We start from the raw sequence: 144,179 nt of genomic DNA, 5'->3' as shown, positions 1-144,179 counted from the left end.
TGGAGAACATTTCTGACCCTTGTTCACTTCCACCCCTGGAGATCTCCAGTGCGGGTCTGAACAGCCGAGCGAGACGCCTCGACCCGAACACTCAGCAGGTTAACACCACCGTTCAGCTCTGATGCAGGGCCGGCCTTAAATACACGTCTTCTGTGGATTACTGTGACCTATAGATCAAATAACGCCAAGCACTTCTGATCCCACGCCAACGCAACTCGGTTAAAGGCGGATCGGCGGCGTGCAAAGGCCACGGCTGTCAGAATCACCGGTGAGCTCACGGGCGGACGGGTCGTGATTAGAGACCGGAGCTCAGACTGGCAGAGCGGTACGGTACACGGTACACATTACTGTTACTCTCAACTAAAGGTCACCGCTCGTAATGATGGAGCAAACGCTTCTTCTTCTGGTTAAATATCTGAGCAGAAACACGACGCTCTCGAGCACGGATTTAAGATCTAAGATAAAAATTAATAATACACATTCACACACAGAGTTTTACATGCTCATGTACATTTACAGCGGACGCTTTTATCCAAATCGACTTACAGTACTGTGACAGTGTGCAATCTGAGCAATCGAGGGATAAGGGCCTTGCTCAAGGGCCCAACAGTGGCAACCTGGCAGTGGTGGGGTTTGCTTATTAGTCCAGTACCTTAACCACTAGGCTACAACTGCCTACATACTTGTACTAAAGCTCATTCATTGTCATCATGTAAACGTCTACACATGTGCAGTCCAATGAAATTCCTTTTCTGGGGTCAGAGCTCAGGGTCAGTCGTTGTACGGGGCCCCTGGAGCAGACAGGAATAAGGGTCTTGCTCAAGGGCCCGACAGTGGCTGCATAACAAAGCCAGGATTCAAACTGATAATCTTATCAATTGATAGTCTAAAGTTCTACTCACTAGGATACCACTGTATCGCTGGGTTGTGGCAGCTCAGCAGTTAAGGTACTGGACTAGTAATCAGAAGGTTGCTGGTTCAAGCCCCAGCACTGCCACTGTTGTACCACCATTGGCGCTAAACAAGGTCCTTAAATTCACAGGGCAAAGGGCAGGAAACACCTCGGACAGGTCGCCAGTCCATCACAGGACACACACACACACACTGGTTAATTTCCAGTGTCTCCAGTTAACCTGACTGCACGTCTTTGGACTGTGGGAGGAAACCCACACAGACACGAGGAGAACATGCAAACTCCACACAGAAGGGAGCCTTGGAATCGAACCCATGCCCTTCTCGCTGTGAGGTGACAGTGCTCCCCACTGCACAATGCCGCTGTGTTCATACACATACTAATATACTTACGTTTATATACATAATAATGTAGTATTTATGATGTAGTATTGTTATAGAGTGAGTTTTAACATAATATAAGTATATAAAGTATATAAATATAAAAGGTAGCCACTGACAAACAGCATAACAGTAAAATAAAAGCAGTGGCCAAAATAACAGAAACAAGGTAACAAATGAAAGACAAAAACATCAACCCACGAGGGAGAATGTGGACAGAACAGGGGTGGCGCAGAAGTAAAATCTGGTCATCATGATATGCCAGGCTGCTCAGAGCGCCAGCGACAACCAAATTCTCAAATAAAGAGGCGAAATCAAGGAAACACAGAACAAGCCAGGGGTAGGAATGCACCAGCACCATCCTGCCCCACTGATTGGTCCAAACGTGGGGCCCGCTTCGGAAACAGACGTCATTTTGTATTTATAAAACATCGGCGTGATTTAGAAATGTCTGTCTCTGACGTCTACACATTCTTCATCCCTGTGATGTGGGTCCTGTAACCTGATTAGAACATATTGATCTGTATGTTAGAGGTCCTGATGCATTCAGTCATTTATCACTAGAGCTCCGTGTTCTAGTGGGGGTTCTGTAAAGGACTGGTGGTCAGTGTGAGGATTTCACTTACTCAAACCTATAGGGCTGCTCGGAATAGCCAGTTGACCATGCGGGAATTAGAAAGCAACCCACAAGACACTGGGAGAATGTGCAAAACTCCACAGACAGTGATCACAAGTGAGATATCAAACCAGGACTTTGGGAACCCTGTTGCTTTGCAGTAGACTCTTCACTACAACACTCGTATTGCTCGTCATTTATTATGTTTTTAAACTAGCAAGCAACTGCAAACTGCAACAAATACCGTTAAGAATTAAAGCGCCTCAGTAGGAGCCTAGAATTTAGACACGCCCTCTTCTCTCGTGTGGAGAGAGAGCACTCTGGGTTTTTTTATGTGTGAAATAACACCAGGATCAGGACTTTTAAACATTACTGTGGTTATTAATGTCATTGCTCTGTGTCGTATATAGTGCAGCGTAACACACAGACAGAAGCTGGAGCTGATGAAGCTGGATGAAGCTCCACCGCCGCATCGATCGCAGCCTGATGAATTTTTAATACGGCCTATTAAACAGAGCCGCCGATCCCCGGTGAAGCCAAGGTCTTCCGGGGCGGTCAAGATAGGTGCTGCAGCTAATCAATCGCCGTGTAATCTGGTCCTCTTACCACCCACCGCTGCAGGGGGGGTGAATGTTCTGCACTGGAGGTGTGAAAACAAACGAATACAGGGGGGTGTAGATGGATCTGGCAACCATATTTTAACGCACTGAGCTTAAAAAGAGAGAAAATGACTTCTTATAAGCTACAGCGGCGTAATCAGTCCAAACTGTTGTTGGGGGTCAGATGGAGTGAAAATCCACAACCACGGGGCCACAACCACGGGGCCACAGAGTCTTTAATAATAAAATAAATAAAGTAAGTGTGATGCAGAGATGTTCACGTCACGAAATACGAGTCCGAGTCAAGTCACGAGTCAATATAATCTACACAAAACATATATTATAAATGTAGCGTAGAAATAAAGAAATAATCTGTAAATTCAGATAAAAACAACAACAGATTAGCGAGTGTATTTAGCCGTTTTACTTCGTGTCTTTACTTTCCTCCTCATTGTGTAAATGAATGTAATTTCTGTAACAAGAAGGTTCCAGTTAAAAGCTTCAACTGATACGTTTTGTTTTCATTACAGAACAAAAGCGCTCGATAAATCACGGCACAGCGGCCAAAATCCCAAACACAGCAAAAACCATCATAACCGCTGCTTACCTTAGCTTCTGTTCTTCCAGATGCTATTACATTTATAAGCGTGCGTCCCATTAGGAACAGAATCCGTTATTTTATAAATGTGCTTATAATTAAAAACCTCCAAACTTTTCCCGGTGGTGAAGTAAAACAGGAAGTGGTTAGAAAGCTGATCGAGCGTTTCATTACCACGTCATCTGTGTGACGCAAACTGAATAAATGTAAATAACAGCATTTCTTACTAACAATTACAATCAGAAGCTCTGATTGGTTCAGAAAGCGTCTTTTAACCATCAGCACCGATTCTGTAGGAGTGTTCCATTCACCCCGGTCGTTCCTGTGAAGTGCACTACGTAGGGTATTCCACCATTTTAAGTGAGATTCTGATCCAAAGGTAACGAGAATGTTCAAATGAAGTGAACTTCAGACTGTGTAGGGAGTAGGGAGCGACGCTTCATCACTACACCGGAAGCTGCTGGAACATTTACACATTGTGTGTGTTGTGGGTTAAGACGGCCGGAGCGTTATTTTTATTAGAGAGTAGAATATTTATAATAATAATAATTATATATATATATATATATATATATATATATATATATATATATAATTATCACACGTAACTAATGTGAACACGTGCTGACGCTAGAGACTCTTGTTGTTTATTTGAGTAATTTTTTTGTGAGTCGCTGTGTGTGCGACTTAAGTGCGACTTGGATTTGAGTCTCCATCTCTGCTGTGACGTTAATGTTTTGAGTCGGGGAAAAGAAGACTGGGAGAGATTTAGATCTGGTTTATGTCAGAGCGCCACCCGGAGTTCAAGCAGTTCTGATTAATAGCGGCGTCTTGTTAAGAAACTAAAGAGGTGAAATCTTTTTTAAACGGAAGGTGCTCAGGGTTTTGCACAGATTTGATGCTCTATTATCCAATCTTAAATCTCAGGGGTGCTAGCAGCCTGGTCGGGTGCTTGACAGACACAAATATTTGAGAAAACTGGCTAAACTGGGAAAAACCCATCATGATGATTAATGATGATTATTGATGCATTTGTCAAATATTTAAACCCCAAACCCAGTCCAATTAGCTTTCTGCTGCCTATGGATAAAATCGTAGGCTAAATTAGACATACCCACTTCCCTGTTGTACGTATTAACCCCGAGTCCTGACACGCTGCTATCAGAACATTAGAAATGAGTAGAATATATCTCTAACTCTCTCTCTATCACAGATTTATCTTATAAAGAGAAAGAGCCGCTCGCTCCATCAGTCTGACCTTTGCGCTCTGTCTCAGAACCAGATTGGTGTTATGAGACTCTCATTTTCACCCTCACAAGGAGCGCTGATTCAAATCAATCCCGAAATCATCCACCACCAACGCCACTGATGCCACTTCAACTCGCTTTCATTCAAAGCTGCAGATGAAAGAACGGATGAAGCTGGAAGTCACGCCGTCGTTAAAGCTTCCATCACAAGCGCTATTATTTACCACAAGGATTTAAATGTCGCACCTTTTCCATCACAGCGCGGGCGAGGCTAACCGGGTTAGCGATGTTCCTGACTGAAGAAACGGCCCCGGCCCCGAGCGTCCTTCCCTCCATGATGAAGGCGTCCAGCTCCACCTCTCCATCCTCATTCAGCACGGCGCCGTGACCTACAACGGGACAGCAACACCATCACTCCAGGGGTCTGTGTCAAAACCTATCGACCCGCCCTGCTTCCCTACTGACCACCTGATCAGATCCTCAGTAGAGGATTCTAATAAAACCTGGAACTGGGATTGATCTTCAGCACTGAGAAGGCGTCGGATGCTCCCTCGTTATTCAGTCAGATCATCACTCAGAATTAAGGCGCCTCAGTAGGAGCATTTTAAGTGGAGATAAGAATTTAGACACGCCCTCTTCTCAGGAGTGTAGGATGGGAGATGTAGGTTTTCACACAGACCCTAAATAAACTGACTGCACACATTTTCTCAGCAGGAAACAGTAACGGGGAGGAAACCACGTCCGACCTTTAGATCAGTTCCATAACGGACTCAGAATTGACCGACACCCGATTCTCACAACCAGGACACGTTCAGTCCATCAGAGCATGCTGGGAAAAAACAGGATTTCTACTTTAATCTGAGCGGGATCCAACAGGGTGCGTCTTCGGTGCCGACGGACTCTGTTTCCTAAATGTTTGAGCCAAATAAGTTCAGACATCAAACTCCAGCCAATCGTCACTTCTCATGTGTATTTTTGTGACTAGTAATTATGATTATCATTATTATTATTATTATTACCATTAATATTATTATTAGTATTTTTTTTATTATTATTATTATCATTATCATTATTATTATTATAACTGCTATTATTATTATCATTATTATTAGTTATTATTATTATACTTACTATAACTATTATTATTATTAATGCTATTATAATAATAATAATAATTATTATTATTATTATTATTATTACTATTATTATTATTACTAATATTATTATTATTTTATCATATTCTTTATTATTATTACTGAAATTATTATTATTTCATTATTATTATTATTATTACTGATATATTATTATTTTATTATTATTATTATCACTATTATTATTATTATTATTACTTTTATTAATAATAATATCATTATTATTATTACTTTTATTAATATTATTATCATCATTTATTTATTTCTGCACTCACTACGGTCACTACGGTTTAGACTCTCACTCTCACACCTCCTGACAGTCAGAACTGCAGCACTCTCAGGGTGTTTGGGGGAGTGAGCGAGTGCAGGAAACAAAAGTAGCTGGGATTAATCTGGTACTGGTGATGATACTCAGCGCTCTCAGGGTGTTTGGGGTAGTGAGTGAGTGGTACTGGTGATGATCCTCTCACGTTCAGCTGGTTTATTAAGAGACTGAAGAGCATCGTATTTCCCCAACACTCTCTCATTCACACCTCACCTCACCGTCTCCTCTCCCAGCAGCACTACATCAGTCCTGTATCGATCAGCCTGAGCCCAGGGACGCTCGCTGGAGAAAATCATCCCCCTGATGAAGTGCTGATTCTGCTCGTCTCCACCGTACACCGTTTCACCCGCCGCGTCACGTCACCGTCACTAATGAGATGAAGCCTGACAGAGCGGCGGTGTTAATGAAGTGTTCTGTTCCCTCTCTGCTGTAATGTGATGAACACTCCAGCTCCTCTCACCTCACTCTCGGGGTGATCATTAACAACCAAGTAACGACAGCACCGAGACGAATACAGGTCATGAACTTCAGGAGCAAGTCAGCTCACAGCAGGGCTGAGATTTCACTAAATTACTTAAAGACTGTTGCGAGTTCAAATAAAATAATAGTAATAATAATAATAATAATAGTAATATTAATAATAATATTAATAATAATAGAAATAATAATAATAATAATTATGAAAATAATAGTAATAATAATAATAATAATAGTGATAATAATAATAATAGTAATAATAATAGTACTACTACTAATAATAATAATTATAATAATAATAATAGTGATAATAATCATTATAATGATAATATTAACAATACTAATAATAGTAATAATAATAATAATAGTAATATTATTAATAATAATAGTTATAATAGTAATATTAATAATATTGATAATGATAATAATAATAATATTAATAATAATAATAATAGTAATAATATAATATAATATAATAATAATAATAGTAGTAATATTAAAAATAATAATAGTTATATTAATAATAATAATAATAGTAATAATATAATATAATATAATATAATAATAAATCTGGCATCAAACCTTATTATTATTATTATCATTATTAATATTAAATCAATGATATATAAAGAAAATGTCCCAATACTTTTGGCATATAGTGCATATTCATAGGCAGCTCAGCGACACAGCCAGTAGAGTGACTTCTACTTTTCTCCCACCTCCCAAATTTCATGCAGAAGGTGGATTCGCTGCTTGAAATCACCCCTCGTTTTGAGTGAGTAAATGTGTGTGTGTTTGATGTGATGATTGTGGTATATTGGCAGCCTGTGCAGGATTTATTAACGTCTGGCACCCTGTGTTTTAAGATGGTACTGGGCCATGAGGATCTGGTAATTGGATATGACTAAATTGGGATAAAATTGGGGAGAAAATGTATAAATAGAAAAAAATACCTGCATCGAAAGCCGGATCGTCCTCCATCATCCTAACGGCGGCTTCGACGGCGTCCAGCGCGCTCCCCCCTCCTCTCAGAATGGCACTTCCTGTCCTGACAGCAGCCTTCACCCCCGCCACCGAGGGCTCGGCCAGATCGTCGGGTATGGCCCACGCGCCGCCGTGCACCACCATCACCACCTTCATCATCACAAACCACCAGCTCCGGCTGTCAGGAGAGAGGAGACGGTACTGACAGGTTACGGACTGCGGCGTGTCGGGTACCGCGGCCTGTTATTCAGACCAGGACTGACAGGATTCGCGTCGCTCTTCTCGGTGGAACAGGTTGTTTACAGGAACTTGGCTGTCAGCCTCGCTGTCATGTTTATGCCTGATCTACTATGATGAGGACCGGTTTCATCTTTATCCACACGTTTACTGTTGCAGAATTACGGTTCAACCTCAACAACCACATAAATAAACAGTCCACAGTGCGCTCTCATCATACCGAGGCACGGACCTGATACTAGGACGTGTCCTAATTACTTATAAGCAATTCTAGTCAGTAAAGGGACGTGTACTACATGTGGACACCGGACCATGAGCATTCATATGCAGTTGTCCCCCGTCTTTTTTATGGCTATAACATTACTTTCACGTTCAGATCATTTGAAGATGCTTTCCAGAGTAGCTTATAATTAAAGTCCTACTAAATTCACAGTTAAATGTGCCTAATTTCATGGAGCTCGTTTCTCAAAAATCACAGATTTCAGGGATTTATAAAGAAAAGAGCCACATTTCATGATAGAATAAATAAAGCTACGATACACAGCACAGTCTTAATAGTTGAATGTAAACCTTGAACACCCAGCGACGGTGCGAGGCTTCATGTTCCGTTTCAAATACCAAAATTCTCCTCCGTGTTTTGACCCCCAACCTGCATCCACAGAATTTACCCGAGTCGTGTTTTTAGCTGTTTTACTTCCACATCTTGGACATTTTGACTAAGCGATTGCTAACTGAATTGCCGTAGAATCACTAGGACGCCTCACGGTGTTCACCCACCCGTGCCAACAATGCTGCTCCTGCCGGATGTGACGGAAACCTGGCGTGTTTGCACCAAGAATGTCAAGAACTCAATACAGACTTTATCACAGACCGGACTGAATAATAACTCACATTATTTTTGCTAGTTATAACTTTTAGTTCCTTTTAATTTGTGTGTTTGTATGATTTGTGTAAATCCTATTTATTTAAATGATCCTCCAGGCCACCCGAGGAGGACGGGGGTCCCTGCTGAGTCTGTTTCCTCTCAAGGTTCCTTCCTGTAATTTTAAGGGGGGTTTTCCTGCCACTGTCGCCCTCGGCTGCTCAACAGGAGGTTTTTAGTCTGTTGGTCCTGGATTCTGTAAAGCTGCTTTGAGACAATGTCTATTGTAAAAAGCGCTATATAAATAAATCTGACTTGACTTGGTGCAGATTAACCAGTAAACGTGAGGCTCTTGAACGCTACACGAATAAAACACAAACCTTAAAGATTGAATTTCACAGTAAATAACATATTACACAGGAAACGGCTATTTCCACGGCCGTGAATTAGGTAGGAACTAAATTACAATTGTGATTAAATACAAGCAAGTTGACGGAGGTGGCGTTTGACCCTAATGATCATTAGTCCTGTACCTTAACCACTGCGCTGAGATTTTACATATATATTTTCGGCATTTAGCAGACGCTCTTATCCAGAGCGACTTACAGAACAGCTTCCATAGTAAACATTTCATTTCTCAAGTTTAAGTAAACGCCAGTGCAAGGATACGAATCTGCTAAAACCCTGTTAGAATGGCACCTTATTTTTAATAAATAAATAAATAAGATGCTATAGTAGATCAGTAAGTATGTGTTACTTCTCAGCTTAAGTGCTCAGTAAAGAGGTGATCAAGGTCTTTAATCATCTTTTAAAGACAGCGAGAGACTCCGATGTTCCACCACTTGGGTGTTGTTACAGAGAAGAACCGTGATGCCCAGAGTCTTCCTCCAGTTCTGGATGAAGGATCAAGCCGAGCGAGACTAGTGGTTTGGAGGTTGTGGGGTACAAAGCGGGGTTTTATGAGTTCAGGGTAAATTTCATGTCATTTCGATCAAAAGGGTGGAGGCGTATAATTGATGTAATACACCTGGGTGTGGCTGAAACACCTGATCTTAATGATTAAAAGACGTGTCCACACATTTTGACCATAAACATGTCCATTGTATTCCTGCCCTCCGTGGAACCGGACCTGCAGCGGCCCTGACCTGGGTTGAAAAACTGTAAATTGACATTTTACTCTGACTTTTATTGGATCTGGCAACCCTGCCAATGTACAGTTAGACTTTGGCCCCTATTATACGCGTACATACTATGACAAACTGCTATTTACATACTATTTACACGTGGTTTACATACATTCACTACATTCATTCATTCATTAACTGTCTGTTTTACCAGCGCTTTATCCTGTTCAGGGTCGCGGTGGGTCCGATTCATTAAGCGAAAGTCAGAAAACCCCCCTGACAGGACGGACAGATCTACCGTAACTACTCTAAAATAAACAAATATAACAACAAAGCAAATATAAAATAAATAAGCTGTAAATAAAAGCGTGATTTTAGATCATTAATAACTCCTGGGTTTGAGTTTATAAACTAAATGTGATCAATAGATCAGCTAAAAAATCGCTATTACCTGATAGTAAACAAGACTCCAAGTCCCGCCCCCTTCCGCCCTCTGGGCCAATCACAAAGCAGTAAAAGGAGGCCGGTACTTCGTTCTTATCATACACCGATCAGCCATAACATTAAAACCACCTCCTTGTTTCTACACTCACTGTCCATGTTATCAGCTCCACTTACCATATAGAAGCACTTTGTAGTTCTACAATTACTGACTGTAGTCCATTTGTTTCTCTACATGCTTTGTTACCCCCTTTCATGCTGTTCTTCAATGGTCTGTTCTCCACAGGACCCCCACAGAGCAGGTATTATTTAGGTGGTGGATGATTCTCAGCACTGCAGTGACACTGACATGGTGCTGGTGTGTTAGTGTGTGTTGTGCTGGTATGAGTGGATCAGACACAGCAGCGCTGCTGGAGTTTTTAAACACCGTGTCCACTCACTGTCCACTCTATTAGACACTCCTACCTAGTCGGTCCACCTTGTAGATGTAAAGTCAGAGACGATCGCTCATCTATTGCTGCTGTTTGAGTCGCTCATCTTCTAGACCAGGGGTATTCAACTAAAATTTGAAGAGGTCCAGTTAGAGAAAATTTCTTGAAGCAAAGGTCCGGAATGTTTAACTATATATACAGTATATACTGTATATATATATACCATTTAGCGGACACTTTTATCCAAAGTGACTTACACAATGAGCAACTGAGGGTTAAGGGCCTTACTCAGGGACCCAACAGTGGCAACTTGGTGGTGGTGGGGCTTGAACCGGCAACCTTCTGTTTATTAGTCCAGTACCTTAACCACTGAGCTATCACTGCATAACATATAATATATATATATTGATATATATTATATATAAGTAGCCTAGTAGTTGTATCAACATCTGCATGTAATCAATAACTGACTGTCAAATCAAATGTCTGTTTGTTTATTAGGATTATAACGTCATGTTTTACACTTTGGTTACATCATGACAGGAACGGTAGTTATTCATTACACAGGACTCATCAGTTCACAAGTTTATATCCAACACAGTCATGGACAATTCAGTGTCTCCAGTTCACCTCACTTGCACGTCTTTGTACTGTGGGAGGAAACCGGAGCACCGAAGTAAACCCATGCAGACACGGGGAGAACATGCAAACTCCACACAGAGAGGACCCGGACCACCCCACCTTATCAAACCTTTCTCTTATCAAATTAGGAGAAAATAAAAATAAATTGTGCTCCAGTGGGAAGTCAGAACAGAGATGAGTCTCTCCATCACGGATTAAATGCTGTAATTTCGCTGTACACGTTTCTTTTTTGGAGAGCGCTATTTGTCTCCTGTCTCACTCGTCTTTTCTCAACTTTCTCCGGCACAGTTGTCTGTATCTCTCCCTTCGTTTGTTCTACGTTCGCTATCTTTCTTTTTCTTTCCACCGTCTTTTCACATGTAACTCGCCTCTAACTCTCTCATCTGTAGAGTTGCAGTGTTTACCGACTGGAATGCACAGACTTGATTGGCTGAGTGGTGTCACGTGATCTCTGGTGTCTGTGCGTTTTCTCATCCACTAAACCGCTACCGTAAATGGTACAGAAGCTGCGCCGGTTAAAATAGAAGCGCTCCGTCAGGTTTCAAATCATAACTTTCTGTTTTGGCTGTAGGTCCGGGTCCGTATGGGACAGCTTCTGGGTCCGGACCCGGACCGCGGTCCGCCTGTTAGTGACCTCTGTTCTAGACCTTCATCAGTGGTCACAGGATGCTGCCCACGGGGCGCTGTTGGCTGGATATTTTTGGTCGGTGGACTATTCTCAGTCCAGCAGTGACAGTGAGGTGTTTAAAAACTCCAGCAGCGCTGCTGTGTCTGATCCACTCATACCAGCACAACACACACTAACACACCAGCACCATGTCAGTGTCACTGCAGTGCTGAGAATCATCCACCACCTAAATAATACCTGCTCTGTGGGGGTCCTGACCATTGAAGAACAGGGTGAAAGGGGGGTAACAAAGCATGCAGAGAAACAGATGGACTACAGTCAGTAATTGTAGAACTACAAAGTGCTTCTATATGATAAGTGGAGCTGATAAAATGGACAGTGAGTGTAGAAACAAGGAGGTGGTTTTAATGTTATGGCAAAATCAAGTTCTCAAACCAGAACGGACCCTGTTCCAGGTCAGTCGATGAGGGTTAAATTTTACCCCTGAAAACTGCAGCTTATATAAAAACACTGACTTCTAATGTATAGATGATTGATCATTTCATCTCAGCTCGTCTCACAGAAGTGAGTTGGTGCTCAGCAGGCTTTGATGAACTACGTTCTTCCTAAAAAAGACACCCAGCGTTTGGAGTGAAAGGAAATCGCGGGTGAGGCACTTTTAGGAGTCGAGTGTCCGAGAGCTCTCCCGAACTTCACCTCGGTGTGATGATGATGAATGATCGTGTCGTGTTTCTCTTTGAGGGAGTCGTACATCGATTGGGAACTAAAATTCCTCCTGCATTATAAAACAGGGCGACGGTGCGCTTCTGTGAAGCTCCTGATGTTCCTGATGAAGACACTAAACTCATTTCTGTTCCAGCAGATCCTGCCATGACTGTATTTCCTCTCCAGATGAATGTATGGAGCGCTGTACACCGTGATGTACGATGCGAGACGTACACCGCGTGATTTATTGCCCTGCCCTCGCTGACTTATTCGTACCCCAGGCCCATTTATCCAACAGGATCAATGTCACACGTTTCACCAAATTGTAAGTTGTGCACTCGTGGCGATTACGTTTATCGGATCTCGTCTTGTCGCGCGGCGCATAAAGACGAACGAGCGGCTGTAGACGTGATCACATGATGGCGCGGATTTAAGTCCTATCGCATTGCTATCGATCATTTTCAGTTTTCAGTTAGACGTATAGATCATGTTCCAGCCCTCCCGCCTCCGCATTAATCTCGCATTCTGAGCGGTTTAGAATGAACTGCGATATGAAGTCACACAGAAACTAAACAAACGCTTCGGAAACGCTATTGATCCAGAAATCGTGCACTCATTCAAATCTGCTTACAGTTAATGTAAACAAATATTACATTCACCTGTAAGAGACGGTAAAGAGTTCTGAGGCGCCGCCCGGGGCAGGCAGGTCTTACCCCAGGATACCCCAGGATACCCCAGGATACGGGGATGTCACGGCACCACTGGGGTGTTCTGATCTCCCAGTGCGCTCCTCACACGAGGGCCTAACCCTACAAAAATGAGAAACTATTTAGTGATACGTTTATAGAAAGTGGGTTCAACAGAAGTGTGGAGCGAGTGTCATGTACAAGTATGTTATACAAAATATACATTATACAAATTATGTTATATGATGTGTGTTTTATACAAAATAAACGTCATACAAAAATTGTTATACAAAATGTATGCTATACAAAATATGTTTTAAAAAATGTTATACAAAATATGTTTTAAAAAATATAAGTTTATAAGTAAAATTTACGTTATACAAAATTTTACGTTATACAAAATTTATGTTATACAAAATATATGTTATACAAAATTGTACATTATACAAAATATACGTTATACAAAATTTATGTTATAAAAAATATATGTCCATATCCTCATATGTGCAACATACCTGGCGAAATAAAGTGACTCTAATTCTGATCTGATTCTGATATATGTTTTAAAAAATATGTTTTATACAAAATATGTTATACAAAATTCATGTTATATAAAATATATTATACAAAATTCATGTCATACAAAATATGTTATACAAAATATATTATATAAAATTTATGTTATGCAAAATATACGTTTTAAAAAATGTGTTATACAAAATTTACGTTATACAAAATAAACGTCATACAAAATTATATATTATACAAAATATATATATTCCTTATTTGTGCATCATACATCACTTTTTGTTACTTCAGTTGTAAATTTGTTAGAGTGAACCCTGAGTAAACCATTTTCTTGTAGAGGAACCAAACTACAGAAACTAGGAGGACTTTGGAAAGATGAAAATATTTGCCGCTATCAGGCTGCACGGTGGCTTTTATTTCTTCTCTCTCACCAGAGGACGTGAACAAACCTCCTGCTGGTGATCTCAGCGTGGAGATAATGGTGGGTGACGGGGGGGATCGACCTGTCGGAACACTACACGCCCGTGTTCAGGCTGAGCCCATCGCGTCGACACTGTTGGCCAGGAGCGAGCAGGACTTTAGCACCTCAGCCTTAATTTAGACGTCCAGTCCAAACACTGTCGGGATAAATTCTGCTCCTTCAGGTCACCTGTGCAGGAACGTTCAGCACACACAGATTTAATAACACCCCACTGACCAAAATATCTCTGGATCTTTAACTGGTTCCATTCAGGCTTGTTAGAACCTTGGTGCTTTTTACAGAACTGGCCCACATTTGCACCGATTTTTACTGGAACCAAGGATGCATCATTTCCATTTTCAGCATTTAGCGGACGCCTTTATCCAAAGTGACTTACAGTACTGTGACAGTGTACAGTCTAAGCAATTAAGAGTTAAGGGCCTTGCTTTAGGGCCCAACAGTGGCAACCTGGCAGTGGTGGGGCTTGAACCAGCGACCTTTCCATTACTAGTTCTTTATCCTAAGCACTAGGCTACACCTGGCTGTCAACAGAGGGCGCCGCACAATGCACAACAAAAGGGGTGCTTAGTTTACCCGCCAGCATTGTTCCTCTACATGCTTTGTTACCCCCTTTCATGCTGTTTTTCAATGGTCAGGACCCCCACAGGACCCCCACAGAGCAGGTATTATTTAGGTGTTGGATGATTCTCAGCACTGCAGTGACACTGACATGAGTGGATCAGACACAGCAGCGCTGCTGGAGTTTTTAAACACCTCACTGTCCCTGCTGGACTGAGAATCGTCCACCAACCAAAAATATCCAGCCGACAGCGCCCCGTGGGCAGCGTCCTGTGACCACTGACCACTCAAACAGCAGCAATAGATGAGCGATCGTCTCTGACTTTACATCTACAAGGTGGACCGACTAGATAGGAGTGTCTAATAGAGTGGACAGTGAGTGGACACGGTGTTTAAAAACTCCAGCAGCGCTGCTGTGTCTGATCCACTCGTATCGAGTCGTAGGCAGATCGACATTACTGTTTTTTATTTTCAGTGCTGCTGTGGGTTTTGTCGGCCACAGTCGTATCAGATCAGCCCGTCAGAGGCGACAGAGCCATAAATCACCGAGTATAAAAATGTTATAGATGTGATTATATTATATTATGTCCCGATAGCTCCGGGCACCTGTTAGTAACAGAATGAAGAGCCATTTTCATTTCTGCAGAGTAAAACAGAAGGGTAACGAGACCTCGGGGCGTCGCTCTTAGGGCCGTTAGTTCCCAAACTGAGCGGACCTTAATGCCCTCCTCCTCCACGTGCCCACACTGCGTAATAGTTCACACAGTGGGCGACTGGCATCCACACACCGGGCATCGCTTACAATAACAAACCCATCACGTCCACATTCACGCCGCAGTGTGTCAGATCAAAACATTCATTCATTCATCTATTCATTCAGTCAATGTCTGTTTTAGCATCGCTGTATCCTGGTCAGGGTCACTGAGTGCCCGATTCGATGCGTAACACCCCGGCGGGTCGCCCATCCATCACAGGGCAACCACACACACACACACACACACACACACATTTACGGTAGTTTCCAGTAGCTCCAGTTGGTCTGACTGCACGTTTTTGGGCTGTGGCGCCCAGAGGAAACCTACACTGACTTGGGGAGAACATGCAAAACTCCAGACAGAAAGAAAAACGCTCGTGGTCATATACACATATACAGGTGTTCAGTACAGTGAACTTATTGTTCCAGGTATCCCAGCTCATTTGGAAGCTGGAACCATTGTACGGCACCCCTGGAGAAAATGGGTTAATGGCCTCGCTCAAGGGCCCGACAGTTGCAGCATGGCAGAGCCAGGATTCGAACTCTCAACCTTTTGATTGACAGCCCAAAGCTCCACCCACTAGGCTCCCACTGTCCCACACAAGAAGGTTAAGATGGTCTAACAATGATTTGACTTGTCGCCTTACAAGAAGGATTCAAGAAGGTCCTGGGTTCGATTCCCAGGCATGGCGGTCCGGGTCCTTTCTGTGTGGAGTTTGCATGTTCTCCCCATGTCTGTGTGGCTTTCCTCCAGGCGCTCCGGTTTCCTCCGACAGTTCAAAGACGTGCAGTGTGTGTGTGTGCGACCTGTCTGGGGTGTTTCCTGCCTTTTGCCCAATTAATAGGACCCACAGCGACCCTGACCAGGATAAAATGTTAGTAAAACAGACATCCATTCACTAGAAGACCAAAAGTATTTGGATGACCGTCATAATGATAATAACATATAAGATATAGTCCATACGGATCTGATTTAACGTGGAGGAACCCTGACCTCAACCCTACTGAACACATTCGGCATGAATTAGAACTTCTCGTCTCGTCTGACATCAGCACCCGACCTCACAAGCTGGCACAAATTCCCACAGATGTGCTTACTAGACTGTTCTAGTGTTAAACTCTGTATTAAAGCTCATGATGTTGGAACTGAAGCGTCCGAATACTTTCGGTGAGTACAGCGTCCTCGGTTTGGCTCTTTGACGTACGTTTCCGGCACCATTAGCGCTCGGGATCATGAATTCTGTTAGCGAGCGGCTCTGAGGCACAAAGTCGATTTGCTCTGACCAGCACCGGCAGTAGATCTCCTGACCGTTAGACGACTGAAGGAGCCAAACCGAGGAGCGAATATTTCAGTACAGTCCTGTAGATACAGTCCAAAACCTGGGTGATATTTTCGACTTGTCACTTTCTTCTGAGGCGTTAAGTCGTTCACTTAAAAAAATCCTAATCCTGGGTGGCAAAAACACACACTGGAACCAGAGCTGGGGTCTCGAGTACATCGTATCGAATCTCGGCTCTGTCTGCCGGCTAAGGCTGAGCGGCCACATGAACAACGATTGGTGTGTTGTTCAGATATGGGTGGGACTAAGCCGGATGGGGTCTCTCTCATAACTAATGCAACTACGACCTGATTGAGGCGCCTGCACAGAGACGGTAAAAGAGTGCTCTCAGGGTATGTCTCTCTATACACAGTGCTGATCTGCACTGCACTCGTCAAAGTGTAGGTGATAAGATGCATACGGCTGCTGCCCACATGTCGGAGGGGGCGTGGGTTAGCTTCGTTCTCCTCGATCAGAGCAGGGATCGGTATTGGTGGAGAGGAAGCGTGACGCAATCGGGCAATTGGACGCTCTAAAAATCTTCTTCACGGTCCTGCAAACATCACTCCCGTCCTCCACCAGCTTCTCTGGCTTCCAATAAACGTCTGTATTAAATATAAAATAATTCTGCTTACTTTTAAAGCCCTTTTTGGCCTCACCTGTTCCTACCTTAGTGCATTATGTCACACTTACTGAAGAGGGCGTGTTTAAATTCTTAGCTCCCTTAAAATGCTCCTACTGAGGCGCCTTAATTCTGAGCGATGATCTGACTGAATAACGAGGGAGCGTCCGACGCCTCCTCAGCGTTTGGAGTTGGACGCTGATTGATCAGTTGGTATTCTGATCTGGAGCGGGAAAGAGCCTTCCCTAAACTGCTGCTGCAAAGTTGAAAGCATATAATTGCACCTCGTAGCAATTGTTGTGTGTCCACACAGTGATAGTGCACGTTTGTTTACACTTCATAGTTTGCAGTTTCGTTGATGACCGCTAGAGGGAGATAAAATGCAAACAGCCAATAAAACGTTTCATCTGTATTAATTATTTCTATCTAATTCTAATTTAAATCTATACATTAAGTGCACACACATTAAGATTTTAACACAACAGGGCATCACCCACACTGCCATGATCCAAAAACACTGACCCCTGGCATGGGTTGCCAGTTTGTGGAGCTGACAGGATCCGTGTCCTCCTGCAGGCTGCAGTTCATAACTCAGTGACAGTGAAGCTGTTTATTATTTATGTCTTTAAAATTTGCACCTTAGAAACTCAGCTTTTCTGCCAGCATCAGTATTTATGAAGCCGTAAATCTCTCTGTAGTCTCGCTTCCGTTCTCACTTTCAGGTAAACAGGACTGGGTGTCGCTCAGAAGGGGATGGGTTCTCGTTTTGAGCCTCAAGGTGCCTTCAGTATGCATTCAGAGCAAGGTCGTAATCGTAATATATGCTGTGGTGATACGTCCCCCAATATTCAGATATGCTCAGATACTGTACGTCCCTCCCCAATAGGATCTGTCAGTTGTTGTTATAGCAGGAATGTGTTAGAATGGTCGGTACATTTGGTCTCCACCAGCCTGGATTCAGGATGTTTTTGTCACTGTCGCATTTGCTTGGCTCATCTGTTGTCTTGCTCAGGTCCTGACCTGGATCTCTTTATAAATCGTGTCTTCTTAGAAACACTATAGAAATAAAATTTAACTGAATTCGATAAAAAAGCTAAATCGGGTCATTTGGTTTACTCGACAAAAGTTCCATCTGGAGTAAGTTTTAAAGTAGTTAACATACATCATATAAAATGCTGAGCAGGTCCATATGTTTAAAAATTTGCATCAACGTAGATTCAAAAATATGTTGGAAAAATATTTGCAGTAACTGTGCGCCTGTCATAAACCAACAGCTGGAATGCTTGATTACTATGATAAGGGGGTCTAATTGTTCCGTTCTGCTAAAAGTGGTTCCAATTATTACTTTAAAAGCAAGTTTTTCTGAATTAGTATTTCTTAGAATCACTGTGATGGAAAATAATGGGAGTGGTTTCTTTTAGAGTGGAAATACCCCCAGCTCACGGGGTGAACGTGGACAGGTACAATCCAAGCAACGAAGGGTCAAGTCAAGTCAAATGTATTTATATAGCGCTTTTTACAATGGACATCGTCTCAAAGCAACTTCACAGAATCCAGGACAGACAGACTAAAAACGACAGTGGCAGAAAAAACTGCTCTAGAGTGAGTAGTTTAATCCACAGTCCTGTGGTCTATAAGGAGAAAGTTTGGAATCCTGGACCTTGCTGAACACCCTCCTCAGATCAAAAGGGCTGAGCTCTCTATAGATTCCCTGAATCTGTCCACAATATCATGTACAGTAGATGGTAAAAGACTTGAAATTATTTGCAGTCTTGTGTTAAGAAATGTTCTGTTGGAACTAATTGATGATTGTTTCCGATGAAGTTTGGAACACAGTGGTGAGCTGTGGTGATCTTTTGGTGGATCCTTTTATACCTGATCATGATTCCCTCACCTGGTACCGCTTTACATGACCTGAGATGTATGATGTATGATAGTTTAAATCCACTTCACGGCCCCTGATGGCGCTACGTGGAATGAAACAAACGACCCTAAGGTATGTAGAGCTAAATCAATAGTGTATGAATAACAGTGGAATAAAGACCATAAATAAAATAAGGGTCTTAAAAAACGTCGATGCATCTACAGGACTTTACACTCCTCGTCCCCGGGGAGTTATAATTTATCTTCATGGTGCAGGGGTTAGTCTTTAAAACCATTTATAAATAAAGGAATACGATGCAGATAAACCGCAGGGCGAGCACTTGGGTGGTGCGGCGTCTGTTACACCAGCCCACCGGATTCTGACCTGGATCTTAGCAGTGCGATGTCAGGGATGTCCAGGTATTTTAGAAAAAAAAAAGTCGTGCCGCTATTAATCAGGTTTTAAAAAACAAGGGTGTTATAGTGAGTGTTATAGTGAGTGTTGCGGGGGTGTTACGGTGAGTGTTACGGTGGTGTTACGGTGAGTGTTATAGTGAGTGTTGCGGTGATGTTACGGTGAGTGTTACGGTGAGTGTTATAGTGAGTGTTGCGGTGATGTTACGGTGAGTGTTACGGTGAGTGTTATAGTGAGTGTTGCGGTGGTGTTACGGTGAGTGTTGCGGTGGTGTTACGGTGAGTGTTACGGTGGTGTTATGGTGAGTGTTACAGTGGTGTTATGGTGAGTGTTGCGGTGGTGTTACGGTGGTGTTATGGTGAGTGTTATGGTGGTGTTATGGTGAGTGTTACGGTGGTGTTATGGTGAGTGTTACGGTGGTGTTATGGTGGTGTTATGGTGAGTGTTACGGTGGTGTTACGGTGAGTGTTATGCGAGTGTTACGGTGAGTGTTATGGTGAGTGTTACGGTGGTGTTATGGTGAGTGTTACGGTGGTGTTATGGTGGTGTTATGGTGAGTGTTACGGTGGTGTTACGGTGAGTGTTATGCGAGTGTTACGGTGAGTGTTATGGTGGTGTTATGGTAAGTGTTGGATTGCAGCCTCAGTGACTGAATGTGACAGCGCTTGTACAGATGTTTGCCAACAGAGTCGTAATTTATTTAGTCGTTAATTAGCCGGTTGCTTTTTTTATCTTCCTTCTGTCTTACCTCTGTGTAAGTGTGTGTGTGAGTGTGTGTAAGTGTGTGTGTGAGTGTGTGTGTGAGTGTGTGTGTCTGTAAGTGTGTGTGTGTGTGTGTGTGTGTGTGTGTGAGTGTGTTTTCTCTAAAGACATCCTGTCACGAGTGCCTAATCAATCATGGCAAACTGAGGCACCCCAGTAAGCCTCTGATTAGTATTCACAAAGACAACAAATGGAGCTGACCTTGTAGACCAGCTCACTATAAATATGGAACACTTGTCTCCTGTTTAAGACAGATTACTGCTCCGGCTGGAGCTCGGCTTTGTTCTGATTCAGCACCGCCGTATTTAACTACATTTATACTGTATAAATTATTATCTTACTTTATTTCTGTTTGTTTCCTTTTTTTACTCATTTGGTTTCAGTTCCTGGAGGTGATTTTACAGAGCGGTAAATGCTTTACTGTCCCAACTTTTGATGTTTATTAATAAATGAAATGAAGCTGAGCAGATAAAAGATGAATTATCTCAGCTTCATCCTGTCTGACATCTAATAAAAGTCAAAGAAAATGGAAGAAACTCTGTAATTTATTAAATTTGTGTATTTCATACTGTCCCAACATTTTCTGATTTAAGGTTCCTTCCTTTCATCCTTCTTTTCTTTGTTTTATTTTCCTTTCTTTTCTGTCCCTACATTCGTCCTTCCTTCTTCTTTTAATGTCCTGTCTTTTCCTTCTTTCCTTCTCTTCTTTCTTTGTCTTTTTTCTTTCTTTCCTTTTTATTTTTCTTACCTTTCTCAATCGCAAGTCCAAATGCTACCAAGATTCGCTGAAGTTGTCACGTTATAGTGGGTATATATATATATACAGTGTATCACAAAAGTGAGTACACCCCTCACATTTCTGCAAATATTTCATTATATCTTTTCATGGGACAACACTATAGAAATAAAACTTGGATATAACTTAGAGTAGTCAGTGTACAGCTTGTATAGCAGTGTAGATTTACTGTCTTCTGAAAATAACTCAACACACAGCCATTAATGTCTAAATGGCTGGCAACATAAGTGAGTACACCCCACAGTGAACATGTCCAAATTGTGCCCAAAGTGTCAATATTTTGTGTGACCACCATTATTATCCAGCACTGCCTTAACCCTCCTGGGCATGGAATTCACCAGAGCTGCACAGGTTGCTACTGGAATCCTCTTCCACTCCTCCATGATGACATCACGGAGCTGGTGGATGTTAGACACCTTGAACTCCTCCACCTTCCACTTGAGGATGCGCCACAGGTGCTCAATTGGGTTTAGTCCATCACCTTTACCTTCAGCTTCCTCAGCAAGGCAGTTGTCATCTTGGAGGTTGTGTTTGGGGTCGTTATCCTGTTGGAAAACTGCCATGAGGCCCAGTTTTCGAAGGGAGGGGATCATGCTCTGTTTCAGAATGTCACAGTACATGTTGGAATTCATGTTTCCCTCAATGAACCGCAGCTCCCCAGTGCCAGCAACACTCGTGCAGCCCAAGACCATGATGCTACCACCACCATGCTTGACTGTAGGCAAGATACAGTTGTCTTGGTACTTCTCACCAGGGCGCCGCCACACATGCTGGACATCATCTGAGCCAAACAAGTTTATCTTGGTCTCGTCAGACCACAGGGCATTCCAGTAATCCATGTTCTTGGACTGCTTGTTTTCAGCAAACTGTTTGCGGGCTTTCTTGTGCGTCAGCTTCCTTCTGGGATGACGACCATGCAGACCGAATTGATGCAGTGTGCGGCGTATGGTCTGAGCTCTGACAGGCTGACCTCCCACGTCTTCAACCTCTGCAGCAATGCTGGCAGCACTCATGTGTCTATTTTTTAAAGCCAACCTCTGGATATGACGCCGAACACGTGGACTCAACTTCTTTGGTCGACCCTGGCGAGGCCTGTTCCGAGTGGAACCTGTCCTGGAAAACCGCTGTATGACCTTGGCCACCATGCTGTAGCTCAGTTTCAGGGTGTTAGCAATCTTCTTATAGCCCAGGCCATCTTTGTGGAGAGCAACAATTCTATTTCTCACATCCTCAGAGAGTTCTTTGCCATGAGGTGCCATGTTGAATATCCAGTGGCCAGTATGAGAGAATTGTACCCAAAACACCAAATTTAACAGCCCTGCTCCCCATTTACACCTGGGACCTTGACACATGACACCAGGGAGGGACAACGACACATTTGGGCACAATTTGGACATGTTCACTGTGGGGTGTACTCACTTATGTTGCCAGCTATTTAGACGTTAATGGCTGTGTGTTGAGTTATTTTCAGAAGACAGTAAATCTACACTGCTATACAAGCTGTACACTGACTACTCTAAGTTATATCCAAGTTTCATGTCTATAGTGTTGTCCCATGAAAAGATATAATGAAATATTTGCAGAAATGTGAGGGGTGTACTCACTTTTGTGATACACTGTATAGTGGGTTATAGCCCTGTCCAGGGTGTTTCTGTGCACCTTGCGCCCGTTGAGAGCAGGGACAGGCTCCAGCACCCTCCGCAACCCTGATCAGGACAAGCAGCTTAGAAAGTGTGTGAGTGAATCGGACACACAGCGACCCTGACCAGGCTAAAGTATTAGTGTGTGTGTCTGGAGCCCTGTCCAGGGTGTTTCTGTGTGCCTTGCGCCCGTTGAGAACTGGGATAGGCTCCAGCACCCACCGCGACCCTGATCAGTATAAACAGCTTAGAAAGTGAGTGAGCGAATCGGACACACTGCGACCCTGACCAGGCTGAAGTGTTAGTAAAGCAGACAATGAAGAGACAAAAATGCACCCGAGTGCAATAGTAAACGCGGCGGCTGCCGTCTCAAATACCCTCACATGGAATAAAATGTGCACTCGCTAGTGTGAACACGTGACTATCGCGAAGTAAACGTAGGGCGCCTATGTAGGGCTTGTGGTGGTATTTGATATTAAGCCCGTTGTTTCTTCAGCGACCAGTAATATTGCGATAATTTGCGTATGCGAGCCGAGGCAGCCAATTAGACTAGAGTGGGCGGGGCTAAAGCGCAGGCGCTCTGCCGGAGGAGGGAAGAGGTGCAGCGGTGTGGAGGGTTTAAACCGAGCGGGAGGACCTGGTATATTCCTCACACACACACACACACACACACACACCGAGGCACGCACCGCCGCGACCTCAGCCACCGACCTGCCACACGGTCACTCCAGCAGCACCGGCGGTTTGCGAACGGACTCTCCAGTGCACTCGCACCGTCTCACCTGCGCTAAGTTCAGGACCCGGACGGTGATGGACCAGGACCAGTACCTGCCGGAGCTGCTGGCGGAGAAGCACGGCTTGGACCCGTCTTTCGTGCACGCCATGCGCCTGCTGACTGAAGGTGAGGCGCTTCCCCAAATCTTGCTCTCATTGGGTGGGACTCTGCTGCATCTGTTACCAGGCACCTGCTCAGAATCGGATCGGTTACGATATTTTGGGAGGTACCGATTAATCGGAGGCTCGTTGCTTTATTGTTATAATTATATAAGTGTGTGTGTGTGTGTGTGTGTGTGTGTGTGTGCTGAAATGTCTTGATCCAAATGCGCCCGGGGGCAGCGCGGTGGCGCAGCTGGTACAGTAGATGCCGCACAGCACTGTGCGCCCTGAAGACCTGGGTTCCATCCTTGTCTGTCCTCATTCATTGAAGTTTCTTGATTTCCTGCGGACACTCTGTTTAACACTCAAAAACACACATAATGTCCGTTAGCTGTCAATTTGTGAATGTGTGTGTGTGTGTTGACATCTGTCTTATCCAGGGTGCATTCCTGCCCTACGACCAGTGTTTCTCTTTGGCACTGTGCACATGGCGACCCTGACCAGAATAAAGAGTTAGATAAATACCGAAAGGTGACAAAATCACTTTGTTCAGTTTTTGTTTAGTTTGATCAGGGCGCGTCTGGGTTCTCTGGTTTCAAAGGGTGCCAAAGGTGGTACCCAAAATCCGTTCCTGTGGTGCCACCCTGACTAAAATAAACACGTAATTAAAAATACACTTTCACTGACCAATTTGCACTGGTTTGGTTACACTGGGCACAGGACTTGGGTGCCAATCCATCACAGGGCTTTGGTAACCCTCTCAGACACAGCCAGTCTGATCTCAGCCGTGGTGGGCTAGTGTAATAAATCGCTGTGCCACCCGGGCACCTTTAAAAATTTATAAATGGATAAATGAATCTGTTTTTTATTATTTTTTATTTTGTTATTTCTCTCTCTTAGTTTTTGTAAATGTTAAAGAAATGTGAATTTGCACGTCATGATACGTTGGCTCTATCGTTGGCAGAACTTTGCCCATCTTTAGGGGTCAGAAATAATCGTAGCATGTGCTGACCGGTTCAGATGTGTGTTGACCTTTATGTTTGTGTACGACTATAAAACATTAAATTATTAAACAGAGAACATAGCAGTGATGTGTGCCAACACCTGCCTCAGCACGTAATCCATCACATGCCCATCAGATGCCCATTTCATCCATCAGCATGTGAGATATAATCACTGAATAAACAACCAGGGTAAAAGAATCTGACGTGGCTTTTTTTACAGCACGGCTGACATCATGGATCGATGCACGTGTGATAAAATTATATAATAAAATATATATGATATATAATCAATATATAAGATGATTTTCAGTTGGCATAATGCCAGGGTACACTCTAAATGGGGTGCCAGTCCATGTAAAAACCCTCACAGTGTTTAGTCCAAATGCTTGAACCCAAAAATCTGGAGGGGTGTCCATATACATTTGGCCACTATAGGACAGGGTGCCAATTAACAATTAAGTGTTCACTTACACCTAGAGGCAATTAAAAGCAGTGAATCCACCTACTGGCATGTTATAATGAAAGGGAAACCTCTTCGCAGACTCTGATTGGATCAAACCTGTTTGATTCTCTTGTGCCGGATGCCCTTCCTGATGCAACTCTTGGGCTTGGGACCTGCACTGAGAGCGCACCGACACTGAGAGTGCGCCCTCCAATGGCTGGGCTGTTTCAGCCAGTTATGCCCATGCAGACACCTTTTTGGCTGATAGCACCGCTGAGATTCGAACCCTGTAAACTCATTCATTTATTTATTGCCTGCTTTACCACCGCTTTATCCTGGTCAGGGTAACCTAACTGCACGTCCTTGGACTGTGGGAGGAAACTGGAGCACCCAGGAAAAACTCACACAGACACGGGGAGAACATGCAAACTTCACACAGAAAGGACCCGGACCGTCCCGCCTGTGAATCAAACCCAGGACCTTCTTACTGTGAGGCGACAGTGCTAATTATAATAGCAATAATAATAATAATAAAAATAATTATAATTGTAATAATAATAATAATAATAATAAAAATAATAATGGAAATAATAATAATTGTAATAATAATAAAAATAATAATAATAATAAAAATAATAATAATTGTAATAATAATAATTGTAATAATAATGATAGTAATAATGAAAATAATAATAATTGTAATAATAATATAATAATAATGAAAATAATAATAATTGTAATAATAATAATAATAATTGTAATAATAATGATAGTAATAATGAAAATAATAATAATTGTAATAATAATAACAATAATAATTGTAATAATAATAATAATGAAAATAATAATAATGAAAATAACAATAATTGCAATAATAATAATAATAAAAATAATAATTGTAATATAATAACAAGAACAATAATAATAAGAATAATAATAAATAATAATAATAATAATAATAAAAAACAATAATAATAATAATAATAATAACAATAATAATAATAATAAATAAAAATAATAACTGTAATAATAATAATAAGAACAATAATAACAATAATAATAACAATAATAATAGTAATAAATAAAAATAATAGTAACAATACAAAAAAATAAATAATAATAACAATAATAATAATAATAGTGCTACCCACCGAGCCACCGTGCCGCCCTAGTTGGCCGCTCTAGCCACTGGTTTTCCAAAATCTAAGGAAATAATTATAAAGAATATAAATAATCACACTCCTCAATGTTTCAGTGTTTGTGTGTTTGCGTCCTCAGGGTTTTAGGTTTGAAGCTGATTTTATTCCTCTGCCCCGTGTTTTCATGTGTTTGCTTTATTTAATATATAAACGAGTTGATTGAAGCAGATTTATTAATTGAGGTTCTGTCCCATCTTTAATGAACATCACACGTTGGTTCTCTGGATTTGCTCGGTGGTTCTGTATAACAGCTTTGACCTTCGTGTTTAATCCATGCGATGGTGAGCGCTTGACCTGCTTCACGTGTGTAAGTGTGAGGCACCCCGTCTCTCGTGTAGTGTTGCACAGCCTCGGTGTGGTGATACACCTGACAGCCGGAGCTCCGGTTCCTCTCCGCCGGCCACGGGTGATAGATGTCCTCACCAGCGTGATGCAGCTGGAGCTGAGAGACGTGAATGCGCTGAGCAGCGTGCTGCGCTGGCCTGCTTTTACACCGACGCTCGTTTCATCTCCATCACGTCCCGCGTGAAGGATTTCTCCGGGTTATTTATGCTGGAATTTCCCACAATCCTCTTGGGTTTGCAGAATTAATATTGAAATAGTTTTGCTTTTCTGACCTGATTTCAACTAACATACACGCCCTCCCTCCGACACGCCCGCGCTCCACTGACCCTTCTTACCCCTTTGTCCTGTCTTTTTTTAGTCCCACCCAGCAGACTAGCGGCCGATTTTGTTTGCTGCATCGTCTGCACTTCTGAGTGTGCTTGCTAGGGGGCGCCCAGCTGACTGGTAGCAGAGCTGAGAATTGGACTCTGTGAGTTCAGAACCCCAGTACTGGTGTGCTAGCAGGCTGTTGGGCCCTTTAGCGAGGCTCTTAACCCTCTCGGCTCCGTGGCTGACCCTGCGCTCTGCCCCCAGTTTTCAACTAATAATAATAATAATAATAATAATAATAATAATAATAATAATAACAATAATAATAATAATAATAATAATAATAATAATAATAATTAATATAATAATATAATAATAGAAGTAATAACAAATAATAATAACAATAATAGTAATAATAATAACAATAATAGTAATAATAATAATAATAATAGTAATAATAATTACAATAATAGTAATAATAATAACAATAATAACAATAATAATAATAATAACAATAATAACAATAATAGTAATAATAATAACAATAATAGTAATAATAATAATAATAACAATAATAATAATAATAATAACAATAATAGTAATAATAATAATAACAATAATAATAATAACAATAATAGTAATAATAATAATAACAATAATAGTAATAATAATAATAATAACAATAATAGTAATAATAATAACAATAATAACAATAATAATAATAATAATAATAGTAATAATAATAACAATAATAGTAATAATAATAATAATATTAATAATAACAATAATAATAACAGTAATAATAATAATAATAATAATAACAATAACAATAATAATAATAATAATAATAATAATTATGGTAATACTACTACTACTACTACTGCTACTACTACTAACAATAATAATAACAGTAATAATAATAATAACAATAATAATAATAATAGTGATAATAATAATAATAATAGTTTCCACACACTGAAGACAGAGGAGGAAAACGGAGGCACTGAGAGAAAATAAAGGCTTTTACTTTAGATTTAATAGAATAAAATAAAAAGCAGAGGCTCAGACTTTGTGGTATTGAGTTCCAGAACTTGGGATGCATAACAGTGAGCGATCTGTTACTGACGGTCAATAATCAGAGTTTTAGAACGACAAAAGAGCACAGAAGAGCAGAAGAGCTGAGAGACGGTGCAGGACAGCAGGGGTGTCGAGGGTCTGATAAATAGAATTGGGGTGATATGAGCTGATATTTAAAAATATGAAAGAACTCGAGCTGCACGTACTGAAGGGACTGTGAGGTTTTGTTAGGAAGGCCAATGAACAGGTCATTGAATACGTCTAAACGGGACGAGATGAACACAGGAAGGAAATATTGCAGACGTGTAAAAGAAAGCAGTTTTAACCAAGGTCCTGATATGAGAGATTTACAGGATATGGAAGAGTGGACGTACGTGTGAAAATAAAGGTGTTCTGTTCTGTTCTGTTCCACCTGAAAATAAAGGCATGACAGAGGAATAAAAAGCTTTCTACATGAATAATGGACACCAGAATAAACCAGGACAGGTCTGTGAATATAAAATGTACATTTTCACCCAGGACAGACAAAAATAAAAAAACTCCCAAAGCAAAGCTTGAGGATGTCGATCAAAATCCTGCAGAAATAAACCCACAACATCAACCACAATCAGAAAATACCCAAATATTCACCTTCATCATGATTTATCAGATTTAACCTGAGCAAGAACACAAAACCTTTAATCATCCTCACTGGAATCATAAGAATGAGATCAGAACCCCAATCAGGGGTCCCAGAAAGGCAGGAAACACCCCGGACAGGTCACCAGTCCATCACACACACTTGGTTTGAAATACAGGGAGGATTAGGGGGTTCTGATCCTCCGAACATCCAGCCAAACGTACAGACAAAACTAGCTGATTTAATGAAGGAGTTCAGAATCTCGGCGCTGGTGTGTTAGTGAAAAAACCTGCTGTATCCCATTATTATTATTATTAATATTATTATTGTTATTACTATTATTATTATTATTATTATTATTTATTGTTTTTATTATTTATTGTTTTTATTATAAATATCATTTATTGTTTTTATTATTATTATTATTTATTGTTTTTTATTATTATAATTATTATTATTTATTGTTTTATTATTTATTGTTTTTATTATTATTATTAATGGTTTTTATTATTATTATTATTATTATTTATTGTTTTATTATTTATCGTTTTTATTATTATTATTTATTGTTTTTATTATTTATTGTTTTTATTTTTGTTATTTATTGTTTTTATTTTTGTTATTTATTGTTTTTATTATAATTATCATTTATTGTTTTTATTATTATTATTATTATTATTTATTGTTTTTATTATTATTATTATTATTATTATTATTTTGAATCAAAAACCTCTTAGAAACTGTACGATGCACCATAACGATAAATCTGCAGCCAGATCGGGACATTATTAAAACGTCGTGTTCAGAATAGACGAGCTGGTTTGTTTTATAACTGGGTGGAATTTTTCATGCTGCTTCAGTTCCTATGAGATCTGATTTTGTAAGGTATGTGAGGATTTTGGAAAATTCCCAAAGCTGAAGCTCCGCTGGTTTATTTTCGGAACGTGAATAAAAAACGAGTCCGTGTGAAGAAAAGCTCAGGATACCAAGTGCTAAATATTCAGTGATTATTGGCTGTTTTTACTATTTTATTTCTGCATTTTCTCCAGTTATTTGGTGTAGCACATGCTGCACTGTCGATTGTGCCCACTAGGGGGCGCCCTTCTGACTGCTAGCAGAGCTGAGATTCGATATCCCACTAATTAAAAGTCTGGTACCTTAACCAGTACCAGAACTGGTCTGATCATCCTCAATGAGGTGGAACTGTAGACAGATTCATGCTGATTAATACAGAACCCAGCTGGACGTGGTTCAGGATGGAACACAGGTCCTGGACGTTAAACAACGGCGGTCCCGGTTGTTGCTAACGCTCAGACGCGGTTGTATTGTTGAAACCTGATCCGTCTACTTTTATTTACCTGAGCATGTTCTCCAGTCAGGTGGTTGTGTACCGTTACCGACACCTCGACCCACTCCATCACATTTATACAGCGTCGTACCACAAATCTCACTGCAGGATCAGGAGTTTAATCCCTTCGTTTCTGAAGATAAACTCGGGGTTTTATATTTGATATATAAAGTTTAATAATAGAAATGTGTCTGTGTGTTATATTGTGGTATAAACAGATGGTTAGGGTCGTGCTGTAAACCATCATCATGTCCTGTTGCCTTTTACATTTTTCATATAAACTAAAAATTCCAGCTAGAACTTAAAGGCAGTTAAAGGTGAGCGTTTGGTCGGACAGGAGTCTCATTGTATGCAGTGGTGTATAGTAATGTAGTAATAATACTTCGTTACAGTACTTAAGTAGTTTGTACAAGTATTTGTACTTGTAAAATTTTCGGCAACTTTCACTTTTACTCCACTACATTTTCTAAAGAAATGGTGTACTTTTACTCTGTTACATTCGCTGTATGTAAATTGGTTACTCGTTACTACAGAATGAAGGTAAATGATGTGAGATGTGTGACGGACTGCACGCTGGTTTGGTGAATCTGCGCTCGTTTTACCGATTACATTCGAACCACAAATAAAACGTTTCACTAAATTTGTTTGGAATTCATTGACTGCAAAACTCATGAAGACACGTCCATTATTTTTAAAAACTCACCTAGGAACAAATATTTCCTCAGATAACTTCTGTATTAGACCAGAGGAGAGATTCATGGTGCTGAGGAACATGCAGCACATCTTTAACCCTTTAATCATCTCAGCAAGAACTCAACTTATACAACTTATTATTCATGATTTTTCAGCTGTTGGCTTCAAGTTAGAAATGGTGTTTTCTTAAAGTAAGAATACCAATATTTTTTAGATTAACACATGCCATTCAGTGAGTAGATATGTCCTCGAAGAATATTATTTAAATACAGCTTATTTTACCCAAATATTTTGATTTAAATTTATGGTTAAACAGATCATTAAAGAGATAAAAGTGCCGCACGTTTTGTTAAACTCTCCTGAGTTTTGCTTTAAATTAATTATGCCCAAATTATTTTTTTGTTATTGAAATATACTACCCAAATAAAAAAATGGGACATTATAGAAAATGCTAATAAAATAGATGCAGTGTTTCTTACATTTACATCGACTCACATTCTAAAAACGTTGGAACAGGAACATTTAGGGCTAGTAATAAGTTAAAAAAACAACTAAATAATGATGTGATTTCAAACAGGTGATGTGAACAGTTGATTATAATCATGAACTGGCACAAATCATGTTCAGATGAAAGGAAGAAAACAGGTTAATTGTTAAGGTGGTTTACAGGCTTAAAAGAACAATCTTTATATTTAAAATGATCGCTTCCATTTATACTAACAGCATTTACTTTTACTTCTACTTTTAATACTTAAGTACATTTAATATCAAATAACTTTTGATACTTAAGTACATTAAACATCAGATACTTTTAGACTTTTACTTAAGTAATATTCTAAAAGGTGACTTTTACTTTTATCAAAGTAAGATACTTGTACTTTTACTCAAGTATGGCCTTCAGGTACTTTATACATCACTGATTGTATGTCATTTTATTTTTATCAACCACTTCATCTTGGTCAAGGTCACAGTGGGTTCAGTTTCACCTGGAGGGCAGGAACACCCTGGACTTGGTGTCAATGCAATGTTCTTCTTCTTGTTATTATTATTATTATTATTATTATTGTTATTACATTTATTATTATTATCATCATGTGTATTATTATAATTACATTTATTAAAATTATTATGATTATATGTATTATTATTATTATTATTATTACATTTATTATTATTATTATTATTATTATTATTAATACATCTATTCATATATTTATTATTATTATTACATGTATTATTATTAGTATTTTATTATTATTAATATTACATGTATTAATATATTTATTATTATTATTATTACATTTATTATTATTATCATTTTATTATTATTATTATTATTACATTTATTATTATTTTATTATTATTATTATTATTATTACATTTATTATTATTATTATTTTGTTATTATTATTATTATTATTATTACATTTATTAATATATGTATTATTATTATTACATTTATTATTATTATTACTATTATTATATTTATTATTGTTATTATTATTATTAGTATTATATTTATTATTGTTATTATTACATTTATTATTATTATAATTATTATTACATTTATCATTATTATTATTACATTTATTATTATTATTATTATTATATTTATTATTATATTTATTATTATTATTATATTTATTATTAATATAATTGAGGTCTGTACATGGACGTGTTATCTTGTTAGACTGAATTGATTTAGGTTTTGAAGTTCTACTCTTTGCTCCTGTGGTTGTTTTGAATCCCAGGATGAGGACGTGGGTGGCTGTAGATTAACTGCTCTGCATTGATTCTTTAAAGAGTCCCAGGATTGATCTGGTCTGTAGGTCGGAGGGTGGATTTGTTATGGCTTAAGTGTGTCTGTGGAAAATCCAGCTATGTTAGCGTCGCTCATTAACAGCTCTTTAATCTTGCGTCCATAATTTAAAGAACAGTAAACGTTTATCTGAGATGGCGATGGTGTTACTCTAAGGTACAGGCTGCTGGAGTTCCTCCAATGTAGTCATATCCAATTCCCTGATCTACTGCTGCAGACCTCCACTTCTGACTAACACACGCCCCCTCCGACACGTGTGCAGCACCAACCACTTCTTTTCACCTGCACCAGGGTTCATACGGAGATCCGTATCACACACAGAGAGTCACACACTAATCTGCATTTTCCCCCGTCTCTGTGCAGCACCATCGATCAGCCAGCAGAGGGCGTAACTGCAGCACTTATGAGGAATCTTTACTGTATTTCCACTCTCAGATCAGCCAGCACTGTCAGGATAGGCGCCTGGTTTGCTGGTAGCACCACCCTGCAGTATTTTTCTGGATTCCAGTTCCAGTTTTGCGAGCTTAAATGAGATATTTTGTTTCAGGGACTAAACATCTTGTGTAAATTCATCACTAATACACGCTGTCATGTCATGAGAATAGATTCTTAAATACAAACGTCTATGTTTTTAGATGTGATATATGGATGAGGAGGACTGGAGGACTGTAAAAGAGGCGGAGGATTAAAATAGCACAAATGAACAGCGAGGGAAAAGTCGTCCTGCTTTATACGTCCTACAGCGACTGCATTATTACTGAGAGCGAAGCGGCTTACACCGCCGCCGGCGTTTCATCAGCCGTGTAGCTTTATAAGCTGGGTGACTAATAGAGAAGCAGCTCTCATCACTCTGTAATCCAGGAACATGATTTATTTCCACTTTCTAAAGAACAAAGCGGCTGAAAACAAAAAGCTGTCGGATTATTGTTCCTCATCCTCGACTCTGCTCCACACGCCGTCGTTTTTATGTTTATATTACAGAGCTGATCTACAGCCACTCACAGCACTCAGAGTAATAATAATACTGAGTGTGTTTAGAAATTGTGGACACTTGTGAGATAAGTGCTGCAGTTACGCCCTCTGCTGGCTGATTGTGGCGCTGCACAGAGACGGGGGATAATGGAGATCAGTGCTTAACTATAAACCAGGTGAAAAGAAGCGGTCTGTACAGCACCAAACCTTCATATTTATCCAGGTTTTGGGACTGTGTATTTGCTGTGAAACCCTAGCTCTCTGTCTACACAGATGCATTTCCCATCATCCTACACTCCCGAGAAGAGGGCGTGTCTAAATTCTTTAAAGATAGCTCCCTTAAAATGCTCCTACTGAGGTTCTTAATTCTGAGTGATGATCTGACTGAATAACGAGGGAGCGTCCGACGCCTCCTCAGTGCTGAAGATCAATCCCAGCATTCAGTGCGGCACAAAATACTACAAACATGGCGACGAATCAATGCGGAGCAACCAACGAAGTTCTTTTACATGGTAATAAATCCTCATTGATGTTTAATCTGTATAAAGGTGTAATTATACAAGTGTGGGTTTATTTGTAAATTGGGGCGTCAGGGACAGTTTAAGCGTTTTCGGTACACGGAGGGAGACGTTAGCTAACGTGCTAACGCTAACTGTGTTAGCTTAGTAAGCTAAAACTGTGGTGATGTAATAGTAGAGCGTCTAAATAATCTGATTATGACTCCAGGTCTGATTAGAATCCTCTCTACTGAGGAGCTGATCAGCATCCATCCATCTGTAGCTGCTGTGATGCATTGTGGTGTGAAATGCAAAAACTCCCTCTGCAGCAGTAACATCATCTCCTGTTTTCAACCAATGAGATTTTATTTACATTAGTAAGGAACTCTGTTGGTTGCTCCGCATCATATTCGCCCACATGTTTGTAGTTTTTTGTGAGTAAAGTCGTGCCGCACTGAATGCTGGGATTGGCTTCAGTGCTGAGGAGGCGTCGGCGCTCCCTCGTTATTCAGTCAGATCATCACTCAGAATTAAGAACCTCAGTAGGAGCATTTTAAGGAATCTAAGAATTTAGACACGCCTTATTTACCCAGACGTTCAGCGGTCCAGCTGAAGGGATTTCGATCTTCTGGCGTCCGTCCGGATTAAATCTGAGCTGTTGTCGGCACCCGTCTGATTCTGTCTGATAAAGAAAATAAAGGTTCTCTGATACGGAGATGAGCGTCGGCCCGAGGCTCTCTCCTGTAACAGCGTATTGATTTTGATGTATTTTTAAAGTGAAGCGTGTTCCGGAACATTCTGGTAGCCACTCGTCAGGAGAACTCGATCTGATCCGTGAGTACGCTTACAGACGAGGATAAATGTGCCGGCGGACGCTCGGGGTCGACCGCGCTCGTAACAACCAAGTAGATTGTGATAAATAAACATGATTTATTATCGCACGTAAGTGTCCGTTATGCTGAGTTAGATCTCATGTACTTCTCCAGCAACACCAACATCAGGACTGCAGGTTATACCCCCACAAATCCCTCATTTATATTGGGACGGTATATTTTTTTGACTTTGATGTGATTGCAGACAGGATGAGCCTGAGATATCTCAAGTTCTGTCTGGTCGACTTCATGATGTAAAAAGATGGACGGAGGACCTCCAGTTGGTCACCAAACGTGTGAGAAGATGATTAGAAGGGATTTGTGTATTTCTCCGTCTACCGTGCATAATATCATTAAAGGAATTTGGGTTAAATTCAGTGTGTACAGGCCTAGGGTGCGAGTCTACGCTGAATCTTTTTTGGCAGCTTCTGCAAAGTTACTCTTCCATCGTTACCTGAGTTCCCCTGTTTGGCAGGATTCATTTCATGCCCCCCTCAGCTTCAGAGCCCTCCTGGTGAGCTAATGTTCAGACACCTGAGCTCTTGCGGTGTTCCCACTGTTCCACGGAGGAGACATCCGTCCCAGGTTCCTGATTCTCACTGACTGATCAAATAGAAACACGTTTAGAATCTGATCCCTGTATAAAAACACTCCAAAAAAGTTTTGGGAAGAGATGGGGGTGTGTTCCCCCCTGTGTTCCCCCCTGTGTTCCCCCCTGTGTTCCCTCCTGTGTTCCATCAGCCTTCCTATTAATTCCACTTTTTAATGCGTGAGGAACTGAGGACACTGATGGTTGTAGGTTTGCGAGTGGAATTTCTCTCTGATCTTGCTCTTCATGATGGAGACAGATGTGGACTGCAGGCAGGCCGCTCAAGCACACGCACTCTGTGTGTACGATTACATACAGAATCAGGCGTGGCAAGACGTCATCTTAATGGCAGCATGTGTCTCTTTGGGCACTGATGCCCCCCGTACCAGGACAGATGTTGGGTTTTGCAGCTTTTACTGATAACAGTCTGGATGGTCCGGGAACCGTGGACTCATCTGACCACAGCACACGTGTCCACTGTCCATCGGTCCATCTGAGATGAGCTCAGGCCCAGAGAACTTTGCTGTGTTTCTCTGTGTGTAATAAAGGTTCAGGTTGGAGGACTGTGTTCCACAACAACAGTTTTCTGAAGCACTCTTGAGCCCATGTGACTTTATTTATATTTATCAAAATAGCATGATGGTTTCTCATGCGGCACCAGAGCCTGAGCTCCTCCCGGATTTCCTGAATCTTTCAACAATACAGTAGACGGTGAAAGACTAAATTATTTGCAGTCTCACACTGAGAGATGTTCTTTTTAACCTGATTGATTCTCTCCTGAACTTTGGAACCCGGTGGTGAGCCACGCCCCATCATTGCTTGTACAGACGGAATCATGATCGGGTATAAAAGGTTCCACCTGGATCAGGATCAATCAGCTGCTCACTGTGGAACCTTTCAAACACTGGAACTTCAACATTCCATCAACTTTTCACTCCTATTCTGCCCCCGTCCCAACTCTTTTGGAGTCTGTTACAGCATTCTAAACCTGCTTCTATTTACAAACTACAATAAAGCTGATCAGTGAAATGTTGGAAGTCAAATAAAGATTGAGGAGAGTGAAACACATCACACATTCTGAATTCAGAATCTGAATCATAAATCAACCCCAAAACATCATGGAGCCTCCTTCATGTTTCACAGCAGCTGTTTTCTTCGCTTTGGACGTAAATATTCACGTGAATTCAAGCATTTTAGCCAGAAGTTGCTAACAGGTGTAATAAAGTGAGGCTTCTGACTTTGCAGCAACAGTTTAGGGAAGGCCCTTTCCTGTTCTAGCATGATGAAAAGTTCAGTTTAGAGAAACTCAGAGCCCTGACTTTAGCCCTCAGAATGAACCGGAACGTTAACTGAAGTTTTCATGACTGACTTTAGTGCTCTTCTGTACCCCTGAACGGGCACAAATTCCCATACCCAGACACACTTTAAATCTTGTGGATTTGAATTAATGGATGCACCGAGTTATTTTTCCTCGTTACAGTAAGACACGAGTGCTGAATGTGCATCTCCTGACTTAATTAGCATCGCTGTGAGCCGTGATTGGTTACGGCCGACTGAAATTCCCCCGAATCCCCCGAGCTGCTGGCGTCCGTCCACCAGCCGTCCTCAAAGCTCCGCTGCGTCTCCGCCCGTTTTCGGAACAAACTCCGGGAGTTGTGCTCCTGTGAGATCCGAGATTTCTTCTAATTGGAGAGAGAGAGACAGTGCGACGAGATTAGAGAGAACTGAGGAGTGTGTGGGGGGGGCGTCCTTTATTTCCTGGAGGTCGAACAGCGACTCTGAGTGAATTCGTCCCCCCTCCCGACCCCCCCAGGAGTAAATCAGTGCCGCTCCTCCCGGACTCATTAGTGCCGGTGAAACCCAGGAGCAGCCGGACTCACACTGATGTCTGAACAGCTCTTCTCTTAATGTACCCGCCCTTCAAGAAGTCTTTATTTTCTGCTAGAACTCTAATGTTCTGTCTGGGGCCCCTGAGACCCCGGGGCCTCTACAACAGCAAACAAAACATCCTGAGCCTGAAACAACCAGCTCGATACGTCAGGACTGTTCTTACTTTTATGGGAACTGCAAATAAACTATTTTTATATATCAGAACTATTGTTTTGTTCTTTGTATTTCTTTTTCTTCTTTTTGTCTTCTTCCTTATATGTTTCTTCTTGTTCTTGTTCTTTTTGTTTTCTCTTTTTCTTTTTCTTGTTCTTCATATTTCTTGTTCTTTTCATCTGATTCCTCTTTTTCTTCTTGTTCTTTTTTTGTTCTTTTGTTTCTACTTATTCTTATTCTTTTTCTTCTTTTTTCTTTTACTTCTTTCTCTTCTTTTCCTTCTTGTTCTTTTGTTTGTTTTTCTTTATTTTTTTACTTCTAAATTTTGTACTTCTTGTTCTTGTTCTTTTTCTTTTTTCCTTTCCTTCTTTTTCTTCTTTTTTTGTTCTTCATATTTCTTCTTTTCATTCGATTCTTCTTAGTCTTTTCCTTTGTGTTCTTTTTTGTTCTTGTGTTTCTACTTATTCTTTTTCTTCTTTCTCTTGTTCTCCCTTTTCTTGTTTTTATTTGTTCTTTTTCTTAATTTTTCTCTCTTTTCTTCTTCTTTTCCTTCTTGTTCTTGTTTTTCTTGTTCTTTTTCTTTTTTCTTCTTCTCCTTTTTTTGTTCTTCATATTTCTTCTTTTCATTCGATTCTTCTTTGTTTTTTCCTTTATGTTCTTTTTTGTTCGTGTTTCTACTTGTTCTTTTTCTTCTCTCTCTTGTTCTTCATCTTTTTCTTGTTCTTTTACTTCTTGTTGTTATTCTTCTTTCTCCACTACTACTTTTCTTGTTCTTGTTTTTTCTTCTTCTTCCTTTCCTTCTTGTTCTTTATGTTTTTCCCTTTTCTTTTTCTTTTTCTTCTTTCTTATTTTTCTTTTTTCTTCTTTTTCTTGTTCTTTTGTTTTAGTTTTTCTTCTTTTTTTCTCTTCTTTTTCTTTTTCTTCTTGTTCTTTTTCTTCTTCTATTTCTACTTTTTTGTTCTTGTGTTTCTACTTCTTATTTTTCTTCTTTCTTGTTTTTCTTCTTTTTTTTTGCTCTTTCTCTTTTTCTTCTTGTTGTGTTTCTACTTCTTCTTTTCTTCTTTCTTTTTTCTTCTTCCTTTTCTTCTTGTTCTTTAGCTTCTTGTTCTTTTTCTTCTTCTACTTCTTCCTTTTCTTCTTGTTCTTTTTCTTTTGCTTCTTGTTTTTCTTTTAGAAGAGGATAAGAACACATTACCAGGGTACTGTGTTAGAATATCTGTGTTACAGACTGAATTAACATTATTTAGAAGTAAAACGTATCATTTTTGGACTCGCTGGCGTCTCTGGTTAATGTTAGCAGAACACCAGGGTTTTACCCACCGGGTTTAAAACCTCTTCTGTTCTGATTTTGGAGTCTAAGCGTGTTTCATGACCCTCGAGGTCCTGGAGGTTTGATTCATGAATTCACCTCGAGCCCAAAAACCATGAGAAAGAAAAACTGGAACCAGAGTGACGGGAGGAAAAGTGCCAAGGAATGCAGTGATTGTTTACATTCCGCATCTCAGTTGCCAGAAATATTATTATCACCACTGAGGACTGAGGTACTGGACAAGAGAACGGGAGGTCACAGGTTCAAGACCCAGTGCTGCCAGGTTGCCCCCTGTTGGACTCCTGAGCAGGACCCTTGTGTATAAAATGTCTAAGCTTAAGCATAATTACTGTGCGACACTGGTGACAGTCAAGCAAGCTTTATGTAGCTTCACACCTAGTCGGGGCGGAGTCTTACAGAGAGCGCAGTATTGTGCAGACACCTCGACCGGACAACAGAGGGCGCACTTACACCAGCGATGAGGATCCCGGTTTTTGTAAATGTCCCTCCTCCGATTTGTGAGTCTGTGAAGGCGCCCTGCTGGCTGATAGCAGAGCTAATAATAATAATAATAATAACAATAATAATAACAATAATAATAATAGTAATAATAATAACAATAATAATAATATTATTATTATTAATAATAATAATAATAATAATAATAATAACAATAATAGTAATAATAATAATAATTTTAATAATAATGCTAAAACAATAATAATAATAATAACAATAATAATAATAATGATAGCAATAATAATAATAACAATAATAATAGTAATGATAATAATATTAATAATAATAATAACAATAATAATAATAATTAATAATAATAATATTAATAATGATAATAATAATAATAATGATAATAACAATAATAATAATAATATTCATAATAATAATAATAATTAATAATATTAATGATAATAATAACAATAATAATAATTAATAATAATGATGATAATAATATTCATAATAATAATAATAATATTCATAATAATAATAATAACTAATAATATTAATGATAGTAATAATAATAACTAATAATATTAATTATAATAATAACAATAATAATAATAGTAATAATAATAATAATATTAGTTATGATTATGTTAATATTAAACAGGTCTGTGTTTCTCTCATTTTCAGCTCTAATCGTTAGTAAATATTAAATCTTGATATTAATTATGCTTCACTTTGTGTGCTGTGCTGCTGAGATTGGCTGTAGTGACTCTGATCCTGTGGCGTTTAATCTCTCGTAAATCGAGCAGGCGTCTCGTCTCATTGTTAGATCGGATCCCACAGAGCGTCTCAGATTTTCAGCTCAGTTTCACTGCCTTTGTGTTTTTTATCAGGGGGGGCGGAGGGGGGGGGGGGGGGGGGGGGGCGGTGTACGTCTCAATCCGCCGCTCGTACTCACCGTGTGTGACAGAATAAAAGAGAAGTTGTCACATCCAGCAGCTCATCCAGTCACACTCGGTCCAAACTGTCAGCGTGAGTACTAATAACAGCTCTTCACCAGGCCGCCGGGGTTTCATACTGCTGCTGCTGGGATTCACGCTCGGTACAGGCGCGGGGTGATGCAGCCGGACAGGCGGGGGCGTTACTCAGTAGTTCTCACAGGTTTGGGGTTTGAGGTGAATCCCACAACTGTGACTGAATGTTTGTACCATGTAGTTCAGGGGTCAGGACCTATAGATAAGGCACAAGGGGCGTGGTTGCCAGGTAAAGATGTTTCACACCCAGGGCTGCACCTTATTGGCTGGATCCTTCCTTCCAGCAAGCAGGTAAGTTAGGGCGGAGTCAGTTGCATGTCTAAATCCTTATCTCCATTAAAATGCTCCTACTGAGGCGCCTTAATTCTGAGTGATGATCTCACTGAATAACGAGGGAGCGTCCGACGCCTCCTCAGCGCTGAAGATCAATCCCAGCATTCAGTGCGGCACAAAAAAATTCTCACAAAATACTACAAACATGGCAAACGAATATAATTCGGAGCAACCAACAGAGTTCCTTTCACGTGTAAATAAATTCTCGATGTGTAATCTGTATAAAGGTGTAATTATACGAGTGTGGATTTATTTGTAAATTGGGGCATCAGGGACAGTTTAAGCGTTTTTGGTACACGGAGGGAGACGTTAGCCGGCGTGCTAGCGCTAACTGTGTTAGCTTAGTAAGCTAAAACCGCGGTGACATCTAAGTAGAGCATCTAAATAATCTGATTATGACTCCAGGTCTGATTAGAATCCTCTCTACTGAGGAGCTGATCAGGTAGGTAGTGGGTGAGCAGGGCGGGTCACTAGGTTTACACACAGACCCCTTGATGGCCAAAAGTATTTGGACGTCTGACCATGAGCAACCTCTGTGTGATCTTTTCAGCTAGAACAACAGCCACTCTCCTGAGAAGCTTCTCACAAGACTTTAATGTGTAAGGTGTGTCTGTGTGTGGGAATTTGTGCCCCATTCAGTAGTACCAAAGACAGCATTTGTATGTCTGGGCTCTGATTGATCAGTCTGTGTTCCGGTTCTCTATCCTGGCTTGTGACCTGCACTAAGAGCGCACTGATACTAAAAGCCCCCCCGGCGGCGGCTCAGGTGGTGCAGCGGTTAAAACACACGCTAGAACACCAGAGCTGGATCTCGAATGCATCGTATCGAGTCTCGGCTCAGGGCTGAGTGGCCACATGCACAACGATTGGCCTGTTGTTCAGAGATGGGCGCGACTAAGCCGGATGGGGTCTCTCTCTCATAACTAATGCAATTACGACCTCTGCTGGCTGATTGATGGTGCCTGCACAGAGATGAGAAAACAGTGCGGTCAGGGTGTGTCTCTCCGTACACAACGCTGAGCTGCACCGCACTCGTCAAAGTGTAGGTGATAAGATGCATACGGCTGCTGCCCACGTGTCAGAGGGGGCGGGGGTTAGCTTCGTTCTCCTCAATCAGAGCGGGGATCGGCATTGGTGGAGAGGAAGCGTGATGCAATCGGGCAATTGGACGCTCTAAAAGCAGGGCCGGCTCGTCCATTAGGGCGATCGGGCGACGCACCACCAAAGGGCGAAAGGGAAGAAATTTTTCTATCACATTCAACCAGTGTTAAACTAGCTGTGACTGTTCTGGAGTCTGTCTTGCTTCAGCATATCGTAGTCCAATCAGCGTCGAGCTGTGTTCCGTACAGTACCGCCCCTTTTGGGGCAACTGCAGTCTAACTGAAAATCGCCCCAGATCACTCTCATAGACTCTCATGTTAAAGCTCTTTTTTTCGTACTGCAGGCGCTGTAATGCATTTTGAATGACTTCCGGAGCCTGCGTCACACGTAATCGTTCCTTATTTGGAAACTAAAGGTGATGTTTCGTATTTTTATCAGTGGGAAAGAAATGCTGCAGATTAGACTGAGACAGGGTGTTATGTATGAAACAGAAGGAAACTGCTGCTACCGTGGGCATTACAAAGCGTTTGGTTATTATTTTAAGTAGTGTTCACTTTTAGTCTTAGTAACGCCGTGTGTAGGGTGAAAGTAAAGTAACACAAGCATGTCCAGCACTTCTCTCACTGCCCCCTAAACAACGCAGTCCAGAACCGGGGCTGCATGTCAGTGTGAAGATGGATTATGTAAAAATGTTGTTTGCACTATTGAGAAAAAATGTTACATGATGTTGTTTATGTTGTTTTGTCTAAAATATGTTTCTGATCTAAATAAAACATTTTGATAATGGTAAAATGGTTAATGGTAAAGCTGGTCTCTCTCCATGTTCAAAGTTATTTGTGAGGGCAAACTGACAGATGACTTAAGATGTTAATTATTTAAGCTTTAATTTATCCATTGAATGGGTCACCTTGGCCATCATCGCAACAATTGCCCCCCCCTGAGAGATTTGGCAGGAGCCGCCACTGTCTAAAAGGGAGAAAATGCATAAACAAAAATATTTATTGATTTTTAATAACAGTTTTTCGTGATCGTTTGCGCCGAGGTACCACTTTACTTCTAAGTCATAAAAACTCTAATAAAGAAATCACGTCGTGTGGACTGAGAGCCGCCTCAGAGCCGTGGGGAGTCTGGATATTAACGTTTTTGGAGTCAGAACCTGCAGCAGATCTTTTCAGCACGTGACCCCGCCTTCACATGGAAGTTATGGAATACTGTAGATGGATGGGATTTGGCACAGATGTGCAGAGGTGAGAAATAACGATCCTGTCCTGTCGAGCCTCCGTCGCCGACTCTCGCTCCGTCCCCTCTCCCCAGGCCGACGTCTTGATCCGTAATTTCACCGAGCGTTAATTTAGCGGTGACTGATCCGGGGACCCCTGGTGGAGGCTCGGCGCCGTAAACCTTCAGTACCGGGGTGTGGACAAGCTGCCGAACGCTGACCACTTACAGACGCTGATGCAGCTGGACAGGCGGGGACGTTACTCAGTTCAGTTCTAGCAGGTTTGGGTCTTCAGGTGAATCCCAAAACTGTTTATTGTCAGTGGTCGTGACCTATATATAACACAGAAGGGGCGTGGTTGCCAGGTAAAGGTGTTTTACACCCAGGGCTACACCTTATTGGGCGGATCCTTCCTTCCAGCGAGCAGGTCATTTAGGGCGGAGTCAGTTGGTCTTGTTATTACTACAAACTCTTTGATCTTATTATTAGTACAAACTATTTGATCTTGTTATTACTACAAACTCTTTGATCTTGTTATTAGTACAAACTATTTGATCTTGTTATTACTACAAACTCTTTGATCTTGTTATTACTACAAACTCTTTGATCTTGTTATTACTACAAACTCTTTGATCTTATTATTACAAACACTTTAATCTTATTATTACTACAAACGTTGATCTTGTTATTACTACAAACTCTTTGATCTTGTTATTACTACAAACTCTTTAATCTTATTATTACTACAAACTCTTTGATCTTATTATTAGTACAAACTATTTGATCTTGTTATTACTACAAACTCTTTGATCTTGTTATTACTACAAACTCTTTGACAAACTCTTTGATCTTGTTAGTATTAGAAACTCTTTGATCTTATTATTACTACAAACTCTTTAATCTTATTATTACTACAAACTCTTTGATCTTATTATTAGTACAAACTATTTGATCTTGTTATTACTACAAACTCTTTGATCTTGTTATTATTACAAACACTTTGATCTTATTATTACTACAAACGTTGATCTTGTTATTACTACAAACTATTTGATCTTGTTATTGCTACAAACTCTTTAATCTTATTATTACTACAAACGTTGATCTTGTTATTACTACAAACTCTTTGATCTTGTTATTATTAGAAACTCTTTGATCTTATTATTATTACAAACACTTTAATCTTATTATTAGTACAAACTCTTTGATCTTGTTATTACTATAAACTCTTTGATCTTGTTATTATTAGAAACTCTTTGATCTTATTATTACTACAAACTCTTTGATCTTGTTATTATTACAAACACTTTAATCTTATTATTACTACAAACTCTTTGATCTTGTTATTATTACAAACACTTTAATCTTATCATTACTACAAACTCTTTGATCTTGTTATTATTACAAACTCTTTAATCTTATTATTAGTACAAACTCTTTGATCTTGTTATTACTATAAACTCTTTGATCTTGTTATTATTAGAAACTCTTTGATCTTGTTATTATTACAAACACTTTAATCTTATTATTACTACAAACTCTTTGATCTTGTTATTACTACAAACTCTTTGATCTTGTTATTACTACAAACTATTTGATCTTGTTATTACTACAAACTCTTTAATCTTATTATTACAAACACTTTAATCTTATTATTACTACAAACGTTGATCTTGTTATTACTACAAACTCTTTGATCTTGTTATTACTACAAACTATTTGATCTTGTTATTACTACAAACTCTTTAATCTTATTATTACAAACACTTTAATCTTATTATTACTACAAACGTTGATCTTGTTATTACTACAAACTATTTGATCTTGTTATTGCTACAAACTCTTTAATCTTATTATTACTACAAACGTTGATCTTGTTATTACTACAAACTCTTTGATCTTGTTATTATTACAAACACTTTAATCTTATTATTACTACAAACTCTTTGATCTTGTTATTATTACAAACACTTTAATCTTATCATTACTACAAACTCTTTGATCTTGTTATTATTACAAACTCTTTAATCTTATTATTAGTACAAACTCTTTGATCTTGTTATTACTATAAACTCTTTGATCTTGTTATTATTAGAAACTCTTTGATCTTGTTATTATTACAAACACTTTAATCTTATTATTACTACAAACTCTTTGATCTTGTTATTACTACAAACTCTTTGATCTTGTTATTACTACAAACTATTTGATCTTGTTATTACTACAAACTCTTTAATCTTATTATTACAAACACTTTAATCTTATTATTACTACAAACGTTGATCTTGTTATTACTACAAACTCTTTGATCTTGTTATTACTACAAACTATTTGATCTTGTTATTACTACAAACTCTTTAATCTTATTATTACAAACACTTTAATCTTATTATTACTACAAACGTTGATCTTGTTATTACTACAAACTATTTGATCTTGTTATTACTACAGACTCTTTGATCTTATTATTACAAACACTTTAATCTTATTATTACTACAAACGTTGATCTTGTTATTACTACAAACTCTTTGATCTTGTTAGTATTAGAAACTCTTTGATCTTATTATTACTACAAACTCTTTAATCTTATTATTACTACAAACTCTTTGATCTTATTATTAGTACAAACTATTTGATCTTGTTATTACTACAAACTCTTTGATCTTGTTATTACTACAAACTCTTTGACAAACTCTTTGATCTTGTTAGTATTAGAAACTCTTTGATCTTATTATTACTACAAACTCTTTAATCTTATTATTACTACAAACTCTTTGATCTTATTATTAGTACAAACTATTTGATCTTGTTATTACTACAAACTCTTTGATCTTGTTATTACTACAAACTCTTTGATCTTGTTATTACTACAAACTATTTGATCTTGTTATTACTACAAACTCTTTAATCTTATTATTACAAACACTTTGATCTTATTATTACTACAAACGTTGATCTTGTTATTACTACAAACTATTTGATCTTGTTATTGCTACAAACTCTTTAATCTTATTATTACTACAAACGTTGATCTTGTTATTACTACAAACTCTTTGATCTTGTTATTATTAGAAACTCTTTGATCTTATTATTATTACAAACACTTTAATCTTATTATTAGTACAAACTCTTTGATCTTGTTATTACTATAAACTCTTTGATCTTGTTATTATTAGAAACTCTTTGATCTTATTATTACTACAAACTCTTTGATCTTGTTATTATTACAAACACTTTAATCTTATTATTACTACAAACTCTTTGATCTTGTTATTATTACAAACACTTTAATCTTATCATTACTACAAACTCTTTGATCTTGTTATTATTACAAACTCTTTAATCTTATTATTAGTACAAACTCTTTGATCTTGTTATTACTATAAACTCCTTGATCTTGTTATTATTAGAAACTCTTTGATCTTGTTATTATTACAAACACTTTAATCTTATTATTACTACAAACTCTTTGATCTTGTTATTACTACAAACTCTTTGATCTTGTTATTATTACAAACTCTTTGATCTTGTTATTACTACAAACTCTTTGATCTTGTTATTACTACAAACTCTTTGATCTTGTTATTACTACAAACTCTTTGATCTTGTTATTACTACAAACTATTTGATCTTGTTATTACTACAAACTCTTTGATCTTATTATTACAAACACTTTAATCTTATTATTACTACAAACGTTGATCTTGTTATTACTACAAACTATTTGATCTTGTTATTGCTACAAACTCTTTAATCTTATTATTACTACAAACGTTGATCTTGTTATTACTACAAACTCTTTGATCTTGTTATTATTAGAAACTCTTTGATCTTATTATTACTACAAACTCTTTGATCTTGTTATTATTACAAACACTTTAATCTTATTATTACTACAAACTCTTTGATCTTGTTATTATTACAAACACTTTAATCTTATTATTACTACAAACTCTTTGATCTTGTTATTATTACAAACACTTTAATCCTATTATTAGTACAAACTCTTTGATCTTGTTATTACTATAAACTCTTTGATCTTGTTATTATTAGAAATTCTTTGATCTTATTATTACTACAAACGTTGATCTTGTTATTACTACAAACTCTTTGATCTTGTTATTATTAGAAACCCTTTGATCTTATTATTACTACAAACTCTTTGATCTTGTTATTATTACAAACACTTTAATCTTATTATTAGTACAAACTCTTTGATCTTGTTATTACTATAAACTCTTTGATCTTGTTATTATTAGAAACTCTTTGATCTTATTATTACTACAAACTCTTTGATCTTGTTATTATTACAAACACTTTAATCTTATTATTACTACAAACTCTTTGATCTTGTTATTATTACAAACACTTTAATCTTATTATTACTACAAACTCTTTGATCTTGTTATTATTACAAACTCTTTAATCTTATTATTAGTACAAACTCTTTGATCTTGTTATTACTATAAACTCTTTGATCTTGTTATTATTAGAAACTCTTTGATCTTGTTATTATTACAAACACTTTAATCTTATTATTACTACAAACTCTTTGATCTTGTTATTACTACAAACTCTTTGATCTTGTTATTATTACAAACTCTTTGATCTTGTTATTACTACAAACTCTTTGATCTTGTTATTACTACAAACTCTTTGATCTTGTTATTATTACAAACTCTTTGATCTTGTTATTATTACAAACTCTTTGATCTTGTTATTACTACAAACTCTTTGATCTTGTTATTACTACAAACACTTTGATATTATCATTAGAAACTCTTTGATCGTGTTATTAGTTTTTGTGCTATTAAATGTTTAGCGGAGGTAAGAGTAGGGTGGGGAACACGCCGCACCCCTGGGTCCAGGTTCGGTTTTGTCCTCACGGTGTAAGTAATAGAAAACGGACTTCAGAGTTTCGGATTATTTCTTCTTCTTCCTGCACTGTGTTGTGGAGCACGTCTCACGTCTCGTTTAGCTCGAAGGCGAGTACAGAGGAAAGAACAGGCCTCTTTGACCCGGACCGGGGGCGCGTCTCCAGGCTGATTGTTTATTCTGTTGCAGAAATAGAGAAGTACGACGGCGACGAGCCGAGGAGAGACGGAGAGGTGAAGAAATATCTGGATGTGATCAGCAACAAAAACATCAAGCTGTCGGAGCGGATCCTGATCCCAGTGCAGCAGTACCCCAAGGTAACCTTCGCCTTAGATATAGCCGCTTTATTTTGGGATCTTCGTCACACATGCATGGAAAATAGTATTTCATATTTTTATAGCTTCATCCTGGTCTGCACTGAGATGTGTAATAACAAAAAATAACAAAAAATTAATAAAATATAAAGTCTGTAACCTACTATGGAGAAACAGGGGGCTCTGCGCTCCCTCTGCCTTTTATTATTATTATTATTATTATTACTATTATTATTAATGTTATTATTATTATTACTATTATTATTTTATTGTTATTATTATTATTATTATGATTATCATTACTATTATTATTATTATTATCATTATCATTATTAATAAACCTTTAATCTTCTTCTTTTTATTCTTCTTCTTATTATTATTATTAAGTTTTTAATCCTCATATTATTATTAAATCTTTAATCCTTTTATTATTATTATTATCATCATTATTATTATTATTAAATATTTAATGCTCTTATTATTATTGTTAATATTAATATTATTATTATTTTTATTAAACATTTAATCCTTTTATTATTATTATTAAATCTTTAATTCTCTAATTATTATTATTTTTTATTTTTAATATTTTTATTATTATTATTAAATCTTTAATTCTTTTATTATTTTTTTTTTTTATTATTAATTTTAAATCTTTTTATTGCAAAATCTTTAAACCTGTTATTGCTACAAAGTTTGTGATCCAGTTATTACTTCAAAATCCTCCTTTATTTATTTATTTATAATTCTTTTTGCCGCCTGGTTGTTTTTACACTCACTAGGAAATAACCGAGCTCTCTCTCTCTCACCCACGCTGCCAATTACTTGTGGCCGCGAGCTAAACAGGCAGGAAATCATTTTATCCGCTAACACTATCAATTCTGTGTCCTGTTACTGTTTGTGCATGACTGAAGAAGCTGTCGGACGGCGTCCCCCTTCACCCCTCGCCCCTGCACCCCCTCCTCGCCCCTGCACCCCCCCCGCCCGCGTGGCTCGGCGTCTCTGTGGTTTTATGTGTGGAGCTCGGTTATTTACACTCCGCCGCCGAGCTTTCCAGATCTATTATCGGCCCTAACGATCCAGGGGCCGAATAATTCACTTTTATAAACGTGTAAATAGAGACAGGAGACAGGGGGCGCCGCAGGAGGCCATTCATCTGCGCGGAGGACAACCATCACAAAGACATGATGGAGTTGTGATGTGAAATAGATAAAGCGTTTGATTTATTTGCATTTGGACTGTGTTACATATTTCATAATCACTCAAAAGAAATCACAACCCGAACCTTATAGCCACAAAGGAAACTACATGACCAAAAATATGTAAACACCCGTTTTTTTACAAAACTAAAACAGTTTATAAACATAGAACATAAAGGAGATGCACCTAACTTTGAGTGAAGTCCTTTCTTAATACAGTATGAAGACAAATTCCAACAGGCACCCTGCAAATCCAAAGGCTTTTAAAGGCACAAAGACAGAACCCAGGTTTTCGATCGGGATGTCCGGCAGCTCAGGTGTCCACATACTTTTGACTGTATGACAAACACATCGACCATTTCTTTTCACCTGCAGAGATCCGTATTGTGCACAGGGAGTCATGCACTGATCTCCATTATCCCCCGTCTCTGTGCAGCACCATCGATCAGCCAGCAGAGGGCGTAACTGCAGCACTTATGAGGAATCCCATCTGGCTTTTTATCCATCAGACTAAATAGCATGTCCCACAGCTTCAATGACCCAGGTTTGATTCTTGTGTCGATTGTATGTGGTCACCTGACCAGACTACAGAGGAAGAGTTGTATTAGCTCCACGGCTCGCTGACACGTGAGTGAATGTAATTACACCAGCGGCAGGTTTGGTGATAATGAACAGGCGTCGTGGTGGACGTGTACATTTCGGTTTGTGTTTGGTCCCTACGTTTAGGCGGTTATGACTGTGCCAATGAAATACGGCCTGTGCTGGTGTGTGGAAATCGGTAAGGGTGGCGCGCTGCTGCCTGCTGGTGCGGATGCCGACTGTGACAACATCTGAGATATCAAACAAAGGCCGAGCAAAGGGGCACCAACTGCTTCACTATATAGTAAAATGAACATATAGTCACCATGGCAACGACAGTACCAGGCTTTTACACGATGGATGGGTGCGTTTTTATTTATTTATTTATTTTAGTCCCCTGTGGTTCTTTCCCCCATAACGAAGGATGTCAGACCCCCCAAAAGGGAAAACATCAGACCCCATAAAGAGGACATCAGACACCATAAAGGAGGACATCAGACCCCCCCAAAAAGGAGGAACTTCAGACACTAAAAAGAAGGAACATCAGACCCCCCAACAAAGGACGTCAGACCTCCCCACAAAAGGATGACATCAGATCCCCCAAAAAAAGGATGACATCAGATCCCCCCAAAAAGTAGGACTTCAGACCCTAAAAAGGAGGATGTCAGACATTATAAAGGAGGACATCAGAACCCAAAAAGGAGAACGTCAGACCCCCCAAAAAAGGACGTCAGACCCCATAAAGGAGGACGTCAAACCCCCAAAAAGGAGAACATCAGACCCAAAAAAAAAGGATGTCAGACCCCATAAAGGAGAACATCTGACCATAAAAAGGGGAATCACGACCCCAAAAAGGAAGACGTCAGTCCCCCTATAAAGGAGGACGTCAGACCCCAAAATGAAAGTCCGACCCCAAAAAGAAGAACAACAGAACATCAGACCCCATAAACAAGGAGGTCAGACCCCATAAAGCAGGTCCTTACACAGCCTCGAAGACCCCGCCCACTTTTTAGTCTCGTCTTTCCCCACCCAGCAGACTAGCGGCCGATTTAATCTGCTGCACTGTCTGCACTGCCGATCGTGCTCACTAGGGGGCACCCAGCCAACCGGTAGCAGAGCTGAGATTGGAACTCAGATTCCCCTTTTCCACCGACGCGGCACGGAGCCCGTTCCGTTTCCCGAACTTGATTTTGAACCGGTTCCGCGTGTTTCCACCGGAAAAAAGAGGTTCCAGACAGAGAACCAGCGGGCCGATCTGGCACCACAGAATACTGGGTTTTTCAGCCCGAACCGTGACGTCACCTGTGGGCGTGTCATGTTGTACAGCATAGCGCGTTAGCAACAATGGTGTCCGCTGGTGTCTCGTATGGAGCTTAATGCTGCATTTTTATCTTTTAAAGTTCACCTGATTACATTTTGAGCCAGTTTGCCGCTGATATTTTCAAAGCGCCTTTAAAAAGATAAATTGTGTGATATAACGTGATAAAAGTGACCCGGACAGAACGAAACACGCTTAACGTGAGAAATAAAGCGTGAAGTGGCTTATTGTACTAAAACAATGAGCGATGAATTTGGGCAGTACAGAGCGCTTATAACCTGTACAGAGCTCTTATAACCTGTACAGAGACCCTTATAACCTGTGCAGAGCACTTATAACCTGTACAGAGACACTTATAACCTGTACAGAGCTCTTATAACCAGTACAGAGACCCTTATAACCTGTACAGAGACACTTATAACCTGTACAGAGACCCTTATAACCTGTACAGAGACCCTTGTAACCTGTACAGAGACACTTATAATTTGTACAGAGACCCTTATAACCTGTACAGAGAACCTGTACAGAGCACTTATAACCTGTACAGAGACACTTATAACCAGTACAGAGACACTTATAACCAGTACAGAGCTCTTATAACCAGTAATAACAGTGAGAAATGTAGTGTTTCTATGTTGTACTTTTAGTACATTCAGCCACTTTACACTTTATTTTTTACGTGAAGCTTTTTCGACTCTCCTGAGAACTCCGAGCTGCATAAACACCACACGTGAAGTAAATCCAGATAACACAGATACATGTTGTATTTTAGAGTGGATTTGATGGTTATTTCACACAGATGTTTGTTTGTGTCATGGAACTTTAATGATGTTTCACCGCTCAAGTCAAGCGCTGAGCAAATCGGCTATTTGTGCCGAGAGTCGCGGTGAAAGCGAAGCGCAAAATGCTTCTCACATCAGTGAACTACAGAAAACAACAACTGAGACAAACACGTCACGTCTTCTCATCAACGATAGCTGATCCATGCTTTTACATAAAAACCAACATCTGTAACAGCAGCACAAATGCTCGAACATAATCTACACGCTCCACCATCACATCACTTCTCTTTACTTTGGTTAAGCAACGCCCACCGTTGATGGCGCAGGCTAAGTTCTCAAAAACTGGTGGAAATGCGCGTCGGTTCTCTACAGAACACCAAGGTTCTAAGAAACCTGAACAGAACCGGTTCAAGAACCATGTTTCTTTTGGTGAAAAAGCCCTAAGAGAGTCCAGATCCCCTGGTAGCTTTTGTTTTGTCCCTACAGACGCGGCCTCGTCAGGTTTGTGTTATTGTGACCTTTACCTGAAGCTCCGTGTTTGGCTGTGATCCTCTCGCCGCCCCCCTCCGGAAATCCTGAGGTCCTGATGAGCCAGCGGTGCAGCATCGTGTTTAGCGGTGATAAGATTACAGAGAGAATCAAACAGGGTGTGGGATAAAAAAACAAAACAAAAACACACACCCCTTCCCCACGCCCCCGCCCGAGCCGCTCCCCTGTCCCCTTCTGGCATTTACACAGTAATAAAATCTTATTTTAATTAGAATCCAGAGAAGGGAACGAAGCGGCGGCACGGCTCTGTTTATATGAGCTTTAATTAATAATAATTAAAATATAATCAAATAAACAATGAGTTTCATTTACACACAGGAGCTCTCTCTCACACACACACACACACCATACACACACACACACACTCATACACACACACACACACACGCCATACACACACACACTCATATACACACACACACACATACTAATATACACACACACACACTCATATATACACACACACGCCATACACACACACACACTCATATACACACACACACACACATACTCATATACACACACACACACACACACTCATATATACACACACACACGCCATAAACACACACACACTCATATACACACACACACACACACACCATACACACACACACACACTCATATATACACACACACACGCCATACACACACACACACTCATATACACACACACTCATATACACACACACACTCATACACACACACACACACACTCATATACACACACACACACATACTAATATACACACACACACACCATACACACACACACACACTCATATATACACACACACGCCATACACACACACACACTCATATACACACACACACACATACTCATACACACACACACACTCATATATACACACACACGCCATACACACACACACACTCATATACACACACACACACACATACTTATACACACACACACACTCATATATACACACACACACGCCATAAACACACACACACTCATATACACACACACACACACCATACACACACACACATTCATACACACACACACACACTCATATACACACACACACTCATATACACACACACACACACACACACCATACACACACACACACTCATATATACACACACACGCCAAACACACACACACACTCATATACACACACACACACTCATATACACACACACACACACCATACACACACACACATTCATACACACACACACACACTCATATACACACACACACTCATATACACACACACACACACACCATACACACACACACACTCATATATACACACACACGCCAAACACACACACACACTCATATACACACACACACACTCATATACACACACACACTCATATACACACACACACACACACCATACACACACACACACACTCATATATACACACACACACGCCATACACACACTCATATACACACACACTCATATACACACACACACTCATACACACACACACACACTCATATACACACACACTCATATACACACACACACTCAGACAATGAAATACAAATCAAAACAAAACAACAAAATTACAGGAGAAAAAAACCTAAAAATTTATACATACAGGAAGAACCGCGAAGAGTAAAATTAAATAAAGTGGAAGCGCCAACATTCAGGACAAAGAGGAGGAACGTCAGAACCCCACATAAAGGAGGAACATCAGACCCCAAAAAGAACATCAGACCCCAAAAAGGAGGAACATCAGACCTCAAAAAGGAGAACATCAGACAAAAATAAAGATGACAGTTCAGCTTTTTCAGCTAGAAATGGAACCATTAAACACCACACACGTTTTTGTCACGCCCGTACGGCCCTGCAGGCACATATAACTGTAGCTGGCATGGCAGGCGGAACTCGTCATAAAGTCAGTGATAATAACGCCCGTTTATTTAGCGAGACAATGTGATTGGTCAATTTTACTGTCATCTGAATTTGGTCTCTGATTGAATTAAATTGCTTCAGTTGGACCAACAATCAGCGACAGCAGGGGGCGCCAAGGAGGCGTCTTTAATTTATTCGTTCGTGTTCTATCACAGATTGGCGGGTATGACTGTGTCACGACTGTGCTAATTAAATATGTCAGACCCTAAAAGAAGGACATCAGACCCCGAAACACTCGACTACTGTTATTTCTAACCTCCTGTTTTTAAGTCCCGCCTGTAAACGTGAATCATTTCAGGTAGAACGTGTACGTTTTGGTGTTTGTGTCCGGTCCCTACGTTTAGGCGGGTACGACTGTGCCGCGACTGTGCTGATGAAATACGGCCTGTGCTGGTGTGTGGAAATCAGGAACAGTTGTGTTCTGCTGATGCGGATGCCGACTGTGACAGCATCTGAGATATCAAACAAAGGCAGAGCAAAGGGGCACCAACTGTTCCGCTATATAGTAATATGAACATATGGTCACTATTTTAGGGTCTGATGTTCCTCCTTTTTGGGGTCTGATGTAGATTTATAGACGCCCATAACCTCAAGATCAGAGAACAAAGATGTGAGTAAAGACGTCTGGATTTAAACAGTAATAACTAAAGCGCTCGGCTGATTATTGGATGAATATTTTGTGTGTTAGTGTTAGCGTGTTAGTGTTAGCGTGTTTGTGTTAGCGTCGCTCTAAAAAAAGAAGCAGCGAACAGGATTTGATGGATCCGTCATATATTTTTGGCTCTCAGTGTTGGTGCAGATGTTGAGTAAACAAACACAGTAAGAGCGTCACCACATCAGGAAGCTAACGGCTTAAAGGACTCCTGATCGGACCAGCGAGTGTTTTTCACATTTATTCCAAAATGTCCCCCTTTTGCTGCCAAAACAGCCCTGACCCGTCAAGGCATGTACTCCACTAGACCCCTGAAGGTGTGCTGTGGTATCTGGCACCAAGATGTCAGCAGCAGATCCTTTAACTCCTGTAAGATGTGAGGTGGGGCCTCCATGGATCGGACTCATTTGTCCAGCACGTCCCACAGATGCTGGATTGGATTGAGATCTGGGGAATCTGGAGGCCGAGTCGACACCTCAAACTGGTCGTTGTGCTCCTCAAACCGTTCCTGAAGCATTTTAGCTTTGTGACAGGGAGCTTCATCCTGCCATCAGGGAAGCGTCTCCATGAGAGGGTGAACATGGTCTGTAACGATGCTCAGGTAGGAGCTACGTGTCAGAGTAACGTCCACGTGGATGGCAGGACCCGAGGTTTCCCAGCAGAACGTCGCCCAGAGCATCACACCGTCTCCGCCCGCTCGCCTTCTTCCCATAATGCATCCTGGTGCTGTGTGTTCCCCAGTTTGCTCTGTGGTCCAGTGCGCATTGTTGGTGCTTTTGGTGGTGGACAGGGGTCAGCATGGGCACCCTGACTGGTGTGCAGCTCTGCAGCTCCATACACAACAAACTGTGCTGCACCATCGGTCAGCCAGCAGAGGGCGTAACTGCAGCACCTTTAGTCGAACCAGCCAATCGTTGTCCGTATAGGCGCTCGGCCTCTAAGGGATCGAAAGGGATCAGCTTCGTTTGCTTTATCTGTTATGATTGTGTACGGTTGTGTGATTTTGGCTACAGCTAACCCCCAAGCCCCCCCGGCTATTCTTTTGTTGTTACCCCCCGCGTCCGTCCTACATCACCTGTCTCCGAGCCCGTGGTTCTCCCTCCCTCCAGCTTCTCACCGCCAGTGTCCGTCTGCATCTTCTCAGAGCTCATTTAGCCCTGAACCTCGACCCTTAATAAAACCCAGACTGCTCGTTTCGGGGTGGAGGAGAGACTCCAGACGTTCATTAGCTTAATGAAAACAGGCAGAGCCGCCGCCGACGCCGCCCAGCTAGCGCCTTCAGACCATCTGCTGTAGGGCTCGCGGCCAGCGGCGGTACGGCGGAGTTTCCATCGGTACAGAAGCGGAGGCGTTTCATAAAGGATGATAATGCTGGGTGTTATATACACATGATGTGACCAAAAGTATCCAGACACCTTACAATGTTCCAAAACCACGAGCATGTATAAGGCGACAACAGCCTGCACTCTTCTATGAGGGCTTTCCACGAGGTTTTGGGGTTTCGGACTGTGCCTATTTACCCGAAAGAACACTTACGAGGTCAGGCCACCACGTTCAAGCCAGAAGGTCTTGCAGTCAACATTCCAACTCATCCCGGTGGTTTTCTAACTATAGAATTCATGTGTTTCAGCCACAACTGCTGCTAACAGGTGTAATAAATCCATTATACTTTGCAGCAACAGTTGGAAGGTCCTTTCCTGTTTCAGCATGAGAGAGCACCCTAAAAAGGAGGAACATCAGACCCCAAAAACATGAACATCAGACCCCTAAAAGGAGGAACATCAGACCCAAAAAAGGAGAAACATCAGAACCCAAAAAGGAGAACATCACATCATAAAAAGGAGGAACATCAGACCCCAAAAAGGAGGAACATTAGACCTCAAAAAGGAGGAACATTAGACCCCAAAAAGGAGGAACATCAGACCCCATAAAAGAGGACATCAGACCCCAAAAAGGAGGAACATCAGACCCCAAAAAGGAGAACATTAGACCCCAAAAAGAAGAACATCAGACCCCAAAAAGAAGATCAGACCCCAAAAAAGAACATCAGACCCCAAAAAGGAGAACATCAGACCTCAAAAAGAAGAACATCAGACCCCAAAAAGGAGAACATCAGACCTCAAAAAGGAGGAACATCAGACCCCAAAAAGAACATCAGACCCCAAAAAGGAGGAACATCAGAACCCAAAAAGGAGGAACATCAAACCCCAATAAGAACATCAGACCCCAAAAAGAGGGAATCAGACCCCAAAAAGGAGAACATCAGACCCCAAAAAGAGTGAATCAGACCCCAAAAAGGAGAACATCAGACCCCCAAAAGAGGGAATCAGACCCCAAAAAGGAGAACATCAGACCCCAAAAAAGAGGGAATCAGACCCCAAAAAGGAGAACATCAGACCCCAAAAAAGAGGGAATCAGACCCCAAAAAGGAGAACATCAGACCCCAAAAAGAGGGAATCAGACCCCAAAAAGGAGAACATCAGACCCCCAAAAGAGGGAATCAGACCCCAAAAAGGAGAACATCAGACCCCCAAAAGAGGCAATCAGACCCCAAAAAGGAGAACATCAGACCCCCAAAAGAGGGAATCAGACCCCAAAAAGGAGAACATCAGACCCCAAAAAGGGGAGTCCTGACCTCAGCCCCACCCAACAGCTCTGGGATGAACCGGAACACCGACTAATCATTCAGCACCCAGTCGTACAAATTCTGCCATCTTTTGACTGAATGGGCACAAATTACAGTTATAGTACAAATTAATATCTCTGTGAGTGTGTGTGTGTGTGTGTGAGTGTGTGTGTGTGTGTGTGTGTGTGTGTGTGTGTTTAATTAGACTCAAATCCAAATAAAACTAAATATCTAAATCATCACTTATTATTGTATCTATCATTACTCACACTGTCCCAACTTTTCTGGAGCTGTTGTGAAGTTTGAATGACTTGAGTAGTGGAGGAGCTTCAGGCTGCTCCTCTAATTCATCATCCTGAACTGGACTGTCAAACGTTTCACTCGATTCTTTAATGCATCAGAGTTTTATTCAGCTGAGCTGAACTAACGAGGTACATTCATCATCCGCCGTGATTTTTAACTTTAATTAGCGTGTAGAAACGCGCTCTGTAATCTAAACTCAGTTTTACTGATGTTCCACAGCTGGAATAAAATAAAGTTCAATTATTTCCACACTGATGCTGCTGATGCTGACGGGAGTCTCCAGGCAGATCTAATGAGCTCAGAATTTAACAAGAGATCCACTCGATGTGACTCTCCGTGCACGATACGGATCTCTGTATAAACCTGGTGTAGGGGAAAAGCAGTGGTCGGTGCTGCACGTGTCGAAGGGGCATGTGTTAGTCTGGAGTGTATACCATTGGGGAACTAGATATGACTAAATTGGGGGAAATGAGCAAAAACTCGGATGTCGCGGCTTTTTTTTTTGTTCTTCACAGTGAAGTTTGGATGTTGAATATTTTTTAAAATCAGCTAAATTATAGCTACAATTTTACAATTTTAACGAAACTTGTTAACAGTTTTCCCAACTTTTCACTCTTATTTTGCGCCATCCCAATTATTATTATTATTATTATTATTATTGTTGTTGTTGTTGTTGTTGTTGTTGTTGCAATTTTATTATTATTATTATTATTATTATTTTATTATTATTATTATTGTTGTTGTTGTTGTTGTTGTTGCAATTTTATTATTATTATTATTATTATTATTTTATTATTATTAATTTTATTATTTTATTTTTATTATTATTTTTATTAATTTTATTATTATTATTATTATTAATATTAATTTTATTATTATATTATATTGTATTATCATTAGTATTATTATTATTAAAACTTTTTTCACTTTTATTATTACTATTATTTTATTATTATTAATATTAATTTTATTATTATATTTATTATTAATAATAATATTATTAATACTATTATTGTTTTTTATCATTATTATTTTTTATTATTTTGTATCATTGTTACTATTATTATTATTGTTACTGTTATTATTATTATTTATATTATTATTACTATTATTCATATTATTATTATTATTATTTATATTATTATTATTATTTTTATATTATTATTACTTACAATATTATTATTATTTTTATCATTATCATTATTTTTTTATTTTGTATTATTGTTACTACTATTATTATTATTATTATTATTATTATTATTTATATTATTATTACACAAGAAGGACATCTGGTCATTTATAATGTGTATATTATATGTTATATATATGTAGGTGTGGGTGGCTCGATGAGTAGCACTGTCACCTCACAGCAAGAAGGTTCTGAGTTTGATTCCCAGGTGGAGGGCTCCGGGTCCTTTCTGTGTAGAGTTTGCATGTTCTCCACATGTCTGTGTAGGTTTCTTTCTGTGTGTATGGGCCCTTTGATGGACTGGTGAACTGTCCAGGGTGTTTCCTGCCTTTCGCCCAGTGACATGTACCCACTGCGTCCCTGACCAGGATAAATCGATGGTTTAATGGACCTAAAGGAAAATAGTTTGAATTAACGTGGTTTTCTTGTATACTTAAAGAACATATTTAGTTTTAAATACAATTGAATTCACCTCCATTAAACCAGCAGAATAATTAATATTTAATAATATGCAGATCGTAACTGCTCAGATGTTCTTATTTAACATTAAAAACACAGACGAGGTACTTAAGTGCATTAAATAACACCAGAGATCAATTTATAGTCCCAGAGCACACAGATAAACCAGTGCAGTACAGAATAACAGTATACATAATTAATCTTACACTGACTGTAATAATACACATAAAGATGAACTGATCTCATTAGCATTCTCTCCTGAGACGCTGGGTGCGACGCTGGTGAGACGCTGGGTGCTTCCCTAAGGTGATTATTTGATAGCTCATGCTGCTCAGTGTATAACCGGAACCCCGACTGGAGATGAACTCGTTATGTTTAGTCTCATTCGAGCGTTTGACTGAGATCTTTATTAACGTTCTGGACGTGTTCTAATATCAGAACCAGGAACACGGGTCCTCACAGGGCCCCAGAATCGATCAGGGCCCCCGTTCGGCTCACAGGGGGTTTATGGGTGTGATAAGGATGGGGACTTGCAGGGGGTTTGGGGTGACTGAGGAGGAGGTTCAGGACGAAGTGAGATAAATGATCCACTGTGGTGACGCCTAATGAGAACAGCCGACAGAAATATTTAATATTAATTTTTGTTTCATGTTGTGCTGTTTATTTATTTGTTTGCTATTTATGACTTTGATTAATTACCTAATTAACTAATTACTAATTGCTGTTTTATCTTCTGTAGTGGTACAATGTACTAGAGTATCCTGAAAGGCGTATATTAATAAAACATTATTATTATTATTATTATTGTTGTTTTGTTGTTGTTGTTGTTCTTATACACATTATTATTATTATTATTATTAATATTCGTTTTAATAATAATAATAATAGTAACAGTAATAATATGTATTTATTTATTGTTACTATAAATTATTTTTATTGTTAATACTATTATTTCTGTTATAAATTATTATTATTATTGGTATTGTTAACCTTTATTATTAATAGTATTATTATTATTATTATTTTATACACCATTATTAGTTATATTAATATTAATAATAATAATAATAATAATATTTTTTATTGTTATAATAAATCATTTTTATTGTAATATTCTTATTTCTTTTATAAATCATTATTATAATTATTAATATTATTAATAACAAACATAATAATAATATATATTTATTATTATTATAAATCATTTTTTGTTATTGTTAATATTATTACTATTTTTATAAATTATTATTATTAAAAACTATTATTAGTAGTAGTATAGCTATTATTATTATTATTTTATTATTATTAATATTAGTAGTAGTAGTAGTATTTATTTATTATTATTATAAATATTTTGTATTGTTATTGTTAATATTTTTTTTTTTTTTATTAACTGTTATTATTTTTATTGTTATTATTGTGAATTATTATTATAATTTTATTATTTTTATTTTTATAAACCATTATTATTATTATTAGTAGTAGTAGTAGTAGTAGTATTAATATTATTATTATTATTATTATTACAAACTATTATTGGAATTATAATAAAATAACCCTCAGCATTGATAAGCCGGGTGATGGAACCACTGGTCCATGTACGGCTTTCGACCAGTGTCCTGTTTCAGCCTCGTGGATGAATAAATGAGCTCTTTAGTTATTCAGTTCAGTTCATGTTCTGAACCGCATCTTTTCTCTCGATTTGATGTTTTTCTCTCCTTTGATGCTAAATAAAAGGCGTGGATGTTTTTTTATTGACTCTGAAGTGAGATGCGAGTGCAGGAGTGTGAGAGACCGACCGTATCGCTTTTCTCTTCTCCATTACAGTTTAATTTTGTTGGGAAGCTGCTGGGGCCGCGGGGCAACTCCATGAAGAGATTACAGGAGGAAACGGGAGCCAAGATGTCCATCCTGGGCCGAGGCTCCATGAGAGATAAAGAGAAGGTAGGAAAACCACGTCTCATCTCTCATTCTAAGTCACTGTGAGGTTCTTCTCACTTTAAATCAGAAATAAACAAATTAACATGAAAAATCAGTGTTTTAATAAAGTGTAAAATTAAATAGATTTAAAATAGATTTACTGCTTATTATTCTACACTGCACATAGCATTTATTTATTTATTTTTAATCATTTATTTATTTTTAATCATTTATTTTTTATGTATTTATTTGTTTTTGTTTTTATTTGTGTATTGTTTTTATTTTTTAATTATTGATATATTTACTTATTTATTTTTATTCATGTAGTTATTTATTTATTTATTTTTAACAATTTGTTTATGTATGTATTCATTTATCTATTTATTTTTATTTATGTATTTTATTTGTTTTCATGTATTTATTTATTCATTGATGTATTTTTTATTTATACATTTATTTATTCATTTATTTATTTTATTTTAGCAGCACCATTTATTCTTTTGGCTTTCAGTCCTGACCCCAATTTTCCTCCCAATTTAGTGGTATCCGATTCCCTAATTGTATTTCTCCTCTACTGCTGCAGACCTCCACTCCTTACCGAGGAGGGTCGTGATTAACACACGCCCTCACCGGCACGTGTGCAGTACTGACCGCTTCTTTTCACCTGCACCATGCGGGTTCATTTGGAGATCCGTATCGTGCACAGAGAGTCATGCCCCGATCTCCATTATCCTCCGTCTCTGTGCAGCACCATCGATCAGCCAGCAGAGGGAGTAATTAATGAGGAAACCCGATCATGAGTCCGTGTCAGGGCCGAAATTCTAACAAAAGAGAAGGCTTGTTATATAGCTACAGCTGCAATGAAAACGTCCGTGACATGCTCAGAGGCATAACACCACGTCTGGAGATGTGCCTTTCTGCACGACCCTAGTTTAGCTGGAGGAGGGAGCGCAGAGTCAAAGTGTGAGCTGTCGTTCTCTTAATGATGATGATGATCACATGTGACTCGTGAGCGTTGATGCTATTCAGGTGTGAGGTTTCCTGTATACAGCAACATCTCTCCGTCCTCTTTGTCAGCGCATTCGCCGGCGCTCCTTTTCTCTTGATGCCACAATGCCAGTTTCAGGGAACCCGGTGTCCTGGTTTAGGGCCCCACGACAGGAGCACAGCGGATGACCGGAAGGCCCCGGATGTGCCGTGGCGTCCCTGTTTCTCTAGGGTGCAAGCAGCCTGTAAACCACAGAGATTAGTAAATCAGCTCCCAATCAGAAGGGACGGACCCGGGTGCAGACGGTGGCATGTGCGCCCCAAATTCAGGATTGAATTTTGCAAACCACGTCCAGGATCTAAACATGACTTAAACAGTGATGTGAAGCATCACATGATGCCACGTTCTAAAAACAGATGCCAAACAAAGCTCTTGGATCTACCAGCCTGGAAAGGGTTACAAAGCCATTAGTAAGACTCCAGGACTCCAGCGAACTACAGTGAGAGCCATTATACACAAATGGAGAAAACTTGGAACTGTGGCGAACCTTCCGTCCCTTCTTACTCTGATAGTAAAGGAAATGTAAAGCTCTCAGACTTGAAACAGAAATTCTGTCCTCGCTGACGGTTTCTGGTTCCTGGAGACGACGGGGAACCAAACAAACCGTTTTTTGGGTTTCTCTTTCATCCTGATCAGTGTGGGAGGTCACAGCATTAACCATCATGTCATAAATACTCTGAGTACCAGCAGAGACGTGCATCCAGTCTGTTGTTGTAGTTTTGACGCCGGGACGAGTGATTTACCATCATTACTGTCTGTGTTTGTGTGAATAACGTAGGAGGAAGAGCTGAGGAAGAGCGGCGAGGGGAAATACGCCCATCTGAGTAACGATCTGCACGTTTTAATCGAGGTCTTCGCGCCACCCGGAGAGGCTTATTCCCGCATGAGCCACGCCCTGGAGGAGATTAAGAAGTTCCTGGTTCCTGTAAGTGCGCTCATTTCCTCTCGCTCCCGCAGGGTGAGGACGGGACTGCGCTAGCACTGTGATTAACGCTCCAGCTCGAGCTAAGCTACTCCGTTCTGTATGCTAATTAAAACGCGGTTAGAAGCATGTGTTAACAGAGACAGTGAGTTAAAAGACGTGTCTGATAGGTCGGAGATCACCGGAGTTCAGCTCAACCTCACACCATTTCTTGAATGGTTTAATGGTATTCTGCACTGTAGAGAGAGAACATGCAAATCCCTTCCGATCTTTCTTTGAGGTTCATTGTTTTTAAACATTTGTGGACAGACTGGAGATCCCCTGATCATCTTTGCTCATCATGTCGTGAACCTACATCACGTCTCTTGTCGGCTCTTCACTTGTGCCGAGCCGTTTGTCCTTGATTAGTGTTTACGTGACTTTCATTAGCATGTAGCTGCTCTGATCTGATAGAGTGGATTCCAGTTGATCTCCTGACCCTCGGTGATGTGCAGTATCCTTTAAATCCACTTTTGGTTAGAGAGTAGAAAGCAGCATCAGAATTAACCCAGGATTCATTCAGGATGTTTAGATGCTCCACACCGAGCCACCGTAAACATGCTTGGCCAATATAGCTGATTCTGATTCTGATTCTGACTCTGATTCTAATTCTGACTAATTCTGATTCTGACTTTGATTCATATTTTGATTCTGGCTTTGATTCTGATTCTGATTTTGATTCTGACTCTGATTCTAATTCTGACTTTGATTCTGATTCTGACTTTGATTCATATTTTGATTCTGGCTTTGATTCTGATTCTGATTTTGATTCTGACTCTGATTCTAATTCTGACTCTGATTCTGACTCTGATTGATTCTGACGTTAATTCTGATTTTGGGTGTGTTGGAGAAGCTAGCTCTCTCTCTACATAGACGCATTTTACGTCATCCTGTGCGAGCTCCAGAGAAGGAGGCTGTTCCAAATCCTAGATGCCTTAATATGCTGTCTAGTAAGGTATCTTAAAATTTCAATGTTATTTTGACTCAAGAACGAGGGAGCATCCGATGCTGCCTTAGCGATGGAGGCAATCCCAGCATTCAGTGCGGCACGAACTGAGTTATTTTCAAACGTAAATAAATTATTAGTGATTTTTAATTTGTATAAACGTGTACGAGTGTATTTATTTGCAAATTCGGGCTCGTCAGTGAATTTAACCGTTTTCGGTACACTAAGGGAGATGTTAGTTGACATGCTAGCGCGTTGTGCCACCTCATTCCATTGGTTTGAATGGCATGATGCTAACTGTGTTAGCTTAGTAAGCGAAACCTGATGTTATCGCTGTCTACGTAGTGCGTTTAAATAAGCAGTTATGAGTCGACTTATTAGAATCTATAATTAGAATTATATCCTTATATAGAATAACTATAATTTTGATCCTGATTCTGACTTATTGTGATTCTGACTTTGATTCTAATTCTGATTATGACTTTTATTCTGATTCTGAATTTGATTCTGACTATGACTGATTTTTATTCTAATTCTGAATTTGATTCTGATTTTGATTCTGATTCTGACTTGATTCTGACTTTGATTCTGACTTTGACTCTTATTCTGATTCTGACTTTGACTCTGATTCTGATTCTGATTAATTGATGTCATAGATAGATGACGTGTGTGTGGGTCGTGTTTCACATTTCAATTAGACACAAATTATTCTAAATTTTGGACTTTGTGAAAGCTCCACCATCCAGCACTGCCTGTTCAGATCTGATAATAATGAACAGAATTAATAATAAACTAAAATAAAGTCTTACAGAAGTGATGATTTGTCCGGTATGTAACGTTATAAATCTGATGTTGCGCTGGTTTGTGTTCCTACAGGATTATAATGATGAGATCAGACAGGAGCAGCTACGTGAGCTTTCTTATCTAAACGGTTCTGACGATTCAAGCAAAAATAGGAACACACGAGGACGCGGTGTACGGGTCACATCTACATCTACCACCAGGTACAGACCACGCCCATGTTTACACCTCATGTTTATACCTGGACCTCTAAATAATCTTTTATATACATTACTGTGTGAAATGTGAAGAATCCCGTTGTTCTCCGCAGGGGTCGAGGTGGGGTGGTGACGCACCCTCCTACTGGACGGGGAGTAGTAGTGTCCAGGGGAGGCGGTAGTACACGCGCCTCCCTTCCCGCCAACATGTTAAGCAGAGGAGTCACAGCGGCACGAGCCAGAGGAACATCGGGGAAGAGTGGGTACAGAACGCCCCTCCTACAGATCACACAGAAAACCTACGAGGACTACGTGAGTAATCTCGCGCTCTCCTAAATACAGACTCAGGATTTAGTGCTAGTTTCTATCTTTGACTTACATGGACTGAAATCTCTATAAATTCCCTGAATCCATTCATAATATCATGTACAGTAGACGGTGTAATATGTAAATGATTTGAGTGAGGAGGGAAGGGGGTGTTTAGTCGTGGTTTGAGAGTAAGAGACTGAACCAGCACCTGAGTGACTTCCAGAAGGAGAAATGATTGAATCATCTTGATGTTGAGCACTGTCCCCTCACAGCGAGAAGGTCCTGGGTTCGATTCCCAGGTTGTGTGGTCCAAGTCCTTTCTGTGTGGAGTTTGCATGTTCTCTTTGTGTCTGTGTGGGTTTCCTCCGGGAGCTCCGGTTTCCTCCCACAGTACAAAGACTTGCAGTCAGGTTAACTGGAGATACTAAATATGTGAGTGTGTTCTGTGATGGACTGGTGACCTGTCTGGGATGTTTCCTCCCTTTCGCCCAGTGAATTGGACCCACCACGACCCTGACCAGGATCAAGAATTAATAATAATAATAGTAATTAAGATAATAATAATAAAAATAATAATAATAATAATAAAGATAATAATAATAATTATAATAATGATAATAATAATAACAATAATAGTAACAATAATAATAGTATAATAAAAATAATAGTAATAATAATAATGATAATAATAATAATAATAATAAAATAACAATAATAAAATAATAATAATTAAAATAATAATAATAATAATAATAACAATATCTGTACTAAGTGGCAGGTAGAAGGATTTTTATAGCATTTAATTTTATTAAGAACACTCACTATGATCATTAAAAAAAATTTCTGGATTTTTGGATTTTAGACAAATTCAGTATAATGCTTTAAATCTGTGAGTTTTATTTCCTGTTATGAAAAATGCTGACGGTTCATTTATTGTCAGTTTATTGCTTAATTTAAATTTAGAATAAAATTCAGGGGTTCAGGTGGGTTTGTTTGGTTGACGTTGCCTCAGGAAGCTGAATATAATAATCCTGACAGATGATTTAAACTATAAATGTAAATAAATAATATTAATTCGTTATAACTTACTGACTCAGGCTTTGAGGAGGAGGAACCTGCATGGGCGTGACTAGTTACCAAAATGTGCTTTTTTTTAACAACAGCCAGTCATCCAGAATTACTCTGAACTTTCTACACTGTAATCAGGCGGCTCTTTGTGATGTTTGCAAGAGGAGATGCGTCTCCAAAAATATACGTCAGACATGCTCATGTATTTAGGTGTTGCCACAGCGGGTCTGGATATACAGGGTGAATCAAAAGTCGCAGGACACTCTTATTTCAGAAACGAAAGGGAAAGTTACATATCTAAATACCCCAGCAAGTAATGGGTGAGGGGGCCTATTTTTTACGCTATGTCTGGAACATGACCGCCATCTTGAAAGCCGCCATATTGGATCAAGGGCAAGTTTTTCCAATGGGAAGGTGGTCATGTAGCATATCAAAGAAGACCAGCATTTTCTCAGAAATCGATTGCCGCAATCAGATTTGTAATATCTCTTGTGGTTCAAAAGTTATCAACACAGAAATTTGCTGCAACAACCGGGAACGTTCCCTGTGATGCACGGCTATTTGACGTGTTCAGTGTGTCGTCCCTGGTGCTGAACACAGAGCTGAAGGCGCTGGATCCAATCGTTATGAACCCGCATGAGAATCTCTAGAGAAATGCTGTCACAAGCCTCCACGATGCGGTGCTGAAGGTGCTGTTTGTTGCAGATTTGTTTGAGACCCCAGAGATAAAAGTCGAGTGGTGTGAGGTCGGGTGATCTGGGCGGCCATTCCACAGGACCACGACGGCCAAGCCAATGACCAGGGAATTGAATATCCAGCCACTGACGAACACTTGCTCTGTAGTGTGGTGGAGCTTTGTCCTGTTGGAAATAACAGGGGAAACTGCCATCTTGGGTCAGAATGGATGGGAACACTGTTTCCTGTAGCATTGTCAGGTAGCGCTGAGCATTTAGTGTGTGGTCGATGAAAATGGGTCCGATTACACGGGTGCCCCATATTTCACACCACACCATAACCTTCACATCACCTACGACTTTGGTGTCTGCCGTCCAGTGAGGGTTTTCATCACTCCAGTACCTCACGTTCTGGCGGTTGACCTCACCACTGACAAATGCCCTGTGCGAATGCGGGATCCCGTTGATGTTGGTCTAACGCCCAGGTGCAGAACTCAACACGCCTATCAGGGTCGTCCTCTGATAGTTTCTGCTGCAGCTGGATCTTGAAGCCACTTATTGGTATGAAGAATCCGTACAATGGACGACTGGCTGACACCACGTTCTGCTGCGAGACGTCGCTGCTGCGTCGTAGACTTTTCGCAAAGGCTGCCAAAACCATTGTTGAGGTTTCTTCGTCAGTAGCGGTCTTCGGACGACCACTACGTGGCTTGTTGTCCACAGTCCCGGTTTCTCTAAATTTGGCTATTAGGGATGCAACAGTGCTGTATGAAATTGTTGAAGTCTGCGGCTATGATATGGCAGCTGCGTTCCCCGGACATCAGAATCACCTCAATCCTCTCTTCTTTCCTCAATTCCATTTTCAGTTTCAGTTAAACAAGCAACTAACAAACTAAACTAACTACTAAAGTACAACAGTATTGTAGTATCTGCTGGTCCTTGACATTTAGCAGACACCTAAGGGCCTTGCTCAGGGGCCCAACAGTGGCTACTTGGCTAAGGTGGGCCTTGAATCGGCAACCTTGTAATTACTAGTCCAGTACTCACACCTTAAGCTCTTAAGCCTTGAACTGAAATGTTCCAGATGTTTTAACAGCATCCAGTAAAAGTGTTTATCTGAAATGTCGGGGCTTTGAACCCTCCACTGAAGCTCTGACATTTAGATTCTGCAGCGATGCGCTCGACTCCACTGATAAACACAAAAGCAGCAGATAAACATCTGTACAGAAGATAAAGTTTTAATAGAGCTCAGAGCTAAATAAAACCTGACCTTTCTGTTTACTGCAGTCTGAGTGAGTCTGAGGTGACGGAACACATTCACACACATTTCATATCAAAAATAAATAATAATTTACCTCACCGCTCACACCGATACAGATCAGGTAACAACACACAGCTGTAAACAGGGTTTAACCTGGAGGACTCCAGCGCTGTATTTATCTGCACTCAATTTCAGCTAGGTCTTTAGTGCAATAATAATAATAACAATAATAATAATAATAATAATAATAATAATAGTAAATAATAATAATAATAGTAATGATAATAATAATAATAATAATAATAATAATAGTAAATAATAATAATAATAGTAAATAATAATAATAATAATAGTAAATAATTATAATAATAGTAAATACTACTACTAATAATAGTAGTAATAATAATAATAATAATAAAAATAGAAATATTAATAATAATACTAATAATGATAATAATAATAAATGAAAAGAATAGTAATAATAATAAATAATAATACAAGTTATTAATGATAATAATAATATTAATAATCAGGACTTAAAAATAATAATATAATAAAAATAATATTAATGAAAACTTTAAAAAAAATAATAATAATAATAACAATGACTAAAAATAGTAGTAGTAATAATAATAATAATAATAATGACTTTAAAATAATAATAATAATAATATTAATAATAATAATAATAATGAGGACCTTGAAAATAAAGATAATAATTATAATGCTTAATAATGATAATCAGACCAAGCCAGTGTAACGTTATAAATCTGTGAGTTTTATTTCCTGTTCTGAAAAATGCTGACGGTTCATGTATTGTCAGTTTATTGCTTAATGCAAATTTAGAATAAAACTCAGGGGTTCAGGTGGATTTGTTTGGTCGCCGTCGCCTCAGGAAGCTGAATATAATAATCCTGACGGGATTATAAATATAAAGACTACATATGTAAAATAATATATAAATAATTCTGTATAAGGTCCTGACTCAAGCTTTATAATTGAAGAATAATAAAAAGCTGGACTATATGTGCTGGACTTTTACTGTGTAATGGATATCAGGCTGGTCACAGTGTTACTAATGATGCAAAAAACTAAATTTATACAGATAACAGCAGCAAGTACAACACAGATCAGAAAGGGAATGATATGAAGTGGTAATTAAAAGCAAATGATCACCAACACAGACATGAATGAGCCACAGACAGGCTGTTTAATCCTAATTACACTCACAATCTCACAAAATACTAAAGGTCAACAGCGCCCGAGTGTAGAGAACACCACCCAACAACTGCATTTCTGTGCTGATCATAAGGACCAAATCAATCTTGTGTAATTAAAAGCCTGAATGTTCGGATGTACTGAACGACTCCGTAAAGATTAATGAGGAAAAAACGATATCACGAAGTCCGCAAAGTCTCATGTAGAGCACAGCGTGTGCCGTGCGGAGGCAGATTGGACTGTCTGTGTGGGGAAATGTACGAGCACAAGCTCATTACCGGCCTGAATCGACTTCTGCCGGAGCTCATCTGTATTGCTGAAGAGACCGAAATCGTGGGCATTTGTTTTGCCGGTAATTGGCGCGGCAGCGGGCAGGTGCCAGCGCAGACAGACGGGCATTAAGGTACGAGTGGTTCTCCCAGTATAATATTTGTATGACATTTTCCTCTCAGGCTCATTATTTTCAGCTGATGTGCCGTGATAACGTCTCCTCTCCAGAAAGTGGAAAGGAAGCGGCGCTCGGGTGGCGCGGCGTTATACAGTGTTTACATTTACAGCATTTAGGAGACGCTTTATTCAAGGCGACTTACAGTACTGTGACAGTGTAGTGTCTAAGCAGTTGAGGGTCTTGCTCAAGGGCCCAGAAGTGGCAACCTGGCAGTGGTGGGGCTTGAACCAGTGACCTTTTGATTACTTGTCCAGTATCTTTTTTTTAAATATTTTTTTATTTATATATTTTTTTACCCCTTTTTCTCCCCTTTTAGCGCATCCAATTGTTCAATTAGCATCGTGCTTCCTCTCTGTCTATGCCGAACCCTGCCCTGACGGAGGTGATTGAAGCTAACCCGTATCCCCTCCGAAACACGAGCAGCAGCCAGATGCATCTTTGCCACCCGCACATTGACGAGTTTGGCGCCACCTAGCGTTGCATGCGAAGAGACACACCCTAAGGGCACCCTCTCCCATCTCTGTGTAAGCGCCTCCAATCAGCCGTCAGAGAACGCAATCGCATTCTGACAGAGAGAGACCCACATCCGGTTCTTTGTCCCACCCCCCACATGAGCAACCGGCCAATCGTTGCTCATATAGCCACTCAGCTTCGAACCGGTAAAGCAAGGCTGGATTCGATACCACGCTTCTCAGAATCCAGCCCTGGTTGCAGCGCGTTTCTTTTTACCGCTGCGCCACCTGAGCGGCACTTGTCCAGTATCTTAACTTAAAGTACACCAGCCCACTACTGCTGAGTTCTGGGGATCCAGAGTACATGATTGGCTACTGTCTGAAGGAGGGTGGCTGAAACAGTCTGGCCACTAGGAGGCGCTCTTTCCATGTCAGTGCGCTCTCAGTGCAGCTCCAAAGCCCGGATAGAAACAGGTTGCATCAGGAAGGGCATTCGAGTCTGGTACGAGGACCAGATCCACCGTGGAGACCCCGAAAGAAGTGTGGCCAAATTATTAGAAACCAAAATTAAAGACTCAACCCACGACAGAGACAGTGGTTAGAAAAGGGACAGTGCAGAACCAAGAACTGGCACTCATGCCACCCAGAATGTGCCAACTATCAGAACCTGCCGTCGGATACAGCTCAGGAAAAAGGAACATCATGCTGCCTCAGGGGCCAAATTAAGGAGGAAATATATCAAACTCGGGCTTTAAAACTTAAGTCTTTAGGGATTATTATCCAGGGAGGTATGATGCCTTGCAACTGTTCCATTAAGTACTGTGTAGCTTCTGTTAAGAAGCTGGTTGGGTTCTCTAGGACTCTAGTTTATTTAATTGGCAATTTAAAGATAAGCCACATCTACGTGATCACCTGTAGCAGCGGTTCTCAACCTCTTGGGGGCATTAGTGAAACTGGACTAACTCATGAGCTCCTCAGTAAAGTGAATTCTGACTGACCCGGAACTTTAGAATCAGATTATTTAGATGCTCTAGTTAGACAGCGATGATGACTAAAAAAATGACTCGTGGACAACAAAAGTCAGCAACATTAGTTACATGTGACAATTATATATATCTGATCCGACATCATTCTGATCGTGTCATTTTCTGCTCTCTAATAATATAATAATAATAATAATAATAATAACGCTCCGGCCGTCTTAACCCACAACACACACAATGTGTAAATGTTCCAGCTTCCAGTGTAGTGATGAAGCGTCGCTCCCTACTCCCTACACAGTCTGAAGTTCACTTCATTTGAACATTCTCGTTACCTTTGGATCAGAATCTCACTTAAAATGGTGGAATACCCTACGTAGTGCACTTCACAGGAACAGGGTGAATGGAACACTCCTACAGAATCGGTGCTGATGGTTGAAAGACGCTTTCTGAACCAATCAGAGCTTCTGATTGTAATTGTTAGTAAGAAATGCTGTTATTTGCATTTATTCGGTTTGCGTCACACAGATGACGTGGTAATGAAACGCTCGATCGGCTTTCTAACGACTTCCTGTTTTACTTCACCACCGGGAAAAGTTTGGAGGTTTTTAATTATAAGCACATTTACAAAATAACGGATTCTATTCCTAATGGGACGCACGCTTATAAATGTAATAGCGTCTGGAAGAACAGAAGCTAAGGTAAGCAGCGGTTATGATGGTTTTTGCCGTGTTTGGGATTTTGGCCGCTGTGCCGTGATTTATCGAGCGCTTTTGTTCTGTAATGAAAACAAAACGTATCAGTTGAAGCTTTTAACTGGAACCTTCTTGTTACAGAAATTACATTCATTTACACGATGAGGAGGAAAGTAAAGACACGAAGTAAAACGGCTAAATACACTCGCTAATCTGTTGTTGTTTTTATCTGAACTCACAGATTATTTCTTTATTTCTACGCTACATTTATAATATAATCGGACTTGTATTTTGTGACTTGTGAACACCTCTGGTGTGGAGAGAGAGCTAGGACGATGTTACCGGTGGTCTTGTGTTGTGTTTCTAAGGGGTTTGATTGCAGGTTCGGAGGAGAAATATTGAGACGAAGCTTCTTCTCATTCCCGTGCCGTAATTGTTTCCCCTTTATTTTCGTTCTTTTTTATTATTATCTTGATTCTTTATTTTTTTGGAAGCTCACTTACGGCGCACGGAGGAGTCTGAGGCGACATTTCGGAGGTGAACTAATTATGGAAATGGAGTCGTCCGTGCAGAACCGGCTGCTTTAATAAAACACGTGTACGACACTCACCTCAGGAGGATCGTCTCATAACTTCATCATTTCCGAGTCTCGGAGACGGACCGAACACCGAAAGGCTGAAGGCGTCGTTTCTCATTTCAGGCCTGTCTGACTTTTAGAGGCCGTTAATGTCAGAGCGGATCCGGAACAGTGAGAAGTTAGCTTTGGTAATTGGCCGTGACCGTCGCTGACGGTCGTTAAATTGACTGCTAAAGGTTGAGCTGGAGAGTATAACGACTCGGCGTGCGTTATATGTAAAACTCCTCGCTTCATTTTCGCTGTTGTGCGTCGTATAATAGCGAAGAACGCTTAGAAACCTCTGTAGGCTGCTAATATATATATATACAGTATATATAATATACTTCTCCTCTTCTGACGTGTATGCAGTATGCGCACTGATCCCCGTTATCCCCCGTCTCTGTGCAGCGTCGTAACTGCAGCACTTATGTCTCGAATGAGCCGATCGTTGTCCGTATTGCCGTCCGACTAGCGTGTTTTTACCGCTCAGTTATTCCAGGTTCACAAAAATGAACAAGGGGAATCCTCATGGATCTCTGATGATGATGCGCTGGTGCCAAAATCCCAAATGGATCACAGCTTCTCAGTCAGATAAATTGGTACCATTCCGGCCCCGAAATCTTGCTGGTCTGGAACCAAGAAACCTGTAACACAAGCGGCCGATGGCGGTGGGGTCCTAGCGTCACCATAGTAACCGGTCCGGTGGGATTTGGATCTAAAACTCTCCAGCACTTTTCTGGCTGGTTTTTGAACTATGCTTCGGGTCACTGTCCTCTAAATTCATTGGTTGTAGTCGTTCTATAAAAGGTGCCTTTATCCAAAGCGACTTATAGTACGGTTACAGTACACAGTCAGAGCAAGCGAGGGTTAAGGGTTTTGTTTAAGGGTTAGCAGCAACCTGGCAGTGGTGGGGCTTGAACCAGCGACCTTCTGATTACTAGTCCAACTACCTTAACCGTTCAGTCCAGTGAAATTCTTTCTCCGGATATCTCAGCTTGTGTGGAAGTTGGGATCAGAGCGCAGGGTCAGTTGTTGTACAGCACCTCTGGAGCAGAGAGGATTAAGGGCCTTGCTCAAGGGCCCAACAGTGGTTGCATAGCAGAGCCTGGATTTGAACCAACAATCTTCTGATTGACAGCTTAAAGCTCCACTCACTAGGCTTCCACTGCTCCAAAAAAGCTTCTCAGGAGTTCTCCCATGTAAGTACAGGCAATTGTAGCCTAGTGGTTAAGGTACTGGACTAGTAATCAGAAGGTCGCTGGTTCAAACCCCACCACTGCCGGGTTGCCACTGTTGGGCCCTTGAGCAAGGCCCTTAACCCTCAATTGCTTAGACTGTTTACTGTACGTTGCTTTAGATAAAAGTAAAATGTAAAGTACTGATGGAGCCCAACCCCGCTTAGCTCCTGAGATCAGATTCGGTCCCCAGAGCGCTACCGTTTCCGCCGCTAGCTCTCACCCGCTAGCTCTCACCCGCTGTGGTGGGAAATGAATGATCTCTGGTCGCTGCTGGCGGGGTGAGGAAGCGCGTTTGGGTACCGCATGTATCACAGTTATACCAGCACTAAATAAGAGGCCGCGGTGATTCGGCTCGGCTCTTCACAGGCGCTGAAGTGAAACAGGAGATTAATTAGCGGTCTCAGACAGTAATTGTACCCTTGGATGCAAACACGACGGATGTGGGATGTGCCAGACGTTAGCCGTGTCTGGTTTCTCTAAACGAGGGTTCGGCTAACATGCACTTATTCCTGACGGCTCTAATTTGCTTTGGTCTGTAATGAATTGATGATTAGATGTTTAATTGAGAGTAAACGCGCTGGTGCACCGAAACAGTAATTATTAGTTATTTATATACGGCCGGGTCACACGAGTCCTGATTTCACTGTAATTACATACAAATATTTATATTTAAGACGGAAGGTTTTATGTAGCGGGTTTACTTTTAGATAAAAGACGTGTTTTATTAGTTTTTTATTATAAGGTGAACATGCAAAATCTCCTGCGGTGTGACGGTAGTAACAATAAAGTATAAAATATAAAGCTGTATAAAATAAATCAGTGAGAGCTGGACGTGTAATAATCTCAGTAAATGAAGCACCGTGATTAAAACCTCGTACTGTGATGTGACAGTTAAACACAATTTATACTTTTAACGTTAGAATTTGATCAAATCCTCATAAAAATTAGTCGTTTGTTTGATAAAAATAATTCTGTTTCACTTTTATTTGTCAAGTTTTAATGAAACAAAAAAGCTTTTTATTACAATACTTTAAAAATTAATAAATATATTTCCTTTTTTGAAAAAAAAATCAATTTGTACATTCATTTCTTAAATGATAAAATATTTAAAATGTTGAAAAATAATGTTTAATAAATGTATTTTATTTTTGAAAAGACAAATTTATTTATACTTTTATTTGGTAAATATTAAAATATTCAAAATAGTATTTAATAAATGTATTTTCTTTTTTGAAAAAGAAACAAATTTATTTATTTATTAAATGTTGAAATATAAAAGAAATGAAAATATTTAAAAAAATGTTTAATAAATGTATTTTCTTTTTTGAAAAAGAAACAAATCTATTTATACATTTATTTATTAAATGTTAAAATCTAAAAAAAAAAAAAAAAAATTTCTTTAAAAGAAATTAATCTATTTATACATTTATTTGATAAATGATAAAATATTGAAAATGTTAAAATATTAAAATATTAAAAGTAGGGATGTCCCGATCACGTTTTTTTGTTCCTGATCCCGATCCCAATCATTAATTTTGATCCCGATCTGATACCGAGTCTCAAACCGATACTTGTATTTTCTAGATATTGTCTAGATAAGAACTGGATAATACTGTTCACACGGTGCACACTTCAACTACATTACAGTTATTCACATTAATCCAGTGTACATGTTTAACACCTGAATAGCTCTGCAGTGCTGTAGGAAATAATTGCCTGATCCAAGCTATTGCTTAATGTTCTTTTATTTTTACAAAATAAAAGTAAACAAACTTAGTGCAGCAGTGTAGCAGTAAAACTAGAACACTCAGAATGAAGTGAAGGTTCTTTTTGAGGAAAATCAGCATCTCTGCCGTGTTAGCGGGCGGCCGGTTCCTCTTCTCATCATATAATAATAATAAACTCGCTGTATTCGACTGAGTGTTTATTTTTTAGGTGCCGTATCAAATTGGTACTAATTGTAGATCGTTTGGTTAAATATACTTGACTCACTTACTTCAGAGCTATGTTCCGTCACGTCTCAAATTCGCGTCTCCTAGCAGTTTCATCTGCAAAATTACGTTCTGTAGGTGACAGAGCTTTTAGTGTTGCTGGCCCTAAACTCTGGAATGAACTCCCACTACAGATACGTACGTGTCATTCATTGTCATTATTCAAAGTTAGTCTCAAAACACATCTCTATCAGTTAACTTATGAGTGAGCAATCGCTTAATCATTTATTTAGTGTTTTACTTTCATCTTACATTTTCATTGTTTTGTTTTAATTTTGTCTTATCTTGTATTTTATTCTACTTTTATACCATTACTATCCTAATCATGACATTATTATCTATTTTATTTACATGCACATTACTGTTTTATGTTGATGCTCTCTGTAATTTTTATTGTTTTTTATTGTACAGTGGCCTTGGGTCTCGTGAAAGGCGCTTTATAAATAAAATTTATTATTATTATTAAATGATATCTGGTTTGTTGTTTATGAGCCACCGTACTTGAATGCGTGTTGTAACTAAGCCAATCAGAGGGCTTGATACTGAGATGTTGTTCAGTCTTGTAACACGTAAACTTGTAAAAGCTGTGTGTTATGGAAGTTTTCATACTGGGATTAAAAGTTATTGTTTAGTAAATCGGAGTGATCCTGGACTCACACACCATATAAACAGTAAAATTCTACAGTAATGAACGCAGCTCTGCTCCCACCGCCTCGTGAAACGCTCACAGTGCAGACGTTACACTTCACTGCTGGACTCTCCGTTTACGACACCTGCTTGACCGCTGATGTAAAACGAAGTATCGGGATTAGGATCGGGTTTAGTAAAGCCGATACCGATCAGTTAAAAAAATGCCTTGATCGGCCCCGATTCTGATCTTTGAGATCGGATCGGGACATCCCTAATTAAAAGTATTAAAATATTAAAAAATAATGTTTAATAAATGTATTTTTAAAAGAAATACATCTATTTATAATGTATTTGTTAAATGTTAAAATTAAATAAAAAAATCATACAATAATTAAAATAAATGTAATGAATGTATTTTTTAAGAAAAAAATGTATTTATACATCTATTTGGTAAATGTTAAAATCTAATATACAGTGTATCACAAAAGTGAGTACACCCCTCACATTTCTGCAGATATTTAAGTATATCTTTTCATGGGACAACACTGACAAAATGACACTTTGACACAATGAAAAGTAGTCTGTGTGCAGCTTATATAACAGTGTAAATTTATTCTTCCCTCAAAATAACTCAATATACAGCCATTAATGTCTAAACCACCGGCAACAAAAGTGAGTACACCCCTAAGAGACTACACCCCTAAATGTCCAAATTGAGCACTGCTTGTCATTTTCCCTCCAAAATGTCATGTGATTTGTTAGTGTTACTAGGTCTCAGGTGTGCATAGGGAGCAGGTGTGTTCAATTTAGTAGTACAGCTCTCACACTCTCTCATACTGGTCACTGAAAGTTCCAACATGGCACCTCATGGCAAAGAACTCTCTGAGGATCTTAAAAGACGAATTGTCGCGCTACATGAAGATGGCCAAGGCTACAAGAAGATGCCAACACCCTGAAACTGAGCTGCAGCACAGTGGCCAAGATCATCCAGCGTTTTAAAAGAGCAGGGTCCACTCAGAACAGACCTCGCGTCGGTCGTCCAAAGAAGCTGAGTGCACGTGCTCAGCGTCACATCCAACTGCTGTCTTTGAAAGATAGGCGCAGGAGTGCTGTCAGCATTGCTGCAGAGATTGAAAAGGTGGGGGGTCAGCCTGTCAGTGCTCAGACCATACGCCGCACACTACATCAAATTGGTCTGCATGGCTGTCACCCCAGAAGGAAGCCTCTTCTGAAGTCTCTACACAAGAAAGCCTGCAAACAGTTTGCTGAAGACATGTCAACAAAGGACATGGATTACTGGAACCATGTCCTATGGTCTGATGAGACCAAGATTAATTTGTTTGGTTCAGATGGTCTCGAGCATGTGTGGCGGCAATCAGGTGAGGAGTACAAAGATAAGTGTGTCATGCCTACAGTCAAGCATGGTGGTGGGAATGCCATGGTCTGGGGCTGCATGAGTGCAGCAGGTGTTGGGGAGTTACATTTAATTGAGGGACACATGAACTCCAATATGTACTGTGAAATACTGAAGCAGAGCATGATCCCCTCCCTCCGGAAACTGGGTCGCAGGGCAGTGTTCCAGCATGATAATGACCCCAAACACACCTCTAAGACGACCACTGCTTTACTGAAGAGGCTGAGGGTAAAGGTGATGGACTGGCCAAGCATGTCTCCAGACCTAAACCCAATAGAACATCTTTGGGGCATCCTCAAGCGGAAGGTGGAGGAGCGCAAAGTCTCGAATATCCGCCAGCTCCGTGATGTCGTCATGGAGGAGTGGAAAAGCATTCCAGTGGCAACCTGTGAAGCTCTGGTAAACTCCATGCCCAGGAGAGTTAAGGCAGTTCTGGGAAATAATGGTGGCCACACAAAATATTGACACTTCAGGAACTTTCACTAAGGGGTGTACTCACTTTTGTTGCCGGTGGTTTAGACATTAATGGCTGTATATTGAGTTATTTTGAGGGAAGAATAAATTTACACTGTTATATAAGCTGCACACAGACTACTTTTCATTGTGTCAAAGTGTCATTTTGTCAGTGTTGTCCCATGAAAAGATATACTTAAATATCTGCAGAAATGTGAGGGGTGTACTCACTTTTGTGATACACTGTATAAAACTCTTTTTATGTTTCTATTTGTATATTTTTAATATATGTGTAAACATTTTACCTCTGTACTCTTAAAGCTGCTGTAACAGTACACATTTCCCCTGTAGGATAATAAAACGCGTCTCATTTTGTCTTATAATTTTTAATAAAGAACAGTAGGGTTGTGATGTATGAACCGTTATGCATCCAGACTCTCTCCTCTTTATTTATGAAGAAATAAAGAAATAAAAGTAATTTAGACCCTGAGCTAGTAAACATGAGCAGTAACAGAGTAAACGATTCCTGAATCCACATTTCCGTGAGCGGTCACTAATCGTCCCGACCGGGTTCAGATCGTCCATCCACGAAGATCCAAACTGTTGAAAATCTTCCTCAGTCTGTCGCCCTGATGACACTGCCACGCCCACCACCCACGCGCTAATCACGCCCACCACCCACGCGCTAACCACGCCCACCACCCGCGCGCTAACCGCGGCTGATTTATCTCCCCACCGCCGCTCAACACGAGACGGTTTAATTGCTTCTCTAATGAAGCTAAATTAAAGGATCAGGCGTCGTTAAGCTCTGAGAGCTGTTTAATGCACCACGCCGTGTGGGTCTGTGTTAAGGTCAGAGCGGTGACGGCTAACAGTGCACAGGTCTTGATTGTGGTGTCAGACTCACAGATTATGACATCACAAATATGCTCCCTAAGCACTTTATTAGGAACGCCTGTCCTCATCCCTGATCTTGACCTTATCTCTGTCCTCATATCCACTAGTGTTTCCATCCTATTCTCTATTTTTCTTAGTTCAGGCTCCTTATGTTTTTAGTCAGCATTAGCCTTAGCATTAGCTTAGCATAGGGATTAGCATTTGTTCTTGGTGTTTTTGGTGAAGCATTAGCATAAGATTAGCGCTAGTGAACAGCAGTGTCCTGTTACCTCCTCCAGCTCGTCATCACACAAAGAAAAGCAACAGAAAGCTGGAGGAAATTTTCCTAAAATAAATGCTGACACGAGAGAGAAGATTAGAAGTTTAAGAGCTCTGTTACACGTTCACGTTACGGCTTTTGTCATTATTAAGGCTGGATTTATGTCATATTAATAACTCGCTGAAGTTCAGACCAGCTGCGAGACATTTCAGAAGATAAACACCTTGCTTAAATAGCAGTTTTTACCCAGTTGTGTTATGCTTCCTCTGTACTGATGCTGACCCCTGCCCGATTGAGGAGAGCGAACTGACACACGCCCCCTCCGACACGTGAGCAGTACCCGACTGCATCTTTTTAACTCGTATGCGGATTAGCTTTGTGAGACAGAGAGCCACACCCTGATCAGCAGACGCCATCAATCAGCCAGCAGAGGTCGTACGTGTATCAGTTATGAGCTCCCTATCCGGCTCCCACCCTGCATTGAACTACAGCCAATCGTTGTTCATGTAGCCGCCCAGTCCAGCCGGATGGCAGAGCTGAGATTTCATACGATGTATTGGAAATCCCAGCTCTGGTGTGCTAGTGTATTTTACCGCTGGTAGACCACTGGTACCGCTGGTTCGCCTGGTAGACGAGCGTTACAGTTTTATAATGTTGTGATTTATGGAGATGCTGCTGACCTGCTGAACCCTGACTATAGTCTATTTCCTCGGCTGCTCCCGTTAGGGGTCGCTGGCGGATCGTGATCCACATTATTGATCTGGCACAGTTTTTACTCTGGATGCCCTTCCTGACACGACCCTCCCTATTTATCCGGGCTTGGGACCGGCACTACAATGCACTGGTTTATGCATCCTAGCCACCGGGTATATATTGGGCAATTCAGTGTCTCCAATTAACCTGACTGCATGTTTTTGTACTGTGGGAGGAAACCGGCGCACCCGGAGGAAACCCACACGGACACGGGGAGAACATGCAAACTCCACACAGAAAGGACCCGGACCGCCCCCACCTGGGGATCGAACCCAGGACCTTCTTGCTGTGAGGCAACAGTGCTACCCACTAAGCCACCGTGCTGAACCCTGACTAGTATTTTTTACACTAAATTAAAAATGACTACAGTATATTCGTTATGTCCAGTATGTTTTGGATACACAGGTTAACATCCAGGTACGTTTAAAACAGCACAAAAGAACTGTGTTGCTCACGAGCGGGTGCGCAAGTGCACACACACACACACACACACACACACACACACTACGTTGACCCATCGTTGTCTGTGTATGTCGCTGTAGCTATTTTCACTATGTCCCTAACATCGTTAACAAGTTTTCACCGTGTTTCTCCTTAAAGAACCGACCCCAGTGTTTAGAAGGAAATAACTGATAACGTCAGTCAGTAATGGAGGAAAACGAAACCAGTAGATCTGATAATAAAATGACCGTGCATGGGTCGGTTGTGTGGAAATTGTTTGGTTTCTGCCGGGATGATGCGCAACAGTACAGTTTTGTGCAAATGATGCAGTAAAACGTTGCAACTATGTTTATGTTGTTTATGTTTTCATCTCATCATATTATATCGTATCGTATATCGAGATATGAGGGGGGGGGGGGTTTATGCATTTTCTCCCCATTCCTCCCGTTTTAGAGCATCCAGTTTGTCTTCCGCTGCTGACAGACTCCAGATTTGCATTCGAGGAGAGCACGCCGCTGCCCACGCCTTCTTCACACGTGTACAGCCCTTCTCTTCTCGCCCGCGCCTCCTGCACAAGCGTCCCTTCTACGAATCAGGGTCCACCCACACATAGTCCGGTCCCCACCCTGCAGATACGGTGGTTAATTAGTATCTGCTGCAGGCACTGCAGGCACAATTATGCCCGTCAGATGGCGCCCAGCCGACCGGTGGCAACACCGAGCCTCGAAACCCGGTAGTTCAGAAACTCGGTGCTGGTGCGTCAGCGGAATATCCTGCTGCGCCACCTGGGCGCCTGAGATATGAGTTTTTTAGTCGTATCACCCAGCCTGAGCCTGATCTAAGTGAAGAGGCCCAGACTGATCATGGTATCAGACCCAGCTTTCCTCTCTGTTCGTTCGGTCTCTGGTAAAGACCGGGAATTAAATTCAGCTCTAATCATTGGTTGGAGTTTGGATGGAATATATCGGTTGCTTGTTTTTTGTCTTAGACCCCCCCATGTAAAAAAAAAGCTATTCTGCGAGCCCTTGACACGGGTTCTGCTCTTATTCTTACACTCAGTGAGGATGATAAAAGGTTTTGTGTTCTTGCTCGTGTTAAATTGCTCGGGTTTATTTCCGGTGAACGGATGGTAGAAGCTTCCTCGCCTGGATCTGAATATATGTAGTTTAAAATAGATCACCTGTGTAGCTGCCTAACCTCGGTTGTTGAAATGGTGAGACCGGGTGCTGAGGTGGTGCAGCGGTCTAATGGACCAGCCCACCACCACCACCACCAGTTCTGAGGTCAAATCTCAGTTGTGCTATTGGCCTACACAGACACGATTGGCTGTTATGTGTATTTTGTTATTGCTGCAGTAGCGCCCTCTGCTGGCTGGTCGAGGTGCTGCACAGAGACGGTGAATAACGGAGAGCAGTGTGTGACTCTACATACGTGATACTGATCCCCGTGTGAACCCACATCTGGAAGGTATAATTTTATGAAAGCAACCTTAAATGTGTCTTAGGGGGGCGTGTTAGGTACGCCACGCCCACCCCCGGGTCAGGGTCCGAGTCTGCAGCGGTGGACAACAAATAAAACTGGGTGATTGATAATGACTAGATTAAGATAAAATGCTTTGGAGGAAGCGCTTGTTATTAGTTGATGTTTAATTCACACCTTTTGAACCGCGACTAAACCGCTGGGACAGTGCTAGCCGGTATAGCGCGTATAAACCGCGTAGAATTAGCATTTTCTCACCTGAAGCTAATTGTTTTGTGTCTTTTTTACCATGATGCATCACTGTTGAGAGGCAGCGTTTTCAGGATGTTTAGATAAACACCCAGCTACGGATCACCATCGTCACTGTCGAATCAGATTATTGAGACACTCTAATTAGATGCCGATGATGTCATTGACTGTCCCCGCCCATTGCCGCAGATTTAGCACACTAATCCGACACAGCCTCAGGACGTTCGAACCAACGGTCTGAGGCGGCACAATCCGCAAGATGGTCCTGGGTTCGATTCCCTTAGACCTTCCTGTGTGGAGTTTGCACACTTTCCTCTGGGATAAATGAATGAATGAATCGTCTCGCTTGTGTATCCTCAGGGCTACGATGACGGATACGACGGCGAGTACGACGAGCAGAGCTACGAGGGTTACAACGACGGATACAGTAACCAGTCCAAAAGGTGAATATCTCAGCTGTGCTATCAGCCGACCGGGCGCCCACACAGACGCACTACTGGCTGAACAGGGATTTAACACATAAGTGCTGCAGTTACACCCTCTGCTGGTGATGGATGGTGCTGCACTACACACAGAGACGGGGGGTAACAGAGATCAGTGCGTGTCTCCTCGGTCAGGAGTGCAGCTCTGCAGCAGTAGAGGGGAAGTGGACATGACTAAATCAGGAGGACAATAAGGGGCGGGGCTTTATTTACTCTGATCACTGTACTGTTACTGTTTGATGTGTTTGCAGTGGATCAGAATATTATGGACACGGAACCAACGACGATCCCTACAACAGTTACGGTAAAACACACTCACACACACACACACACACACTCACACACAAACACTCACACACACACTTACACACACACACACACTCACACTCACACACACACTCACACACACACACATGCCTCACCCATATTATTATATATTTGGTGGTACGGTGGGCACTGGGCAGCACTGTCCCCTTACAGTGAGAAGTTTCCGGGTTTGATTCCCAGGTGGAGCGGTCCGGGTCCTGTCTGTCTGGAGTTTGGTATGTTCTCCCTGTAACCGTGTGGGTTTTCTAGCACAGTCCAAAGGTTAATTGGAGAAACTAAACCACCCTAGGTGTGGAAAGTGTGCACTGTGATGGACTGGCAAAATGCCCGGGGTGCTTCCTACCCTTTGCCCAGGTGAAATGCACCCACCGCAACCCTGACCAGGATAAAGCGCTGGTAAAACGTTAAATTAACTATAAACGAGGATCAGTACCTGGCATTACTTGTGTTGCCCTTGTTGATGGCGTTGTGGCACAGAGATAAGTAATATCACCTCCTGTTTTGGTGCCAGCTGGCAGTTGTATTACCGTGCCAGCACCGGTGCCAGGCTGGACACCACAATGGTGCGATACGGCCCGCTGAGAAAATAGATCCGGACTCTCCTGGCGAGGACGCCGTCATTATCCGGAACCACTCTGCCCGCCGGAGGGGGTTTGTTTTGTAGTGTGCCAGCGTTGTGCTGTGAAGTGGCACCACGAAGGAAAAAAGAACTAACAGAACAGAACAAGCTCGTAAACACTCGCTGAATTAAATATGTCAGCGAGCTGCGAGCCGTTAATGTCGTTTGCTAACGAGGTGCGGCGGCGTGTCGGCCTCGAGGGCGCCGATCCGGTGCCATCCACCGTAACCAAAGTGGCAGTTTATATTTCATCGTTCGGTGTGTTTTATATTTCTGATGTATATTTAATGCCACGCCGGATTCCTCCGCCCTCTGTTAGCCGTGTCGCGCGCAACGCCACATTAGCCGTATGGCTTTACAGTTGGTCACCCCGAGGGCGCCCCGGTGGTTTGAGGAATGGCCCGGCGGGCACGTTCGCGGCGCCTAATGGAGCGAGGAGTCCCGGCGGGTGCTGCATTTATGAGACGGTCGGGTCAGTCACGCCTCATCCTTCAACCATGAGCGTGAACGCCGGCGGCGGAGTTTAATGAGCCACCTTGAAACTTCAGCGTTTATCTGCTGGAGGTTTCATCTTCTGCTCGGCTGCACCGCGGGAATCATCTCACGTCTGAGTTCTTACCGGTGCTTTACCACAACCGTCACCACTTCAAGTTCACATTGTTAAAAAAATGTTATATTTTATACATGCTTGGATGAATGAATGGTTGGTTGGTTGGTTGGTTGGTTGGTTGGACGGGCAGATGGATTGACGGTGGGTTGGTTGGTTGGATGGTTGGATGTTTAGATGGATGGATAGATGGATGGATGGCTGAATGGATGGTTGGTTGGTTGGTTGGTTGGACAGACAGACAGATGGATAGACGGTGGGTTTGTTGATTGGTTGGTTGGATGGAAGGATGGATGTACAGACATACGGACAGTGGGTTGGTTGGATGGATGGTTGGTTGGTTGGATGGATGGATGGATGGATGGATGACAGATGGTGGGTTTGTTAGTTGATTTGCTGGTTGGTTGGACAGACAGACAAACAGATGGACAAACGAATAGTGGGTTGGTTTGTTAAATGGATGGATGGACAGATGGTGGGTTGGTTGGTTTGTTGGACGGACAGAAGGATGAACGGTGGGTTTGTTGGTTGGTTGGTTGGATGGATGGTTGGTTGTATGGATGAATAGATGGACAGATGACAGATGGTGGTTTGGTTTGTTTTTTGGAGGAACAATGGATTGGTTGGTTGGTTTGTTGGTTGGATGGACAGACAAAGGGACGGACAAACGGTTGGTGAATTGGTTTGGTAGTTGGTCGAACAGACAGACGGACAGAAGGATGAACGGTGGGTTGGTTTATTGGTGGGTTGGTTGGTTAGTTGGTTGGTAGGTTGGACGGTCAGATGGTGGGTTGGTTGGTTAGTTGGTTGGTAGGTTGGACGGTCAGATGGTGGGTTGGTTGGTTTGTTGGTTGGTAGGTTGGACAGAAGGATGAACGGTGGGTTGGTTTATTGGTCGGTTGGTAGGTTGGACGGTCAGATGGTGGGTTGGTTGGTTTGTTGGACGAATGGTGGGTTTGTTGGTTGGTTGGATGGATGGTTGGTTGGAGATTCCTGATCTGGATGATCTGGTTGCTCTAGATAATGATAATTATCATGAACGTTTTGCTTCTGAGATAAAAGCTTCCACATTTTGATTCATTCGGTGCTGCTGAGCATGAATCTGACAACCAGCGTCTCTTTTATTATTATATATAAACCTGAAGTATGAACCCGCCCGGTGCAGGTGAAAAGAAGTGGTCCGTGTGGAGGTTTAAATGGAGGTTACGATGTCTTGATTGATGTATTAATCCCGTTGTTAATGGTAACACTCGTGTTGTGCTTGTTTTCTCTCAGAGGAGGAAGACTGGACGCCCAGACCGACCCTTAAAGCTCCGGCGTCGAGACTCACGCGAGGGGGCTTCAGGGATCACCCCTACGGCCGATACTAAAGGTGCAATAATCAGTGACCTTCCATCACCGGTGTCCTGAAACAAACCCCACGCCCGGCCCCTCGCCCGGTCCCCCATAACACCACCTAACCACCCACCCCAGGACCCTGAACTAAACTGAACTCTTCCATCGGAACGCTGCTCCCCTTACTCGCCCATCGCTCCCCCCTCGACCCAGAGCATGGAGGCACTCACCACACGACCCTTGGCTACCCGGGCGGCCCACGCCCTCCCCGCATAGCGCATTTAACACAAACATCGAGTCTGTACTGAAATCGAAAGCACTCGGCTGTGTACGGAGTCGTCTGCTGGGTGTCCGACCTGTTTTTGTACTTAAATATGTCATAATAATAATAATAATAAAAATAATAATAATCATTAAAAAGAAAGATAAAAAGGTGAGAACCCGACCTGTGTACGATTCTAAATAGGTGATTATAATTGTAAACGTTTACTGTTGTCGTGATGTTACCGAGACTGAGAGACCTAGGAACTGCTCCATTCATAATGTTTTTATTTATTCATTCATTTGTTTTATACCTAATAAATAAAAGCAGCTCATTAAAACGTGACTTAAAGACTTTGTGTAGCTATAAACAGGTTTTAAAAAATCACATCACATTTATTTGAACTAATTTGAAGCTTTTAAATGTTCGTTCTGTTTAGATGAATAAATGATGAATAAATATGATTTTTTTAAACCGTATTCTCTTTATAAAGTTTGATCTTATTGCACTAGCGTGACTCGGTGTGAACGATCGGGAGGTTGACGAGGTAAGGACGGCAAGACTGGGCTGCGTTCAGACTGTTATGCCTTCATTCTTTGACTTTTTTACCTTCAATTACATTTAATTACCTTTAATTACCTGTAATTACCTGTAATTACCTTTTAATTACTTTTTAATTACCTTTATTCTTATTCCACTGAGCACCAGAAAGCTGCATTTGTCTCGCAATACCGACGCTTTTAAATCGCTTCCTCCCCGAGCTTCCCTGCCGAGACTGTTAAAGCCGAGACTGATGACTAGCGGATGACTAGCGGTTAACCAGGTAACCCCAAATCCCAGCTGTAATGTTACGAATGCCCGTCATAAATCAACTTGCGTACACTTAAAAAAGTAAACCTAGCCCTAACTCCATAACTGAGTAAACCAATCGGCCCCCTCTTAAAGCCGCTAATTATCTAATTATAACTAGTGCTTTTAAATATGACGCTAACTTCTAAATGAAGCATTAAACCACCTAAACCAAACAAACTGATCTAAACTGAGCAGCTTAATGAATCCCTAGTTAACGAGGAGGAGGAGAAGTGAAAGGAGGCGCCGCCTCTCCGGGACTTGCTGGTTTACTTTTTGACAGTGGCTCAAACCCTTCCGTTCATCCTGCATGTGGTTGTTTTGTTTCTGCTCTCTCGTCTCCGTCCGTATCTGTGACGTGACGCCGGCGGGGCGAGGTCCGCTCGTTAACACGCGTCTGTCTTTCCACAGGTGGCGCTAGACTCCGGGCGGAGACGCGAGGCCGACAGGAACGTGGCGCGAGAGAGGTGAGTGAGCCGGAACTTGTTCTTACTGAGTGTGTTATTCAGATGACATACAGAGATGCGTATCGTGCACAGAGAGTCACGCACTGGTCTCCGTTATCCCTCGTCTCTGTGCAGCGCCATCAATCAGCCAGCAGAGGGCGTAATTTAACCAAGCTGTTGATCGTTAGTGGCTGAGATGCGAACCCATGAGCTTGTGATGTGCTAGTTCTGGTGTACTAGTTTGTTTTATCGCCACGTGTTTTAAGTGCAAGACGTCTATAAATTTATGCTCCGGTGTTTGTTAATCTGATCTGTTTGTTGAATTAAACACTAATTTACACTTGCAGCATTTAGCTTTTATCCAAAGCCACTCAACACAATTCAAGCAACTGAGGGTTAAGGGCCTTGCTCAGGGGTCCAACAGTGCAACTTGTTGGTGATGGGCTTTAATCTGACTCACATCTCTTCTTCCTTTATTTACCACGAGCTTGTTAGACATCCAGTCCCAAACCCATGAGCATTAACACACACTCGCCCACACGCCGTTCTTGCAGCTACTTGAGGCCTCGACTCCTTTCGGAGAACCGGGACCTCTCAGACCTGGGTTTGATTCTACCCCAGTCCTTACAAGTTAAAGAACCAACCATCCTTTCTCTCTTTCTTTCTCTCTTTCTTTTTTTCTTTATTTATTTTTTTCTTTCTTTCTTTCTTTTTTCTTTCTTTATTTCTTTCTTTATTTTTTCTTTCTTTTATTTTATTTTTTTCTTTATTTTTTATAATTTCTTTATTTTTTTCTTTATTTATTTCTATATTTACTTTCTTTATTTTTTCTTTTTTCTTTCTTTATTTTCTTTTTTTCTTTCTTTGTTTCTTTCTTTATTTTTTTAATTATTTATTTTTTATTTCTTTCTCTCTTTATTTCTTTTTTCTTTCATTTTTTTCCTTCTTTATTTATGTATTTTTCCTTTCTTGCTTTCTGTCTTTCTTTTTTTTATTTCTTTTTTCTTTCTTTCTTTTTTATTTATTTATTTATTTATTTCTCCCTTTATTTTCTTTCTTTCTTTCTTTCTTTCTTTCTTTCTTTCTTTCTTTCTTTCTTAATTTCTTTCTTTTATTTCTTTCCTCTCTCTCTCTTTTTGGGGGGTGGGGGGTGGTAACAGGGGGGTCTCAGAGAACCCACAGAGAACTCATGTGGAAACAGGAAGTCGTATTTCTCACACAGTGATTGTAGATGATTGTATAACGTCGTATTTTTAGGAACCTTCTGCTGCGCCGTCATGCTGCTCAAACTCAATTTAAAAAGGGGGAAAAAATCAGTTCTGTTTTATTTAAAACCATTTTTCATTGCAGTGGATGATTTAGTTTGATTGATGTTTTATTAATTATATTTGATTAGTTTTTTACTCTGGATCAGAGAGGCTGAATTCCTGAACTGATTTTTTTCCAGTCGTGGTTCTGCGTGACCGCGAGCGCTGTTCTTGTTGTCGTTGTTGTCGTTATTGTTGTTGTTGTGGTCCTTTTCACCGTCTCGCGCTGCATGCGGTCGAGTTTGTGGCTCCGTCGCAGAACTAAACGCGTTTCTGATGACAGGAACAGATTAATTCTCCACCCGAACAGCAGCTCTGTAATTCACAAACAGAAAAATCCAATCTGCTGCACATAGCGGCCGCGTTTCCATCCTGCTGAATAAAATAGAGTTTGTTTACCGCGGCCGCGCCGGGCGTCGGGTAGAGGAGCGAAGAGCGATTTGAATAGATGCGTTTTACACAATGCCACGAGTCCTAGAACCTTCAGCAGGAGGAGAAAACAGGAGGTGAAAGAACAACCAGAAATGATTCCTCATAAGTGCTGCTGTTACTCCCTCTGCTGGTGATCGACGGTGCTGCACACAGACGGGGATAACAAAGACTTACGGTTCAGCCGATTAGCGAAGACTTTCTGACGCCGGTTTGTTTTTAACATGCATGATGGGGTTCTGCTGAGCGTGAAGAGCACAGGACATCAGCAGCAGGGACAACGACAGTCAGTCATTGTTTACACGCGGTTTAGACAGCAATGGTGACTTTGTCGTCAAATATTGAGGAGAACAGGCAAACGCGTCCGATGCTACACGCCGACAATATTATAACATCATACGAGAGGATGCAGAGCGGAACAGGCGTGCAGGCGTAACGTTGTAGCCTAGTGATTAAAATACTGGACTAGCAATCGAAAGGTTGCTGGTTCAAGCACCACCACTGCCAGGTTGCCACTGTTGGACCCTTGAGCAAGGCCCTTAACCCTCAATTGCTTAGATTGTATACTGTCACAACTACTAATTTAGGGCCTTGCTCAAGGGTCCAACAGTGGCAGTGGTGGAGCTTGAACCAGCGCCCTTCTGATTACTAGACCAGTACCTTAACCACTAGTCTACAGCTGCCTATACAGACAATGATCGGCTCATCTGAGAGTGAGAGTGCTTGATGTGATTCCTCACAACTGCTGCAGTTACGACCTCTAGTGGCCGAGACGAGGGATAATAAACATAAGTGCGTATGAACCCTGGTGCAGGTGAAAAGAAGCGGTCTGTGCTGCACACGTGTCGGAGGGGGCGTGTGCTAGTCAGGAGTGGAGGTCTGCAGCACCATCGATCGGCCACTAGAGGTCATAACTGCAGCAGCTATGAGGAATCCTTACAGCCCTACCACTCGTAGACGAGCCGATCGTTGTCTGTGTAGGCAGTTGTAGCCTAGTGGTTAAGGTACTGGACTAGTAATCAGAAGGTTGCTGGTTCAAGCCCCACCACTGCCACTGTTGGGTCCTTGAGCAAGGCCCTTAAACCTCACTTGCCAAAGCGACTTACACTACTGTGACAGTATGCAATCTAAACAATTGAGGTTTAAGGGTCTTGCTCAAGGGTCCAACAGTGGCAACCTGGCAGAGGTGGGTCTTCAATCGGCAACCTTCTGATTACTAGGCCAGTATTTTAATCACTAGGCTACACCTGCCTACGCTAGATTAGGAAATGTTTACTGCTAAATGTAAGAGTTGCGTCCTGTTTGAGGACTTTTGGAGACGTCCTCTGTGCTAATCCTTTACCCCTGCACGCCTCGTATGATGTTATAATATTGTCGGCGTGTAGCGTCGGACACGTTCGCCTGTTCTCCTCAATATTTGACGACAAAATCACCTTCGCTGTCTAGACCGCGTGTAAACAATGACTGACTGTCGTTGTCCCTGCTGCTGATGTCCTGTGCTCTTCACGCTCAGCTGAATCCCGTCATGCATGTTAAAAACAAACCGGCGTCGTAAAGTCGTCGCTAATCGGCTGAACCGTGAGTCCTTGGAGAGCTTTTGGACGACTTAATAGGACTGACAATCAAACGCCGAGCGCCTCCGCCGACCGCCTCCGCCGAGCGCCTCCGCCGCGCCCCTCTCCACCCCGGACCCTGATAAGCTCTGGTAAGAGGCTCTGCGGCGCACTGAGAGCTAAATCGGACCGGCGGTTTGTGACATTGACGGATTAGACGGGAAAGAAAACGTTTGTGCTCTGCTGTCGAGCGAGTGGCGTTTCTGAATCAACACGTCCCGCTAAATCTGCAGCCGCCGCCGAGGAGCTTCAGCCGAGGAGAACCGCTATATAACCTGGAGCGTACACTGTTATAGCGAGCGTCCTCTCAAGCTAAACTCTAACCGTCTGTAAAACAAACAGCAGGAGTGAGTGACCTTCCTCCCACAGGCTCGCCGGAGTGGAGCGCCGCCACCGCCGCCGGCGTGTAAATTAATAAACGAAGCGTTCAGCGTCTCCACCGAGGAACCTGACACGCTGAGCTCAGAGCACCTTTAGAGATGATGGGTTTATTATTTTCTCTCCAGGTGTTTATCTAATATAATAATAATAATAATAATAACAGTAATAATAATAATAACGAAAATAATAATAATAATGATAATAATAATAACAATAATAATAATAATAATAATAATAATAGTAATAAAATAATAATAATAACAATAATAATTAAATAAATAAATAATTAAATAATAATAATACAATAGTAATAATAATAATAAAATAATAATAAAATATAATAATAATAATAATATATATAATAATAATACTAATGATAATAAATAATAATAGTAATAATAATTATGACAACAATAATAATAATTATATTAATAATATAATATAAGAACAATAATAACCATAATTATAATAATATTAATAAAAGTAATAATAATAATAATACTATATTTTATTTTAATAGTAATACTAATAATAGTAACATTATTATTATTAATATAGTCATAATAAATATAATAATGTTAGAAATAATGCTAGTAATAATGCTAGCTAAATGATAATAATAATAATATCAACACGACTACAACTACTACTACTAATAATAATAATAATTAGTGCTTTTAAAATTTCTGTACAATAAAAACTTAATAAAATGAAAAGAAAAGTTGATTTAGAAGATTAATAATGAACTAATACTGTAATTAAAACTGTAAACAGTGTCTCTGATGAAAAATTTCTTCCTGCAGTCGCCTGATCTTCTCAGTTTAGGTTTAACAGGTTCTCTTTCCTGTAGGAGTGTTATTAGGGGGGATTTAACCCCATATCCTCCTGAGGCCCTGTATTCACTCAGGTAACCTGTATGTGTATTATTAGGGGGGATTTAACCCCATACCCTCCTGTCTCCTCTCAGACGTCCCTGAGTTTTTATTCCTCTTGAGTTTTGTGGGACTCTTGGTGAATTTGTTCCCTCTTGTTTCCATGGTAACGGTGTAGGCACTTTGATCTGAATGAGGTTATATAGTTAAATCTCGCCCCCGTTCCACCAGAACCTGCTGTACTCTCACACCTATTCCTAATGCATTTTCAACTTCTCAATCTAGTCATATCCAACTCCCTGATAGTAGTTCCTCTGTACTGCTGCAGACCTCCACGCCCGCTCCGACACGTGTGAAATACAGACCGCTTCTTTTCACCTGCACCGGGGTTCATACAGAGATTTACGCTGGATGCCCTTCCTGGCGCGACCCTTCTTATAAGGTCCGGGCATGAGACCTGCACTGCGAGCGCACTGACACTGAGAGCGCTGTTCCACCAAAAGAACTCTGGTTCTTGAACTGGTTCTGTTCAGGTTACTTAGAACCTTGGTGCTTTTATAGAGAACCAGCCGCATTCCACCAGTTTTTGGGAGCTAAGCCTGTGTCATCAACGGTGGGCGTGGCACAACGAAGGTAAAGAGTAGTAACATGATGGTGTAGCGTGTAGATTAACAGTGGGGATTTGTGCTGTTGTTACAGATGCAGAAAGTGTCAAACTCCGTTGGTTGCTCCGCATTGATTCGTAACCCCATGTTTGTGGTTCTTTGTGAGAGAAGTCGTGCCGCACTGAATGCTGGGATTGATCTTCAGTGCTGAGGAGGCGTCGGACGCTCCCTCGTTATTCAGTCGGATCATCACTCAGAATTAAGGCGCCTCAGTAGGAGCATTTTAAGGGAGATAAGGATTTAGACACGCCCTCTTCTCAGGAGTGTAGGATGATAATAAGCTAGGGGCAAGCCGTAGCCTAGTGGTTAAGATACTGAACTAGTAACCAGAAGGTCGCTGGTTCAAGCCCCGCTACTGCCAGGTTGCTGCTGTTGGGCCCTTGAGCAAGTCCCTTAACCCTCAATTGCTCAGACTGTATACTGTACCTGTAATGTAAGTCGCTTTGGATAAAGGCGTCTGCTAAATGTCGAAAATGTAAATGTAAATGTAAATGTAGGGTTATCAGACAGACCCGAAGTGTGTAAACTACTCAAACTAAAATAATGAATATGATCACGTAAGTGCTCTCAATTCTCGAAACAGAATCAGAGCGGCTCGTTAGCGACGGATCGCTCGATTCTCACCGGCTACGCTTCCAGCCGCATAAAGCCGACACCCGCCGCTCTATTTCCGAGCTCCCGCCGCCGCCGAAAAGCTTAAGCACAGCTGGATCTGATCCTAATGCCTGCAGACAGATGTGTGGAGACTTAAGAAGCGCATCAGTCCTGCAGGATGAGACGAGATGCCGTAAAAAGATTCGTGTTTTTTTAGGTCTTCGTGAGATGAGAACTTGAAGCTGATGAAGATGATGAAGCTTTGAATCTGTTTTTGTTGTACAGTGTATCACAAAAGTGAGTACACCCCTCACATTTCTGCAGATATTTAAGTATATCTTTTCATGGGACAACACTGACAAAATGACACTTTGACACGATGAAAAGTAGTCTGTGTGCAGCTTATATAACAGTGTAAATTTATTCTTCCCTCAAAATAACTCAATATACAGCCATTAATGTCTAAACCACCGGCAACAAAAGTGAGTACACCCCTAAGAGACTACACCCCTAAATGTCCAAATTGAGCACTGCTTGTCATTTTCCCTCCAAAATGTCATGTGATTTGTTAGTGTTACTAGGTCTCAGGTGTGCATAGGGAGCAGGTGTGTTCAATTTAGTAGTACAGCTCTCACACTCTCTCATACTGGTCACTGAAAGTTTCAACATGGCACCTCATGGCAAAGAACTCTCTGAGGATCTTAAAAGACGAATTGTTGCGCTACATGAAGATGGCCAAGGCTACAAGAAGATTGCCAACACCCTGAAACTGAGCTGCAGCACAGTGGCCAAGATCATCCAGCGTTTTAAAAGAGCAGGGTCCACTCAGAACAGACCTCGCGTTGGTCGTCCAAAGAAGCTGAGTGCACGTGCTCAGCGTCACATCCAACTGCTGTCTTTGAAAGATAGGCGCAGGAGTGCTGTCAGCATTGCTGCAGAGATTGAAAAGGTGGGGTGTCAGCCTGTCAGTGCTCAGACCATACGCCGCACACTACATCAAATTGGTCTGCATGGCTGTCACCCCAGAAGGAAGCCTCTTCTGAAGTCTCTACACAAGAAAGCCCGCAAACAGTTTGCTGAAGACATGTCAACAAAGGACATGGATTACTGGAACCATGTCCTATGGTCTGATGAGACCAAGATTAATTTGTTTGGTTCAGATGGTCTCAAGCATGTGTGGCGGCAATCAGGTGAGGAGTACAAAGATAAGTGTGTCATGCCTACAGTCAAGCCTGGTGGTGGGAATGCCATGGTCTGGGGCTGCATGAGTGCAGCAGGTGTTGGGGAGTTACATTTCATTGAGGGACACATGAACTCCAATATGTACTGTGAAATACTGAAGAAGAGCATGATCCCCTCCCTCCGGAAACTGGGTCTCGGGCAGTGTTCCAGCATGATAATGACCCCAAACACACCTCTAAGACGACCACTGCTTTATTGAAGAGGCTGAGGGTAAAGGTGATGGACTGGCCAAGCATGTCTCCAGACCTAAACCCAATAGAACATCTTTGGGGCATCCTCAAGCGGAAGGTGCAGGAGCGCAAAGTCTCGAATATCCACCAGCTCCGTGATGTCGTCATGGAGGAGTGGAAAAGCATTCCAGTGGCAATCTGTGAAGCTCTGGTAAACTCCATGCCCAGGAGAGTTAAGGCAGTTCTGGGAAATAATGGTGGCCACACAAAATATTGACACTTCAGGAACTTTCACTAAGGGGTGTACTCACTTTTGTTGCCGGTGGTTTAGACATTAATGGCTGTATATTGAGTTATTTTGAGGGAAGAATAAATTTACACTGTTATATAAGCTGCACACAGACTACTTTTCATTGTGTCAAAGTGTCATTTTGTCAGTGCTGTCCCATGAAAAGATATACTTAAATATCTGCAGAAATGTGAGGGGTGTACTCACTTTTGTGATACACTGTAGCGTAGAAGCTAAAAGAACCGACACACAGATCCACGAGCCATCAGCTCACACACGTCCAGCAGCTCTTTGTTAATTAGCTCAGGGTCTCCAGTAGAGGAAGAGGAACTGGCTACGACTAAATACGGATAAATAAGTACTTTATTTCACAGCTTGATGGACCTCAGTGACATCACGACCAGCGTTCTCGTATTTGCGTTGTTCACACGACGGAGACGACGGAAACTCTGAACAGGTTGATTACGCACGGCGTACAGGGAGCTGGAACCGAGCAAATATGTGTTCTAGCTGTTCTCCCTACGGAACCCGTGAAGGAACGCCCGTGAGGTCGTCCGGTTTACCCCTCAGTACTCACGAGAGTGAGTAAATCTAAAATATATACGCCTACATATATTATAATTACTGATAATGACGTGCACCTCTCCACAGCGCCCCCTAATGTAGAGACACGTCTGGTCATTATGACTACTTCAGGGCAGTTACTTGTGATCATTTCATTCACAATCATCGATCTGAGTGAAAGTATTCACACCCCCAACCCCTCGCATTCACACACTCACATTCTCACCGAAAGTATTCAACCCCCCACAGACTGCACCACCGCTGAGCTGCGATCACACCCGCGCCTCTCCTCTCTAGTTACGTCTGTTTCCTCCCGAGCAAATCCTCATCTCACCTCGTTTAATCAGCTAAACAAACACGAACGCGAACATAAATACGAACATAACCCGAACATAAACACCAACATGAACACTTCCAGCAGAAATCTGAGCTGATTCGTTTATCTTCTGATGGAGACACCAAGCCAGACTGGACTGAAGGTTAAATATGGACTCAAGTGAAATGTGGACGTTACTATGAGCACAATGAGATTTACATTTCAAAATACTGTGTACGGTTTAGATAAGGGCTGGTCAGTCCATACTCGGGCACCTAATACTCATTTAAGAGCAGCCAGTCCATGTACTGGCATGTTTTTGGAGGTAGGGTGGAACTAGAGTACCTACAGTACATGTACATGAGGAGAACGTTTCGTCTCACTAAAACTGAACACGTCTTTAGGACCCATGATGACGTGATGATAATTGATGATGGTCCATCATGACACTGGGAGACAGAGGCACAGACGGGCATGAGCCGAGGGCAGGAAGGAGAGTCTGTGACACCCAGACCGAGTGCCAGTGCTGGGCCCCCAAGTCTAATTATGGTACAGGTTGGCATTTGGCACAGACTAACATGCTGGTCATTGATTATGGTAAAAAATGGTATAAAATTAAGGATTATTGTTTTTAACAGATGAAGAAAAAAATAAACAAACAAAAATCAAATAGCAAATATAACTTACATACAAAAACAAGATTATAAATAAATAATACACATTAATAAAAAATAAACATAATACATATACAAATAAAATATAAAATATACTATTTTTGTTATAAAATGTTAATATATATATATATATATATATATATATATATATATTAATACATATTAATAAATAAACATATTAATAAATAAGTAAATAATGAATAAATAATACATATTAATAAATAAAAACATAAATATAAAGAAATAAATATAAATAAATAATGTATATATAAAATATAAATGTATAAATTATACATATGAATAAATAAGTAAATAAATATAAAGAAATGAAGAAATAAATGGTATATAAATAAACAAATATACATAAATAAATATTACATATGAATAAATAAGTAAATAAACATAAATGCAAAAATGAATAAATACAAATGTAACTATAAAAAACTAAAAATGATTGATACAAGAACATAAATATAAAATATGAATAAATAAACATAAATCATTAAATAGTGATTTTGAAGAGGGTCGGTAGTGCTGCAGTAGATTAATTTAAATAAAATATAAATTTATGTTTTATTCTGTAAATCTCTAACAACATTTCTTCCAAACTGCAAATAAAATGTATGGAATTCATTTTCAGAAAGTCACAACACACTGTTCTTAGATCTGAAATAAAACATTCATGTTCATTTCTAAGAAAACAATATTGAACAATATTGAATATTGAATATAAAACTGAATTTAGGAATAAGAGAGTTCATGTTTTTTTGGCGTTCTCTCCTCCGGGTGTGTGACTGTCGCTCTTGGCGGAGAAATTTAAGCAGCTCAGCATTTTGATGATTGGGATCATCCGTCTTCCTCCTGATGTCATTATAGAGGTTCTCAGTGGGGTTCAGGTCTGGAGATTCTGCAGGAGGGGAGCAGGTTTCCTCCAGGATGACCTTGAACGTGGCGTCCTTCACAAAGATCCTCCAGATCATCACTGATCCTCTATTAAATCTCACAGTGGGTGTGAGACGGGTGGGGGGGTGTAGGTCTCTCCAGGTAACCATTAGATGACCAAATGTTTGGCCAGGCTGATAATTAGACCCAGAAGATGATCTTACTCCAGTCCTCTATGGTCCAACCTGAACTCTTTATCCCGGCTGAGTGAAATTTGATTGAATTGGTGGTCATTTCAGTCAGCTGAGTTGTTTTTACCCTCTGACGGTCACTAGCCTTGTTGTCCACAATATCTTACCACCTTGTTCTTAGGAACCATCGTGAAGCCAGAATCCAACCCATTTTTATTATTTAGAATGAGGAGTCTGGGTTGGGCTGGAATGGAACATGTAAAGATTGGAGGGGTCACTTATTCGTTCATATATGACCTGCTGTTTATTAATAAAACTGTTTAATGAATTTTAATATCAGACATGTTTCCTCTTCCTACACTCGTTTATTTAACTACCGGTTTAAATTAATAATATTAATCTTAGATTTTTGTAAATAATATAAAATTGGGGATTATTGTTTTCAACTAATGAGGAAAAAAGAAAAATAAATAAATAAAAAACAAATAGTTTGGTAACGACGCTTACCAGAATTTTTAGCAAATATAACCTAGATACAAAAACAAGATTAAAATAAATAAATACATACACACAATCATATTAATAAATGAATAAATATAAACAAAAAATAAATAGGGAAATAATTATAAATAGAAAAGCCAATAATAAATAAATAAATACATATTGATTAAATAAATATAAACAAAAAATAAATACATAAAGAATAAATAATAAATAAATAATATATACATAAATACATATTAATAAATAAAAAATGTAAACAAAAAATAAATACGGAAATAAGTATAAATAAATATATAAGTACAGTGTATCACAAAAGTGAGTACACCCCTCACATTTCTGCAAATATTTAATTATATCTTTTCATGGGACAACACTATAGACATGAAACTAGGATATAACTTAGAGTAGTCAGTGTACAACTTGTATAGCAGTGTAGATTTACTGTCTTCTGAAAATAACTCAACACACAACCATTAATGTCTAAATAGCTGGCAACATAAGTGAGTACACCCCACAGTGAACATGTCCAAATTGTGCTCAAATGTGTCGTTGTCCCTTCCTGGTGTCATGTGTCAAGGTCCCAGGTGTAAATGGGGAGCAGGGCTGGTAAATTTGGTGTTTTGGGTACAATTCTCTCATACTGGCCACTGGATATTCAACATGGCACCTCATGGCAAAGAACTCTCTGAGGATGTGAGAAATAGAATTGTTGCTCGCCACAAAGATGGCCTGGGCTATAAGAAGATTGCTAACACCCTGAAACTGAGCTACAGCATGGTGGCCAAGGTCATACAGCGGTTTTCCAGGACAGGTTCCACTCGGAACAGGCTTCGCCAGGGTCGACCAAAGAAGTTGAGTCCACGTGTTCGGCGTCATATCCAGAGGTTGGCTTTAAAAAATAGACACATGAGTGCTGCCAGCATTGCTGCAGAGGTTGAAGACGTGGGAGGTCAGCCTGTCAGTGCTCAGACCATACGCCGCACACTGCATCAACTCGGTCTGCATGGTCGTCATCCCAGAAGGAAGCTGACGCACAAGAAAGCCCGCAAACAGTTTGCTGAAGACAAGCAGTCCAAGAACATGGATTACTGGAATGCCCTGTAGTCTGACGAGACCAAGATAAACTTGTTTGGCTCAGATGGTGTCCAGCATGTGTGGTGGCGCCCTGGTGAGAAGTACCAAGACAACTGTATCTTGCCTACAGTCAAGCATGGTGGTGGTAGCATCATGGTCTTGGGCTGCATGAGTGTTGCTGGCACTGGGGAGCTGCAGTTCATTGAGTGAAACATGAATTCCAACATGTACTGTGACATTCCGAAACGGAGCATGATCCCCTCCCTTCGAAAACTGGGCCTCATGGCAGTTTTCCAACAGGATAACGACCCCAAACACAACCTCCAAGATGACAACTGCCTTGCTGAGGAAGCTGAAGGTAAAGGTGATGGACTAAACCCAATTGAGCACCTGTGGCGCATCCTCAAGTGGAAGGTGGAGGAGTTCAAGGTGTCTAACATCCACCAGCTCCGTGATGTCATCATGGAGGAGTGGAAGAGGATTCCAGTAGCAACCTGTGCAGCTCTGGTGAATTCCATGCCCAGGAGGGTTAAGGCAGTGCTGGATAATAATGGTGGTCACACAAAATATTGACACTTTGGGCACAATTTGGACATGTTCACTGTGGGGTGTACTCACTTATGTTGCCAGCTATTTAGACATTAATGGCTGTGTGTTGAGTTATTTTCAGAAGACAGTAAATCTACACTGCTATACAAGCTGTACACTGACTACTCTAAGTTATATCCAAGTTTCATGTCTATAGTGTTCTCCCATGAAAAGATATAATACAATATTTGCAGAAATGTGAGGGGTGTACTCACTTTTGTGATACACTGTACATATTATTAAATAAATAAATATAAACAAAAATAAATAACTAATAAAGAAATATATGTAAATAAATTCATAAATATAATTAAATAAATAAATAAAAATCTAAATAAATGTAAATACATAAATACATATAAATAAATAAATATAAACAAAAAATACATAACTAATAAATAGACGAATACATTTAAATAAACACATAATTAAATAAGCAAATAAATATAAATACATATTAATAATTAAAAAGAAACAAAAAATAAATACATAAATAAATAAATAAATATAAACAAAAATAAATAGGGAAATGAGAATACATAAATAATAAATATATAAATAAACAATAATAAATTAATTAATATAATTAAAAAGTACATAACTAATAAATAAATACATATAAATTAATAAATAAATAAGTAAGTAAATAAATATAAATATTGTTTGGGAGGGAATGGAACAAATGCTGTACATGTAAAAATTGGAGTGGTCACTTATTTATTTATTTATGTGTAAAAGAGTCGGTCACTCCAGGATATTCCAGGACTGATTCCTTAACCAAGCTCTGATTGACTTGGAAGTGTGTTTGGGATTGTCATCTCACCATGGTTCCTCCTCAAACTGTCCTCGGTGTTTCTGTGGATCCATGATGCTGGTTACATGGTCAGGGTTCCTGCAGTATCACTGTTCCCCCTAATGCTTGATTACACAACATGGACAAAAGTATTGGGACACCGTGTGTAATTTTTTAACATTTTGACCATATTTCTTTGCAGCTGGACTCCTGATTGTTGGTGATGGTCACGTCCACCTGTAACGATGAAGACAAGATCACATGAGCTGGTAAGTTATTCTGTTCAAGAACTAATATTAATTATATTTAGTGTTATTTATATTTATTGTTATTTATATTTATTTATTTGTTTTCTCAGCTGCAGGATCTCCTCTCTGAGAGACGTTTCATCAGGAATCAAGTCGAGAGCTGAAGGATCTGAAGCTGAAGTTTAGGCGTGGTCCTCGGGGAGTGTATCAGCCTCTCCCCTGGTGTACCATCCTTCACCCGTCGCTCTCTCCTCTTTCACATCACCGGTGTTACAGTGTTACAAACAAATGGGTCTCTTCTTTAACAGTCTCCATTCCATCCTGGACTCAAAACATGGAGTACAGACGCGGGTACAAGGACTGACTGTAAACTTCTCCCTCAGGACAGCCACCGTTTTCTCCTGGTTTCCTCGTATAAAAACGAAACACTTTGTTGTTCTGACTGGAGGCTCGACACACAGAGACGCTCAGCTGTGGCACCGTTGCTTCACTGACACTTTAACATGTTCTCCTGAGACGCTCAGAGATGCTCAGCTGTATCACCGTCGCTTCACTGACACTTTAACATGTTCTCCTGAGACGCTCAGAGATGCTCAGCTGTATCACCGTCGCTTCACTGACACTTTAACATGTTCTCCTGAGACGCTCAGAGATGCTCAGCTGTATCACCGTCGCTTCACTGACACTTTAACATGTTCTCCTGAGACGTTCTCATGACTGAGTAAAACTGTACCAGTGTGGATAATAGTGGAGGTGATATCACTAATGATGGAGCTGGCTGAGATTTAACCGGACGTACATCAGCACCTCCGTCTGCATATAGATGTTTAAATCAACACTGTGTAAAGATGATCACACTCGTATAGAATAGAATAGAATAGAATAGAATAGAATGGAATTGAATGTACGATGAGATTTTGGATGGTATTTCTCCATCAGAGGCAATAGCAGCAGTAGAGAGAATAGTAGTGGTACTCACAAACATCATTTACACTCTGCAAAATAAATAAAATTATAGAACCTAAAAAATCTATAAAAACTATAAAATGTTATAGTAAAATAAAAATATATATCATTTATAAAATCTATTAAAATTATATAAAACTTCATAGTAAAATAAATATATATAATCTATAAAATATTTTTAAATTAAATAGAATTTAATATATAATGGTTATAATTTTTTATAGAAACAAACAAGTTTAATAAAACCTAAAAATATTTATAGAACCCATTAATTCTATACAAAGTTTATAGAAGTTTCTTGAAAAACTAAAATTTTAAAAAAGTTTTTAGAATTTTACAGTAAAATGAAAAATTATATAACCTATAAAATCTATAAAAAATTTAATAGAATTTCATAAAAAAATACAAATGTTAGAGAACCTATAAAATCTATAAAACGTTTATAGATATAGATACATTTATTAGAATTTTATAGAACCTAAAGAAATGATAGAAACTTTAAATTTTATTAAAAAAAATTAATTTTATAGAAAAAAAATTATATAATCTATGAAATCTATTAAAACTATAAAGAATTTCATAGTAAAATGAAAATTTTAGAGAACCTATAAAATCTATAAAATGTTTATAAAATTTTATAGAAACATACAAGTTTTATAGAACCTAAAATATTCATAGAACTTATTAATTCTAATGAATTAATTCAAAGTTTATAGAAGTGTCTTGGAACACTAAAATTTTATAGTACCTTAAAAAATTATAAAACCTATAAAATCTATTATATTTAACCTTTAAAAAACTCTATATAGAATTTCATAGTAAAATAGAAAGTTTAGAGAACCTATAAAATATATAAAAAGGTTTATAGAATTTTTAACCCATTCTATACAAAGTTTATAGAAGTTTGTAGAAAAACAAAAATGTCATAGAACGTATAAAATTTATAAAATGTTTATAGAATGTTATAAAAAACACATTTATTGAACCTATAAAATCTATTTAAAAAAGTTACAGAATTTTATGCAAAAATAGACATTTTATAGAACCTATGAAATATATAAAAAGGTTTGTAGAATTTTATAGAAAGCACAAATTTTATAAAACGTAAAAATTATAGAACTTATTAATTATAATTAAAAAAGATAGAATTTTAATAGAAAAATACAAATATTATAGAATTTATAACATATAAGCTCAAGTTTAGAGAATTTTATAGAAACATTAAATTTTATAGAACCTAAAAAATTATAGAACATAGTTCTATTTAAAAAGATTATAGAATTTTAGAGAAAAATAAATATTATATGGAATGAACAAAAATTATAGAACCTATAAATTCTATAAATAGTTTGTAGAATTTTCATTTAAAAAAACTTTTTTTTTAATGTGTGAAAAGTTTATAGAATGTAGTATACATTTTTATTATAGAACTTAAAAAATTATAAAATCTATAAAATGTTTATAGAATTTTACAAAAAAATAAAGATTTTATCTAACCTAAAATGATTAAAGAACCTATCAATTCTATTTTAAAAGTTTATAGAATTTTATAGAAAAACAAAGATTTTATATAATTTTACAGAACATATAAATTATATAAAAAGATTATAGAATTATTAGAAAACTACAAATTTAATCTAAATTTAATTTTAAAATTTATAGAAGTTTCTAAAATTGTACAGAATTTTTTTTTAGAATGTATAGACATTTTTAGGTAGAAAACATTTTATAGAACCTAAAAGATTTATAGAACCTTTAAATTCCATTAATAAATGTTGTAGAATTTTATAGAACCTCAGTGGAGACGAGAATATTGTATAAAAGAATTAGTTTTTATTTGTTTATAAATGAACGTTATATCTGTAAGTGTGAATTAAAACTCTCTCAGTTCTCCATTTCTCAGAGTCGTGGCAGCTCAGCGGTTAATAAACTGGACTAGTTGTAGGAAGGTCTTTGGTTTGAGTCTCAGTACTGCCAGTTTGCCTCTGTTTGACCCACGAGTAAAAAAGCATCAGAATTAAATTAAAAGAATGAAAAGGACAGAATGAAGAAGGAAACATTAAAGCTTTTTATTAAGGAAATGATGCTGCATCCTTCAGAGGTAAAGTGGAAAAGCCATCACCCTCAGAATTCTTATCTTTTATAGAACGTCCTGATGATGGTGGTTTAGATCCCTCAGACATCAGGGTGGAGATCAGCCAAAGAGTTCAAAAGCATTCGGAGACGATAATGCAAATCTAATAATTACAGAGCAAGACGATCACACTTCACTGACTTCAATAATTTAATAAACTTTTATTTCTTACTAAATTATGTCTCGACATATATTCAGTACGGGGGTCGCGGTGGGTCCAATTTACTGTCTGTAAGCTAGGAAACACCCCGGAAAGGTCACCAGGCCATCTCTACGTCCATTACAGTTCAGATGTGATGATCATGTGATCATGTGATTCAAAAAGTGAGTTTCAGACCTGCAGTAAAGATCTAAACACTGTTTACACATTGTTAACACCAGCGCAATAATGGCTCAGCAGCTCAGTAACCCAAGAGGCAATTCTGCACATCTATGTGTTGTACAACCCCAAATCAGAAAAAGTTGGGACAGTATGTAAAATGTAAATATAATAAAAACACTTTGACTTTTATTCGATGTCAGACAGGATGAACCTGAGATATTTCATCTTTTATCTTCACCTCATTACTGGCCCTAAATTGCCCCCGTCCCAACTTTTTTTGGAATGTGTTGCAGGTCTGAAATGCAGGAATGGATGTTTATTAATAAATGAAATGAAGTTGAGCAGATAAAAGATGAAATATCTCAGCTTCATCCTGTCTGACATCAAATAAAAGTCAAAGTCAATAGAAAAAACACTGCAGGCTGTACAGCCGTGTTGTCCTTCCCAAGAGCATGCCAGTAGGTAGCACCCTTAGTAGTGGGTAAATGTCAGAATGTGTAGGACCAATCCGGATTTTTTTTCCAAGGATGGAAACAGTCGGTCAAAACGAAGAACCTGCGTAAGAACGTTTTGGAGGGAATTATATTGTATTCGGTTTTATCCCCGGCTTTATGTCGTCCTTCAAAGCCTTTACATGTCAGCCTGTAAATGTTCATGGTACCTATAAGGGCGCATTCACATGAGAAGCAACCCGTTACAGCTCCACATGTATCTGTGTTTATCTGGATTCTCCTCCCTGTTTCACTTTTAAACTTGTGTTACAGCTCCAGCTTCTGAGAAACGGTGAGAATCAGAATCAGCTTCTCCCAGAGTCTAAAACACTTCTGGTTCAGAATAAAGCTTAACGTGGTTTAATGTAGTAAAAGAAGGAGACAGGAGCACTAAACTTCTCTTCATTATTACTGCTCATAAGTTCCTCCACTAATCACATTCCTCACTCGCTGTTTTACTACAATAAGTCACGGTACGTCGCTTTTACCGCCTCATATCAAACAGTTCGTCTCACTGCAGGAGCTTTGAAAAAGTGATTTTTTTTATTTCAAGGTGCTCAAACCGTGGTGCCATCTTTAGTCCCCCTCGTTTCTATCCGTATGTATCGTATGTTGTTATTATTTTAGTGTGGATCCTGTAATTTGGAGTGTTTGGGTTGTAGATGGGTTCTCGTGTGGTTAAATTTGCCCTTGATGTGATGAAACCCTTCACTGTGAAACCTGTCCGCCCCTCTCTCACCGCTGTGTACCCACGACAGGCTGGGCGGCTAAATTTAGAGGCAATTAGAGGTTCGACTGTGTCGGACCTGCGCCACCGATGCAAATGTTCCCCCCACAGTATAGAGAGAGAAGAAAGAGCCATTACGGACCATGTAATAAATACTTTTCTACGTTTGAATATTCAGACGCTTTCAGCTCGGCTCTGTGGAAGCGGTGGGGATCTCCGAGCTCTCGCTCCTGCTGAGTGTATAACGCTAAAGCCTCAACATTTTATTATTTCATTATATTTTTAAAATCCATTAAGAGCACAAACGTTCAGCTCAGCGAGGTTTTTCTGTTTTTCACCCGTTTACATGAGGAGCTTTAGTGCACAATTTTAATTTCATTTACACTTTGGTACCATTTTAAAAAGGTGAATTAATTTAATCATATATGTTTGTTATAATGTTGTATGTGTTTCATAAATATGTTTAATTATATATATACACCAATCAGCCATAACATTAAAACCACCTCCTTGTTTCTACACTCACTGTCCATTTTATCAGCTCCACTTACCATATAGAAGCACTTTGTAGTTCTACAATTACTGACTGTAGGACCCCCACAGGACCCCCACAGAGCAGGTATTATTTAGGTGGTGGATGATTCTCAGCACTGCAGTGACACTGACATGGTGGTGGTGTGTTAGTGTGTGTTGTGCTGGTATGAGTGGATCAGACACAGCAGCGCTGCTGGAGTTTTTAAACACCTCACTGTCACTGCTGGACTGAGAATCGTCCACCGACCAAAAATATCCAGCCAACAGCGCCCCGTGGGCAGCGTCCTGTGACCACTGATGAAGGTCTAGAAGATGAGCGACTCAATGACTTTACATCTACAAGGTGGACCGACTAGGTAGGAGTGTCTAATAGAGTAGACGGTGAGTGGACACGGTGTTTAAAAACTCCAGCAGCGCTGCTGTGTCTGATCCACTCATACCAACACAACACACACTAACACACCACCACCATGTCAGTGTCACTGCAGTGCTGAGAATCATCCACCACCTAAATAATACCTGCTCTGTGGGGGTCCTGTGGGGGTCCTACAGTCAGTAATTGTAGAACTACAAAGTGCTTCTATATGGTAAGTGGAGCTGATAAAATGGACAGTGAGTGTAGAAACAAGGAGGTGGTTTTAATGTTATGGCTGATCGGTGTATATATATGCTCCAGTATTTAGGCGTCACCACAGCAGATCTGTTCCTCATACCAGACTCCTTCCTGACACGACCCTCATATTTCTATCTGGGTTTGTGACCTGCATTGAGAGCGCACTGATAAGTGCACCTACCGATGTCTAGGCTGTTTCAGCCACCTCGACCCTTGAACCCTTGGCTAACCCGTACGTGCAGACGCCTTATTGTCCGATAGCACCACCAAAAGAAGTGATATGCTTCTAACTTTGTGGTAACAGTTTGGGGAAGGGCTTTTAGAGTTGCAGTATCACTGTGCCCCATGCACAAATCCCACTTCATAAACTGATGGATAGACGAGTCAGTTTGGTGCAGAGCTCTTGGTTGGCGCAGTAAAGTTGTGCCAACTTCGTACCTCCTTGCACGAGGTATTTTCCTCCTATTTATTTAGGGAAATTGAGATAAATGGGTTTTTCTGTGTGTGTTGGTGTTTACTGGGGTTACTGGGGTTACTGGTGGATTACAGTGTATGATATTAACGTTACACAACACTGTGCCAGGCTGCAGGCTGTTTTTGCACCAAAATAAATATTTCTGACCCAAAAATCGTGGGTCTTGTGTTGTGTTACACTTTATTTCTGTGTGTGTGTGTGTGTGTGTGTGTGCCCGTCACATCTGCCATTAAAGCTGGCGCCTGCGCCACCGGATCCATCACAAAACCCGCCGCTCCCGTCACTCGGCCGAGTCTGAAGTGGCCTTTAATGACCACGGAGAGGCTGAAGTGAAAAGTCTTGTGGCAGAACCGGCAGCGACCGTGCCAGCCAAAGTGGCAGATTGAGTGGCACAACCAACAGCTGCGTGAGTTAATGATGGAGAAAGTGGCGCTGGAATTTGACAAGGGTGGCAAGAAGGTTGGATGTGGTGACCGCTCCGATTTAGAGCTGAAACCCAGTAACCTGGACGTTGGATTTGTGTTGGCATTTGTTCCAGGTAAATAAGAAACCGGTGGCGGGAGTGCCAGGTTTAGATCCACCTTGGTCCATCACACCCTGCTCCTCTAATAAATAACTCTGGGATCTAAAACTGGCACAGCAGTCGCTATGGTTAGATGCCCGCTCAGGTTGGACCTTCGTTCCCCTAGGTGCCCCCCCTTCCCCCAAGATTTCCACTAGTCCAGCTCTTGAGCGCTGAGCTGCCGCCGCCCAGTTCAGAGCTCTGCTTGATCTTGGTACAGACACGAACCCTATTTTTGAAGTCGCCCGTCTCTGGCAGGTAATGGCTCCATGGGTGAAGTGTAGGTACAACCTCCTCCTCACGGTTCTGCGCGCGCACACACACACACACACTTGTTCCTGATCTGTCCGGATGGTGAGTAATTAGCCAGAGCCTCCGCCGCACCCGCCAGCCTGGAGAGGATAACGCTATGCTCAGCTCAGCCTGGCGTTCTTGTTTCCGTTAACGCTCGTTTTCCTGCCGTTCATAATTAAAACGCTTAATAACATTTTTTATGCAAAACAGTGTGTGTGTGTGTGTGTGTGTGTGTGTGTGTGTGTGTGTGGGTGTGTGTGGGTGTGTGTGTGGGTAGGGTACTGGCCGTGATGGATGATGAAGCAGAGCAGAGCTGGTACTGCTGGGACAGATGGGTAAAAGTGGCAATGCCAGGGTGGCAGGACAAGGTGTCGATGGTTCTGTCTCACTCAGGCCTGCTGTCTTCTGGTACCACAGTTCAGCACAGCTGGGTTACAATTCATTCATTGACTTATTCATTTACTTATTCGGGTGGCACGGTGGCTCACAGCAAGAAGGTCCTGGGTTCGATCCCCAGGTGGAACACATAACTCCGGGTCCTTTCTGTGTGGAGTTTGCATGTTCTCCCCGTGTCTGTGTGGGTTCCACAGCCCAAAAACATGCAGTCAGGTTCATTGGAGACACTAAATTGCCCTATAGGTGAGTGTGTGTGTGTGTGTGTGTGTGTGTGTGTGTGTGTGTGTGTGTGTGTGTGTGTGTGTGTGCCCGTCACATCTCCTGCCATTAAACCTGGCGTCGGCGCCACCGGATTCATCACTAAACCCGCCGCTCCTGTCACTCGGCCGAGTCTGAAGTGGCCTTTAATGACCACGGAGAGGCTGAAGTGGTAGCGACCGTGCCAGCTAAGATGGCAGATTGAGTGGCACAACCAACAGCCGTGTAATTTTGACAAGGGTTGGCTGTAATGACCCCTCCGGTTTAGAGCAGGAACCCTCGCTCGGGGATGAACCCAGTCACCTGGACGTTGGATTTTCAGTGGCATTTGTTCCAGGAACCGGAGGCAGGTTCAGATCCACCTTGGTCCATCACATCTTGCTCCTCTAATAAATAACTCTGGGATCTAAAACTGGCACAACAGTCGCTCTGGTTAGATGCCTGCTCAGTTTGGACCTTTATTCCCCTAGGTGGCAGTGTCAGGGTGGCAGTGTCAGGGTGATGGGAGAGGGTGGCAGGACAAAGTGTCGATGGTTCTGTCTCACTCAGGCCTGCTGGATGTAGGTGAGTGTGTGTGTGTGCCCTGCAATGGACTGGCGCCCCGTCCAGGGTGTTACTGTGTGCCTTGCGCCCATTGAAAAGCTGGGATAGGCTCCAGCAGCCACTAACCACCCACCCACCCACCCACCCACCCATTCATTCATTTATTAATTAATTAATTCACTAATTTATTAAAATCGAGCTTTTTGGTCAATCATAACTTTGCACCATTTACAGAAAATGAAACATGTTGGAGGTTCACTGATGTTTTGGGGTTGATTTGCAGTTTCCGCCACTGGATGTCTCGACTGTGAGCATGGAATCATAAAATCTGACGACGCTGTAGGGCTCGGTGTCAGAAAGCTGGGTTCTCGCCGGAGGTCAAGGGTCTTACAGCAGGACAATGACCCAAAGCATAGTTCAAAGACCTCCCAGAAATGGATAACGTGCTGGAGAGAGTCCCGAAATGTACCTTCAAACCTGAGAGACCTGGAGTAGCCGGCAGCAGAAGAGCGGTCCGAAATTTCAGTAGAGAGGTTCAAGAAGCTCATTCATGGTTACACGAGGGATTGTGCAACCGAATATTAAATCGAGGGTGACAAGAATGAGGTCCGGTTCATTTCTGAGTTCTGAACTTGTAATAGAGGGGTCCACACACCTTTCACCAGGTAGAGAATAATATACGCTTCATATTAATAGGAGACGACGTTTTAGCCTGAGGAGTTGATAAGCGGAGGACACAGGGTGCAGGAAGTAGGACGTTAAGGTAGCCGGCCACAAAAAGAAAGCCGGAGGGAACCGAGAAGCGAGAGCACTTGGTCGTCCTGTCAGACCTCCAGTTTCTACTCTGCACTAAAATGCAAATGAACCTGAAGAGGAACTGATTATCGTTCTCGCCTCGGAGGACAAAGAAAGTGTCGTTCGGACTGAAGTGGGGAGCGCTCGTACCCCGCGCCGCTGTAATCGAGTCCCCGAGACAGCTGACCGGAACGCTCCGAGCTACCACCCCGTTCCTCCCGACTCCCATCCGAGTCCCATCACTAACACACTCGATTTATCATGACGTCCACTTCCACCAGCTCATTGCTTTTAAATGGAACGTCTCCCAGATGTTACCTCGATAGTTCTGCCAGCACTCGGGTCGGGATGAGAGTAGAAATGTAGAAAGAATTCAATTCCTTTTCCCATCAAGCGAGAACTATTTTCATTGCTCTGTTTTTATTTTGTGCATGGCGACTATATAAAATCCATCACGGTTCTTATTTTAGATAATAAAAAACAGACATATACATTCTGCTCCGATGTATAAACACACAACAATTCTATTCTTCACGTCTATATTGGACGCATTTACAATTTCAGGTCATTTCAAGCTGTCTAAATGCACCACTTGTTGCAGAAAATAGTAGGCTGCAAAATCATATCCATCGTTTATTAGCAAATTGTGCTCTTGGTGTGGTCTTTGCAGAATGAAATCTCTATTTGAAGATTAATTATCATATTTGATGAACAGACTTCACCGAGACTGTTTACCTAACCAGCTGTCGAGCTGTGTCTCCAGTGCAGTGATGAAGAATGAATGGTACCTTCAGTTTTAAAGACGTCGAGTTTCGAGGTATTTTCCCCCATAAGGATGTTTGGAGAACCTGTTAATGCGTCCATGGTCCCGTGGAGCTGCAGATATTTTAGTCTCATGTAAAATAATGAGGTTGTTTTTGACACTTAAACACTGAAAATAACACAAATATAATATAAACACACTGAAATACAATTACTAACAGTTACACATCAATAAAAATACAATAAAAGCTGCACTTTAGTTTTACTTCTTTATTGTTTCCTGACGCTTCTTAATGGTGGAGATGCTCGATGTTGGAATACTGTATTATACTGTTCAGCACCGGCGCATTCACATGAGAAATGACAAAACCACTTTTGTGCTGTTGAGTGTGTCTATGAACAAAACTCACCGTGACTTATTGTAGTAAAACAGCAAGTGAGGAATGTGATTAGTGGAGGAACTTATGAGCAGTAATAATGAAGAGAAGTTTAGTGCTCCTGTCTCCTTCTTTTACTACATTAAACCACGTTAAGCTTTATTCTGAACCAGAAGTGTTTTAGACTCTGGGAGAAGCTGATTCTGATTCTCACCATTTCTCAGAAGCTGGAGCTGTAACACAAGTTTAAAAGTGAAACAGGGAGGAGAATCCAGATAAACACAGATACATGTGGAGCTGTAACCCTGGATCTGATGCTTATTCCACACTGATGCAGATTCAGATCAGATTCACACGCTGATGACGTGCGCCACACAGATCAACACAAACGTCACAAATTTCTCAATGAAGTGGGTTGAGTTTGAAAGATTTAGAGTTTAGGGGACGTCAAGTTACAAGGCATCGCTGTATGGTTTTTTTTTTTTTTTTTTTTTTTTTTTTTTTTTTTTTTTTACCCCTTTTTCTCCCCTTTTAGCGCATCCAATTGTTCAATTAGCATCGTGCTTCCTCTCTGTCTATGCCGAACCCTGCCCTGACGGAGGTGATTGAAGCTAACCCGTATCCCCTCCGACACACGAGCAGCAGCCAGATGCATCTTTGCCACCCACACATTGACGAGTTTGGCACCACCTAGCGTTGCATGCGGAGAGACACACCCTAAGGGCACCCCCTCCCATCTCTGTGCAAGCGCCTCCAATCAGCCGGCAGAGAACTCAATCGCATTCTGACAGAGAGAGACCCACATCCGGTTCTTTGTCCCACCCCCCACATGAGCAACCGGCCAATCGTTGCTCATATAGCCACTCAGCTTCGAACCGGTAAAGCAAGGCTGGATTCGATACGACGCTTCTCAGAATCCAGCCCTGGTTGCAGCGCGTTTCTTTTTACCGCTGCGCCACCTGAGCGGCGCATCGCTGTATTAAGAAGCTTGATACGTAAGCTACATGACATATACGTACATAAGCAAATACATAAATAATAAATATTATATACATGGTGCAAAATGTCCAGGCTGTCCAGATTGTCTGATGTGCAAATAATATTGTGTAATCTCTGGACATGTATTACTGAGTACGGTGCTGTAAGATAGTGTTGTATATGTGGAAGAACTTAAGCATTTTTTAGTTTTTGTTACCGATTTGTCACCACTTTGGCCCTTAGGAACTTTGTTAGTTGCCTCATGTTGCTTTAGAATCTCACATAACTAAGATTAGAAGAGCTAGTCGGAGCTAGTGTGGTGTTTCTGTTATTTCGTCCATGATCTCACACCACAACAAACTCTATTTAAACTCTTCACGTTCTCACCGGTCACCCTGAGTGACCACGTCTCCTGCCCCGGCTGCTTTCACCTGCTTATCTGGTAATACTATGCATGGCTGGTTTGCTATTGCTTTTTTATCTGGTCAGATCTGGAGCTCCCACCTGAATTTAGCTTCGTTTTCTATCCATCATTCAGGTTCCTCTCACCTGGAGCTGTGAGTGTCTGATATTCACTCCATTAGTTCAGATATACAATCACTGTGTGTTCAGCATCTCGCCGTGTATACAAACGTCATGAGGAGGGGCGTCTTAGAAAACCTGCATTAGTTTACATAGCTAACGTTAACTAATCACGCTGACGTTAACTAATCATGCTGACGTTAACTAATCACACTAACCTTAACTAATCACGCTAATCACACTGACGTTAATTAATCACGCTGACGTTAACTAATCACGCTGACATTAACTACTCACGCTGACGTTAACTAATCAAGCTGACGTTAACTAATCACACTAATTACGCTGACATTAGTTAATGTCAGCGTAATTAGTGTGATTAGTTAATGTCAGCGTAATTAGTGTGATTAGTTAACGTCAGCTTGATTAGTTAACATCAGCGTGATTAGTTAACGTCAGCGTGATTAGTTAACGTCAGCGTGATTAGTTAACGTCGGTGTGATTAGTGTGATTAGTTAATGTCAGCGTAATTAGTGTGATTAGTTAATGTCAGCGTAATTAGTGTGATTAGTTAATGTCAGCGTAATTAGTGTGATTAGTTAACGTCAGCTTGATTAGTTAACGTCAGCTTGATTAGTTAACGTCAGCGTGATTATCGTGATTAGTTAACATCAGCGTGATTAGTTAACGTCAGCGTGATTAGTTAACGTCAGCGTGATTAGTTAACGTCAGCGTGATAAGTTAACGTCGGTGTGATTAGTGTGATTTGTTAATGTCAGCGTAATTAGTGTGATTAGTCACTTCCAACTAATACTTTTCGACATAAATGATTCTATATAAACGAATCATTCTCTGTTCAAACAAATCATTTTTGACAAGAATGTCTTTGTTCAAATGAATCATTATTGACAGGAATGACTCTATTCAAATGAATCATTTTTGACTTGAATGATTCTGTTGTAATAAATCATTTTTAACAGAAATGACTGTACAAACAAAAATTTTTTGATGTGAATGATTCTATTCAAAGAATCATTCTCTGTTTTAACGAATCATTCTCGATATGAATGGCTGTTCAAACAAATAGTTTTTGACGTGAACGTCTTTGTTCAGATGAATCATCGTAACATAAATATCTCTGTTCCAACGAATCATCTGTGACAGAAATGATTCTATTTAAACGCATTCATTTTTGACTTGAATGACTCGGTTCAAATGAATTATTCTCTGTTTGAATGAATCATTAATGATTACCTGGGAATATAGTGATTCTTTTTAGGTAAACTTGATTTGTCACACAATTTAATTAACTTTTAGCTTCTGTACATTAAAGATACCCAAAATGTACAGCTCAGTGATTCAATTCTAAAGAATGATTCGCTTGAACAGAGTCCGGTGATCAGAGCGGGTCGGATGATTATTATCATGTATTAAATCTGAATTTTATTCAAAAAACAAACCATAACAAATAAACAAGTGCATTTGTATAGATGAGCACTGTTAGATATATTTTTACTATTTAAAAGTATTCCTGGGTGGCACCGTGGCACAGCTAGTAGTGTGGGTGCTGCACAGCACTGTGGGTCCTGAGAATCTGGGTTTGATCCACACGGTTAGAAACGTGAGTACACCCAGATGTGTTGAGATGTATCAGTGTCCCATCCCTTGTGTATTCCTGCCTTACACTCAATGTTCCTGAAATATTAGGAGAACTTCACTTTTATTAAGAGGTCAATTTATTTTGTGCATGTCGACGTAGCTCCTGCTTTATTATATTATAAGATGAATAAATAAACATTCTCCTGAATGAAAAGCATGAATAAAACACAATACCGTCTAGACGAGTGTGCGGATTAGTCGCTCACGTGGGATATTAAACGATTATCTGAACCGCTGATATGCTAATGATGAAGTAATTGGGTAGAACGTGATAAGCTGATGAAAGCTGGGTGATGAACGCCTCACCGGTGACGTCTCACTCGTTCTCAGGTTCCTGAATCCTCGGAGACGTTTCATAATCCTCCAGAACTCAAACCCAGAGCGTACGGAGGAGAATAATGAGATTCGAGGTTCTTATTAATAGTCAGTGGAGTACCTGTAAGATCTCAGTGGTCGTGTAGCCCTGCTAAAACAAGAGCTCTGAGTGGTTGGAGCTCTGTTTTATCTAGGTGGTGTTGACGTTCAGCCTCAGTTACCCAGGTTTAATTTGACAAGTGAGAAATTTATGGAACGTTCCTAATGGCTCAGACACGGTTCCTCAGATTGCATTCATCGATCTACCAGCCAAACGTCGTCTATTACAGGGTGTCTACACATCCTAAAAAGGTCTTAAAAAGCCTTTACTTCATATTATAATCAAAAAAGCCTTAATTTTTAGTTAAAACATCTCGCAAACCATCTTCCATAGGTCTTAAAAATAATTGCCGATAAATATTGTGCATTGCGTTTAATGTCTCCAGATTGGAATGAAGTGATTTTGCTGTAAACATGCAGGTCGAATCTCATACAGAAATGCATCTATGGTTCATACGAAGACCCGAAGCGCGCATGGAGAGTCACGTACTGATCTCCATTATCCCCCGTCACTATTCCTTGTGCAGTTCCATTACACAGCCAGCAGAGGTCATAATTACTCTTTTACCCATCAGTCTATCTTTAAATAACAATAATGATGCCATGAATGATGATGTTTTTAATTACAGGCGCTGGATTTAGGCGGTTTATCCCAATAATCTTAAGCTTTTTTAGACTGGATGGCAAAAGTATGTGAACTATCATCTTCAGCTCTTTCCAAAAATATTTTTAATGGTCTGCTCATCCATTCTTTTTTTGGGGTCTGATGTTCCTCTTTTTTGGGGTCTGATGTTCCTCCTTTTTGGGGTCTGATGTTCCTCCTTTTTGGGGTCTGATGTTCTCCTTTTTAGGGTCTGATGTTCCTCCTATTTGGGGTCTGAGCTTCCTCCTTTTTAGGGTCTGATGTTCCTCCTTTTTGGGGTCTGATGTTCCTCCTTTTTGGGGTCTGATGTTCCTCCTTTTTGGGGTCTGATGTTCTCCTTTTTTGGGGTCTGATGTTCTCCTTTTTGGGGTCTGATGTTCCTCCTTTTTGGGGTCTGATGTTCCTCCTTTTTGGGGTCTGATGTTCCTCCTTTTTGGGGTCTGATGTTCCTCCTTTTTGGGGTCTGATGTTCTCCTTTTTGGGGTCTGATGTTCTCCTTTTTGGGGTCTGATGTTCCTCCTTTTTGGGGTCTGATGTTCCTCCTTTTTGGGGTCTGATGTTCCTCCTTTTTGGGGTCTGATGTTCCTCCTTTTTGGGGTCTGATGTTCTCCTTTTTTGGGGTCTGATGTTCTCCTTTTTGGGGTCTGATGTTCTCCTTTTTGGGGTCTGATGTTCCTCCTTTTTGGGGTCTGATGTTCTCCTTTTTGGGGTCTGATGTTCCTCCTTTTTGGGGTCTGATGTTCTCCTTTTTGGGGTCTGATGTTCCTCCTTTTTGGGGTCTGATGTTCCTCCTTTTTGGGGTCTGATGTTCTCCTTTTTTGGGGTCTGATGTTCTCCTTTTTGGGGTCTGATGTTCCTCCTTTTTGGGGTCTGATGTTCTCCTTTTTGGGGTCTGATGTTCCTCCTTTTTGGGGTCTGATGTTCTCCTTTTTGGGGTCTGATGTTCCTCCTTTTTTGGGGTCTGATGTTCTCCTTTTTTGGGGTCTGATGTTCCTCCTTTTTGGGGTCTGATGTTCTCCTTTTTGGGGTCTGATGTTCTCCTTTTTGGGGTCTGATGTTCTCCTTTTTGGGGTCTGATGTTCCTCCTTTTTGGGGTCTGATGTTCTCCTTTTTTGGGGTCTGATGTTCTCCTTTTTGGGGTCTGATGTTCCTTCTTTTTGGGGTCTGATGTTCCTTCTTTTTGGGGTCTGATGTTCTCCTTTTTGGGGTCTGATGTTCCTCCTTTTTGCGGTCTGATGTTCTCCTTTTTTGGGGTCTGATGTTCTCCTATTTGGGGTCTGATGTTCTCCTTTTTGGGGTCTGATGTTCCTCCTTTTTGGGGTCTGATGTTCCTCCTTTTTGGGGTCTGATGTTCTCCTTTTTGGGGTCTGATGTCTAAATTTCCCTAAACTGTTCCCGCCGAGTTGGAAGTGTATGATTCCCTTTATATGATTGATTTTCACCTGTTAGCGACTGTTGGTGCGTCTGAATGCTTCAGTTCGACCCATTCTAAGCTAAAAATGCTCCCGGTACCCAACACCTCCACACCCTCCTCAACCCCACCTTGACTCCACAGAGGCGCTAATATAAATGAGACGTTATATCATGTCAGAATCTCCGCTGAGACTGAATTAGCATGCGCGCTCAACCTTCCCCCCCCCCCCCCCCCTTCCTCGCGTGTGCTAAGATTTGTACCCAGCATCCCGAGGCTGTGTGTAAAAGCTTCATTAGTCTGTTGGGGTTTGGCTTCATTAACCTCTGAACCTCGAGACCGCGGTGGCACGTTTGATTAACTTCCCCTCCCGTCGTCTCCCGCCGAGCTTCACCTGCGGCGCTTTCAATGTCACGAGCGATTAAATCCGCCGGAACGCGTCAGCCGGAGGAGAGACGCCGCATCTCAGCCACGGTTAAAACGGCGTCCACAAAAATACGCTCGCGTAGAGTCTCTTCCACGCTGACGAGCGCCGGCGCTGATTTAATAACCGCCACCGATCCAGAATTATAACCACAGCAGGATAACAAACACACGATTAACGTTAATCACTCAAAACACTTCGTTATAAAGGAACCAATCAGATTCAGTTTTACCGGCGCGCTGATTTGCTTACGACCCCTGATGTGGAATCGATGTGACGACTGTTGGACCTCTCGCCCCTCCAAACTCCTTCATGTTTTGGGTGATTACAGAGATTATGATGCTCTGCTGTTTCAAATCTCAGCTCTGCTACCGGTCGGCTGGGCGCCCCCTAGTGAGATCCTCCTTTTTGGGGAGTCTGATGTTCCTCCTCTTTGGCGTCTGATGTTCCTACTTTTTGAGGTCTGATGTGCTCCTTTATGGGGTCTGATGTGCTCCTCTTTTGGGGTCTGATGTTCCTACTTTTTGGGGTCTGATGTTCCTACTTTTTGGGGTCTGATGTTCCTACTTTTTGGGGGTCTGATGTTCCTACTTTTTGGGGAGTCTGATGTTCCTCCTTTTTGGGGTCTGATGTTCCTACTTTTTGAGGTCTGATGTGCTCCTTTATGGGGTCTGATGTTCTCCTCTTTTGGGGTCTGATGTTCCTCCTTTATGGGGTCTGATGTTCCTCCTTTATGGGGTCTGATGTTCCTCCTTTTTGAGGTCTGATGTTCCTACTTTTTGAGGTCTGATGTGCTCCTTTATGGGGTCTGATGTTCTCCTCTTTTGGGGTCTGATGTTCCTCCTTTATGGGGTCTGATGTTCCTCCTTTTTGAGGTCTGATGTTCTCCTCTTTTGGGGTCTGACGTCTTTTTTTGGAGGGTCTGCTGTTCTCCTTTATGGGGTCTGATGTTCTCCACTTTTGGGGTCTGACGTTCTCCTTTTTGGGGCCTGATGTCTTTTTTTGGGGGGTCTGATGTCCTTTCTGGGGTCTGATGTTCCTCCTTTTTAGGGTCTGATGTGCTTTTTGGGGCCTGACGTCTTTTTTGGGGGGGACTGATGTCCTTTCTGGGGTCTGATGTCTTTTTTGGGGTCTGATGTGTTCCGCTCATTGTGTAAGTCGCTTTGGATAAAAGCGTCTGCTAAATGCTGAAAATGTAAATGATGTCCTCCTTTATGGGGTCTGATGTTCTCCTCATTTCTCGGGTCTGATGTTCTCATTTCTCATACACCTTCGGGGTCTCCAGCAGAAGAAGAGGAACTGGCTGGAAATGGTCAGTGCCGGGTCAGCCATTGTACGGCGCCCCTGGAGCCAGGAGGGTTAAGCTCCTTGCTCAAGGGCAGAGCTGGGATTCAAACTCTCATCCTTTTGATTGATTACCCACTAAGTCCCGGGTAATAAGTACTGGTACACAGGACTGTATTTCCTAACGTATAAAGAAACACGTAGCGCCCGTGTGTTAGAAAAGACTGAACCACGCCCGCCTGCATTATTATTCCCGTCGCTCTCCCTCATCCACATCCTTCCTCCCCCAGGCGCCCCGCTCCTCTTCATCAGCCGTTTCTCCAGCTCAGACGTGCAGGACGTGTTTACACAGCGTTTATTTATTCATTCTGCAGTGTGGATCATATCGTTAGTGGTGCAGGATTCGGGGGGGTCTGAACGGATGCCACTCTCATACAAGAGCCAGGTGGCACCTGCTGTGGGCACTTAGTGTGTGTATGTGCCACGCTAGCTCAGCTCCCAGTCTTAGCTCCCAGTCTCAGCTCCCAGTCTCAGCTACCAGTCTTAGCTCCCAGTCTCAGCTCCCAGTCTCAGCTCCCAGTCTCTGAGTAGAAAAGCTCCAAACATCAGATGTTTTAGTCAATTTAATTCCTTTACATTTACAGCATTTAGCAAACGCTTTTATCCACGGTGACCGACAGCCATAACATTAAAACCACCTCCTTGTTTCTACACTCACTGTCCATGTTATCAGCTCCACTTACCATATAGAAGCACTTTGTAGTTCTACAATTACTGACTGTAGTCCATCTGTTTCTCTACATGCTTTGTTACCCCCTTTCACCCTGTTCTTCAATGGTCAGGACCACCACAGAGCAGGTATTATTTAGGTGGTGGATGATTCTCAGCACTGCAGTGACACTGACATGGTGGTGGTGTGTTAGTGTGTGTTGTGCTGGTATGAGTGGATCAGACACAGCAGCGCTACTGGAGTTTTTAAACACCTCACTGTCACTGCTGGACTGAGAATCGTCCACCGACCAAAAATATCCAGCCGACAGCGCCCCGTGGGCAGCGTCCTGTGACCACTGATGAAGGTCTAGAAGATGAGCGACTCAAACAGCAGCAATAGATGAGCGATCGTCTCTGACTTTACATCTACAAGGTGGACCGACTAGGTAGGAGTGTCTGATAGAGTGGACGGTGAGTGGACACGGTGTTTAAAAACTCCAGCAGCGCTGCTGTGTCTGATCCACTCATACCAGCACAACAAACACTAACACACCACCACCATGTCAGTGTCACTGCAGTGCTGAGAATCATCCACCACCTAAATAATACTTGCTCTGTGGGGGTCCTGTGGGGGTCCTGACCATTGAAGAACAGGGTGAAAGGGGGGTAACAAAGCATGTAGAGAAACAGATGGACTACAGTCAGTAATTGTAGAACTACAAAGTGCTTCTATATGGTAAGTGGAGCTGATAAAATGGACAGTGAGTGTAAAAACAAGGAGGTGGTTCTAATGTTATGGCTGTATCTTCACACATATGCAGGTCACCCATCCTGTGGGCACTGATGCCCCACATACTAAAACAAATGTTGGCACAGAGAAAGCCAGCTGAACTGTGGACTCATCTGACTACGGTCCATCTCAGATGAGCTCGGGCCCAGAGAACTCTGAGATATTTCTGTATAGAACTGTGATGTGTGACTTTTTCTGTGTTATAGAGGTTCAGGTTGCATTTCTGGATGCAGCGGCGACGTGTGTTCAGTAACAACGGTTTTCTGAAGCGCTCCTGAGCTCACACACCCCACAGAGCCCGAGATCTCACCAGATTCCCTGAATCTTTTCACACTGTTATGAGCAGTAGATGGTGAACGACTAAATTATTTGCAATCTTGCAGTGAGAAACGTATTGTTAACGATTCTCTCCTGCAGTTTGGAACTCGGTGGTGAGCCACGAGCCATCATGACTTGTTTCGTGATTGAAGAGTCAGTGATGCCACCCAACTGAGCATCTCAATATTTGGCAGCGGTACAGTGATGCCATCTGCTAGCACGGAGCGCTGGCACCAGAACACTCGCCTGCTCGAGTCGAGTCCGCCGAGGGATTTTCTCTGGAAACCAAAAATAACTGCAGCGCGTTAAAGAACCGTCGTGGAGTTCTCAGATATTCACTCTCATATCTAGAGGTGTAAGAGTAAAGTAGACAATCCACCTACTGATATGCAGCACATGTTGCTCTAAGATCTCAACGTACTTTTCTGTATTAATGCTGCATCACAGAGTGTAAATGACCTTTACCAAGGGCACTGACACACCCCCATACCATGATACACCCTGGTACTGACACACCCCATACCATGACACACCCTGGTACTGACACACCCCCATACCATGAAACACCCTGGTACTGACACACCCCATACCATGATACACCCTGGTACTGACACACCCCATACCATGAAACACCCTGGTACTGACACACCCCCATACCATGATACACCCTGGTACTGACACACCCCCATACCATGATACACCCTGGTACTGACACACCCCCATACCATGATACACCCTGGTACTGACACACCCCATACCATGAAACACCCTGGTACTGACACACCCCCATACCATGATACACCCTGGTACTGACACACCCCATACCATGAAACACCCTGGTACTGACACACCCCCATACCATGACACACCCTGGTACTGACACACCCCCATACCATGATACACCCTGGTACTGACACACCCCCATACCATGATACACCCTGGTACTGACACACCCCCATACCATGATACACCCTGGTACTGACACACCCCATACCATGAAACACCCTGGTACTGACACACCCTGGTACTGACACACCCCCATACCATGATACACCCTGGTACTGACACATCCACATACCATGACACACCCTGGTACTGACACACCCCCATACCATGACACACCCTGGTACTGACACACCCCCATACCATGACACACCCTGGTACTGACACACCCCTATACCATGATACACCCTGGTACTGACACACCCCCATACCATGACACACCCTGGTACTGACACACCCCCATACCATGATACACCCTGGTACTGACACACCCCCATACCATGATACACCCTGGCACTGACACACCCCCATACCATGATACACCCTGGTACTGACACGCCCCCATACCATGATACACCCTGGCACTGACACACCCCCATACCATGATACACCCTGGTACTGACACCCCCCCATACCATGATACACCCTGGTACTGACACACCCCATACCATGATACACTCTGGTACTGACACACCCCCATACCATGACAGACCCTGGTACTGACACCCCCCCATACCATGATACACCCTGGTACTGACACACCCCTATACCATGATACACCCTGGTACTGACACACCCCCATACCATGACACACCCTGGTACTGACACACCCCCATACCATGATACACCCTGGTACTGACACACCCCCATACCATGACACACCCTGGTACTGACACACCCCCATACCATGACACACCCTGGTACTGACACACCCCCCTACCATGATACACCCTGGTACTGACACACCCCCATACCATGACACACCCTGGTACTGACACCCCCATACCATGATACACCCTGGTACTGACACACCCCCATACCATGATACACCCTGGTACTGACACACCCCCATACCATGATACACCCTGGTACTGACACACCCCCATACCATGACAGACCCTGGTACTGACACCCCCCCATACCATGATACACCCTGGTACTGACACACCCCTATACCATGATACACCCTGGTACTGACACACCCCCATACCATGACACACCCTGGTACTGACACACCCCCATACCATGATACACCCTGGTACTGACACACCCCCATACCATGATACACCCTGGCACTGACACACCCCCATACCATGATACACCCTGGTACTGACACGCCCCCATACCATGATACACCCTGGCACTGACACACCCCCATACCATGATACACCCTGGTACTGACACCCCCCCATACCATGATACACCCTGGTACTGACACACCCCATACCATGATACACTCTGGTACTGACACACCCCCATACCATGACAGACCCTGGTACTGACACCCCCCCATACCATGATACACCCTGGTACTGACACACCCCTATACCATGATACACCCTGGTACTGACACACCCCCATACCATGACACACCCTGGTAGTGACACACCCCCATACCATGATACACCCTGGTACTGACACACCCCCATACCATGATACACCCTGGTACTGACACACCCCCATACCATTACAAACCCTGGTACTGACATGCCCCCATACCATGATACACCCTGGTACTGACACACCCCCATACCATGATACACCCTGGTACTGACACACCCCATACCATGATACACCCTGGTACTGACACACCCCCATACCATGATACACCCTGGTACTGACACCCCCCCATACCATGACAGACCCTGGTGTTTGGACGTGTTGTTGATAACAGTCTGGATCCTTTTTGTCTTTGGTCCAGATCACACAGCATTCATTTTTTTCCAAAAAAAGAGCTGGAATGCAGATTTATCTGACCACAATACACGTTTCCACTGTGTGATGGTCCATCCTAGATGTCTCCGAGCCCAGAGAAGTGGACGCCGCTTCTGGACATGGTTAACATGAGGCTTCTTTTTTGCACAGTAAAGTGTTAAGTATGATTAGTGCAGTAACTCTGTATTGTAGAGCTGATAAAGGTTTGATAAACTAATCCCTCACCCATGTGGTTATATCAGCTAGTGTTGAGTGGAGGTTCTTGATGCGTCTGAGGGATGGAAGATCACGAGCGTTCAGATTAAGCTGCACCCTCCACCTTTACACACTGAAATTCCTCCTGATTCCTTGAATGCTTTAATGATATTCTGCACTGTAGAGGGAGAACATGCAAATCCCTTCCGATCTTACTTTGAGGTTCATTGTTTTTAAACATTTCAATCATTTTCTCACACATTTGTGGACAAACTGGATCCTCTGATCATCTTTACTCATCAGAGACTGACTTGGTTCATCTGAAAATACGACCAAAACAAACAAACTCACGTAAACAAAGTCAGAATTTTATTTAATTTTACTAGACTAAATACAAACAAAATGATTCGATCTGTAAAAGCTTCAGCGATGAAGAGCCGCCGTCACTCGTCCTGGAAATACGAGTCTAAATCCGCCATGTCGTCCACAGCCTCAGTTTTAACCGGGTGCGAGGGGGGCGCCCCGGTGCCGTCGTTAGCCGGCGCTTCTTGACCTCTGGGAGGCGCCTCGGCTTCTTTCTTGACCTCTCTGCCCCCACCGAGCAGCTTCTGACTCTCCATGAAGTACTGGTTGGGGTGATTGAGAGAGAACCCGGAGTCCTCCACCTGTCAGGGGGAACCAGAGGGGTCAGAAGGTTCCAGAAACCCCAGAGAGGAACAAGCAGGTAACGTGTTCTTACATTTAGACTTACAGTTTCTACAGTTTAATTAGAGTCCAACTGTGGTCAATTTAATAGATTCAATAGATTGTCTGGCTTTCAGCTACTTTATCCAACACTGGTGTTCAGTCACAATAGCACATGGCTTTTCCGAGCAATGAATAAATAAATAATAAATAAATAAATAAATAATAAACAAATAATAATAAACAAATAATAAAAATGAATAAATAATAATTAAATACTAAATAAATAAAAATAAATAAGTAAATAATGAATAAATAATAAACAAAAAAAGAAAGAAAATAATAAACAAATATATAAGTAAATTAATAAATAATAAATAATAAAATAATGAATAAATAATAAATAACTACTAAATAAGTAATAAATAACTAAATAACTTAATAAATAAAAATAAAAAAATAATAAAAAAATAAATAAATAAATAAATAAAGTAAATAATAAAAAAATTATAAAGTAATAATAATAATACTAAATAATAATAAAATAATAATAATAATATAAAATAATAATATAATATTAATAATAATAATAAAAAAATTATAATAATAACAGAGACACACCCTCCAACAAACTCCTAATAGGCTACCAGAGGGTGGATGTAGACGTCTATATCCCAAACCCTACTAGATGCTATAGATGTCAGAAATGTGGACACGGATCATTAGGATGCAGAAGCACCACGATTGACTGTAACTGTGGGGAAGAGGGACGTGAACTGCCGTGTACCAACAAACCAAAGTGCAGGAATTACGGAGGCTCACGTCCTGCGTCAGACAAGAGCTGCCCGATACGGCTGAAGGAGAAAGATTTAAATTGGAATGTAAAATAATGATAATAATAGTATAATAATAATAATGTGTACGTTTATTCAGTCTGATTCATGAGGAGCATCACTCTCACCTCCTCAGTATCTGAAATCATTCAGAACTCATTCATGTCCTAATATAAAATGTTAGTGGTGAATTACACGCTCGATAAAATCTGTTTAGAATTTCAGCAGAATTACAAGATCAGATCGGCTCAGACGAGCAGCGTTTACATCAAATCAATAAAGTAAATGAAGTGGAGCAGATGATGCACAATATAAACCGATCCGGAGTCGTTAGGACCCGTTCTGTTCCCCCCTCTTCATCTAAATCAGTACAAACAGTCCTGCTCCAAAACCTCAACACTAATGAACTATAATAAAAGTGTAAATATTAAAATATCGTGTCGTTAATGTGTTTATTATTAGAGGAGTTTTATTATAGAAGCGTATTTCCTTTGCCTGGTTAAAGAGACGAGTTCTGCCACTGTTCTGCTCTTCAATAATTACAATTAATTATTTTAATAGTTTATTAAACTGCATTACCGAGCAGAACGTCGTCCAGTCCTGGTCAAACATCATAAAATAAGTGAACACATGGTACGGAGGGAACACAATCCTTAACTTACACACTGGTTATCCATGAGAATACAGGAGCTCACCATCATTCTCACCATTATTAGTTATAAGTCACTATATTTATTATTGTTGTTACTGTTATCATTATTATTGTTAATATACTATAATAGTAGTAATAGTTATATTATTTATATTATACATGTTAAAAAATATACTATATGAATAAATTGAAAATAATATTATATAATAATTTTTAGCAGTGTTGCTATTATTATTATCATTTTCATTATTATCCTAATAATTATATTATATTATTACTATATGTATTATTATTGTTACTGTTTTTAATATATATTATATATAAAACACAACAAAGAATAATACTATAAAATTATTATCATCATTAGTGTAACTTACCATTATATCATTAATATTATTATCATTATTATTATCATCATCATTATTATTATTATTATTATTAATATTAGTATCATTATTATTATTGATAGTATTATTATCATTATTATTATTATCATTATTAATATTAGTATCATTATTATTTCAGTGATTATTATTATTATTATAATATAATTAATTAATAATATATTAATATATTAATATAATATTATTATTATTAGTTAACATTATCATCTTTATTATTATTATTATTAATACTGTTATTATTTTCATTATTATTATTAATATTATTATTATTACTATTATTACTAGTATTATTATTATTATTACTATTATTATTATTGATATTATTATTAATATTATTATTATTGATATTATTATTAATATTGTTATCATTATTATTATAATTAGTATTATTATTTGTATTATTATTATTACAGACTTTTCCACATTGTAATATTGTATTATTTTCTGTGTGCAGAATTTACTGTGTGTGTGTGTGTGTGTGTGTGTGTGTGTGTGTGTGTGTGTGTGTGTGTGTGTGTGTGATGTGTAAACGATGTGTGTGTACCGGGGTGTGTAAACTGTTCATAAAGTTTTTATTTGAATGCAGTAACACAATAAAGCGAGTGAGTGTGTGTGAGTGTGTGAGTGTGTGTGAGTGTGTGTGAGTGTGTGTGAGTTGGATGAAGTGTGTTTGTTCTTGACTCTCTCCGGCGTGTGATTTATTACCCTTGTGTAAATATTTCATGGCTGAAGTATCACAGTCTGACCTTTAATAAACGCCGCCCGGGCGCGCGTGTGTGTGTGTGCGTGGGGGAGGGGGGTATGAGCTGGGGGAAGCAGGTAGGACGTACGGCGCTGATTAGAGTCCCGGCGCTCGACTGTAACCACCGCGTCTTTATTCCCGACTCCACTGGGAGGGGGCAGGAGGTAACTCCAGCGGTAACCGGGGTGGTTTATGGTACGAGTTACAGGGGTTGGACAAAATAACTGAAACACCTGGTTTTAGACCACAATAATTTATTAGTATGGTGTAGGACCTCCTTTTGCGGCCAATACAGCGTCAATTCGTCTTGGAAATGACATATACAAGTCCTGCACAGTGGTCAGAGGGATTTTAAGCCATTCTTCTTGCAGGATAGTGGCCAGGTCACTACGTGATGCTGGTGGAGGAAAACGTTTCCTGACTCGCTTCTCCAAAACACCCCAAAGTGGCTCAATAATATTTAGATCTGGTGACTGTGCAGGCCATGGGAGATGTTCAACTTCACTTTCATGTTCATCAAACCAATCTTTCACCAGTCTTGCTGTGTGTATTGCTGCATTGTCATCCTGATACACGGCACCGCCATTGGATGCACATGGTCCTCCAGAATGGTTCGGTAGTCCTTGGCAGTGACGCGCCCATCTAGCACATGTATTGGGCCAAGGGAATGCCATGATATGGCAGCCCAAACCATCACTGATCCACCCCCATGCTTCACTCTGGGCATGCAACAGTCTGGGTGGTACGCTTCTTTGGGGCTTCTCCACACCGTAACTCTCCCGGATGTGGGGAAAACAGTAAAGGTGGACTCATCAGAGAACAATACATGTTTCACATTGTCCACAGCCCAAGATTTGCGCTCCTTGCACCATTGAAACCGACGTTTGGCATCGGCACGAGTGACCAAAGGTTTGGCTATAGCAGCTCGGCCGTGTATATCGACCCTGTGGAGCTCCCGACGGACAGTTCTGGTGGAAACAGGAGAGTCGAGGTGCACATTTAATTCTGCCGTGATTTGGACAGCCGTGGTTTTATGTTTTTTGGATACGATCCGGGTTAGCACCCGAACATCCCTTTCAGACAGCTTCCTCTTGCGTCCACAGTTAATCCTGTCGGATGTGGTTTGTCCTTCTTGGTGGTATGCTGGCATTACCCTGGATACCGTGGCTCTTGATACATCACAAAGACTTGCTGTCTTGGTCACAGATGCGCCAGCAAGACGTGCACCAACAATTTGTCCTCTTTTGAACTCTGGTATGTCACCCATAATGTTGTGTGCATTGCAATATTTTGAGCAAAACTGTGCTCTTACCCTGCTAATTGAACCTTCACACTCTGCTCTTACTGGTGCAATGTGCAATTAATGAAGATTGGCCACCAGACTGGTCCAATTTAGCCATGAAACCTCCCACACTAAAATGACAGGTGTTTCAGTTATTTTGTCCAACCCCTGTATAGTCCAGCACGTCTGCACAGCTGATCTACAACCTGAACCTGGATCTTCTGGTGCACACGGACACTGTATAGCCAAAAGTATTCGGACGCCTGATCGTCCGACGATCCCCTTTCAAGAACTTCGGTGGATCGGCGCGTGAGGTCGGTCTTGCACATGTAGAGTCACGCCCCGATCTCCACGTCCCTCCTCTCCGATCACTGTACAGGCACCTCAGGCTACTAACCAGGGTCCTTACACGGCAACGAAGACCCCGCCCACTTCTTAGTCTAGACTAGTGGCTGATCTTGTCTGCTGCACTGTCCGCACTGCCGATTGTGACAGCTAGGGGTCTCCAAAGCCTCCAGTGTAAATGTCATGAGCACAGTAAATGCGAAAGGCTCTCCCACTGGCTCTGACCCCCAAATCCGGGGCTTTTAGGGGAAAAGACGTGTCCAAGCAGCGCTCCCCTCCAAAATAAGAAAGAAGAACTGATTTGTAAAGCCCATTCTCACTTTTTGGACGGACCTGCCTTCCTAAATAATGAAACATTAACACGTCCGAGTCCTTAAACACGTCCGGCTGATACTGAAATACATTGGCTAGAATAAATAATAAATAAAAATAAAGCAGCCCGGAGTGTCGATGACGGGTGTGACGGCGACGCCCGGACTCCGTGTGGCGCCCCAGAGCTGCCGGACACACCCAGACGTGATTAGAGTGGGTCAGAACTTACGTTGTGCGTCAGCTCGTAGTACTTCTGGCAGGCCAGCTGATAGTGCATCCCCCTGACCAGCTCCAAAATCTGTAACAGAGAACCAGAGCAGAGGGAGTCAGGTCCATCATCTGTCCCAGTTTGGATATAGCCGAGTCCCTTGTGTATTCCGATGACCTCTGGCGCTCGGTTGACGCCCACGCTGGTCTAGAAAGGTGTACACTTCACCCTTCGTGTTCCTCCGACACTCCTGCAAACGCCTACAGGGGACAGTAGGAGGCGCTGGTGTAGTGGTGTGGAAGTGATTACAAAGCGACCCCACGCAACAAAGTTCAAATCTCAGTCTTTTAGACACGAGCGATTACTACACAACAGAACCAAACAGAACACAACAGAACCAAACAGAACAGAACCAAACCGAACAGAACCAAACAGAACAGAACCAAACAGAACACAACAGAACCAAACAGAACAGAACCAAACCAAACCAAAAAGAAAATAACACAACAGAACCAAACACAACAGAACCAAACAGAACAGAACCAAACAGAACAGAACAGAACCAAACAGAACTGAACCAAACAGAACAGAACAGAACCAAACCAAACCAAACAGAACCAAACAGAACTGAACCAAACAGAACAGAACAGAACCAAACCAAACAGAAAAGAACACAACAGAACAAAACCAAACAGAACACAACAGAACCAAACAGAACAGAACCAAACAGAACAGAACCAAACAGAACACAACAGAACCAAACAGAACACAACAGAACCAAACAGAACAGAACCAAACACAACAGAACCAAACAGAACAGAACCAAACAGAACAGAACCAATCAGAAAAGAACACAACAGAACAGAACCAAACACAACAGAACCAAACAGAACACAACAGAACCAAACACAACAGAACCAAACAGAACACAACAGAACCAAACACAACAGAACCAAACAGAACAGAACCAAACAGAACAGAACCAAACAGAAAAGAACACAACAGAACAGAACCAAACACAACAGAACCAAACAGAACAGAACCAAACAGAACAGAACCAAACCAAACAGAAAAGAACACAACAGAACAGAACCAAACATAACTGAACCAAACAGAACCAAACAGAACAGAACCAAACCAAACAGAAAAGAACACAACAGAACAGAACCAAACAGAACAGAACCAAACAGAACAGAACCAAACCAAACAGAAAAGAACACAACAGAACAGAACCAAACGGAACTGAACCAAACAGAACAGAACAGAACCAAACCAAACAGAAAAGAACAGAACACAACAGAACCAAACAGAACAGAACCAAACAGAACAGAACCAAACAGAACACAACAGAACCAAACAGAACACAACAGAACCAAACAGAACTGAACCAAACAGAACAGAACATAACCAAACAGAAAAGAACTAAACAGAACCAAACAGAACAGAACCAAACAGAACACAACAGAACCAAACAGAACACAACAGAACCAAACAGAACAGAACCAAACACAACAGAACCAAACAGAACAGAACCAAACAGAACAGAACCAAACAGAAAAGAACACAACAGAACAGAACCAAACACAACAGAACCAAACAGAACACAACAGAACCAAACACAACAGAACCAAACACAACAGAACCAAACAGAACACAACAGAACCAAACAGAACAGAACCAAACAGAACAGAACCAAACAGAAAAGAACACAACAGAACAGAACCAAACACAACAGAACCAAACAGAACAGAACCAAACAGAACAGAACCAAACCAAACAGAAAAGAACACAACAGAACAGAACCAAACATAACTGAACCAAACAGAACCAAACAGAACAGAACCAAACCAAACAGAAAAGAACACAACAGAACAGAACCAAACAGAACAGAACCAAACAGAACAGAACCAAACCAAACAGAAAAGAACACAACAGAACAGAACCAAACGGAACTGAACCAAACAGAACAGAACAGAACCAAACCAAACAGAAAAGAACAGAACACAACAGAACCAAACAGAACAGAACCAAACAGAACACAACAGAACCAAACAGAACACAACAGAACCAAACAGAACTGAACCAAACAGAACAGAACCAAACAGAACAGAAAAGAACACAACAGAACAGAACCAAACAGAACAGAACATAACCAAACAGAAAAGAACTAAACAGAACCAAACAGAACAGAACCAAACAGAACAGAACCAAACAGAACAGAACCAAACAGAACAGAACTAAACAGAACAGGACAGAATTAAACAGAACAGAACTAAACAGAACAGAAGCAAACAGAACAGGACAGAATTAAACAGAACAGAACTAAACAGAACCAAACAGAACAGGACAGAATTAAACAGAACAGAACTAAACAGAACCAAACAGAACAGAACAGAACAAAACCAAACAGAACAGAACTGAACAGAACCAAACAGAACCAAACAGAACAGAACCAAACAGAACAGAACCAAACAGAACAGAACTAAACAGAACCAAACAGAACAGAACAGAACTAAACAGAACCAAACAGAACTAAACAGAAACAAACAGAACAGAACAGAACTAAACAGAACCAAACAGAACAGAACAGAACTAAACAGAACCAAACAGAACAGAACAGAACTAAACAGAACAGCACCAAACAGAAACAAACAGAACAGGACAGAATTAAACAGAACAGAACTAAACAGAACTGAACCTGTATTAATTAGGGTGGTTAATGATTCACTAACGATCCTCTGATGGTTTAAGCTGCTGTTAGATCTCAGCGTTTGATCCTGTAGATCAGAGCAGGTTAGTGGAGGGGCTGGAACGTACAGTAGGTGTTACACGACTCACACCGTCTGGGTTTGAACCTTCTGACTGACTCTGACTCACATTAATCTGTTTATATAAATAATAAATACAGTTTATATAGGTTATATTCATCATATACGATACACCTTTCGTCTCCATGTTTTACTGTAGCTGCTTTATTCTGGTCAGGGTCCCAGTGGGTCTGGTTTCTACGGTTACGTCTCACGGTGCAGAACGAATCCCAAACCGAACACGAGGTTCATTCAGTGTCTGGTAATGAAATGCAGCTTAATTATCATTTTATTTTTGGATGTGATAATGCAGGATGAAAATGTAATGCAGTGTCTGCACACACACACACACACACACACACACACACACACACACACACACACACACACACACACGCTATGTTAAGGTTAGGAGCGAGCAGGCGAGTGTGTGGGAGTGTTTATTTCCCTCAGGTAGCGCTGTTCCGCACTGTTCCGCACGTATTCCCGATGGTAATTCCGAGCTCAGCAGCGCACCGACGTTCCGAAATGCATCGTACGGAACATCACTACTGGTTCACACCGTCCACAAGCCAGATAATCCCAAATCTGTTTCTCATCTGCCTGTGGAGCACAGTCGCATTCGTCTGCAACGACTGATCTGTTGTTTTATCTATTAAAACAAGAATTTCTGTCATTTTAGGTCAAAAAATGTGTAAAGAGGCGCCCCCTAGCTGGCACAACCGACAGTGCAGACGCTGCAGAGGACAAAACCGGACGCTAGTCTGCTGGGTGGGAAGAGACGGGACTAAGTACGTGAGATGCAGTGGCGGCTGCTGGTCTTTCAAACAGGGGAAGCTCATTGTCGGCTTACATCGTAAAATTTGTCGATTTATTTATATATAAATTCTGCCCTCCGTTCCTTTTCAAGAAAATGGCCTGAACTGGGTTGCAGCAGTTTGTGTTTCGACTTCACTCGCAAAATCCGTGATGGGACTGAAGCTCCCAGTGATTAAGTGACGTGAAGATCTCAGAATAGCTGTCAATCAAAACGGGATTCAGCCTTTCGACTGATCCTCCAATCATCTCGCAGAAGCTCCGCGTCCAGACCCGCGTCCGGGGGCGGGACAAAATCGTGGCATTTATCCAATGACCGCCGAGTTTCGAAGCAATGAAAAAACCGTTCCATGTAGGGCTGTCACGGTGAAAGAATTTCCCCTTTCGGTATTTAGCGCGGCTCAACACCGCGGTATGTATATATATACAGTATATATATATATTTGTTTTTTTTTGGAAAATTACTTAATGGATCTGGATTTTAGAGCTACATATAAACAAGCTTTATTGTTAGGCTATGATTCAGTATATTATTGCTTTATAGTGACGAAGATGAGGCAGCTTTAGGACAAGATCAAATATTTTTTGGCATGAATAGAGGTTCGTACTCCACAGAGGAGACGCGTGTAAATTTGGTCTGTTTTTATAGTAGGATGGATCACAGAGTTTGTTGGTGGTAAACGTTGCCCATTCTTTTTGCCGAGCTTCTGTACGCTGGTATGAGCTTTTATGGCTGGTCTGAGATGGGATGGTGGGTCAGGATGTTGTTGGAGCCGCCTTTGGGATTTCTGTGGGGGGCGTAACGTCTTAATTGGATGGATAAAAATTAGTAAGCAAGTGCAGAGGTGCTCTTGGACTCTGCTGCTTAAAGACTCGTTACTTGACGGAATCTATAGCCTAAAGACTCGTGACTTTATTAGACTCTATAGCCTAAAGACTCGTGAATTTATTAGACTCTATAGCCTAAAGACTCGTGAATTTATTAGACTCTATAGCCTAAAGACTCGTGAATTTATTAGACTCTATAGCCTAAAGACTCGTGACTTTATTAGACTCTATAGCCTAAAGACTCGTGAATTTATTAGACTCTATAGCCTAAAGACTCGTGACTTTATTAGACTCTATAGCCTAAAGACTCGTGAATTTATTAGACTCTATAGCCTAAAGACTCGTGAATTTATTAGACTCTCTAGCCTACAGACTCGTGACTTTATTAGACTCTATAGCCTAAAGACTCGTGACTTTATTAGACTCTATAGCCTAAAGACTCGTGAATTTATTAGACTCTATAGCCTAAAGACTCGTGACTTTATTAGACTCTATAGCCTAAAGACTCGTGACTTTATTAGACTCTATAGCCTAAAGACTCGTGACTTTATTAGACTCTATAGCCTAAAGACTCGTGAATTTATTAGACTCTATAGCCTAAAGACTCGTGAATTTATTAGACTCTATAGCCTAAAGACTCGTGAATTTATTAGACTCTCTAGCCTAAAGACTCGTGACTTTATTAGACTCTATAGCCTAAAGACTCATTTATTTATTAGACTCTATAGCCTAAAGACTCATGACTTTATTAGACTCTATAGCCTAAAGACTCGTGAATTTATTAGACTCTATAGCCTAAAGACTCGTGACTTTATTAGACTCTATAGCCTAAAGACTCATTAATTTATTAGACTCTATAGCCTAAAGACTCGTGAATTTATTAGACTCTATAGCCTAAAGACTCGTGAATTTATTAGACTCTATAGCCTAAAGACTCGTGACTTTATTAGACTCTATAGCCTAAAGACTCGTGACTTTATTAGACTCTATAGCCTAAAGACTCGTGACTTTATTAGACTCTATAGCCTAAAGACTCGTGAATTTATTAGACTCTATAGCCTAAAGACTCGTGACTTTATTAGACTCTATAGCCTAAAGACTCGTGACTTTATTAGACTCTATAGCCTAAAGACTCGTGAATTTATTAGACTCTATAGCCTAAAGACTCGTGAATTTATTAGACTCTATAGCCTAAAGACTCGTGACTTTATTAGACTCTATAGCCTAAAGACTCGTGACTTTATTAGACTCTATAGCCTAAAGACTCGTGACTTTATTAGACTCTATAGCCTAAAGACTCGTGAATTTATTAGACTCTATAGCCTAAAGACTCGTGAATTTATTAGACTCTCTAGCCTAAAGACTCGTGACTTTATTAGACTCTATAGCCTAAAGACTCGTGACTTTATTAGACTCTATAGCCTAAAGACTCGTGAATTTATTAGACTCTATAGCCTAAAGACTCGTGACTTTATTAGACTCTATAGCCTAAAGACTCGTGACTTTATTAGACTCTATAGCCTAAAGACTCGTGACTTTATTAGACTCTATAGCCTAAAGACTCGTGACTTTATTAGACTCTATAGCCTAAAGACTCGTGAATTTATTAGACTCTCTAGCCTAAAGACTCGTGAATTTATTAGACTCTATAGCCTAAAGACTCGTGACTTTATTAGACTCTATAGCCTAAAGACTCGTGAATTTATTAGACTCTATAGCCTAAAGACTCGTGAATTTATTAGACTCTATAGCCTAAAGACTCGTGACTTTATTAGACTCTATAGCCTAAAGACTCGTGACTTTATTAGACTCTATAGCCTAAAGACTCGTGACTTTATTAGACTCTATAGCCTAAAGACTCATGACTTTATTAGACTCTATAGCCTAAAGACTCGTGAATTTATTAGACTCTATAGCCTAAAGACTCGTGAATTTATTAGACTCTCTAGCCTAAAGACTCGTGACTTTATTAGACTCTATAGCCTAAAGACTCGTGACTTTATTAGACTCTATAGCCTAAAGACTCGTGAAATTATTAGACTCTATAGCCTAAAGACTCGTGACTTTATTAGACTCTATAGCCTAAAGACTCGTGACTTTATTAGACTCTATAGCCTAAAGACTCGTGACTTTATTAGACTCTATAGCCTAAAGACTCGTGAATTTATTAGACTCTATAGCCTAAAGACTCGTGAATTTATTAGACTCTCTAGCCTAAAGACTCGTGACTTTATTAGACTCTATAGCCTAAAGACTCATGAATTTATTAGACTCTATAGCCTAAAGACTCGTGAATTTATTAGACTCTATAGCCTAAAGACTCGTGACTTTATTAGACTCTATAGCCTAAAGACTCATTAATTTATTAGACTCTATAGCCTAAAGACTCATGACTTTATTAGACTCTATAGCCTAAAGACTCGTGAATTTATTAGACTCTATAGCCTAAAGACTCGTGACTTTATTAGACTCTATAGCCTAAAGACTCATTAATTTATTAGACTCTATAGCCTAAAGACTCGTGACTTTATTAGACTCTATAGCCTAAAGACTCATGACTTTATTAGACTCTATAGCCTAAAGACTCATGACTTTATTAGACTCTATAGCCTAAAGACTCGTGACTTTATTAGACTCTCTAGCCTAAAGACTCGTGAATTTATTAGACTCTATAGCCTAAAGACTTGTGACTTAAAACCCAAAAACATCCAGTGAGTGGCAGTTTTCTGAGGAAATGCTTTATTAATCAGGGTCAGGGCTTGTTCATGGACCCAACCTGCCTAGCCTCATCTGTCCAGCCTGGTACTGACGGTTATTTTTATTTATTTATAAGATAAGACTTTTAATTCCCTCTGGTTATTTTGAATACCAATCAAGCATTCTGTACACCAAACACGTAGAGGTGTTTCTAATAAAGTGGCCACCTATAAAACCGCTGGTTAGCCTAGCTCGCCCTGGTCACAGGTAGAACGCTCCACTGGTTCAGAACAACTCCATATAAGGAAATATTGATGCGTTCCGGTCTTTAGGTCTCACATAAACGTGCTCTCTGATACAGAGGAGCTGATCTTTATTCGGGTTCCCCTCGTCCCCGACACCTTCCTCGAGTCCTTCAACACATCCAGAGGTGAGAGTCACGCGTCGTCGGGCGCTCGCTGACAGCACGCCAGAGCGAAGGTTCATTTTCGCGCCGGCTGCCGTCTGCTCTTCACGGCCTCTGGTGTCGCGACCGAGACGGCGGCTGTACGGAATTTTAATCAGCCGCTCACGCTGGCTCCTGTTTTAATTACCCAGAGCAGGAAGGGGGGGGGGCGAGAACCGATGACCTCCGGTTCCACAGGTCTGCAAAGTAACAGTGGATTTGTATTTGACAGGAAATGTGCGGCGCATAAAGCAAACGTCAAGGTTAGTGCAGCGTAACCCAGCGTCTCTTAACTAGCTGTGAGTCGTGTCCCAAAAACGCACCCTGGTATCAGGTACACTAACGGATTCCAGTGAATGATTTCCCCCGGCTGCTCCCGTTAGGTGTGGTCACAGTTACAGGAACCTTCCTATTGTTTTGGACTTGACTTGAGCTCTATAGCTTAAAGACTCATGACTGGAGTTGGACTCTATAGCTTAAAGACTCATGACTTGAGTTGGACTCTATAGCTTAAAGACTCATGACTTGAGTTGGACTCTATAGCTTAAAGACTCATGACTTGAGTTGGACTCTATAGCTTAAAGACTCATGACTTGAGTTGGACTCTATAGCCTAAAGACTCATGACTTGAGTTGGACTCTATAGCCTAAAGACTCATGACTTGAGTTGGACTCTATAGCTTAAAGACTCATGACTTGAGTTGGACTCTATAGCTTAAAGACTCATGACTTGAGTTGGACTCTATAGCCTAAAGACTCATGACTTGAGTTGGACTCTATAGCCTAAAGACTCATGACTTGAGTTGGACTCTATAGCCTAAAGACTCATGACTTGACTTGGACTCTATAGCTTAAAGACTCTTGACTTGGACTCTATAGCTTAAAGACTCTTGACTTGGACTCTATAGCCTAAAGACTCTTGACTTAACTTGGACTCTATAGCTTAAAGACTCATGACTTGAGTTGGACTCTATAGCTTAAAGACTCATGACTTGAGTTGTACTCTATAGCTTAAAGACTCATGACTTGAGTTGGACTCTATAGCCTAAAGACTCATGACTTGAGTTGGACTCTATAGCCTAAAGACTCATGACTTGAGTTGGACTCTATAGCTTAAAGACTCATGACTTGAGTTGGACTCTATAGCCTAAAGACTCATGACTTGACTTGGACTCTATAGCTTAAAGACTCATGACTTGGACTCTATAGCTTAAAGACTCATGACTTGAGTTGGACTCTATAGCCTAAAGACTCATGACTTGAGTTGGACTCTATAGCCTAAAGACTCATGACTTGAGTTGGACTCTATAGCCTAAAGACTCATGACTTGGACTCTATAGCCTAAAGACTCATGACTTGACTTGGACTCTATAGCCTAAAGACTCATGACTTGGACTCTATAGCCTAAAGACTCATGACTTAACTTGGACTCTATAGCTTAAAGACTCGTGATTTGACTCAGACTCTATAGTTTAAAAACTATTGACTTGGCCTGAACTCTATATAAAGAGTTATCTCATGACTCTATATAAAGACTTAAATTGGATTCTTTAATGGCTTGTAAACATCTCTGGCCCTTTGTAGGACACAACTGTTCCACACACTTTTTACTGGCTGCAGTTGAACTGTAAGTCGCTGCCGTTCTCCAAAATGATCTAAATGTATGAATAAATAAAGCGGAACCGCCCCTGCTGGACCTCCTGCATTACTGGACACAGTCGGCGTGAGTTCTCAGCTCTGAACGACTTAAAGGTTTTTAAGCTGAACACTTTTCATGACCTCGTGGATGGATATGTTTAAGACTGATCTTTATTGGCCGGTTATATTCAGTCCATTAACTGACCTGAGAACATGAGAACATTAGAGCTGTGAGCACTGACCTCAGCTCATCGTTTATGCTCCATAAAATCATTTTCTTCTAAATGTACGTTTAAAACCCCGGTTATAAAACTCTGGGTCAGGCAGAACTTACAAACGTGTCAGAGAAACGACGAGATAAAATCACAGAGGAAGACGGAGAGAATAAATCCTGTACCAGAGACTCTCTAAACCCCGTTATTCAGTGTGCAGAGGAGAAATATGAAACGTATTTATTAAAAATCATCATATAACTGCCAACAATTTATAGAATCGGTGATGTTATTAATAAATAATCTGTCGATCTGCAGTACGACTCCAGTACAGCCACACAAAAGCTCAAAGTTGGGACGTTTTTCCTGAGACCCGCCTCTGTTTTTACTGTCTGGTCATTTTTTAATGTATTTTATTAACAGTTTATAGTTCAAAGAGAACACACGCCCCACCCCCCCAGTCTTAAATCCTTACTGGATACCAGTACGTTACAGAACAGACTCTGAGCTGGTGTTACTGGTTAGTTATATTAGACCTTTATTACCTCACATTTACTATATATGCTTTTTGTATGTTATCGAGACCTGACTTGGACTCTATAGCTTAAATATTAGTGACTTGACTGAGACTCTATAGCTCAAACATTAGTGACTTGACTGAGACTCTATATTGTAAAGACTCATGACTCAACTGGGACTCTATATTCTAAAGACTTGTGACTTGACCTGGACTCTATAACCTAAAGACTCGTGACTTGACTTAGACTCTATAGCTTAAATATTAGTGACTTGACTTAAACTCTATAACCTAAACTTGACTTGGACTCTATAGTCTATAACCTAAACGCTTGTGACTTGAACTCTATAACCTAAAGACTTGTGACTTGACTTGGACTCTATAGCTTAAATATTAGTGACTTGACTTAAACTCTATAATCTAAAGACTTGTGATTTGACCTGGACTCTATAGCTTAAATATTAGTGACTTGACTTAAACTCTATAATCTAAAGACTTGTGACTTAACTTGGACTCTATAACCTAAAGACTCGTGACTTAACTTGGACTCTATAGTCTATAACCTAAAGACTTGTGACTTGACTTGGACTCTATAGCTTAAATATTAGTGACTTGACTTAAACTATAATCTAAAGACTTGTGATTTGACCTGGACTCTATAGCTTAAATATTAGTGACTTGACTTAAACTCTATAATCTAAAGACTTGTGACTTAACTTGGACTCTATAACCTAAAGACTCGTGACTTAACTTGGACTCTATAGTCTATAACCTAAAGACTTGTGACTTGACTTGGACTCTATAGCTTAAATATTAGTGACTTGACTTAAACTCTATAATCTAAAGACTTGTGATTTGACCTGGACTCTATAGCTTAAATATTAGTTATTTGACCTGGACTCTATAGTCTAAAGACTTGTGATTTGACATAGACTCTATAGCTTGAAGATTAGTGACTTGACTTGAACTCTATAACCTAAACACTTGTGACTTGAACTCTATAACCTAAACACTTGTGACGTTTGAGACCCGGACTTGTATTTTGTGTATTTGTGGAGGGCGGCGCAGCAATAAATTATTCTAGTCCACTGCTGCCAAGATTTAAGGTCTGACTCTCAGTGGTGCTATCGCCCGGTCAGGCGCCTACACTGACACGACGGGCTATGTCTGAGAAGAAAGTGGGGTGCACAGCCCAGCTAGATGGAAAATAAACAATAATAATAATAATGTGGTCTATAAACAAAGAAACCGATAGAACGCTGCACTGAACCAGAGACGAGCGGATTTATTTATTCAGCCACTGAATAACACACACACACACACACACACACACTTTCAGCTAAATAAACTCATAAACCTTAAACAGCAGGACATGACACTGTGTACCCCCTGCCCCCACCTCCAGAGTGACCACCATCCAGCCAAACCCACAGCATCACACACCCACGCCTGAAACTCCACCCCGCTGAATGAGATTAAGAACGTGTGTGTGTGTGTGTGTGTGTGTGTGTGTGTAAGACTGACCTGTGTAATGCCACTGGGAGAGAGTTTATACGATTGCAGCTTCTGCTTCAGAAGCTCCGGGTCACTGTGACGAAACGGGCAGCCTGAGAGAGAGAGAGACAGAGACAGAGAGAGAGAGAGAGAGAGAGAGAGACAGCGAGAGAGAGAGAGAGAGAGAGAGAGAGAGAGACAGCGAGAGAGAGAGAGAGACAGCGAGAGAGAGAGAGAGAGAGAGAGACAGCGAGAGAGAGAGAGAGAGAGAGAGAGAGACAGCAAGAGAGAGAGAGAGAGAGAGAGAGAGAGACAGAACTAATAATGAAAACTGTAGAAATAATTATTAAAAATAGAGAGGTGCACTACATCAATCTATACCTGAGAGTGATCACAGCTCAGCAGTGGAGGATGTGCTGGGGTTAATAGTTTTGATAAGATAGGTGATTGTGTGTGTGCAAGTATGTATTTGCTAGAGCTGTAAATACTTTACTTAGATAAGAATCAAATACAAATCAAATATAAATCAGATCCAAATCAGATACGAATCAGACCAAAAATAAAAAATGAATCAAATATGAATCAGATCCAAATCAGTTAAGAATCAAATACAAATCAAATATGAATCAGACCCTAAATAAAAAATTAATCAAATAAAAAAATGGATCCAAATCAGATATGAATCAAACCCAAAAATAAATAAAATATGAATCAGATCCAAATCAGTTAAGAATCAAATACAAATCAGATATGAATCAGACCCAAAATAAAAAATGAATCAAATATGAATTAGATACAACACAAATACGAATCAGACCCAAATAAGATATGAATCAGATCCAAATCAGTTACGAATCAGATCCAAATCAGTTACGAATCAGATCCAAATCAGGTATGAATCGGATAAAAAATTGAATATGAATCAAATACGTTTCAAATCCAAATCAAATATGAATCAGATTAAAATCAAACATGAATCAAATATGAATCAGATCCAAATTCATTTGAGCTTTGGGCTGTCAATCAAAAGGTTAGGAGTTCAAATCCCAGCTCTGTCATGCAGCCACTGTTGGGCCCTTGAGCGAGGCCCTTAACTCTCTCGCTCCAGGTGTGCTTCTGAACTAGCTGAGATACACGGAAAGAGAATTTCACTGTACTGTACACGTGTAGACGTATAAATGATAAATAAAGGCGTCCTATTCTATTCTAGGGCATTGGGTATGTCCAAATGTCATTTTCTGGTAAGCTCATGGATTCTATTGAGACTGAAGCTATTTTCTGATCTATACAGACTCTCTGAGGGTATATCTGATGTATTTATCAGACCTGCAGCACCTCAGATGAGCGTGGCTCACCGTGGTAGTCTCCTTGGCTGGGCGGGTTGGACAGGATGACCTTCATGCAGCTGTAGGGCGTGTAGTCCGTCCTCTTGCCCTCCTTACCGAACATGTGCCGGACGCTGTAGGCGTACGCCTTGTCGAACTGCGGAGGAGAGAGAGAGGGAACACGTGTGAGCGTTAAGAGGGCCCGAGGGGACACGCCCTGGAGACCCGGGGGTGATGGAGACAGCGGCCGCTTTTCCGCCATGAAATACGGAGCCGTTAGCGGCGACCTGCTGCGGCCTGGTCGACAAAACACACACAGCAGAGAGGTGAGACGGGATTACGCACTCGCGCCCGGGTCTCCACTCGTGCAGCTTATCTACTGACCAAAAAATAATGATCAGTTACTATCCTATCAGGTACGACCACTAAATACCTTCAAAATGGCGGTTAACCCACATTCCACTTCGGTTATACATCACCTGTCAAAGACCTATGCATCTGAACAATCTGGTCCCACTGTGCTTTACGGATGTAACATAAAGCCTCCACAAGGGGGCGTTCGTGTACAAGTTTATTAAATTATTATTATTTCTCTCTGCGACCCATTTGTGACCCACCTAAGGGTGGTGACCCAGGGTTTAAAAAAAACCCGGCCTAGACGTTGGGAGGTGCGCTTGTCAGAGCGCTCTTGGTGCAGGTCCCAGGCCCAGATAGAAAAAGGAGTCACGCGCTGATCCCCCACGTTCCCCCACGTTCTAACCAGGGTCCTCACACAGCCTCGAAGACCCCGCCCACTTCATTTTGTAGTCCCGTCTACTTTTAGTCCCACCCGGCAGACCAGCGGCCGATTCTGTCCGCTGCACCGTCTGCATCACGTCTCATCTGAGCTCGCGCCCGCCGTCTCCGCCGGTCCGTGTCAGGGAGCGGCGCCGACGTTAGCCCGTGTAAACACGAGGAGAGGAGCGGGTCGGGAACGAGTGATGGAGAGGAGCAGATCCTCTCTCCGGGGGGGTCGCGCTCTAATTAGAGAGGCAGCTGGCATGAGGGGCGAGGGGGGGGGCGGGGTGTTGGGGTGTTAAACTATAGCCAGGCGCCGTCGAAGACGCCGCAGCTTGGCGTGCTGCACCGAGCTCGCCGACGCTGATACTCTCCTGGCATGAATGGGGCAATTTATCCGCCGAGAACAAGGATGAGTTCGGGATCCTTGACGTTTGGAACGCTGCCGCATCCGAAATTTGGGGAACGAGGCGGAGGGAGGGGTAAAACCGCTCCTTAAACCACCTATCTAACAATCAGACAGAGTAAAAACAGCAACACACATTAGGGCTGCAACTAACGATTATTTTAGTAGTCGACTAATCTGACGATTATTTTTCCGATTAGTCGACTAGTCAGCGATTATTTATGTCATACCCTCCATCTCTGCCTCAACATAGCAAAACCCTGTTATGTTATTTAAGTTCCAATATCAAATTAAAATAATGACCCATGAAACATGAACATGAAACTTAAGCTTGATAGTTTAATTAAATATATTTGAAACACATTAATACACAATCACAATAAAAAAATTCAATGAAATAAGAAAGCTTTGGACGGCATTAGAAGCTGTTATGTTTCAGAACATTTATAACGTGGTTGAGAAACATGTGAACGCCGTCTGTGAAGATCTCAGCCGTCTGAGGGGAGCATGAACCTCTTCTCTTCTCTTCCACACACCATCGCTTAGTGCTATTAATAGAGAGAGCAAAAGAGAAAGCTGTATTAATGATCACAAACTGAAGGCTGTGTATCGTAGTTTATTACAGATAGTGTTCCGGCTATGCCAACTAAACCATAACGGGTTAAATATCTTAACTGAATTATCTGCTGAGCTAACTAGCTGTCATTAAGTGGATGAGGCTTATTATTTAGAATGAATGCTTATACTCTTAGTTAGTTTTCCGACAAGTACTCTAGCATTAACAAACCTTAACTACGCTGGTTAAAGCACAAAGCGCGGTGTAAACACTTACCTGTCCTGGATAACGCTGCTCATCACGGCTGCGGGGTGCCGGCGTTTCACCGTGTTGCCGGCGTGAAACCACGACGCTGCTCTGTAGCGTCGGCGTCCGGCTCGTTTCTTTGGGTTATTTTGGCTGAAATGCTCCCGAAATACTTTAGAAAGTTTCGGTCTCTCTATCTTCGCCTCTCTGTGTTCATA

The 144,179-nt window shown here is 40.8% G+C and overlaps 3 protein-coding genes across 7 annotated transcripts in view; 1 reads left to right on the top strand and 2 right to left on the bottom strand.

Annotated features, from left to right (window-relative positions):
* Window positions 1–10,002, bottom strand: part of si:dkey-103j14.5 (isoaspartyl peptidase/L-asparaginase) — a 21,712-nt gene extending 11,710 nt beyond the window's left edge. The window contains exons 1-3 of one of the 2 annotated variants that reach the window (XM_062996326.1): window positions 9,965–10,002; window positions 7,260–7,468; window positions 4,600–4,742 (exon numbers count right to left, since the gene is read on the bottom strand). In XM_062996326.1, the coding sequence (XP_062852396.1) occupies window positions 4,600–4,742; window positions 7,260–7,449 (333 nt within the window). In that variant the 5' untranslated portion in view covers window positions 7,450–7,468; window positions 9,965–10,002. Of the gene's footprint in view, window positions 1–4,599; window positions 4,743–7,259; window positions 7,469–9,724; window positions 9,743–9,964 lie in introns of those variants that run through there. The other variant, XM_062996327.1, reaches the window with a different exon arrangement.
* A 13,503-nt stretch (window positions 10,003–23,505) lies between these two features.
* khdrbs2 (KH domain containing, RNA binding, signal transduction associated 2) lies at window positions 23,506–87,139 on the top strand. Its single transcript, XM_062995371.1, has 9 exons — window positions 23,506–23,685; window positions 48,015–48,142; window positions 61,527–61,643; window positions 63,446–63,592; window positions 65,451–65,578; window positions 65,686–65,884; window positions 83,458–83,540; window positions 83,831–83,883; window positions 86,408–87,139. Exons 1-9 carry the CDS (start codon window positions 23,595–23,597, stop codon window positions 86,500–86,502), a joined length of 1,041 nt encoding a protein of 346 aa, XP_062851441.1. The 5' UTR covers window positions 23,506–23,594; the 3' UTR covers window positions 86,503–87,139.
* A 36,944-nt stretch (window positions 87,140–124,083) lies between these two features.
* prim2 (DNA primase subunit 2) overlaps window positions 124,084–144,179 on the bottom strand; it is a 64,265-nt gene continuing 44,169 nt past the window's right edge. For all 4 annotated transcript variants that reach the window (XM_062995369.1, XM_062995368.1, XM_062995370.1 and 1 more), the window contains 4 exons: window positions 142,007–142,133; window positions 140,682–140,764; window positions 129,220–129,288; window positions 124,084–124,401 (listed from right to left, as the gene is read on the bottom strand). In XM_062995369.1, the coding sequence (XP_062851439.1) occupies window positions 124,180–124,401; window positions 129,220–129,288; window positions 140,682–140,764; window positions 142,007–142,133 (501 nt within the window). In that variant the 3' untranslated portion in view covers window positions 124,084–124,179. The remainder of the gene's footprint in view (window positions 124,402–129,219; window positions 129,289–140,681; window positions 140,765–142,006; window positions 142,134–144,179) is intronic.

Source organism: Trichomycterus rosablanca, chromosome 5, assembly GCF_030014385.1.
Source record: "Trichomycterus rosablanca isolate fTriRos1 chromosome 5, fTriRos1.hap1, whole genome shotgun sequence".
In the NCBI taxonomy this organism is placed as follows: domain Eukaryota; kingdom Metazoa; phylum Chordata; class Actinopteri; order Siluriformes; family Trichomycteridae; genus Trichomycterus; species Trichomycterus rosablanca.
The sequence above is the reverse complement of the archived record's forward strand: the minus strand, read 5'-3'. Positions and strand labels throughout refer to the sequence as shown.

Excerpts from the sequence above, each read along its gene's own strand:
- khdrbs2 (XM_062995371.1), top strand. The coding sequence starts at position 23,595 with ATGGACCAGGACCAGTACCTGCCGGAGCTGCTGGCGGAGAAGCACGGC. Across the intron at positions 65,579-65,685 it reads ACATCTACATCTACCACCAG|GGGTCGAGGTGGGGTGGTGA; the intron begins GTACAGACCACG and ends TGTTCTCCGCAG. Across the intron at positions 83,884-86,407 it reads CGATCCCTACAACAGTTACG|AGGAGGAAGACTGGACGCCC; the intron begins GTAAAACACACT and ends GTTTTCTCTCAG.